General features: G+C 38.8%; 5 protein-coding genes across 6 annotated transcripts in view; 2 read left to right on the top strand and 3 right to left on the bottom strand.

Moving 5' to 3' along the window:
• Positions 1 to 22,680, bottom strand: part of stk32a (serine/threonine kinase 32A) — a 65,317-nt gene extending 42,637 nt beyond the window's left edge. Inside the window, exons 1-5 of the mRNA XM_084940687.1 lie at positions 22,449 to 22,680; positions 20,996 to 21,496; positions 16,171 to 16,226; positions 14,118 to 14,269; positions 1,676 to 1,849 (exon numbers count right to left, since the gene is read on the bottom strand). Coding sequence (XP_084796813.1) covers positions 1,676 to 1,849; positions 14,118 to 14,269; positions 16,171 to 16,226; positions 20,996 to 21,047 — 434 coding nt within the window. The 5' untranslated portion in view covers positions 21,048 to 21,496; positions 22,449 to 22,680. The remainder of the gene's footprint in view (positions 1 to 1,675; positions 1,850 to 14,117; positions 14,270 to 16,170; positions 16,227 to 20,995; positions 21,497 to 22,448) is intronic.
• A 111-nt stretch (positions 22,681 to 22,791) lies between these two features.
• cytl1 (cytokine like 1) lies at positions 22,792 to 27,334 on the top strand. The gene is made up of 3 exons (XM_084940688.1): positions 22,792 to 25,255; positions 25,488 to 25,532; positions 25,765 to 27,334. The coding sequence occupies exons 1-3, from the start codon at positions 25,103 to 25,105 to the stop codon at positions 25,936 to 25,938; spliced, it is 372 nt and encodes a 123-aa protein (XP_084796814.1). The 5' UTR covers positions 22,792 to 25,102; the 3' UTR covers positions 25,939 to 27,334.
• Positions 27,335 to 29,594: 2,260 nt separating this feature from the next.
• stk10 (serine/threonine kinase 10) lies at positions 29,595 to 67,771 on the top strand. Its single transcript, XM_084940683.1, has 20 exons — positions 29,595 to 30,103; positions 40,793 to 40,957; positions 45,331 to 45,379; positions 45,969 to 46,118; positions 48,868 to 48,940; positions 49,732 to 49,926; positions 50,536 to 50,617; positions 54,836 to 54,970; positions 57,388 to 57,741; positions 57,840 to 58,220; positions 61,183 to 61,307; positions 62,075 to 62,198; positions 63,358 to 63,537; positions 63,763 to 63,855; positions 64,343 to 64,472; positions 64,607 to 64,731; positions 64,852 to 65,040; positions 65,122 to 65,247; positions 65,391 to 65,504; positions 66,028 to 67,771. Exons 1-20 carry the CDS (start codon positions 29,945 to 29,947, stop codon positions 66,166 to 66,168), a joined length of 3,090 nt encoding a protein of 1,029 aa, XP_084796809.1. The 5' UTR covers positions 29,595 to 29,944; the 3' UTR covers positions 66,169 to 67,771.
• Positions 67,772 to 68,821: 1,050 nt separating this feature from the next.
• On the bottom strand, positions 68,822 to 102,978 carry sh3pxd2b (SH3 and PX domains 2B). 2 transcript variants are annotated; one of them, XM_084940684.1, is made up of 14 exons: positions 102,524 to 102,978; positions 99,689 to 99,769; positions 92,387 to 92,462; positions 85,695 to 85,771; positions 81,794 to 81,885; positions 79,047 to 79,072; positions 76,585 to 76,716; positions 75,539 to 75,640; positions 74,692 to 74,775; positions 73,181 to 73,298; positions 72,735 to 72,943; positions 72,396 to 72,442; positions 72,164 to 72,289; positions 68,822 to 72,070 (listed from the first exon to the last, which is right to left on the bottom strand). In XM_084940684.1, exons 1-14 carry the CDS (start codon positions 102,593 to 102,595, stop codon positions 70,547 to 70,549), a joined length of 2,766 nt encoding a protein of 921 aa, XP_084796810.1. In that variant the 5' UTR covers positions 102,596 to 102,978; the 3' UTR covers positions 68,822 to 70,546. The 2 variants fall into 2 exon arrangements, with proteins under 2 accessions (XP_084796810.1, XP_084796811.1); XM_084940685.1 differs by lacking the exon at positions 74,692 to 74,775.
• Positions 102,979 to 104,505: 1,527 nt separating this feature from the next.
• On the bottom strand, positions 104,506 to 112,288 carry LOC146379421 (myeloid protein 1). Its single transcript, XM_084941421.1, has 5 exons — positions 112,214 to 112,288; positions 108,227 to 108,532; positions 107,703 to 107,790; positions 107,231 to 107,376; positions 104,506 to 105,223 (listed from the first exon to the last, which is right to left on the bottom strand). Exons 1-5 carry the CDS (start codon positions 112,263 to 112,265, stop codon positions 105,057 to 105,059), a joined length of 759 nt encoding a protein of 252 aa, XP_084797547.1. The 5' UTR covers positions 112,266 to 112,288; the 3' UTR covers positions 104,506 to 105,056.
• Positions 112,289 to 144,179: the final 31,891 nt, after the last annotated feature.

The following is a 144,179-nucleotide window of genomic DNA, read 5'->3' as shown; positions in this document are numbered from 1 at the left end:
AATCTGTATGTCTCGTATTTATACCCATATAGACAGGTGCATACACACACAAAACGTCCACTGAAAAGCATTCGCTCGGCGAACCCAAGTCAGCACGTCCACGTCTGAGTGAGGAAATTATATATTCAATTTCCATACAGATGAGCCGAGAGTTACTTTCAGCTCCTCTTCCTATTTGAAGCTAATGAATGCAGATTGAAAAGATGTTGATTCCATCTAAACAAACGCCCCCAACACCTGCGCATCAACTGGCAAGTCTGTCCTCTCCAGGACTGAAATAGAAAACATAATTTAAATATTCATACCCCTCAATGGGCTGAATGAATAAGCAAATTATTAATCCGTCCCACTTATTTCTCCTCCTCTCTTTCCTGTGGAGGTTTAAGAGCATGGACAAGAGCAAGTAGCCTGCTTAACGTTAAATGGTGTAATTTGTTATCTGGGGGTGTTGATAAATTAGTGTTCTCTGTTACAGTGATGTTTCCTATTAGTCATGATCTGAGAAGGTCTTTTTCCTATGTTTGTGTCTTTGCTCAGACATCAGAGTGGAGGAGTAATTTTAAAGACCAATGTACACAGAAAGCATTTTATCAACTGTTTTTGCTGTCCATCAGTAGTGTTTGGATTTCATCAAGTGTGCCCATCGACACGCACTCTAAAACCTGCCGTGCCCTCTAAAATCAATGAATGAAAAACAGTAAAAGATGATTTATTCTACTGAGCCATCATCAAAACCATTTTTATATGGGAAATTTTTCCATCAATCTGGTGTAGACAGTGGGTCTGGCTGCCTTCCTTAAGGTCCGCTTTGGAAGACAGCTTGTTCTCAGGACAGAAACACTAAACAGAGGCCTGAGTCAGTGGGAATTAACTCAGGTAATGTGGATTCCCAATAAGTGGTGTTCTGAATATAGACATTACATTGCTTCAGTGAACATCATTATTGATAGCTAATTTTCATGGACTGCTAATTCATAAAATGTCCAAAACTATCCTGTAAATCATAAACCGGGTAAATGAAGAGAGTTCTTTGTATGATACAGGGTTGCTGTATTGTTGTCTGTTACTATGTCACGAGTAAGGCAGTTTTTTTTTTTAACATTTTGCACACTCAATGTACTTAATGTATTTTGGCAGCAAACCTTAGCCAATAATGGAACATCTCATGCACTTTGAGTTATTCAGCAACTTAAAATAATAACATTTGGCAGTAGGCACACTTTTATTGGCTCTCTGAGTTGTGGTTTTGCCATAACAGCAGATATTTCTGCCTGAAAAGCACTTAACTTGCATTTTGAAAATTAAGTAAGGCATCAACACAGCAACATAGATGGAACTGGCGCATTTGATAATGGCCGTAGTCTCTGGCAGAGGGTAAACTGTTGTGTCAGGGATGACCTTAATGTCAAGACATCTTGACCTTGCCCTGTGGTGGAGCAGTATTAGAAAACTATGTGGATGAAAACAGCCAAGGAGAAAAGAGGAGTACGCAATGCCCAAGCTCTGGTGAAAAATGAGGCAGGAAGCATAAGGAGGACACGTGCTGAAGACTATTTCTGTCCTGTTATTTTTAAAGAGACAGAGGGCAACAAACCCTTAACTGTATCATTAAAGGTTATTACAAAAAACTATATATTAAGTTATAAAAATGTCAGTTTATAGAAACACCTCTTACCTGTGTATGATGCGCTTGGTGCGGAGATATCCCAGAGCCAGAGCCAATTCACAGATGTAGAGTTTGACAGTGCTCTCTGAGAAGTGCACATTCTGCTGGAGGTGGTAACGCAGGTCTCCGCCCAGAAGCAGATCCACCACCATAAACATGTCCTCCTCATCTTGGAAGGAATACCTATAAAGAAAGATAAGTCACAAAGAAGAGTGACATGGTAACAAAGAGTCAGGGAAATGGCGAAGAAAACTGGAGAAAGAAATAAAAAATGAGGAGACGTGTAAGAGGAGGAGGGAAAAGAACTAGGGAATCAAGGGATGATAAACCCATCAGCAAAAAAATAAGATAACAAGCGCAAATTGAACTCATGCCAGGTTTGTGCACCTCAGGCAAATCAACCTTTTTAAGATAGTGTGTAACACCTTAGTATAAAAAGTTTGACAAGAACAAAGAGTTCAGCAAAACCTTTCGGGGTTTTAACAACATGATCTCTATTAAAAACAACCTCGGAAGCCTTGCATACTCTCCAAGGACAGGTGCTCCTCTAAGTCCAGGCCTAAAGAAAAACACTCATCACAGTCTTTCACATTGCAGAAAATGCTGTCTATGTGACGCCTGTGGCAAAGTTTATTAACCTTCTGTCAGGGTTGGGGGTTTTTGTTCTCTCCCTTCCTCTCTCTTGCCTTTTCCCCTTTTCGCTGCTCTCAGGTGACGTTTGGGATGGTTCCCTGATCAGTTCCCTAATCTTTCTGTAAACTGAATGCTTTGGTCTAGGTCGTTATGACACTTTTAAGGCTCAGAGAAATGAGAAAATCCCACAGAAGTGGCTACACAGGAGGCATGTGAGACAGCTAAAACAACACTCTTGGTTGAGCACTTTTGTACAGCTTAAAGAAGAATTCCAGGTGTTTCCCCCATCCATGTGGCTCCATGGGTACAGGTATGTTTATGAAAATGTTATGTTGCACAAATGTTACATGAATGGGGTTTATTGGATTGACTGAAAAGCCATAACAATGGGAAAATCCAGGCTGAAATGCAAAATTCTCCTCTAAGATGACAGTTTACAGAAAATAGACATTGGACAATGTCTACTTTTACAACCTTATTTGTTTGGGTCATAATTATTAACCTGTCAGTCAGTCTTAATAAATATCATTCCATCATTCCATCCATCCATCTTCTTCCATTTATAAAGACCAAAGTGCTGCACAAAGCCTTCAAATTATATATAAATACACCTGAGATATACTTAAGTACATCATCACTCGATTTAAAAATATAATGTGAGCCACTATCATCCTTATACTTGTATGGCAAGGATAAAAAAATGTGCCTTCTTAGTTGTCTCCACATGTCATTGTATCATGAATAGCTTGCTAACTATTCTTGTTTCCTCTTAAATTTTCCGTGGGCTCAATTTTGCATAGTTTGTACAGTTTTTACAGTACACGGTAGTTAATATTTGCCTATATATAGTCCTGTATTGGTGTTCATCTGTGAAGAATGCGCTGAGTGTGACTGCGGTCATCAGTCTGCTCATCCCTGAAGCTCCAGCATGCACAGCCAGCCTGTCTCAGCGAGAAGTCCGCTGCGTTGCACTTTGAGTAGCTGTTGCACAAATAATTGATTTTACATGCTGAGCTTCTCACCGGGGATGCACTTTTTGTTCACTCCATTTAAACAATGACTTAATTAGTTTCTCACCCACGACTAATTTATGCAAAAATTGTATAAAAAAATCGCAGCTGCCTGCTTTTTTTTTTCAAAGCTCGCCTAGGGTTTTGTTCTGCATACAGTTGTCAACACAGTGTCCTACATTTCCACATTCATATCTTGCATAAAATATCAGATCTGCTGCTACACTCAATTGAAATGTGGATTTAATCGGATGCAAACAGCCTACAGCTGAAATTGTTGCATCTTTGAAAAGAGTATTTCTGTTATTGCCGGCAGAAAAAGATCATCTTGGCTAAAAGTCAAAGTGTAATGACCAAGGATGTCTTTTTTTTGGCTGTATTGGTGAACACCCTGAAGGTGAAGCTTTTCTGAACTGGATGGATGGAGATTGATTAAGCTGACTCCAAACTGTCTACTACAGCTCAGATAATGCTGAGACCACTCAACATCTGATTGCCGCAGCCTCCGAGTTTGCAAATACTATCTGTGGCATGGACATCCTGGAGATGCATATATTTATATGCAACAATAAATATTTATCCTAAAGATAATCCTATTTCTGACTCTCTTTAGGATATCCTATTTACCCAAAAGTCAACTACATTGAATCAGGCAAAATATGGTATTTTTGCACCAACAAGGTGATTCCAAAAGAGATCTATGCCAAAAACCTGTCATATCTCAGTATGGCGTGCAACATATTCTTAAAAATGTGTCAAGCCAAAATAAATCTACAGCAGAACAGAATCTGGAAGTCATGTCCTTATGAATAAGAAAATAAATCCAGCGAAGAAGTGACACAGGACCTCAAGAATTCACCAAAGCCTCATCAGAAATTGTCTCAGTGTGTGTAGATGTAGGAAAGGCTGACGCACGTCATATTACAGAAGAATTTTAGTGAAAATCAGTGCAACAGTTCTTATGGAGTGAAAAACCTATATTTTAAATTAGCAAGAGGTACAACAGCGAGTGTTTAAAGCGATCTGTAAAAAACACAATGGATGCTCTGTCATAGTTTTAAGACTGATGGAACTACGAAGGCAGAAACGCATCGGATTTTAATCCAACAATAATGTCATCTGGAAAGTATCTCTTTGTTAACAGCTTCATTTTTCAGCATAACAACGATGTCAAACAAATTGCCAATGTAGTAAAAGCATAGCTGGATGGAAAAACACACAATGGAACGCAATCAGTCATGGATTGGCCTCCCTAGAGCCTGGACCTCAATAATGTGGGGGGTCATCCGGCACTGAATAGAACAAAAGGCACCCAAACGTCAAAGAAGTACTTTGAATGTCCTTCAAAAACTCTAAAGAACGATGTCTTAAAGAAATTACAGAGAAGCTTGTCTAACAGAGTTCAGGTTGCGATGAAGAATAAAACAAGGTCATAATGAATAATGACGCATTGTACAAAACATAGCTGTGTTGGGACAATGAGAATAAAAATGTATTCAGAAAAGAGGACCTTTAACGGGAGTCTACCAAGATTTTATTCTGGAAAAGAAAAGTTTCAGCTGCTGCAGATATAACTAGAGTGACAGAGTGGTTTGGCATGTATGCTTGTGTGTGTGCATAAAGATGAAAGAAAGGAAGAGTGAGTTGGAAAACGATATGACGCTTGAGTCTGGCACAGAAGGAAGAGACATACATCAAACCCGCATCATATTAACGCCACACTCTCTGCATTGCTTGACTTTGATGCAGGATTTGTAGTTTTTTCGGATGACACAACTCCAACTGTGTTCATGGAGAGTAAAAATGTTCTAGCTAATTATATTGCTCTAGTTCTGTGTACAAAGATATGTGAAGAACTAATGAACCACACATTTGGATATGCCAGTCTAGGTGCTATCCTGTTACTGCGTACCTCAATTACAGAAGAATTATAGAAAAATAAACTGTAAGGAGTGAAATAGCAGGAACAAGTATGCAAATTTTTAAATGCGATGCTGAAAATGTGTGAAATACTGATGACTGAAAATCTGATAGTTGCAAAAAAACCTTGCCAAAGACTGCAAACCAAGATAGGAAAAATAGGCCTTTTTTTGTTTAAAGTGTGCGCCAGACAACTTTTAGTGTTTGTCGGATGGACTCTATTTTTACTCCATCTACTAATCGTTTGATTGACTGTCTTTGCTTCTCATTTGCTCTCTTGCTGTTTCCTGTGTCTCTCATCCCTTCTCCCTTATTCTACCTTAGTGTTTTTCTCTTTCTGTCACACACACATGGAGTGTAAATACCTCTAACTGAGCCAATTTAAGGAGGTAAAGAATACAACGGGACTCTGTCACAAGTATTTAGGAGACACAAACGGAACATTAATTGCTCTTTTTTCTTGGCCACAAAACAAGAAAAGGAGTTACTTGTTTAATATGTATACAATGAGATGATTTCTTCTAATATGCTGAGTTCAGCAACTTTTTTTAAGACAGGGGAATTGATCTTTACATCTGAATTAAATGTGCTTCTTGCTAATTTATTCATTACTACTAACTATTTAATAATTATTTATTTTATGTCATGTATACTAGAGATATCATGAGCCAATCTTATGGATTTCTGTTTGTGTCGATTTAGGTATATTTTAATAGACTGAAATACAAATATGAGAAAAAAGGGTCACAAATATTGGACATTCCTATTCTTTGCATTTAATTCATTATACATCCAATTAGTTCATTAATTACCAATTACATGCCAGATACCAAATGCATTTAAGCATGCAGATATGGTCAAGATCACCTGCAAAAGTTCAAAGCAAACATCCAAATGGGGAAGAAAGATGACTTAAGCGACTTTGAATGTGGCATGGCTGTTGGTGCCAGATTGGCCAGTCTGAGTATTTCAGAAATTGCTGATCTACTGGAATTTTCATGAAAAACCATCTGTGGGTTTTACAGAGAATGGTCCAAAAAAGAGAAAATATCCAATGAGCATAGTTCTCTGGATGAGACTGCAGTGAGGTGATAGGAAGGCAACAATAACTCAAATAACTACTCGTCAAAGGAAAACTGGACAACTGAAAATTAGAATAATGTTGCATATTCTGGTCATTCTTAGTTTCTGCTTCAACATTTGAACAGCAGTGTCAGAATTTGGCATAAAAAAAAAATGAGAGCATTGATCCATGCAGCCTTGTATCTTGTATTCAGGATGTTGGCGTTGGGGTTACGATGTGGGATAAATGCTTAGCCCCCTTACTACCAACTGAGCATCATTTAAACACCACAGCCTACCTGAGTATTGTTGCTGAACATGTGCCTCCATTTATGACCACAGTGTGCTAATCTTCTGTTGCGTCTAGCAGTACAATGCACCATGTTTCAAAGCTCAAATCATCTCAAACTGGATATTGAACATTACAATGAGTTCACTGTACTCATACGGCATCAGTCACCAGATCTCAACCCAGCAGAGAACCTTTGGGATGTGGTAGAGCAGGAGATTTGCATCATGGATGTGCAGCTAAAAATCTGCAGCAATGTTACCGGCACCTTCCAGAATCGAGGCCATGAAGAATTAAAGCAGGTAACAGAAGGACTAAGGTGTATCTAATAAAGCAGTGTGTGAGCATAAATGCATTTTTTAAATGTTTCAAAATCAAACTGTGGATGGCGCTCTCACTTTACCTGCATTACAGGATTTAAATGTTCTTGTCATTTGTTAAAGGAAAAAGAAATACAAGAGTTTTTTGAGGGATGGGTTCAGTTGGTTGGTAGATTATCAATGGTCAGTATAACCATGTATTGTAATAACACATACGTTAATATGAAAGTTCAATGTATTACTTGTTCAACTACTTGATGAGTTCACAACTTTGTGTTGGCTTCAGGGCAGCGAGGCCATCAAGTTAATCGATATCACTCTAGAGCCGTCCGTGAAACCAGTTTAATCGAGTAGAAAACCAACTCTCACGCTTGGCTGAGGTTTCCATGTTTTCCTGTCCCACTAGGATTTCCGTCAAAGAGACAAGGTGGTAAAAACTGAAAGGGCTTAGCCATAATTGGGGGGTGGGGGTGTGGGGTGCTAATGGAGGAGTGACTGACTTGCCAAAGACTTCCACATAAAAGAGACAAAGCATCGTACACTCACACAGACCTATCTGTTTGTATGGTTGTGGTTTTTGCGCTGCGATTAGAGTGCATTAAGTATTTTTTTGATTTTTTTTTAATGATAGTTGATAATAATCAACATCAATCTGGAGATGACTGACTTAGTACTAATACAGCTCTATAATTCAGCTATTTCAGCACTGTCTCTTCAAAAAAGGAAGAAAGAAACGGTGCTTGTGAATGTGCTCTCCCTCTCAGTCGCTCTCTGACCATGGGGAGCTGGTACTTGGAAGGCAGTTGAATATGAATGAAGTCTTTAGTGACCTGCTGCCACTGCTGTCAAAATGAATTAGAAATGGCACTGATTATGTTGTTTGCCACAGGTAGAGTCTGGGTCACAGAAGCTACCTGAGTTACCACTGACGCTGTCTCATATTAAAACTGTGCATTGCGCTGATCACTGTATGTAAACGAAAACAATCCTAACAACTTAGAGAACCCCCCCTTCTAAATAACCTTGTTTTAAAAAGTGGCAGTCCAATCACAGCTGTAGTAGTTTGCTTTTTCTTTTCTGAACACATTTTTTGTTGTATCCTAGATTAATAGCAGCTAGACAGATAAAGTTTCACAAAACTTGTTAATAATGGATGACATAAACAACATAATGGCATGAAGATGAAAAGCTGTACAAGAATGAAATGGAAAATAATCAGCCAGTAATGGGAGTCCCGTCTCCATTTGCCTTTGCACCTGCAGAAAGAACAGACATCCACACGCAAATAACGCTGTTGATGCTTCAACCACAGTTGTGGGCTGACAGAAGCCAAGAGTCATCAGGCTGCAGATTAGCACCTGTGCATTACGTTGAAACTGTGAAAAACTTTTGCTTTCCTGGCATCGAGCCTGGTGTCTCTGTGGCGCGCTAGCTCTCTCTGTTTCCTCAGCTTGTCTTTTAACCGCTCCCACCTCCATAATATTCTTTCTTTCTGTGCTTAGCTCTACTGTGCCACACATGCATTTCAATGTGACCCCTTTGGTGGCTTCCGGGCAGCCGGTCCAATGGGAGAGCATCCACCATGGAGCTTTTAGAAGCAAAGACACCCCGGGCCATTTTAGTAATGGAAGAAACCACAGGGGCTCACAACCTAATGGTAACGTGTCCTTACAAAAAGACTCCCTTTTCCCTCTGTCAAAGGTAACAGTTATGACATGTAAGGCTACACAGTTAATGAAATAATACTGAATATGCTGCAGTTTCCAAAGGCCTTATATTTTCATCACAATATAAAGCGCCCTGAGATGACTTTTGTGTTGAATCAGAGCCATATAAATAAAACTGAATTGAATTTCTATACGGTATTGAATGAAACTCTCATCTAGTACATACTTAAATAATAAAAGGAAAATAATATAGCCACTGCCTCACTTGTATTTCTAACACTAAATTTAATATTGAAGCACTTACAACAGACTTTTGGTCTTTGCAGTAATCCATCTTCCATACACCTTTTGTGAAGTTAATGAACTAAAACTCCCTCTAAACTGCTGAGTGATTTTTGCTCATTAACATTTATCTATTGAATGCCCGCAGCATGACAACCACACCAGTGAATCTCAGTGATAAAATGCCTAATCAGGACTTTGTTGTTCACCACAGAGTACTGCAATTATAGTGATCAGACATAAATACTATACAGATGCACACACGCCTAATCTGACCACCACACCTTGTTTGAAATGGGCAGAGACAGTCAACCGCTCAGACTGTGACATGCCGGATCGATGCCGACAGCCTTCCGACCTTCCTCCCACCCAATCTTCCAACACCTCCCTGTGACTGACAGCTTCCATCAGTCTGCGTCTAATGCTCCTTCAGCACATACAAAAAAAGAAGTGCATTGCTAAATTCTTGCCCTCAAATATATAAACTATTACACTTAAACAAGCAATAAGAAATACTACTTCAATAATTTAGCAAATGATAAAAATATTAATCAACTAACTTTTTTTGCATTTTTTTATCAGCAGGTTTTCCTACTTGTGTGCTTGCATCTTCAGGGAATCAGCAACAGTGCTTGATTATCATATTTTCTGATTCAGGTCACCTTGACTGAAGACCAAATAATTGACATGCTGACATGTTGCCTTCAAGCATTCAGCGATGGCTGCAGTGTTAAAAGTAAATTGAGGATTTCACACACAAATTTCGCAGATACACGAGGATACTGTTTGTACCTGACGTTCAAGAAGGCCTCATTACAGTAATCGTGATATTCGAGTCTGGAGCTGGGCTTTTCTTTGGTTGTGCCAATCTTCTAAAATGCATCCTGTTTCTAAGCAGACTGTAGTTCTGCAGAATACAATGTGTCTGGTTTGCGGAACCTTTTATATAAGGATTCTTAGACGAATAGTCCTCTTTTTTGCCTTTTTCTGTGTGTGTGTGGGAGGACATCGTGGCTTCTGAGAACAAAGATGCACATGAATGAGAAATGATGAATGATGCCTTTTTCTGCATAGAAATCTAGTGCATTAGTAAGATTACATAATGCAAAAGAGGGACTCCCTAAAGCAAATGAAGCTTTTACTTCACAATGTCTCAGACTTTTGCTAATGTACTTCTTTCTTTCTTTCTGCCTTTGACTGTTATACAACTATTTTTTTTTTCATAATTGGCATGTTATATCATTAAGGTATTGGTTCCAGAATTTAGCAATGTCAATTAGAGGTCAAACTTTATATCAAGGTATTAAATTTGTAATAACATTTTATTGATGCAGGCAACTTACAGGTTTAAGTGTAAGTAAATGAAGGGCATTTTCCTTTCTTCTTTCCTATGAGCTTCTGTCACTGTTGACACAGTTCGTAATTGAAACGAGGTGCCAGCAGGAGAAACAACAACATTATCTCCAGTGACACAGCCTAGGGCCTAGCCTGTTTACCTGGAAATTTTAAGTAATTGTAACATCACTGACAAACACTTCAATAACTAAAGTACAGTAACCTAACCTTGTAACTCTTCAGGAGTCTGCACAATATTGTCATTTAATAAAAAGGAAAAATATTATCTATGCCTGGGATGTTACATTTTAGTTTGAGCTTTTTAACCAGCTGCCTGAAGCCTTGTTTTTCCACCTCGTAACCACAGCAGTATTTTCCACCCACTGTTTGCCCTTTCTGTCATATGGAGTATAACTAGTGCTAGTATCTCCTCCGTAGGCTGACTGTACTCATTAGTGTGTGTTCTTGCCTCAAGTGGTGAAACAAGTTTGTTGTTTGCACCTGTAGCTGGAACAATTTTCTTGCATATTTTGCAGCATAATGTGGTTTGCTGGAGGTTGTTGAAGTAGCTCCCTTCTTAGCAACTAAACTGCCATCAGAGGCCGCTCTGGCTCTCAGACATGCCTGGGCTGGTCTCATTGTTGTGCGAATTAGCATTGCTATAGCAATGATACAGCGATATGACATTTTTATTAAATTTGTAAAAAATGATACCAGTATTATTGTGGGGATATTGGATCAGCCCTAGATGTCATTATGGAGACTTCTGAAGTACTAAAGTAAGTCCACAACAGTCAAAATTACTGCATGACTGACTTTCTCTGCTTGAGGCTAGTGTTGCTCACAAAGAAAACGAGTGCGCAACCAGTGCTCAACACTTCCAATACACTAAGCAACAAACAAGCTGTTTGAAAAAAGTTCTTCCTCTGTGTTATACCCTCATCAACAAACAAATCGAATGCTAAATCCACAGTTAAACAGGCAGCAAGCCTAAAAGCTGAAACTTGCAGCCTCTCTGTGTCTCTCGCAGCATGACTGTACAGTATCCCTTCCCTTTTAGTCAAAGGATTGTAATGCCAACGAGTGGTTGACACCACAATGTACAACTTTCATGCCCAACTGGCTGCTTTACTGTTTGTGGTGCGATCAAAACCAATACTTTTTACATTTTAAATGCATAACATGGCATAAATAGCTTTGTTTTCACTCCCGTCTCTCAAATGCATTGCTGTTTGGCTGCCCAGTTTCCAGACATTCTGAGGCAATGCCCAGTCGCAAGTGCAGTGGCAGCAAGAGGAGCATAAAGGAAGTATAGCAGGTGGTGAGGGAGTGAAATAGGAGAGGTGAGAGAAGACACGTAAGAGGTGACTGAAAAGAGGAAGAGGAGAGGACAGCCAGGCAGCTTTCTGCATCTAACTGGCTCAGTGCAGTTCATACGCTTGCAGGTAATCTCTCCCTCTCTCTGACCTTGAGCACTTACCTCAGGACAATCATAACTTATGCCAACTCAACATGAAAGAGAGAGAGAGAGAGAGGGAGGGAGAGAGGGAGAGAAAGAGAGTGGGCATAGCGCTGACCCAAGCACATCTCTAGAGGATATCACCCCCCACCCTGAGGGGCTTACACTGCCAACAGCATTAACTTCCAATTTTTTTTTTCATCCAACACAGCATGCAATCAAGCAAGAAAGCAAGCACTGGTATTGTTTGTCTGATGAGTCCGTACACTGCACAGACTGCACTGCACTCTGCCTGTGTCTTCTTTTCTTTTTCTGTGTTTTCATGTGTCCATCTATCCTCTCCTCCTCTCCTTTTTTGAAAAAATGTGCTTAAATGACTTGTTATTCATTCTCACCAAAGTAGGTTTTATTTCCATTGTATAGGTAATTAAAAATTAAGCATTAATTTTGCCAAACTAGTAATCAGTTATATAAAAGTGACACAATGGATAAAGAGTAGAAAACAAAATACCTGATACCCCACAAGTGTTCAGAAGGACATACCTTAAAATCAAAAAAAATATGTAAGAGGAAATGATAATAATAATAATCACTATCATTGTAACAGAACTGAACAAACAACTATGTTTTAATCTTTAAAAAACAGACTGTGTGTGTTGTTGCTGTTTTTCTTCGTCTTTGGAAAGACATCTTTCTGCCTCTCAGCTTGACAGAAGACCAGGGTGGCTTCCTTTCAAACGTTGCAGTGTGGGAGTGCTTATCAAGAATTAATGACGCCTTTCAGAAGAAAACTTAACAAGCTATACTTATCAGGCATCTTCAGCACGATTCTTGGTGCTCAATAAACTCTAGCTTTCAAATTATGACGAATGGCTGGTTAAAGGTACCTGATGAGTCATCCTAGATTAGCATTCCCAGTTTGAATGAGCTCGTACAGTTGTTGAGTAAAAGATTTCCTCAAACCGAGATGTGGTGAGGCAAGTGGGAAGCTGCCAAGAGAGGAGATACATTTGCTGTTCTACAGTGGTCAACAGCTTTCTGGATGAATCTGCAGGCTCACTCCAAGACTGTGTAAAAAGGGTTTGTTTTTGTTGTTTTGTTTAATTGATGACGCTCTTTCATTGGGTCTGCGCATTTACTGATTTGATAGGATCCAGTCACCATATAAAATAAATGAGTGAGAAAGAATGCATTACTAAACCAACGACGGGGCATTTATAGCTGATGGCAATAACCAGTGTGAAACACAAGCCTTTGAGATCAGCTGCTGAAATGGAAAGCATTCATAATTTCACAGCAGCCTTTTGTGTACATATTTAATGAATTCAGCAGTATTCTGCTAAAGTCACTTAGTGCTAAATTCAATACACTCTGAGCCGGAATTTAAAAAAAAAAAAATTCTGTCAGAGTCCCCAAAATCTCTGACAGAAATGACCCTGGGAAGATTGCTCATTCATTCATTCATTCATGAATCTATCAGACACACATACAGAATGAAAGAAAGATCCAACCAAACATCTAAATGCAGTTGTTTACAGAAGTTTATATCCACTAATCATGGGCATGAATGTCATGGTAATTTGGGGTTTTTAATGATGCCTTTGAAATGTTCTTCTACCAGGGTGGAATGATTGTACAGCATGCATCTTTACCAACTTTAAGCAGGACGAATTGGATGCACGAGTTTGAAATCATTTCTCTTATCCACATTGGATCAAAAGTATGTATACAGGCTCAAAATATATACACGCACCTCCACTCTTATTTGGTTAAATCACCTTTAGAATGTTGCATCCTGACTAGATGTTTTGGTAGCCTTCAACAAGTGTCTGGCAGAACTCTGCCTGGATATTTGACCACTATTCTTTCAGCATTTAAACTGCTCAGGTTCCTGGCATGGACTCAGCTTTAAGTATAATTCCGAAATTTTCAACAGGGTTCAGGTCGGAGCTTTGGAAAAAGTCTGTAAGCTTAATGTAAGAATGCTTTATCCACTTGTGTATTTGAGATCATTGTCCTGTTGAACCACCCATCTGCGCTCAGTCTTGGAATCGGCACTCATTTGGAAAAGGCTCCAGTTAAAATACCTTCCCAACTTGATTAAATATAAAATATAGATAGATCTTCACTGAGTTCCTTGGACATTGTCATTGTTCTGTGCATTGGTCAATCCAATGAGTGCTGTCAAACAAATCCTTTTTATGCTAGCAAAGAGCAACTACCAGTTGTAATCGGCCCTGACAAGTTAAAAGACACTGCAGAACCTTAAGCATCACGTACTAAAAGATTTAAGTAAAGTGTATCGATGTGACTTAGAAAAAATCCAAAATGAATTTAAACTTGTGCGCCCAATTCTTATTGTTCAAAGTCATTAAGGATGTATGCTGATGCATGCTAATTACAATGACATTGCCCATAATGAGTGCATGCAAACTTCTGACCACAGCTGCACTTATTACAGGATGATGACTTACCAAAAGTTGACCAGGAAAGGATGTTCAAGGTTCTGCATGATCTGGAGTTCTTTGAGGACATTCCTCACTTCGTTCCGCTCCACGCATTTTAACTTGTTCATGTACTTCATGGCATACATCTTCTTGGTATCTTTCTTCTGCACAATGCAGACCTTAAGTGACAAGATCACATGTGACAACATGGCGTAAGGTAAATTCCTGTTGATTATTAATTCATTATTTGTGATATGAATCAAAAAACAGCATTCTGTTTTGAAAATACTCAGACTGACAAATTTACAGTATGACTTATGTTTCCATCATTCATCCATACTTATCTAAAAACTTTTTTTCCACCGACAAAGGAAGAGGTGGACCATTTGAAACACTCCTGCAATAACCAGAAACACAGTCTACCGAAAAAGGTTGGATGGAAAGTTCGGGGGGAAAAGATTTGTCTTTAAGCCAGTGATCAAGAATTTAATCCCCTCTTAAGATGTTTAACTTTTCACACCTGCATATTTAGCATTTTAGAGATGGGAAACATCAGGTTAGCACTCATTAGAATTGCTAGTGTGTGTCAGTGGGGAATGCAGTCAGTTTTCTCAAATAAATAGCATTAATTATATGATCCAGCAAAAAGAAACAGCGGAATATAACAACCCATTACGATGTGAAAAGCTGCTGTTGTGTATCAAATGCATACAGACGGTATATGACGACTCAAACAGGGAAACATGCATTTTTATTAACATGTAGAGTTGTAATAACACTACACTTTTTTGTAGTCATGTTTGTCTGAGCTACAAGCGTCAATAAGCCAGTGATTGCTGCTAAGAGAGTGATCTGCGGACCAGCTGGCACAGTTAATCAGCCAAACCCTGATCACATCACTCCTCCCATTGAACAGCTTGCCATCTACTGTGATTAGACTGCTTATCTGTCACTGGACACAGTGTCGATATTGTGCGGGTCTCTGTTGTGTGTATGCATGTGCATGGGAGTGCCTGCATCTCTATATGTGCTTACATGTACTGTAGGTGCTGATGTGAATTACTATGTGGCACTTGGCTTAACATGGTGCTGCTGTTAAAACTTTTACCACGTCTCGGGGTGTGGTTTTATTTACGACAACATGGTGTGCTCTGTGCTTAGAGGAAATTAAATCATGCAGAACTCAAACAAGTGGTTGATTTGCTGAAAGAAAAATGGGGGCCATACTGAGAATTCATTATTAATTTTATTATCAGTTTGTAAGCAAAACATCAAATTTTCCTCATTTCAGCCTCTACATTGTGCAGATTCTATCAGATAATCTGACGGTAAACTGGATGGACTATTGGTCAAAAAACATCCATCTACTTTGGCTTTAGGGAATTAAAATGGCCATTAATTTCACAGTGAATAATGTAGAAAATTAGCAAATTAATAAGCCATGACACTAATCAGCGGCTGCAGCTCTAGGATTACTTGGAATTTAGGAACAACCTGAGAGGTTTGCCTGCATGCTGTCACAACAAACACAGACTTAGTTTTATATGTAATAACTTTTTTTTTTTTTAATTTTGTGACTGATTTTTTGCATTTCAATAATTCAATCATAAAATTGATAGTTTTATAGTTCCATTATATATTTGTTGTTGCAGTTTTTTTTGCTCTCAAATTATTGGCTGGGCGACATCTTAAGCAACACCAGTCTTCTGGAAGTGTGCATTGTCAAGTTGAGTCAAGTCAAGTCAAGTGGCTTTATTGTCATTTCAACCATGTGCAGTGGTACAGTGCACAGTGAAGCGAGACGTTCCTCCAAGACCATGGCGGTACATATAACAGACAATCAACACAGGACAACATAAAGTGCAAGTGTGCAAAAATTGCAAGAAAACAAAACAAAGACAGATAGTGCAACACCAGAACAAGGTGTGTGTGTGTGTGTGTGTGTGTGTGTGTGTGTGTGTGTGTGTGTGTGTGTGTGTGTGTGTGTGTGTGTGTGTGTGTGTGTGTGTGTGTGTTTTACTGTTGTTTCCAGCTAATCTGGGTTTATATTCCATCTAATTTCTTATGAAAAGAAACTTACCTTTCCAAAGCTCCCTTTTCCTATTGCCCTTAAGATCTGGAAATGGTCGAAATTAACTGTTGGCGTAAGCAAGGAGAAAAAAAAAAAACAGTTTCTTAGAATCAACACAAAACTAAAACAGAAATTCAGACCTAAAATATTATGTATGTAACTGTAACAAGATGGTGTTATAGATTTGTTTTTTGATGTGTTGTTTTTACTCATTCACTATCAAAGTGAGTCCGTGGCATGACATTATATCCTCGGTTACAGAGCTGTGTTCATGAAAGTCATTGGATCACAACCTGTAAGGTTTATACCCTAAATTTACAGTATTGACAATTACCAAAATAACTTTTTTTATTTTTCTGTAAAGGTTAAGCCACAAGTATGCGAACACTCTTAAATTAAAATGTTATTTTTAATACTAAAATATATTTGTAGTTATCCAGAATTTTCCAAATTTGTTGTTTTATAAAAAAAAATTCAAAGCTTGTTTTTGGCAGATTTCTAAAGCATTTCTGTTTTGTTGTTTTCATGATAGGTGAGCTAGTAAACATGATAAGAACTGTGCTTGAGAAAGCTTCATGAATTTGCTCCTGGAGGACTAAAAGTGAACTACTTGCAAATAACTTAGGGGCAGATACAAACCTTTAGGAAGTGAAATTACAAGTGTGCGTCCTTTAAAACTAGGTCACTGATGTATTATAAATGCAAAAACCTGCATGTGTCACACCAGTTACAGTAGGTTCACTGTGAGGTTTTCTTTAAGCTCATTTTAGAACAATGCACCAGTCATGCTGAAACAGATGGAGGTCTCCTGGGCAACCAGAAGTCGCAGGTTTCTAATGTGACAGAGAAATGAAATAACCTTCAGCCACAAAGATGTCTGATATGATGTCTGTTCCTAAACACCCATTTCAGACAACCTAAGCATTTCAGTAGCTCTGCTTCTTTGCTGCCAGCTTTTGCGTCCTTCCCTCGCTCCCTGTGTCTCACCCACACACAAAGACAGACGCAACCTGAACCGCAGCTTAACTCCATATCTCAGTATCCATTTATCAGCAACATTTATCGCCAATTGGAACCGGATGGGGATGTTTGTTTCTTGCTGTCATGACAACCAGGACAGAAGGTTTTCCCTCTCCGCTGTTTCCCCGAGGATGGAACAGCTGCTGCCCACTCTTTCCACTCATCTGTCTGTGCGCGAGCGTGGTCACACACTCACACACAGACAGAGGGAAGAGGCACGCGCACGTGAATTATCGGCTGCATTCACAATCATTATCAAAAACACGCTTGCTTTTTGACAAATAGCGCTGACCTAAAACATTACCTGCCTCTTTTGCAGCAGTGTACCGTGCGTACACGCACTCACTCAGCCTGCAGTCACTAGATGTATTGGATGTGACAGTTAATGTTATGCTCTGTTAGTCACGTATATCTGGCACATCCTCGTCTCACACTATCGGCACTGGAGTGTTTACACAACCTATTCCATACGAGGTCTGCTTTGTGATGCACATGCATGCTTGTAGCAGCCGATATACTGATGCACTTGCATGAACTCAGCATATAGAGCCACACTTTTAGTAAACATAGTCATTTTTTTCTGCTGAGCTTATGTTTTTTGTTTAGTTTTTTTTTTTTTTTTTTTTAGAAAGACAGCTGTGATCGTGGTTGGAAGCAGACAAACTACAGAGAGAGCAAGAGATTGAGCGATAGAGACAAAGGCAGACACAGAAAGAGAGGCTGTGAGAGCAAGGTGGAGACTCATAATTTACTAGCAGTGCTTTGAATGGTTTAATGTGATGGACACATGAGTAACAGAGCATGTAATGATTCAAGTCTGCATATGAGTGGAATTGGCAAATTGACAGCGTTTCCATGACTTAAACTAGCTGAGGAAGTCATGTGACTGACTCTGGCACTCATCTGCTAGTCAATTTGAATCTGACTGACATGTGCTTATCAGTTTGGATTGAAATAATCACGCTTGGTCAGTTTGAGCCTCGCACAGTCTCTCACACTCTCAGCATGACTGCTACGTACTCTTTCTTACTCGGTCCGAGTGTGCCCAGGCTGGGAACATTTCAAATATCATCCTTTTCTAGAACAGTTGCTCTGACAACTGAAACAGAATCAGCTGGTCAGTCTGCTCTAATCTCACTAAAGTACGGGAAGGTGTAAACAGGACTCATCAATATACTAATATAATAGTCTCCGGATTGCACAAGGTAGCACGTGCACGTGTCATAAAGGACACATGAAGTACACCCATCATTCCCCAGGAGAGATAAACATGTCTTGACAGAGTTCACCTTCACGCACACACCTCTGTGTAAGTCACCTAATATGGGTTGAGTGTAAGCTAGAAAATATGCACTGACGTCAGCACAGAAAACAGATTATTCCACAGATAAATTGATTACAGGGTCGGATTTATCAATGACCAAAAAATACATTTAAAAAATGTTTGTGTTTAGTTTATGTCTATTTTTTTCTACGTTTTCTTACTATTGCTTTAAATGCATTTGCGGTTGAGTGTGGAAAAAGAAAGGGGAAGCACATGAAAATGGCACAAACTGAAATATATCTATATTTGCATAGCTGCGTATTTCAATTAAGCGCGCAATCTCACATTCATTTGTGTCAGTTACTAATCTCCATAAATCTCTGCATGTGAGTATAAATAACCTGTAGATAAGTGGAAGGTTTCTGGTTTCCGTTTGCAGTCTGGGCTGCACTGACCAATCATGTTTGACCAGGCTTTAGCTGCATGAACTGAGAGCAAACAACAGATTGCATCTATTTAAGTGCACTTTTGAAACCATCAGCTGTTATCTAGCAACTATTTAGTTTTTTAATATGTTTTTAAATGTAAATTAGCTGCATGTGCAAACAGTGGCAACAGACACAACAGGAAGCCTTGGGCCTGATATTTGTTGGCAGTGTTAGAAGCTCCAAACTACTGTTAGCTCCCTTAAGGCTAACAACAGAATAAACGAGAAATCATTTATCTCTTTATATACAGGTGTAATGTATAGAGAATCAACACATTTTTTTTTTATCTGACACACAATGATAGTCTAAGATTTTGAAATATGACCATTTATAAATGTTCACTTTACAAACAAACTGGTTTGCGACTGGTATCACCTCACAGCGACCTTTGACGCTTCTGAAGCATGAAGCGACACTTCAATTTGCATCTTTATTGCTACTCAAAGCAGCGAGCACATTATTAACATGCGGACCACCGACAATTGTCAAAAGAAAAGATTAGAAGTGGAGATTCTTGGCAGGTTAGGAGGTCGAATAATATTGGAAGTCGCGCTTGCCCTACCTTTAAGCCATGCAAAAAAACAAACAAACAAAAAAAAACAACCATTGTATGTGGAGCAGTCTCTCACTTTTCTGTCTCTTTCTCCAATAATCTTTCCTCACCTTCTTTAATATCCCCCTTGTTCCCCTAATTACACTGGGTTTCAGGTATCTTAGGTAATCTAGACAGTATAGAGCAATGAGGGGATACAAAAGTAAAGTAAGGGACACCTATCTCTTCCTGTCGCTCACGGGACTTTCATCAGTGACGGGATGACTTTTTTTTTCGAGGATGCAGGGCTATTAAAAAAAATCAAAACAATGTTTCTCAACAATGTGTTTTATATTCACCCTCTCTCAGTGAAATCACCCACGCTTTATTTGTGAGAAAGAGAAGTGTCAAAGAAGGTACACTATGGCATTAACTCGAAAGTTCAGAGGAGCTCCGATATGAATGACATTTCCAGAATAGCACACGAGATGACTAAGCATCAGGGTTAACCATGAATAATTACTTGATCTTTGATAACGGTTGCCTCGATTGAAAAAGAGAAAACAACAGATTTCATTAGAGAGTGTGGGCCAGAGTGAAAAATCTGACTCTGGTTGGTCGCATAATAGCTACGTTTCTAAAATTCTAATGATAATTAGGAGAGTAGAGTAGCATCTTGCCCTGGCTTAAACCTTTGGCTAAATGCAGCCTTAGTCTGCAACTTTATAAAAAGACACAAATGTATCACATCACCTGATATACTGGATCTCCAAGGTAAGAAAACCTCGAAAAACCACTCCACTTCTGACTAAATTACTGACTCGTGTAACACAGACTTTTTTGAAGGCCTTGGGGTTCAGCCAGAGTGGAATTAATTTCCGAGACTGACTCAGATCAATAACATCACAGACTATTATCTACTCAGGACACAAAGAAAAAGAAAATTTATTCAAACCAGGAGCTTCCCGAGTTAAAGTACTAGTCCTATCAAAGGCTCCCTTGACTGCAATCAGCCTGAAAAAGAAAAACAATTCCTAACCATGCAAGACTTGGGTGATCAATAATGATAGATGTAAAGAATAAAGAATTAAAGAAAAAAACAGATGAGTTTGATGAATGTCTTTGGCATTCAGTAAACAGCTTTTGTTTTTCTCTCCTGCACGCCTAACTATAAGAATATTTGCAAAAAAATATATATACACTGTTGTGGTCATATTAAAGCTAAACAGTTGTATATCAAGAGGTATTCCTCTTTTTCCTTACTGATGAGGAGTGGCGGCAGACCTAATCAGCATATTACACTTCTATGCATTAACTGCAAGTGCTCTTAATCTTGGAAAGAGGATGGAAACATCTTTGCACATCAAAAAAAGGTGAAGAAAAGACAGGTTAAGCCAATCACTCAGTGGTGGTGAATCCTGCTCCCATCCTCTGCTGTCTTTGGTTTCGTTTAGATGTTAATCTCAAAGTAAAGACACTAAAAGTAGAAAAGAAGTGAAACAAGAACTATTTTAAAGGTTTAATACTCACCCTCATCTGTGTCTTCTGTGACTGGAGCCTTGCTGGACTGTCCAAGCCCCATGGTTGCTTCTCTTGTGGATTTTTCCTGTTGTGCTCAACTCAACTCAGCACCGAACAGCTCTCCCTCTGAGACTCACTCATAGCCTGGTCAACAACTGGCCCCAAACACACACACATACACACAGACAGCCTCACGTGCTCGATTGCGTTTTGCTGACTTGAATAGGTCCCGTCTTCCTCTTAACTGCCCACCTCGACACAACCACACATCACTGGATCCATACACGCGCCCACAGAGAGTGAAGGACTTGGGAAAACACTAAAGGCACTGAAGTGCTGACACGCACACATAAACACACACACACACAGGCAGCACAACTACAGCGTACGTTCCCTGTCTGTCTTCGCTGCTGTTCAGGCGACTGCAGGCAGACGGGCAGCTCGTCCAAGCCAGGAGGCGGGTGGGTGATGTGCCTCTGCCTCTGACCCTCTGATGACTGAGAGTCTAACCTGTGCAGGAAGGCAGGCAAACATGACACCACCATCGGAGTGAGAGAAGGCGGGACAGAGAGGAAGAGGGGGAAGAAGCAGCAGACTTTAAAGATACCAATAAACAAACTTTAATAGCAGCAGTACATAAACAACTCACTGAGGCTTGATTAGGAAATTTACTTAGTTAGTGAAAGAGGTAAAAAATAACTGCTATTTGCATTTCTTACATATCCAGATCTCTTTTCCACTTCCTACCCCTTCATTCCTTCCTCCTTTACTTTTCCCATCATTTATCAATAATTGAATTTATATATTTTAATCATAAGCACATCCCACAGAACAGTGCAAGTGTGATGAATGGTAAGGTTTTTTCCATTAAGAGCAAAAAAGCTGCAGGCTTGATTTAGGGTGGTGTTATGTACTGTGAATGGAATCCATTCAGATGCCTTTTTAGGACAGGAGATTTCAAAAGTTTCTCTATTTTTTTTCCACGAAGAAAAGAAAAGAAAAATTCAGTTTTTACAGAACAGTTATGCACAATGCAATTATGAGTTGCAAAGAAGTGACTTGAAGTGATTAAATGGCATGATAATTTCCTAACACATCGTATCATATTTCAGTGGTTTTCCATTAAATCCTTTAATGTCACGCTTTAGTGCCTGTCAGTATCTTCAGGAAGAACGAGGGTCTAAAATGTGATATGTAGGTAAACTGCCTGCATGCAGTCCTTTGGGGAAGCCCGTTAATGAATGTCATCCTGAGACAGCGTGATAAGGTCACCACCGCGAAGGTGAATGTCCCTCTTGGGTAAATATGAAATATTCAAAAAAGTAGTGCGGGAAGCCGCAGTGCTGAGCACCCCGCAGAGGACATTGTGCCGGGAGCCCTTATCTGATCAAATAGGAAAGCATGCGCTGAATATAAAGTATCCCCACGCTTCCATGCAGGACAGCCGTGGGCACCTACCTACCTTAGTTGAGCATAGGACCATTTCTAGTCCGCTTTGCTGCAGAGAGGTGAAGAGCAACAGTGCTGCTCAAAGCATCACTTGTAGTCCCGTGTTCGGACGACGACGCACCGGGACATCTGCCACGGGAAACAAATGGTACCACACGGGAAGACGTGACTTGCGGGATGTGCCGACAATGCGAAATCCTGCGCTGTGCTTCTGGAGGACAACAGGACAGACGACAGAGCCGACGAAACACAGATATTTTGGCGGCGGGGGGGGGGGTTGCTGCTACTGGGCTGCTTACACTGATGAGCGGCTGACCTCCTGTTCAAGAGCTGGCCACCCGCGTGCGCCTTGAGAGAGGCACGTTTCGTGGGCTGCTGTAGCGGGGGCTGAGGTTTCCCAATGTTTTTTTCCACGAATCTTTACTCATTAATACTTCTGTAGTGAATTTCCACATTGAGAAAAATCTGATTTCCTATTCAGTCCCCCCCCCGGCTCAGCTATTAAAAATCACCCAATGCTGATCTTCTCTTACTGCATAGACCATCACTTTGAAATTGCCTCATATTGCTCATTTCCCTATAGTTGCCACCATGGAGTCAGTGTTCATACTGTGTTGACAAGAAGTTGTAACCACTTCTTGGCACCAGAACTGTTTCCACCAGGTGCCCCAGGTGAAAGTCTCTTTATAGTCCAGCTGAGCCTGCTGCACCATAATAGCTTTTAAAATTATATGGAAATAGTAATTAGCGTCCATAATTCTCCATGTATAATGTCCCTCTAGTGTTCCATTCTGAGTCTGTGCAGATCTTAGTGTACTTTATTGTATTGTTTCATGCCAGCTATCAATACAGAGTTCATATTCTTGAATAGTTAAAAGCGTTATAAGTTTTCTTATTGCCTACCTGTGAGAACAGACACATAGGTAGCGACAGTCTTTCCACATTTTATAATATATAGTTATGCAGAGACCTACATCTTTACCTATACATGATGATGTAGATGATGATCTTCATTAAATATGTGAAGTATGTTGCTTACTGCAATGCAGTTGGATTTCCTTTTGGCCATAGTTCTTTAGTGCAGCCACTGATTATATATTAACATTTGCAGCCATTAACTACTAACTGTAAAACACATCCATCCATAGTCAGGACTGCACTATTTCCTGCCTCCCCCTGCTAATTGAGCAAGCCAAGGTCAAGAGGAGAATGGCTGAGTAGTGGGACTGGGGCATGCAAGACATGCTTACATTGCACTTCCTCTTTATGCCCGTCATGCTAAGACGCTCAGAGTTGGTCATCCATCTTACTGACAAGATCGCCCCACGCTATGAAGTGGGAGCAGATATCATTCAAAACCAGGCCAGTCCCTTATTGGGCATTGGGCAGCATTGGGGAGTTTACATGTTTTTTAGATGTGATGAATGACGGCAGGCTCAGATCACACCTGGGCAGAGATGAAGTCAAGCTACATAACATGCCTGAGGTCATAAAACGTGTCACTGTTTTCCCAGTTTTGTAAGTGAAAATGGGAGATTTTTATTTGCAAAAGGGAAGCTGTCATTGTTATGCCCATTTATACTGGATACAGATTTGAATAGAGGAGTGGTGATTTTTTTTTTTTTTTTTTTGCAGAACTTTTATGCAGAAACTATAGAGCCTACAAGTCTGTGAAATTAGCCCCATCTAATGGATAAAAGTGAGATTGTTGCCTAACAGCAGTCAAGGGTAGTTGGCAAGTCTAGGCTAAGTAACTGTTATATGCCAGCTTTAAAATAGTGTACAACTCATCTGCTTTATATTTTGAAAATTGATAGTTGCTGCAGTGAAGCTATTTGGTATGACCACACATGACATTAACAACCACTTGTTCCCATATTCATAAACAGCCGCTTTTATGAGTTTGTTCTGTTGCTTCTTTACTTATTCATTTGTTTATTTGGTATTTTAGTTTAGTTCTGATGATGCAATTAGTAAAAATCATTGTGAAGCTGATGCTCCAGCCATTAATGGAAAACTAATTCAATGCCTTCATTGGGATATTCAACATCTAAACTATCTGGACTCCTCTCCTCCTGCATAGAAGATATTAAAAACATATATATAGACTAAGACATGCGCCAATTTAATGCAAAAAGTACTCTATGCTGAGTTGGAAAATTCATAGTGTGCAGTTAGCCTCACAGTTTGTATGTATCATACAAATAAAAATTGTTGACATAAAAAAGTGTATGAAAATGTATCATCTGTGGTGGAGAGAACACTTACCAAATGCTACACATAATCAGAATCTGTAGTTCATTTCCCAACAGTTATCACTGTCAGTGAAAAAAAACACTGTTTCTAAAGATTCATATATAACAATAAAAAAAATGTTTTCTAGCTACTGAGCAGTAATGCAGATACAACTTCAAAGTTGTATCTTTTACTTTATTTTAAATTTGTATCCATTAGAAGAGGAGAATCGATGCTGAACTCAGATGCACACAATGCATGCAAATCTGCCTTATTGCATCACAAAGGATCTTCCCCTGTCATTCCTTCACAGTTATTTTGGAGTAAACAAAGGGTGTGTTAAAATCCATCCAGATGCATACGTGGCTCCATGTGAGCGTTGGTCACACAACCAAACCAAAGCTCTGCTGGTACACTAGGTATCAGTGAGTCATGGCAATCTTTAAACACGTGTTGTTTATCTCATCTTTGATGCCGCTGATATTGAGCTACCCTTTCTACCCTCCAACATGCTATACTAAGGTGCTGAGCATGGCCCGGGACCTCACCCAGTGGGCAGCAGATTTGAAAAGGGACCCAGAGACTGTAAGTCAGCTTGGTAATTTTTTATTTTACTTTACACTTAAGTGGTATTTTATAACTATTCTAACTGTTTAAAAACTTGTGAATAATAAAGATTCTGTACTTTACATAAATAATTGTATATTATTTCAGCTGGCTTTAGTGACACAAGAAACATGATTTCAAAGAAATCATGGAAAGTCAGGAAAGGTTGTAAAATCTGTGAGACTTGATAGCTGTCATTCTTTTCATCCAGAGTTACTGCATGGCACGCATGCCAAATCTCTACATTGATGTTCATGTAAGTATGTCTTTATTATTAAAAAAGAATAATAAAATGGCATGATTTTTGCCATATAACATTCCGAAAAGAAAATGTTTTCTGCGCTCTCCTTTCTGTCGATGATCTACACACATTGTTTTGAGTAATCTGGCCGTCCCTGCATTTTTGACGCTCACTTATGTGGTATTTTGACTGCAAACTTTAGCTGCAGTAAATCATGCGCAGGGACACTAATTGTTACTCATGACAGAATGGTTGTGTGATGTACAAAATGAGCACCTACCTCCAAATGGTGGAGGGCCTGCGACAGCGCCGCTGTGCTTACACCAGAGACGTAAGGAAGCTGGGTGTCACTATGCGACAGCTCTTCATCATCATGTCAGAGAGATGCCACGGGGTAAGACAAGACAAGCTGTCTAAATAAGTGTAAACTGTGCCATACTCAATCATATATCAGATATTAACATCCCATCTTGTGGGACGTAAGTGTGGTGTAGTGCATTTTTGCCTGGAAACTCTAGAAACGTCATAAAGTAAATTACAATTCATAGTTAAGATCAAACGTATAGCTCTGATTAAACCAGATTTTTATTGAATATGTAGTCACTGAGCTGCGTTTTAACTCACCCATGCACCTGATATAGTTTCATAAACTGAAAACAGGCTAACAGTGATGAGATGCATTCAAACTAACTGCTGTTTACTGGGTCACTCACTTGGTGATTTCGCAGGATTAAGCAGGGTTTATGATGCAGATTATGAATAACCTTCTGTGCTCTGTGAGCGTTTGATCCCACTCACCTGATCTGTGATGTCAGACCCATCTGGGTCTGCTATTGGTGTCCTGACATGACTGATCTGCCCGTCTAGGTGAGGCCACAATGCCTCAGAGAAGGGTCAGAGTAAATTCACTTACATTAGAGAGAAAGGTAACCTTGTGCTGTGGCTTACATAAAGCATATACAAACATTATTTACCAAGTGAAAAACAAGTCACTGCTAAAATGTTCACACCTCCCTCACCGGTGTCCCATGGTGTGTTTTGTTTTCATAGGACTTGGTGTTCACAGCCTTTGACTGCTCTGCCCTGGAGCGCTGACATCCTGGATGCTGAAATATTTCAACCTGCTCACCGAGAACGTTGATAGAGAGACAGCGAGAGTCTCAGTGGACATTCTTTATTTCTTCAAGTAATGACAGTATTGTAAAAAAAAAAAAAAAAAACCTGGAAGACACGAGTATGAGATCACCTCAGTAAACCATATTGTGATTCTGATGTTATAAGCATGTATTCTCTTTGTAATGACATTTATTACCAACCAGATGATAAAGCAAAATATTTTACAGAATAAGATGTATTATTTTTTTTAAATATTACACAGGCTTCTTATAGAATGAATATAGTCACATTTTTGGTTGATAGACAGTTTGAATAATTATGCAAAAACTTTTAATTCTGACTAATGAGTTAAACCCCTATGGAAGCAAATTAAAACTGAGCCTTCTGAGTACCTTTGATCTGCCAAATGTGATAAAAGACAGCATTCATTATATTTCTTGCAGGGTTTTTTTCACACACAGGGTGCCAGATAAGCGTATTGCATAGCGCACAGTGGAGGTCATACTGACTGTATTAGGGCAGCGCTTAAGTAACAGTAACAGACAAGTAAAAGATCTGTCAGCCAAGACACTTCTATCTTGCTTTTGTCGTCTTTAAAAACATCTGTAATAGCCACAAACAAGCTACTAAATTGACACTGAGGTGTGACTGTTCTGCTTTTATATGTTCCCAATGTGTAAAATGGACTTTGCAGCACAATATAAGGTTTGGTATTAAAAGTAAGCTCCAGCATGATCCAGCAGTAAGCTTTATTGCATCTTACGATGGAGATATCACAGTAATTCTTTTGTGCCTTACATGTTTTAAATACAGTCAAAAATGGAACACATGACACGCAACAGTAAGGATTGTGAGGAATCTGCAACAGTCATTTTCATTTGCCATAGCAGGAAAATATCATTTATGCCCCAGTAAGACAGTGCACCGGTCTTTTTCACTTCATAAGTCATTACATTTTTGAAACAAACATCCCTCTGTTTTATCTACTGTGTGAAACAAGCTGATTTATTCAGAACTGGTGATTTAGCTCTTATACTTTTAAGTATAAGACACATTTTCTTGTAATATTTAAACAAGCTGGTTTTCTAGGACATTCAGAGGGTTGGTGTGACAGAAGAGGATGGGACAGGGCGAGATAGAGGCAGATGATCTGCTGTGGCAACCCCTAAAGGGAGCCGCTGAAAGAAGAAGATGCAAGCTGGCTTTCTAAGAATAGAAGTTAAATCAGTTGAGTTGTCCAAAAATGTATTCTCCTTATGCCTCTAGCCATGCAAATAAAAAAGAAGATGACTAGGTTTCAAGAGAGGTTTAATTTTTCAACATGATTCCAAACGCACTGCCATTGCAGTAAAAGCATACATGGATGGAAAAACACACAATGGTACACACATCAGTCATGGATTGGTCTCCCCAAAGCCCAAGCCTGAACATTATTGAAGCTGTGTGGGACAGAGAACAGAGCAGAAGAGAGCCAATATCCAAGGAAGAGCTTTGAATGTCCTGCAAGAAGCATGGAGAACTAATCCTGAAGACCATTTAAAGAAATTAGTAGAAAGTCTGGCTAGGAGAGCTCATGAATAAAATACTGACTTTTAAGCTTGTTAGAATTATACACACTCTGTTTTTGCCTTAAATATTGCATTTCCATGTATGTTTACACGTTTTTATATATATTACTTGTGTGGAGGTATGTAATAACGACAGGAGAGGTCTCAGTGTCTCACTCCCACTTTATTAACTGACTCTCAGAACTTCACATATAGTAAGCGCCAAAATCTCCACCTCAGCACTTCCCTTCAACTTGGGTGTGAGTGGAGCCACCTGGTGGTCCGCCACACTTGTTTTATTTCTCACCGATATTTCAACACTCAAAGAAATTTTACAATACTCATACAATAATCTTTAAAACAATCTTGCTCAGTTGTCATGGAAGGTCATTTTCAGGAACACAGATAACCTCCCTGATATTCTGTTTGATGTGGACAGCTGGCTGTGTGTCAGACTGATTGCAAAAGTGACCGCACAATTCTGGATATCAATTTACGATCAGATTATGAGTGATTTGATTGCCACCTCCAAGTCCACCTCTTCTCTTTTTATAAGTGCCACGTCTCCAAGCTTACATTATAACAGTTCACACTACCATGTTGTAAACATTCTCTTTCACACGATAGTGCGAAGTCATGGAAAATGTGTCATGTGATAGGATCTTCAGAGAAAATGAGCTAATGGCAGTGAATTAGGGGTTGAAATAATAATAAATTACATTATTTTTCTTTTGGGAAAGGGCCCCACGGACACCACTTATATAATTACTTATTTATACAAATATCAGGATTGACGACAAGTCACCTTGATAATATGTCCATCATTTTCTTCATTTGCACATCTCCTGACGTCAAATCCCCCACATACTACGCAGAACAACAATGACTTTCCCACTAGAGGGCGGTGTGGCCTTGCTTTTTCAGTTGAGTGAAGTTTAACCAGCATGCAGCTTAAAAGGAAAAACAAACGAAAGTAAGAAGAAACCAGTGCATTTTCTTTTTAATATTGATTAATGAGCTTTAAAAACTGTAAACGAGCTGTAATAAATAATCACCCAAATTTGTTTTCTTTTTTTGCCCTTTAATGATATATTTTTAAAAAGCAAACAGAACACCTAAACAGGAGAACGAGAAGACAAAATCTGTATATAATGGAGCCCTAACTTCATGCATGCAGTCTAAATGTTCTTACAGGGGTTATACTTTGGTATACAGCACAGCTGTTGAAGTTGAAGGAGACGCCGCCGCTGTCAGAGAGCACGCCAAGCATCAACCCGGACATGAAGTCCTGTTTTACCGCCTCGACGCTGTATATCAACCGACTCGTTCTACCCAAGGAACTACATTTCCTACATTTCCATGTCGACAGCGCGAGCGCTGTTCAGAAACGAGGTGGGGCTATTTTGAATCAACAAGTTGCCCAGCCAGACAGGCGAGCAGCAATTCCATCGTGTCTTCGTAGCAGCAGGTGGTCACCGCGCGCCCAGCACTTAACCACAGCCTGTCAGAGCCCCACAGAGCCCACGGGCTGAAATGGACGGAATAGATTAACTTTTTCTTCTTTTTTGTGAACCAGCCCAGTTCTCTTTTTCTTCTCTCAAGGACGCTGAAAGTGACGCTGTAAATTGGTAGATAAGACTTTCTTTTTAGCGGACTGCACGTTTCTGCGTGCCTAGTGCTCTCGTGCTCAAGACTGTTGACAGTTTTTTTTTTTTTTTAATATATTTTTTTCTTTTTAAAGTTGAAGTTAGTACATTGTTAATAATGGCGTTCGGTAGATTCAGTAAACTATTTCGTCTACCCACCATGGATATGAAAAAGAAAGCCAAACAGTACGAGCACGTCAACCGGGACGTCAATCCCAACGACATTTGGGAAATTATTGGCGAGCTGGGCGACGGTGCTTTTGGAAAGGTCTACAAGGTAAGTGTGTTCTCAAAAGACACGAGGCACCTGTTGTCTGACAATGCTGTAGAACCACAAGAACCCCATTTGTCCTCAAATGAAGTAGTCATCTCGAAATGTTGATAAGTTGCCCGTTTGATGCCTGTTTGTGCTTATGAAAACTTCCTTGAATATCAAAAAGTTACTTAAGTTTACTCTGACAAAATGTAGTAAACGACCTAATATATACTTTATACCAGTTTCATTTCAAATGGGTGTTTCTGTGTATTTTCCCCCCACCCGTCACACACTTTAAAGCCTTGCATCCTTTGGGTGTGGACTAGTTCCATTCACCTGTGGGTGCTGAACCATCCCAGCATTGCTGTAATATGACAGATATCTGAACTATGTTGCTGGTCAAGAGTTCTTATGTTAAACAGACGCATGCAGTCATTACATTGTTAACTTTGGCTGTCGTGTGAAAGTTTTGCTAAATCTTTCGAATCAGCATGGGTGACTACTACTTCTGTGTGGCTCCTCTCTTCTTTTCTCTCTCAGGTCTGACCTCTCAGAACTTGTGTGAATGCAGTTGAAATTATGTATGCCATGTGGAGGATTTAGAAAAATGCCATGATGTGACTCCACTGTTGAGTCAGCCTGCAGGGACAGTGAAAGCACCTTAGCAGCAGCAGCACCACCACCATCAGCACTTTGACTCAGTGGAGATATTTAATCTGGCTCTGTAAGACATTCACTGCCCTCTGCAACGCGGGGCACAGGCCTTCTGTGTCTACACAGCCCAGTGGAGCACAGTGAAGGTCTTTGACACATCAGGGGCCTCAGTGGAAGAAGTGATGCTTTAAGCAGAATTCTGCACTGAACAGAGAGCGCAGTCTTTTCAGAGGACCCCACCTTGTTTAGACTTTTCTTTTTTTTGTTTTTACTGGAAAGTTTACATACATGTGGGGAAATGGGTGTGAAGAGCACCATAATGCTCACTATTCCAGCAAAGTTATTGCGACGGATGCAATTTAATGAAAAGAAAATAACATGGCGATGAAGTTATAGCTAGAAGTGAAGTTGCATAATTTATCTTAACAGTGAAACATACTATGAAAACGCACAGTGCTTTGAGTTTTCTTCCTGAGATGCTAAGACAGGGACCAAGTACAAGGGTACAAGGTTCTTTAAATCTGAAGAAACCTTTAATAAGCTGCTGTTTATTACTCAGGTTTTAAGGATTACTCAGGTTTCTCAGTGCAGAAGTACACACAGTCCACTTCAGCTCCAAAGTGTTTAAAGCTAAAGCCAAATGAAAGTGGCTAGTACATCTAGTGTGATTAAGTGCTACTTAGACAACTGGCAAGCTTACAAAATGTAATGTCCCTTCCCTTCCACACTATATTTGCCTGGGTTCCTGTTTCTCCTCCTTCAGTTGGTTGGAGGAGGACAGCTCCACACCTGCAGCTGTCAGATGGAGTGGAGGGAGGCAGAGCAAGAGCAGACGATGGCCAAGAGAGGAAACTGTGGGACTGCATCAGGAGACGCCTTCCTCTCGCAGCTCCCAAACCTCAGAATAATTGGCCCATCTGTGGGAGGGAAAGGCCTTGTGTGGTGAATTGTACATGCTTTCAGATGTTAGAAGTATTTGATAGAGCAGGCGTGAGGGAAGGAGGCTCTGTGTCCTGTCACTTGTGAGATCATCTACTTGTCAAACTGTTTGGGGGAGGGCAGGAGTCACAAAAAAGATGGCTGTTGATGTGCAATGGGCAGCAGGAGAAGAAAGTATAAATTTTATGTGTCGGACACCGCTGCTTGTAGAGCTTCTTTTTTGTTTCAGTCTTTGAGATTGAGGACAGATTTGTGTAATTGTGCAGTTTTGCTAGAGAGTGCCGAGTGCTCCACACAGGCTGATTCTCCAAAGGTTAATGTCACCAGCAGGAGAATAACAACTCCCAGGCTTAAGGGTAGTGTTAAGGACAAATCAATCTATGTGTGTGCGTGGCTGTAACCCAGGAACAGTGTGAAAGAAGGATCTCATAAAATGCAATATACTCCCCCAGTTATCGAATATATTCTTCCCTGTAGGTGAAACTGTACTTTTCCATTATTGAAAGGCTGCTAGGAAAAAAAATATGACTGTCTATAAAACTTAAGCCTGTGTTTCTAACTTTTTTATTGCTGGAGATTGAGGGTCAAAATATTGTGCAAATATGTGTCATCCAAGTGCTATAAGTACAAGCGTGCACTTGTGTTGGTTGATACTTTGATGCATAAATTACCTAAATGCAGAATATTCATTTTGTTAATGAGTCTGAGTATCACAGGACGCTACAGATACAAACATGTACTCAAACATGCTGTTGTTTACACCTTCTGGTGCTCTGTTAATGAGGTTAAAGTATCACTGTCCAGCAGCAGTTAAATGGGATTATAGAGCAGCTAAATGGAAAGCCGATGTTTCTAACACTGCATTTATCACTCGAGGGCCAAACATATCTTTAACCTTAGAGCACATTTTACTTGTCAGTAAGTTAGTTTTGACCACAAAAAAAATCTGTGTGCAATCAGTGCTACGTTTAGATTGAAATTGCAGTTAAATTTTATTAGCACTAGTTAAATGCTAAATTACATTTTGATGCTTGTTATCAGTCGTTTACTTGCTGGTTTGTTTTGCAGTGCACACACCCACAAACACCCACAACACTGTGACACTTCTGTCTCCCTGTAGGCTTTTTTTTTTTTTTTTTTAAACCATCACTGACTAATCAAGTCTCATATTCCACTTCCTGCAGATCCAGTGTGTCATAGGATGATGTCTTTGCTCTGTCTCTCTGTGCGTGTTTGCACTTGTTGGAAGGAGTCTTGCGCTTGTGTATGAAGGTGTTGTGGCTGCAAGTGAGGCATGAAACAATTGAGTTGTATAGCCCTTCTCACTAATTAATGAGCCACGTGCCACTGAGCACACTAGCCTGCTGCTGCTAGTGAAATGTTTCCATAGACACACACAGGCTTTAAGGTTACGCGCTGTCAAATTCCCTTTGTGGGATGAAAAGCGCAGTGAATCTTGTCCCTGTTGGTCTGACAGTGTGTTCAGCCTGGATGTTGTGTAGTAGAAAGTGTGTAGGTGGCCTCAACTATGGCAAAAACGAAACGAGTACGGTAGTCGGCCAAGTGTTTAGGCCACAGTACTTAATGTAACGGATCTGATCATCTTTAAAACTTTAAAAAAACTCTATTTATGCACATTAGGTTGGAGAAATGTGGTCATACACCGGGCCAAAATGTTGTGGGAAATCCTGGACTGGTTAAAGGCATAAAACAAGACATTTCTCTTCTATGTAGTGTTTTTGTAAGACTTGCAGAAAATCACTTAAAATATGATTACCATCTACTGTGAAGTCAAAGAGAAACTCACATGGTGAGTAGGAGGGGGCAAAGGTTGCAACTTCCTTTTTGTGAAGGAAAGCCGCAAGGTTCATATGAAATGCTCACAGTTATCAAGAATGACTCCAAGACGAATGTTTAAAAAGACTTCAGTGGCATTGTCGTCACTGCTCCCGAGAGCAGGGTTTCCCTGGGTCTAATCTCATGGAGCAGCTGGGCCCACGGTGACTGATAAGAGCCCAGCTGGATGGGTGTGGACTCAGAATGGTTGGAGTCCCTGTTATCCTCGTGATGACATTGTCATCGGCATTTACAAAAGCCGTGATCTGTGTTTCTAGTTGTAGGTCTGAGGTTAATGATCTACATGATAATTTCTGATATGTGGGAGTTCATACTCGGACAGCATTAGCAATCGAGAAAATGAAAGATGTAGAATTTTCAGTTATATCAGATTTTCTACATTTGTGTCACTTGTACACTTTTTCTGATTAATCTGGTAATCATGCAGTACTTGCCCGAGCTTGGTTTTGTGGTGTGCTTTAAATAAGACCGTATAAACCCTCCAGTGTGGTGCTTGCTTCTTCTAGTCTGCACTCAGGAAGTTTGACTCCTTTGTCATGAAAGTCAAGGTTTGAAGGCTTGTGTATCACTGATTAAATAATTAAGTGTTACAGGTTTTCTTCCAAGGCTGTCTGTGGTATTGTATGTTATAACTTCCTGCCTCCCTGACCTGCTTTGTTTTTGTGACTTCGGGGTTGAATTTGGGGCATGTTGCAATGTTGATCACAACTTTCACATCCTGAAAAGGCTCATTGCTTCATTGTTAGGCAGTTTTTGTACAAATTTGTTCCAGTCGGGTATCCTTTGCCCAGTAGTCCCAGTAGTAGTCTAAATTCATACATTTGTGCTGTCTTTACAGTCAGTGGTTTTGATAGAGGAGGAAGAGTCATGCTCTGGCGTTGAAAGAAGAAAATATGTCAAACAATCTTTGTTCTTCACTGATGCGTTTCGCTGTAAGAGCTTCTGGTATTTCACAATAGAGCCATAGCTACATTCATGTCTTTAATCTATTTTTTTAAGGTAGGGGTTAGCCATAATGATTGGGTTTGCAGAGCCACTCACATGTCTAGGTGAAAGGGAAGCACTGGCTACGCAGCCTTGAAACATTTCAAACACTTTTCTTCTTCTCTGCTGTAAAATGAGTAAACTTATTTTACTTTACTTTCTTCTTGAGATTAGACCCAGAGAAGCCCTGCTCTTAGGAGCAGTGACAACCACACTGAAGGCTTTTTATCATTCATCTTTACTTTCTTGGAACTTAAAAAAATCCTAATACACAGTAGCAGTGGCAAATTAGTAATTTCCTTTCCTGTTAATATGTCATGTGAGAGTTATAGGTATGCTCCCTTGTGCCTTTTTTTTGGAAGAACATTTTTACTATGTCACATGAATGCATCATATCCAATAAATAAAAGATGATGACTACATTAGTTTTCATACTTTACTGGGTAACATACTTCCACATAAACCATTTATACTGTTGACCTTTACGCCCAATCAGTATTTTCTATTTTTTTTTATCACAAAAAACACAATCCATTACTCCGTAGTGGTTTATCAGTTTGGCCTAAAGTGTAGGGAGCTTGGGGATGGGGGGGCTCCAAGATAGTGGCTTGGGCCCTTCTCAAAAGCTGCGAACAACAACCTTTACCAAGAAGATAGGAGAGCTGGTGACTTGACTGGGTGGATGAATCCAGGCAAATGCACTATTCAGTCACTTCTACTTCCTGTAAGGTCTAATTGCTGTACGCAAACAATAGCAAAAGGTGACTCAGACGAGCTTTAATTATTTTGATCAGCTCATTTCTTTCCCACCTTTAAGCGAGTGTCAAGCCCACTTTAGAAGCATTTGCTTTCTGATTCATACTGGAAATGTGAAGGTGGCAGAGGAAATAAAAAGGAAATTAGGACTACAAAAAGTGAGTCAAAGGCATCCCCAGCAGTAATGACACCTTTGATTTTGACACTGTTGCCTGACTAACCAGAAATACTCAAATGTTCCACTTGGCACTTGAGACGGCCATCACAGAACAAGAGATGAATAAGTCAACATCCTACATGTAGCTGTTTAACATGTGCTGCTTGTGCCATACTTTGCATCTCAATAAGAGGTGTGAGTTATATATGTGAGCTAAGAACCACATTCTTGCTCGCAGACATGTGGGAAGGGCCTGTAGGGGCGAGGCGGTTCACAGGTTTATAAAGGGACAAAGGTCTACCGTGCACACATTCTCCTGAAGGGAGCTGTATGTGTTTAATGCCTGTTCAGCCTGTAGGTGAGTGACCCCAGAGAAAGTTCTCTGTGTAATCAGTCACATAAGGTCACCTGGTCCCTTGACATGTCACTTAATTAGTTTTTTTTATGTTCTTAACAATAACAAAGATACATTTTAAAAATGAGGAAAACGTTAATCTAAGTTTATTTTTAAGGTTGAGATTAGGGTTTTAGCTGCTGTATTATCCAGGCATGTGCTTTTGAATCAAAACATCCACATTAATCATTAATACTTTAGTCAACACAGGATATTTAACATTATTGCTTCCAGTCCTGATTAACTTTGAAAAGACTGCCACACAAACACAGGAGACTGGAAGTGTGTGCTTTTGTACGTTTATGTTTACTTAGTCTATCAGTACCTACAGTATGTGTGGAGGTGGACACACAGGACAGTAACATCTGTCCTTGCCCCTTTTTAATTCTTTTGTCTAGCAGGAGCTTCAGAAAGTAGTATGGGGAAACTAAGTCAGGCAGGTTTGGCAGACACATTTTATATTTACAGCTTTGTGTACAAAGTGAGGAGGATGGCCTGGGTTTATTGCACATGTGTTACATTAAGTAGACTGAAAACCATATGAGAGACTTAAATCACCTTCAGAAAGATGGATACAGAGGCACTCTGATAGTAGGCTGGTGGATGATTGATTAAAAAAAACATAAAGAAAATGAAAAGATGCAGAAGAAATGTTTTCTTTTCACAGTCTCTGAGCTATTATTGCTCTAAAGGTTGCCAGAAACTATTTTGATAGGGAAATAATAATTTTTCCAATCTGAATGCTAAGAATTTGATAGCAACAGGCTCACAAATGGTAACTCTGTTGCAGTCTTTGGAGTTATGCAATGTTGGAGTAAACGAAATATTTTTTGGCAACTTTGGTTTTTAATAGACCAAATTAATCTGCAGATTAAATAATGGCAGTATTTAATTGCAACAGCCCAAATTATAAGTCTGCGGTCCAGGTTAATAACTCAGCATTATGTAGTCTGTTAGTTGATGTGTGGTTTAATCAGATATTTTCAGAATGTACAAAATTCAAAGTGAACAAATGCTTAGGCCGTCTGTTTAAATGCCACAAGAGCAAATGGTAAAATGGACAGAGAGCTTTGAACCATGAGGACAGAGAAGAAACAAGTTCTTTAGGTAGAAACCATGGAAACCAGACCAAAACAAAGCCTAAGACAGTTGTTCTCCTCTGGAGTAGAGTCAGAGGAAGTAAAGAGTCATCGGGTTTGAAACAGTGTTGTCTCGTGGGATGGCAACGGCTACAGTATCAAGTTGACTATATTTCTTCTCCTTAAGGGGTTGTGGGTGTGCCGTCGTTATGTAATAAATTAGATGTTAATGTTTTCAATAAAGCGTGATATTTTTCCCTATTCAACTTTAACATCTGGTGCCCGAGTATGCTTTTTAAAAAGTGGAGGAACTTTAGTTATGTCATGAGTGAACATGTTAAGAATGCTGTAGGTGGCCCCTGGGCCAGCTGATATCAGTGTGTGTCATCTGCTCTATAACAGATGAGTTGTGTAGGAGTTGCAAGTTGGAAAACTGTTACAAGTTAGAAAATGTTGTCATATTTGTTGCATAAAGTGCAAAAAAAAGGTACAATCCTTCTTATATGGGACGATGTGGTGGAAAACATTTTCAATTTTTTAGTTGGGTGCAATAAGCACACTACCATTTATACACCAAAACGTGCACATATGACTGCGTACACTTGTGCACTGATGTGGTGCTAGTTTCCAGAAATTCAGCTTGTCCTTTGTGAGATTTGATGTTTGTTCCTTTTAGTGGAATGTATACAGATGGTAAGGTGCATATATAAACACGTTTGTGTTTATATACCATGCTTGAGGATCCTCATTGACGTAATGCATTCCTCACTCCACACAAAAAGGACCACATAACTGCAGGACACTCACTTCTCTCAGTCTGCCCATTGAGTCTACCCCCAACCAGCTGAAGCCCAGAGGCACATTCCTCTGCCTTGCTCCCACTGAGATGTAAAGGGGTGTGTATGTGCGTGCATGCATGCCTGCATGTGTGCATGAGAGACAGGCCTTTCTGAGTAGAGTCTGTCTGATGTATGATTTTTTTTTTCTTTTTTAATTAAACGATTGATATGGATATTTGACTTAAACATTAAATGTTTCGATGTATTGGTCAATATTATAATATAATATTCTTTTTCTTTCAAACACATAAAAACTGCACCGACTCCCCTAACATTTGTCATGTTTAGCTATTTGCTCACTCGGTTATGCTTTGCCCGACTGTTCTTGTCTACCCTGTTGTTGTGTGTTGGGATATTCCAAACACATATTCCATTTGTGTTGCCAACTGATTTGTTTACATTAGTTTGTAAATGGATTAGAAAAATGCTTAAGGAGTGTGTAAGTTTAACCTTTCTCTGAATCATTTTATTTTACACTCTACTAGTAACTGGAACTCCAATAAACCTTCTGGAATTCAAGTTACCTTTTACTTAACAAGGAAGGCAGGTCTGACAAGGAAGAATTGTACTAAATGAGAATTTCTTAAGTGTCTGGAGAGTTTCATTTTGTACAAGGAAGTTTAGAACTTTTAAAAAAAATCTGTTGTACTAAAAGTAAGGTTACCCACTCAGTGTTGACTGTGTTTGTCAGATGTGTGTTTTCCACAGACGTGTAGTTGGAATTGTTAGCTTGTCAAAACATGCATTTCTTTGGAAATCTGACCCCAGATGGTGACTTTGTTGAAGCTGATACAGCGCTATTGCAGAGAGCTGTAATGTTAGCAAAGCAGTTGCAAGAGTTTGGTGTCTGTGTTTACTGTTGAGACTTGTTAACAGACTGATTGTTTGATGGCAAGAGATCACATCCTGTTGAGTCACACTTTAGGTTAATCTGCTGGGGAAAGTTTAACTTCTCCGGAGCTCTGTTAGGTAAACGCGCATAGTCCAAGGAGTACTGCGATGAGGATGTGTCGCTGTGAACCTCATGTGTTTGTTCAGATGTTTTCCCACAGCCTCTGTAAACCATGAAGGATTCAGATACCAGACTTAATATAGTCTGTTTCTGCAGGCCACTGGGTGGATGTAGACCACAACAGGGTCCAGATTTCACCAGGATAGGCAGTTGTTTCTTTTTCTTAGTTTTTTCCTTATTTAGTCATAAAATGAAACACTTGTGCTCATTATATGCACATGCATTGACCATATTAATCAGACAACATTCATGATCGTGATGAAACCATTACTTCCTAGATATTAGATTTTTACAGCAAAGAAATTGAATTGATATTTTTTAGGGCAGGTTTAAATGAGGTGTGGCAGATGACCCCGCCTTTAGCTATTTGTTGTCAACTCCACTTCAAGTCTTCATTTCTCTCCAGTTGAACACTAACAATGACTGGAGTGAATATCTACTTCTGACTGTAGAAACACATTGAAAAAAGCCTGCCTCATACACGAGATGGCGTCATGTGTTTGATGCTGTTTGAGTCACTCTACCGTTTGAATGTTTTGTTGCTTTATTTTCTTCTCTTTACCACTCAGAGCGATGAGGAATTCTTTGTCTATGCGTGTGATGGGTTTGGCTTAAGTGGCATTTTCTTCTTTTCAGTTCCTCTGACTCTTCAGTTGCTCAGGGGAGGGTGTGGAGCTTCCTTTCCAGTTTTGCCTGTAAATGTTAGTCAGCATTTTAATTGCTGTCGTGTGGATCTTGGAGTGTCTTCTTCCGTTTGGCTAGAGCATGGACAATAAAGTCCAGCACAGATTGTGATCAAAGTTATCTCTTTTGAACAAACTAAGACTTGAGACTCTTGGTGCCAGATAAACTATGCAGGGCACGTTACCATGATTCCCCAGTGTATTGATGGGAGTGGAAAGTTATGTACTAATTTATAAATGCAGCTAGTTCATTTAAAAAGATTATTCATGCAGTCTACCAAGAGCAGAGCAAATTAATTTTGCCAAAAATGAGCAGACCTGACAAGGTAGTGAGTAAGATAATATAGTGTATGCTCAGGTTTTACACATGTGTTTCTCTCTGGAAATTGTAATTCAAATAAAAGAGAGGCAACTGGAGAAGGAGAATCAATATGTTTTTGATATAAGAAACTCTACTGTTAGAATTCGCTGTGGACCATCTCATCTTATCTCTGCATAAAACTGACAGCTCAGGTGGAGTCCAGCATTTATCCAAAGGAGGGTTATAAAATATCAACGTGTATAAAAGTGGAGCTATATGATGTGCAGAAAAAGTAGAAACCTTATTTATCATTAGATGTTCCTATGCTGTGTGCCTAATCTCAGGCATTGTTCTGTCTCTAGAAACTCAGAGTGAGAACTCATTGAGGGACTCATTTAAGGACGGAGCTAATGCTTTAGCTCCGAGCTTTGAGCCATCCATCTTTGTCAATTATGAGCTTATTTTGATAATTTCACCGCCTGACATTCCAAATAAATTACCACTCTTACGGGAAACTATCACAGTCACATGAGGCTCAAAATGAGACATGCCCCTAGCACATTTTACTGTAAACTGCACGTTGCAAAATTCACATTTGTATGATTTTAAGTACTGTGGAAAATTTACAGAATCACCTACCAACACATTTTGTATTAATTATGGCTAGCTGGAAAAATACCTCTGACTATGCCATGACACTGCACCTCTTTAGTTAATCACCAACTGTAGATTTTCAAACAAAAAGGGGGCCTTTGAACTGTAAATGTGGCCCTTAATCTTAACATTGGTCATACTGTGTATTTATTTATTTTTCCCTGTTATATGGGCCATGAAAAATTAAATGTTGGCAATAACCTCCTGCACTGTTGATGTTTTCTGTATAACTAAATGATAAAAATTGGTCTCTCTGGAGACCTGAAACACTTAAATTCACAGGGTTGGTTAATTTTGCTTTGAAAGTCTTTGAGCACAAAAACGGGAGTAAAATGAATTAAAAAAGGTCTGCCATTACTCATGCATGTTTCATTTAACATTGATCTGTTTTCCTTTCACAGGCCAGAAACAAGGAGACAGGAGTTCTGGCTGCTGCCAAAGTGATCGAGACCAAATCTGAGGAAGAGTTGGAAGATTACATAGTCGAGATTGACATCTTGGCTAAATGTGACCACCACTACATTGTCAAGCTGCTTGACGCTTTCTATTATGAGAATAAACTCTGGGTAGGTAATGCTGAAATCTGAATGAGCAAATCAGACTCAAGTTAAAAACCACAGACTTGCTGCCCTCTGCCTCTTTGTTTTATTTTTCTTTGGCTGAACATTGTCAAAGAGGTTAACCACAAACACTGACACACTATCTTTACACATTTTAACATGATCTGGATGGAGAAAAACAAAACAAAGCAATTAAATAAATTAGACCTTTTTCAATGATTTTAGGCTGAAATTAGATTGGTGCATAATGCACTAAAGGAACTTCAGTCGTCTTCCTCTCAAAACCACTCATAACCAGGACCCAAAAAAGCCATGACACACAAACCTCAACAGTCAGTGAAGAGGGTCAAAACAAATATTTTCACTGTGCATGTTGAATGGCTCGTGGGATGTTCCGTTTCACTCTGTGACAACTGTTTTTATTGCAACAGTTTTATCTTGAGTATATTTCTCCTCCGTATGCAAGCTCTGTTGTAAAAATAGTGATAAGAAGAGTCTATTGCCTAAATAGGAATGACAGAAGAACCCCTGGCTGACATAATGCATCAGAAATGACCCTGATGATACTACAAGAATGAGGATTAATCTCAGTTATTTTTCCCCTGCTCTTGAATCATTCTTTCTTCTCACACATACACTGGGTCAAGTGTAAACTTTTCAACTCCCTCTGTAATCTCCCACTCTGTCTGGCCAAGACAAATGGTGACCTCACGTCGGGGCATGATTTTAAATATTTGAAGAATTACAAGGCAGTGTTAAAGCTAAAGATAAAGATTATTGCGGTTACTAGAAGTGCAAAATGTAGATGTTTAGTTTGGCATGTTTGTGACTCTTCTGTTAGTTATCAGTTAATTATTAAGCATTAGAATTGTATGCCTTAAATCAAGCATGACAGAACTCGTAAGCTATTAAAATTCAAGTTAACACTTAATGAACTGCTGATCAGTCAAAACTTTACCAGAGGTGTAACGCAACAAAGCCAAACTCATGTTTTAATAAAGAATTAATGTACTAAAAATTGCTAATTCACAATGTAATTATGCTTTATTGCATACATGCATTAAACCAACAATGAATTTAGTAGTTGACCTAAATAAAATGTGGAGGGGGTTGAACATTGCCCATGAGTCAAAGCTGGACCCTGTGCAACTGTTAGGTTAGCTTGATAAGTTAAATGTACAAACCTCTCTGCCTGTTGCTTTCAGACCGCATGTTTCCTGTGTTTTGTGGCTTCAGAGTAACAGGCCTTGTTTGTCATGTGAATTCTGAGCTGTCTCCAGTAACTAATGCGTTTCTGTCTAACACATAATTACACTCAGTGTCTTAAAAGTATTGGAAATGTTTTTAAAATGTATGTGAAGTATCTGTGTTAAAGATTGTCACTGAAGTGACAACTGGTTGTCTGTAATTAGTCTTTACAAGAGCACAATCTGGAAAAGTTTCTACACCTCATTGCTGTAAGCACAACAATTAGCCCAGTAGTTACTGGTGGTCAGGCCCTGGTTACCTCCAATTGGGTGGACTGGGCAGTGTAAGTCAGTGCATTCCAGTGACGACCCACCCGCTCTGCTTTCTACCACAAAGAGAGAAGACAGTGAGAGGCTGTTTGTTCCAATCTGGTCTGGAGGTTAGCAAGGCAGCCTGGCCCACAGCGTGAGAAAAACAGGGCCTTTAACGTGGAGATGGGACTGCTGATGTCAGCACTGAGAAGAACAAACAGGGAGAGGCAAAGAAAGACGCAGGAGAAGAGAGGATTTAAACAGATAGCTAAGAGAATATTTCATATCATTTAGCATGTAAAAGTACATTATCCCTTAGTATTACTCATAGTTAGCTATGCAAATTTTCTTTTTCTTTTTTTCCCCCTAATGAGCGCTCTATCTCTAAACGGTCTAATACTACAAAAATCTGTGTTACTTAAGGCATGTGTAACTTGGCACTGTCAAATGTGTCAGTGGTCAGAAACTCATGAGGTAGGCTTAAAGTGGGTAATGGGTCAAGTCTTTTTTTTGTGTGTGGACCGGGTGCAGCCTAAATGCCACTACACTCTTCAAGTTTTGCCCATTAAGACAGGCTTATGGCTAGGTTGAGGGAATCAAGATCACCCACAGTTTGTAGGCCTGGATTATATTGAATTCATAATATTATATATAATCTTAAATAGGTCATTGAACAGTACCTAGTCCTAGATACAGTGAGAAATTGTAAGTGCATTACTCTACTCAAGCGCTGTACTGTTTGACAAAGAAAGAAGACTTTCTAAGGATTTTTGGGGTTTTTTGTTTTGTTTTGTTTTTTTTACACCACCTTGCCTGCGTTTTTGAAGGTTTAGTTATCCTTGATTGTATAACATTTTTTTGCTGGCAAATAGCCTTTTACTTTCCTTTGCCGTCTGTTAAATTGAGGTAAGAAATCACTGTGAAGGTACAGAGTGGCGAACTGGAGGAACACTGCGGTGTCAGCTAAGCCTGCTCCATTTATTTTAAAGCTTTTAGGGGTTTGTAGACTTTATCAAGTTGCGTCCAGCTGTACTCGGAAGAAAAAGACACTCATAAATTGTCCTAATGTTTTTTTAAGACACTTGAAGATAAAAAATCACCCCTTTAGAGTAAAATGTGAGATATATCTCTAAACAGGGGATGAAATACACTGGCTTATTGTTTAGTTATTTTTTTTAAAGTCTCACTCTGACTCAGATACACAGGGACACTGAGTGTACGTGTGTGTTCAGCCCACAGTGGTTATGAATATCATGCAGCTTGACCAGTTGGAGCGCATTCTTTACCCACAGCATCACACGTCATCCAAGATTCTTTCACGCAGCGAGAACAAATCTTTGCTGCAGACACACTGATGACTACACAAACCAGTTGCCTCTGTCACAGCCGAGTAATGTACAGCTGTTTAGTTTGGCCAGCGCTTTGTGCTACCACTAAAGTGCAGTTCGTTTAACTTGGAGAGTGGTTTTTAAACAGAAGTGAAAAAAATGGGCAGTGGTGAGCAGGAACAGGGATGTGGTTTGTAATAAAAGGTGTGATTAACCACCCTCTGTAGTGTTGAGAATATGCAGAATAAACAAAATATTTTCAGAGTGTATATATACTGATAATATTGATGGGAAGAAACTGCACATCAGTTGGTACACATTTTAAAATAATACATTCTGTTCTTATTTAACTTTAGCAGATCATAATGGTGGAAGGATGCATATCAACAGGAAATGTTAATTTTTGAAGTGTGTGCGAAACTCTTTTTCCTTAATCTTCTTACTTGAAGAATAAAATGCTAAACCTGACCTATGTTAGATTTCTGTTTCTTCTTTGTTGATCAAATAGTGGAATCTTAAAACAGGTTTTTAGCTACTGTAAAACAACTTAAACACGTGGTAAAACTTCGATCTAGTTCAAAGATATAAAAGCTGGAAACATGCGTCATACACAGGCCAGACAGTCTTTCAGCTGTTTATTTTAAAAAACTAAAAATCTGATATGAAACTAACTTTTAAACACACTAAGCAAAATGGAAGATCGCTGATGACACATGGCAGAGCCCAAACTAATGAAGTTTGTCAGCGTGACAGAAGAGCATTGTTCCACCTGGTGTTCAATGCCAAGAATGGCAGTCCTCATATTCTGAATCTCTGCAAAGTATGTGCGCCTTCACGTGACTGCGTGTACACAGAGGTATGCATAGTTTCATACCGTCAGACGTGCAATGGTGTGGTTTCACCTTTTGGTATTTGTCATTCATTGTGCGGGTTTGTCTGGGCTGAAACTCCATGCCTTGTTCAGTGCCTGGCTGATGCTTTGACAGTGTTGTCATAGCAAGAAAGACTGATGATTGTAAAAAAAAAAAAAAAAAAAAAAAAAAAGAGATCACACAGCAGGTATGCTTCGTAGTACCAAGAGTTCAATTTTGGATTCAAAACATAATTATAAATGAAGTATGTGTTGTGAAAGAAGTTCAATCTTACTATTGTTTTCTAATAGGTGTGTTTGAGGACATGGCTAATAAGACTCCATTTAGGAAACGTCTTCAGTTTTTACCTCCTCCATCTGCCTTTGCTTTTACTTTACTGCTGAACTGATGTGTGTTTGGCAGTTTTTCTCTACAGGGAGTGATGACATAATTTAACAGGAAGGACACACTTCTGATATAAATTTAGATTTTCTGCTTTTATGTGCCACTGAAAATCCTTCATCTTAAAGTATATTGATGTCTCTGCTATCACAGACACATTAAAAGCTTCATCAACAGCTAAGTTCAAACTCATGAAACACAGACTTTCACTGACTGTTTTTCAGCTGTCAGTTTTATTACTTATAATTCCTGGGTTAAGTTTAACACCAGTTTCTCTCCCCCCCCCCCCCCCCCCCAAGATCATGATTGAGTTCTGCCCTGGAGGCGCTGTGGATGCCGCCATGCTAGGTAGGCCATTCTGTCTCTGTATTTTCATTTAAAACTCTTTTTCCTTTACAACAACAGTTGGTTTCCAAACCTCAGAGAGTGTTTTTATTTTTTTGTCTTTTTTTTTTTTTTAAGTCAAAATTAGTTCTTATCTTTCATGACCGTATATGTATTTAAAAATCTCAAATTTATCAGGCAGAAAATCCTGAAAAACAGCATCATACTACAGCTTTATTAATTTGACCTTGAAGCCTTGAAACAGTCAGACATAGTGGAGTCCTCCTGTGTGGGAAATCCCCCTGGTGTTTTCACTGGGTAATCCACATCCTCATAACTGCCTGCACCCCATCTGCAGCTAACCAAACACAGACAGAGATGAAACGAAGTCTACAGGGCAGGATTATCTTGGATGTGTGAAGGTTTTTCTAATCTGGGATTACTTATCGGGTAATACTATCTGATCTGCTATGGTGGGTTTAGTGTTTTTTTTTCCTCATGGAGCTCACATGGTAGCTCTGTACTCTTTATTTTGCCATGATTGTATGAATTACAAGGATGCAGTGTTCTGTCTCTGTTGCTCTAACCTCTCCTCCTCTCCTGCCCATATCAGAGTTGGATCGGGGGCTGACAGAGCCACAGATTCAGGTAGTTTGTCGCCAGATGTTGGAGGCGCTAGACTACCTCCATGGATTGAAGATCATCCACAGAGACCTGAAGGCTGGTAACATCCTCCTAATGCTGGATGGTGACATCAAACTGGGTAAGTGTTTAGTTTTAGATGTTGTGATGTTCAGGTTTTTCATTTCTAGCAGAGTGTAATGCATTGATCATTTTTTTTATTTTATTAGAGGCATCAAGATGGACAAAATGATGTTTTGTTTTTGCAACCACATTTGTATGAACAGTCAGAAAACTGCAGTACTGTTTTGAAAACTCAGATTTTATTTGATATTCAGGCAGAAAATATAGTACAGACTAATACAAAGTATTGGTTGCTTTTCTTATTTGACTCGAGAGCAGTTTTTTAACCTCTTAAAAAACATTTGTGACTTGCATCTCTTTCATTTTACTGCCAAAATAATTATTGTGGGACTAATTCCCAGATTAATGTATCATTCACATTGCTCATTGAAGGTTATTTCTGGGGTCTTGGCTAATCTTTAGGTTCATTGTTTCTTTGACATAAATGCATGCCACACATAACATGCACAGTAAGAGGTCCTGCACTCCTCCTTTGCTGCTGTCAGAGAATCGCAAGCACTGTGTGGGAAAACTGTGATCTGAGAACATTGCATATTTTTATTCATTTATTGGCTTTTTGAAGCGTTCCTCACATTCTTCAAATTTTATGGCTGGACGACAAAAGTTGGATCCATACTCTAGTTTGTTTTAGATTGAAGTGTGGTGTTCTAGTGCAGTGCTTTGTCTAAGTGCCAGGTAAGCAAGTGCTGAATTGTCTAAATGATTGCATAACATTTAGGATCCTCAGATATGAAACTTTAGATAACTGTTTGTGGCGTGATGTTTTACCTTCTTTACTCTGATTGGCTCTCTGATCATTTTTACTGAGCTAAGACAAAAAAAAAAAAAAATCATATGACACATTTTTGTCAAAAACTGTGCTCATTAAGCTGGATGCCAAGAATCTTTCCTGCTTACATTCTTCTCCAGCTCCACCACAGTTGCCTATAATCATTGGGAGTTGCCTCTGTAAACCCATTATGTCATGACATGGACTCATTTACAGTCTTCAAACTTATCTAAATACATGTTAATTCAAACAAGACAGCAATTAAACTATCTTTGAGGTCAGCTAAAATGTCTGATTTTCATGCAGCACTCCTGCAGTTCTTTTTTGGATTAAAAAAGTCTTTATTGACTTTCATGAACTTATTTACAGCAGTTGTGACCAGTGCCAAGAATTGTTGATGATGGCAAAAAAAAATTGCTCATAATTCCTGTTGCTGTATCCAGGTAACGATAAAAATAAAAGCAAATGAATATTGGATCAGAGGTATCATGCCTTCCTGCTATCGTCATGAAGGAAACATTATTTTTAGCCTATACGATTAGCCAATCCGGTTATGCCATGTTGTTGTATCCATCGTCTGTCCGTCAATTCACAAGAATCGCTACAACTCCCTACAGTACTGGTCAGAATTTAAAGAGACTTGCTACAGTGATGACCTTCACACAGATTTTTCTCAAACACAACGTCACATTTGTCGTTCTCAGTGGATTTCAATTCAGTTTTTGATGATGATGATGATGATAACCTGTGAACAGTGAGGGCTTGTGAGTCAGTGATTACATCTGTCTCCCATCACAATTTTGTAATTTTATTCTCATCAGGAAATCCTTGAGACGTGTCTTTAAAATAGGCTTAGACCCAGGGATCAACTGATTAGAATTTAACGTTTAAAGGTCAATGTGATCTCATGTAACAATTATTTGGGTCATAATAAATTCTAAAGTCAATGGTCTACTTCATTTTGCTATCAAAATGTTATGCAAAGAAAACATTGTTCAGCACTGTAATGGAAGATGAGCATATTACATATTTTGTCGAATACTGAAGTAGTGATGTTAATCTTGGACCCTAATGTAGTAGACATGCGGGAACAAAGGAAAAACTCAGAAATTGGCTTCAAGAGGCAGCAAGCAGCTTCTGACACTAAAACCCTCGAATTTGATGAGTATAAACTCTGACTAATGGGCATAATTGAAGTGGTAAAAGATAAAAGCATAGAGGTTGCCACTAACATTACTTCTGTTCTTTTGGGACTCCTGCTAAAACCTGCTATTGTGCACTAGTTCTTGGAAGTGTAGAACATAATGAGCGCCCTGTTGTAGGTAATGAACAACTATTTAATCTATTTTGTGTTGTTTTTACCAAAAACATAGTGTTAACTCTTATTCAATGTAAAATAAAAGGACTGCTTAATTTCAATGTCTCTGAGATGTAGAAATCCTTGATGTAGAAAGGATTTGATGTAGAAAAGCTCAGACTGTTTCAAGTGATGCATTTGACAGTGAAGCCAAAGATTTTGAATTGTAGTCTACAAAACCAAAAGTCATTTAAGAACCCATAATAGAACATACCAGTTTGTAATTGAAGATGTGACCCTGCTGCCTTGTGTGCAAAAACTAAGCGCTACTGCCAAGCACTTCTCTAACCCCGGCATGGTACACATGATATTCCTTCTGACAGGCGGGAGGAAAAAACTAAAGTGAAAACAAGACCCCTGTAATCTGGAAATCTGGCAACTTTTTTAAGGAAACAGGACTGCTATAAGTTTACTGTTTCTGGATTTGTAACTCCAAAGATCACACAGTCAGGATGGCTTTACAAGCTAAAAAGTATTTGTCTACCTCATGGGCGTGGTTTTGAGGGGAAAAAAAAGCCGGAAGTTTTTGAATTGGTTTCATTCCCCCCTTCTGTGAAATGCTAGTGAATATCTTTCCTCCATCACATGACTTTTCTTTTCGTTTTTCTTTTTTTCATGCAGCTGACTTTGGTGTGTCTGCAAAAAATACCAAAACGTTACAAAGAAGAGATTCTTTCATTGGAACACCATACTGGTAAGTTTACAGTTTCAGTCAGCAACACTGGGGCGGGGGGTTGGCTTAGTACGCTACATTCAATGCCTTCAATGACTATATAAATTACACTCTACTTTTTCTAAATCCCATATTATCATATAACAATCCTGCTCCCTGATTTGCAACATTATCTGTAAATCTATTACTGTTATGCAAAACAACTATATTAAATGTTTACTTTAATATAATTCATATGTGAAGACATCATCTATGAACCTTAAAATTGGTAGGTCAACCCTTTTTGACTGCTCACAGCACTTAATACCTGAGAGAAAATGATACTGTGCATACAGTCAGTATTCATTACAGTCCTTCATTCTTGTCAAATAGTGCTCCTCCAAATTAGAAATGATTCCCAGTGAACCTTGTTCCATTGAGCCTTCCTCTATACCAATATGACAGTTAAACATTTACTAGAACAGGTTATCATTCATCCCCACCATCCCAGCTCAATTAAATCATAACTGTGCACAGTCCTGATCAGATCAGGGAAAAAAACTTCCAAAAATCTAAAATGCTACTTTTTTGACTACACTTAGTCAAAATTTGTATCTTATTTATATTACATTTATGTATGTGTTATTACTTAATTACATCTTGATGGTTATTTTAGATTCTTTACTTGTTGTTTTTTTTATTATTTTTTTTAACCCATGGGGAGCTGCATGTTTTTAGTCAACAGAGTATTTATGTGCTGAACCATGTGGTGCGTTTGTGGAGGAGTTTGCATGCCACAATCTTTAATGTTTAACCTTATTTATCTGTCTCAGGATGGCTCCAGAGGTGGTCATGTGTGAGACAATGAAGGATGCACCATATGACTACAAGGCCGACATCTGGTCTTTGGGAATCACTCTGATCGAGCTTGCGCAGATTGAACCCCCACACCACGAGCTCAATCCCATGAGGGTGCTATTAAAGATCGCAAAGTCTGAGCCTCCTAGCCTTGAGCAGCCAAAGAAATGGTGAGAATCTGAATTCAGCTGTTGCACATTTGGCCTGCAACTGTCTAGCATAATATGTACAGGCTGCGAAGAGGAATTTGTTAACCAGAAAGTGGGGAGTTTGAAACCTGCCTCCATGATTCATAAGCTACAAGATAGAAAATGGCAAGTGGAGTCAACGGGGACTTTATTTCCCTGTCTAGATTTCAACAAGTCATTTAATTTCAATCACTTCCAAGTACTTTGCACACTTGGTATACTGTAATCTGCTCTAGACAGTCATGCATCAAATTGTCCTTCCCTTTTTCCACCTGCCAACCATCCAGGTGGCAGAGGCTGCACTTAAATGAGTGCCAAACTATAATTTTTTCCTACCCTTTTCTTTAATGAGATTAAATGCGCTGTAGCAGTGAATTTATTACTGTGAAAGTGAAGTTATCAGGTAGAGGGAGATTTAGAAAGGGCCGCTGATTCATTGTTCCTGCTGAGACCTTTTTTTTTTTCGCACAACAAAGCTGCGTACAAAGATGGTCTAAAATGGTTGGAAATGTTACTTAAAATTATTTTTTTGTTTTAACTGTTTCTTCACTTCTTCACTTCACTTCTTCTTTTCTCTTTTATTTACTCAAGGTCACAGGCATTTAATGACTTCCTGCGGAAATGTTTGGATAAAAACCCAGAGACTCGCCCAACTGCAGCTCAAATGTTGGAGGTAGTCTTGATGCTGTGTGTAACTGAATAGTAGTGAATATTATACAGTGCTGCACTTTGACATACAATGGAACATCGTACTCTGTCTTTGTCTTGTACTGACACACACACACACACACACACACACACACACACACACACACACACACACACACACACACACACACACACAGAGATCAGTTTAATCTTCTATTTTAAGACCTGAATACAGTGATCTGTGCCAGGTTGGTGTTCCATGGCGGGCACAGACATGCAGGTGAAAATGAAACGCTTTATAAGAAATTGATAGTGTAAAAGTGAAAGATTATTAGGTAGAAAATGTGCAGTAGCCAAAATGTAATGGTAAAGGATCCTGAATAAAGACACTATCATAAAATATCCTTGAAGGTTTAGATGGGGAAGGACAAAAGAAATAAGAAGCTTTGGCCTCTTCGCTAATGCCCCCACCCCACCCTACCCTCAAAAAAAATATTACCCTACAAAAATGTTTTCAACATTATTCATCTCAGAAACAGAATTCAGATTCTGACCATATTTTGTATTCGTCAGCAAGCTTATTTGAGGCCTTTATAGACTTCACTATACATATGATCCTGGGCAGACATGGTTCTAAGCAGCTGTTTGATTGATTGTTAAAGGCATCATCATATGGTAATTCTAAGTTGTGGCAATGAAATGCAAATATCTAAAGACGAGCTTCAATCAGACTCTAGATTTCAGAGCCAGTAGAACGAGCAAAGCCATGAACAGGGTGTGGATTACAGAACAAGAGCAATGTCTATTAAAATTCAGAGCCACAGTTTCCTGTCTGCATCCCATAGCTGAGGAGCTGCCAGCTATTTACATTCCTGCTCTCAGCCAATGGTGTGCCAGGATTAACTTGAGTTTGCCACCTTTGGCCAATTAGAGCAAGGCAAAGATGAAAACCCTAGTCAGGCCTGCAGGGAATTCTCCATGTGTTCTCTAGTGGGGAGGGAAAGAGACAGGCGCAGCCCAGTTTTTGGTGCTGTGCTGCAAGTTTTAGATGTTTATCATGTCCGCTGCCTCCTAACAGCTGTAGGCACTTGTGGGCGTGGTCAGATTGAGGCTTTGTGATGGATGTTGCATCATGTCACTTTGCCGGGAGTTACCGTCAGTTTATGTTACAGGCTTCAGGGTGAAGTGAGCAGATGTGGAAAAATACAGGTGAATAAAAAAAGTCCGAAAAAATATCCCTGGTGCAGGATAGACTAAATAAGGGATATAAAAATAAAGCTTTGCAAAGTCTTTGTCACTAAGCTTTTCACAGGAAACAAGAATTGGTTATAAACATCTTTTTAACCTCTTCCCTGTTTTTTGCCATAATTACTCTGCGTCTGTCCCACATATGCGGCTGTAAGGAATGTATACAAAAAAACATGACACAGTATCAGTCACTGTGGGTGTGTGGCTGGCCGGGAGACCGTCTGGATGACTAGTATTATATTGAATCCAGCGTCTCCTCCCATAGTTTCTCATGTGCAGGGTTTTTATGGTGTTTTTGGCAGAGCTGCCCTGGAAAGCATATAAACATTTCTGAAGTAGAACAATGTAGCACATTTTGAACTTTGAGTTAATCTTGGTTGTGTAAACTTAATAGAGTATATCTTAAACAAAAGTGTAATCTTCTAATTCTGCAAACAACTTCTTTGAGACAGAAATCTGTCCTAAATTACTACATTTGGGTTAATAAAAGTCAAGTCAGCTGACTACCAAAATTGCACCTTGCCCAGTAAAATTCTTACCACTAACTTAACTTATTAAAGTCCTAACCCTAAAAACGGTCTTAACTGCCAAATCCACCTTCAAAAATGAAAATTTTATAACTAGTTAAAGAATTTCCGTCATTCAAGATCTACAGCTGTCCATAAAGATGGAGGGACAAAAGCATACACTTTATTTTTATTCCTGTGCATGTACACCTGAGCTTTTTGCAGGTTTCTCTTCTAGTCACCTAATGGTCCATATTGTTCACATTTAATCTTTATACAAAGCCATGCGCACCAAATCTCCCCCTCTCTCTCAGTCTAAAGCATATATCCACTGATACACATCTATATCTGTGTAACAAGGCACCAGTGCTAACACTTAGTCTTTTTGCCCTGTGTTTTGCCTCAGTGAGGATGTGTTTACCTGGAGTATGGGAGGTCTGGTATAATTTATTGGATTATACAGCTTAAAGCAGATTTCTCAGAGGTTTACTGCTGTAGGTGCTTGATGCTACTAGTTACTCCTACTTTTTTAGTTACTAGCTACTCATACTCATCCCTCATATAAGTTCAATGGCAATGGGAGAAAAATATCTTTTATAATCTTCAGTAGGCATTCAAATGAAATAAAGAGCTTTACTAAAGCAACAATGATTAGATAATTGACATAATTGAATTTATTTCAAGTCATTTTTATGGCTTTATAAGTTACTTTTGATTTTCTTAACATTTGAGAAACATTTTTAAATCAGAAATTTTGGATTCTTAGTTAAAGCAGTTGATATAAAGATGTTTTGATATTTCTGTGGGTTTCATGAATTTGTAACTGGACATTTCTCATAGTTCTCTAATTTAATTAGAAAGCAACAACCATGAGTTGATTATGAAACTAGTTGCCAGTTCCCAGCCTTAAATACCTTGCTGGATGTGTAACATGTTAAAGAATAAGATGCCTTATTTTCTCTCAGAATTGGAGTACTTCTAATGTAGTGCTTCTCACATTAAAACTCTTTTCTCCAATGTTTCACCTTGCTTAGGCTTAATGTAAATCTAAAACATGTCTGAAATTTTACTTCCAAAAAGTCTCTCTCTGCAATTTTCGAATTGAGATGGTGGAAACAGAAGTTGAGTTTATTTTAGCTCCTTTTACTTTTAAACGTGCATTTATTGCAACACTGCCTCTACCAAGCATGACAAACTAAAGTATTATTGAAGCATTCACTGCCATCACCATATGTTCATGTGACTTGTTTACGCCACAGGTTTACATGGCTTTAAGATAAATCTGTTGGCTGATTACAGAGGAAGTGGCCGTGTGGTTGCTGAAATCGGAGCCATTTCAGTTGAAGTTTGTCTTTAATTAACCAGCGTTGCTGCATCATTCATGTTGATGTTCTTCTTACAAAAATCACTAAATCAAAAAGGGCTGGCTGTGCAGCAATAGTTTGAGATTTAAAAACTCTATCTTATGTTGCTCATGTTGTCAGTTGATGCCATAAAATGGGCTGACATAGAAAGAATCATGACATCCAAATGTAGACACTATGCATTTAAGCATACAACTTATCCATGCATTCATATTTTGCCTCACAAATAGTCAAATGGCACTCGTTTGTGTACATCTCATTAGGCAATAGCTGACTGTTATTTGTCATTGGAGAAGCTTAAAACTCAAGCCTAATGCTGTCCTCAAGGACAAGCAAGCTCCTGAACCTACAACTGTGGAGGCTCACAACACACACTGACTTCTACACACTTCATGGTCCAGCACCCCTTGCAGACTTTTCCCCTTTGTCAGCTGTTCCAGTTAAATTACACAGGAGTGCAAAGCATCTAAATAATAGATGATCAGCTTTTTATCCTTGCAGCACTCAACTTTTAATTTGCCTTTTTTATATTCCTGTTACAGTGTTCTTACTGCCTTACTTGAAGCACGGGGAAACATGCATTTTCTTTTTAGATATAGTAGAGTTGAAGACGGGTTGCTATTTTAGGTGCATTCTGTTAGAATAAACTGTTGCCTCAAGTGGAGAGTTGTATTGTGATGTTCCCATTGTTAATGCTGCGCAGGAACTGGCAGGTGTCAGATAGAGTTTCCCAGCAGTGAAAGTATGTTGTCTTGTCTTCTCCTCCGGTTTGTTACCTCCGTTTAGTGTATCGTTTTTAAGCACCAGAATTTTATTTCACTTCACTCATCACTTGATCCATCATTTTGTATTTTAAAGTTTTACAGATTATTTGAAAAGAAATTGATATCATTGAAAGTTGAGATGTTGCAGAATGCTGCAACATTCATCAGTAGTGTCATCTGCTAATTATTTAAACCTGTGGAAAATACTGTTCTTGTGTTTTGTGCAAATATTGCTTCATGGTTGTAAGCCTTTTAGTCAGCCTCACTCTTAGGCAATAACTAAATGCGTAGTGTTTATATTATTTATCCCTAAAATAAATTTCTGATCAGCCTTAATAACTGTCTCTTCTCCTATCTACAGCACCCTTTTGTGAAATCGGTGACGACCAACCGTCCGCTGAGAGAGCTGGTGGCGGAGGTCAAGGCTGAAGTCATGGAGGAAATCGAAGACAATAGAGAGGAAGGAGAGGAAGACGAGGGCATGGACCTTACTGTGGTACCAAACCTGTTCATTATCATTGTCCTTTTTATTTTGGTGTTTCGAAAACAAGAGTGTGCAGTCAATGCTCTTCCATTCAATTGGTTTAATTTATAGGTTAATTTAATTTAAATTAAAAACATAATAATGGCACAGAAAGTGGATGCATTTTGACGTAGAAGTGGTATTGACTTTACAAGTAAATGCATTTCTGTGACGTTTCTCATTTTCCTGTCAGACCACACAGTGAGATGGAAATTACCCTTAATTTCAGTGTCCAGACTGTGTAATTAAGTTGCAACTTGCACACATAATGACAAAAAGGCGTGCATTTACCTGCATGTGTTCCCCAGCACGTAGGTTCCTTCTTAACCACCGAGCCTCACGTTTGTAGTCCTGACTCGTTGACCTCCTCTTAAAGCATATTTTGCTAAATATAGCCTTTCTGCAGAAGGATTGATGGTTTATTCCACTGAAGTCATTCATGAATTCACAGAGAACTGGAGATTAGACAGTAACATAGGATGAAAGTGCAGTTTGCTGCCTGCCCTGAGCACAAACAAAGGAACAGAAGACGGAACACAGGCATTCACCCACACCCGCACATGGTTAAATATAGGTGCTGCTTTTGGCCTGTAGAAACAGCTATTGCCTCATAATCCCTAAAGGAGTAAATTATTTTAGGTTGCTTATTGTTCAGCCAAGATACTCTAACCCTTAATCAAAAACATGGGGATTTCTACATGGCAATAGCAGGTCTTTATAGGATCCTTGAAATACTCTTACAAATGCTGTAATGAGACAAATGTTTTCATACATTTTTGTTCTTTCTCTATGAAGACAAATGGCCTTTTACATTGTACTTCCTTATTGTACATGTTGTGGCATTCAAGGGTCTTTTTATTTTTATTTTATTTGGGTGACTCTAGTATACTGATGGTGCAAATTAGTAGAAAATGGTGGAAATTTATAAACTGCCAGCTTTTAGGCGTTAAACAGTAAACACTCTCATCTAGACAATTGAACAGTGTAGGTCTTAACTGGACAGGTATTTGGAATAGCTTTCTGTAGGAGGTCTTCTTTATGCACCTTGTTGTACATTAATCATTGAAAGGAAAGTTATTATTTAAAAGCTGGTGTGATGAATCAGTTATCTTTATATAAAGTAACTAAATCAAATCAATGATCTGTGTGACCACCCTTTAAAATGCTGCCAAAGTACACTGGTCCACATTTCATGGTACTTGAACAAGATGGTTTGCTTAAAATCTTACTTTGTGTTATTATTTCTGTGTATGATGCCAGCTCTGTTTTTTAAATAAAATCATTAGTTATTTTATTATCTCTTTTTAGAAAGCACAAAAAAAAGCTCCCTCTCATTTGCAGGCAGCAACATTTTCACACATACAGTAACAAATTGCTGACTTCGAAACAAGCAGTAACCAGACAGTTTCTCTTTTTCTATATATATCCCACAAAGTGAGAAAGTGATGTTTGCTGAGACATTAGTAAAGCTGTGAATCATCAAGACAGGTTTTTGTTTTGTTTTGTTTTTACCTGAGGGAGAAGAGACTGTTCCTGATACAGAGCTGATGATTAGAGATGTGCACATATGTAGAATTCTTGTCTCACATGTCTGAGATATGACTGTGCAGTTATACATAGTTGTGCAATATCTTCTTTTTGCACATCAACATTACGTTATTTCTGGTTAATGTTGCATGATAATTTTCTTTTTTAAAAAATTAATTTATATCATTTAAATGATTGGCTTTTTTGTTTGTTTGTTTTTTGCTTTCTTTGAGCTGCATAATCAGTTAATTCTTTCCTAGTCTGATTTGATAGGGTGCTTCTGAGATGTGATTCCCTTACCTGTATACATGCTAACTGCAGTAATATAATTTATCTAAGATTGTTAGTCTTGGGCTTTGGTTTTGCAGCATATTTGCAGGTGTTTCACATACTTTTGACACTGTAAAGTGCAGCTTTGTCTGCATAATAAAATACATTTAACGCACTGCTGTATGCAAAAATGAAAGAGTGCACACTGATTTTTTTGCATCAAGATTTTCATAATAGCAATGATAATGCCATTAACTCTCAGGTCCTGGCAGTCTGTCCTGACTTACGCAGGTTTTTCACCTCTGTAATTATTACCTCGCCATTGCAGATTAGATAGCTATCTAAGCCATACTTAAAAGTAGCAATGTGCAAGTATAAAACAGGAATGACTGCATTCATACTAAGGCAAAGATTAAAGTTCGTTAGCAAAAAGGTGGACGGCCTGAATGTTGTTTTTTTCCCCCCATTAGTGTTTGGACCAGAAGCAAAGGTTGAAAACATTAACATTTTGGAGACCACCCATGACTTAATGTCTTACGAACATGAAATGTTTTGTCACACCAGTGCCTAACAGCACTTCTCTGTTCCTTTAGTCCTCAGCCAAGGAGCCATGCCAGACTAGTCAGACCAGTTTGGAAGGTGACCAGCCCCCGGACACCCCAAGCCCTACCACACCCTCTTCACCTGCACCAGTACCATTCCCCAGGAAGCTGAACCAGCCAGATACATCAACAGAGGAAGAGCCAGGCTCCACCATGGCAGTCCCTGTACCCCTGCCACGGCAGAATGTCCATAAGAAAGATCCAGATGAGGTGGGAGACAAAATGGGTGAAATCCTTGAGAAATCCGAGTCTGAGAAATCTGAGAGTGAGTCCTCAACCAAGACTACCTTCTCAGACTCTGGTATTGAGGATGGGAAGAGTACACCCACACTTGAGGAGGAAAAGGTATTTTTTGAAAGTTGTTCTGCTCGTGTAGATTTATGAAGTTGGATAATTTATTTATTTATTTATTTTTAGTATTAATACTAAAATCATTGTTCTAGGTTGCCGGAGACACCCCAGAGACAGAACAGCCACCATCTCTCTTTGATATGGAATCTGAGACATCTGAGGACCGTACGATAAACTTCATGGGTTCAACAGAACCAGAAGTCCCCAAGATCCCACCTAATGGAGAATTGCCAACTTCAAGTGGTGTTTCGATTCCTGTACCTTCGCCTGCATCCTCCTCTGCTCCCACCCAGGTAGCAAACGGCAGCCTAATAGAGGATTCCCCTGAGGAGAAACCAATGGGAGCAAACGCTGACCCTGGTTCATCTTATCTCAATGGAGGGATTATTGAGCGGTTGTCCTATTCAGGCAGCATGGCATCTGAGAGCATGGATTTGTCTGTCCACAGAGAGAACACATCCATTAGTGCACGGGTGAGCCAACACAGATCAAAGCTTTCTGTACTTAAAGGAATTCATATGATTCATTTACTCAAACTTTTTAAAATGCCAGAAAGGAATGGTCAGAGAAGATAGATCCCTCATTCTCTAAAGTGTTTTTGCAGAACATATCTTTATGGCAAAACCAGTGCTCAAGTGTTAAAGATGTACAGAGGGCAGCTCTGTAGGAAAACCCCTCCTGGGGGGAAAAAAAGAAGTGTTTCTTTGCGCTCATAGCGGAACTGAAACAGCATTGTGTTGTGTTAGGGTGTGGGAGTTTGAAACAGAATATTGCCTGTCTCCCATTAGCTTTGCATGCACATTGCACTTAGGGAAACCCAAAGTTTTACATTCATGAGGACTTAAGTAACTTTTTTTTATTGACTGTGAGGTTTGCTGGGATTTATTTCTCAAGTTTGGACTGAATTGGTGACAAAGCATATTGGGGCATCTCCAAAATGACTATTTATTTGATTTACCAGCTTGAAAAAGGATATTTTTGCAAACCCACTTAGGACAGGTTATCTCTGCTTAAGAATCACCAAATCCATGTCTGACAGTCCTTGTAAGCGAGACGATTGGGAGGCTAGACGTTGGGAAAGAGAAGCCAAATATGCAACACTTTCAGTTCATCTAGACCAGTGGTGGCCTTTGTGTGGGCACAGTTCAGCATTCACTATTGTGAGTGGAAATTTCTATGCAGCCCATTGTCAGTGAGTTGCTTCTGGAGGCTTATGGACTGACCATGATTAAAATCCTATTAACTGGGCGTGGAGTCATGGCTGTTCGACATGTCAGGGTTTTTTTTTAAATAATAGATTATTTACCAGGTGAGTCTGCTTGTAAGCTTTTTTCTTTTTATTATTTTCTTGTTTTGTTTGTTTTTTTTTTTTTTAATATGATTTCTATGTTTCTGCATGAGAGAATGAGTGCAAACATCAGTGTGCACATGCACTTACAAATCCATGGGGTGTGTGTGAGAGCTACATGTGTTTTTTCTTTTGTTTGTTTGCTCTTTGTGTTTTTGTGTGAATGAAGAGTGACAGGGAGTCAGCACAGTCACAGATGACCTCAAACATAAACGCCACAGCTGAACTGCAGAGTGATGAATATATATCCTTTCATCTTGGTGTCAATGTGCGCTTAATAACACACCAGAACACACAAGCACATAGACTTATTGTCATCGTCAGTGTGTCAGTTAAGCAGAAAATGATTCAACAGTACTCAGCAGTGCGACATTAGCATCCGGTAGCTGCCAGCTATGACAGGAGCCTCACACAGATTCATATGGAGCGTGTTTGCTCAGCTGTGTTGGCTTCATGGGGAAGCTTTGTTATGGCGAACAGCAGTTTGTGCAAACCAAAATAATTCCCTCTGAGTGGGGAACACCTTCCTAGGGTCCTTCTGTCCTAATATATTTACTCTTTTTTTTCTTTTTTTAAAATCTTCAGCCAGATGTTTTGTTTTCTTCGAACAAAATGGAGAAAAGACCAGAAATAAGCCGACAAATACAAAAAGCAAACGAAAAACAAACAAACTGCTCGCCTACATCTAAGACAAGTACTTCAAACAAGACATCCATAACTGCAAGAAAGTCCCTGTTACATTAAAAGATAAAACAAACTTAATTGTTTACATAAAATAATTCCGATTTACTTTGTAATAAAATCATTCTTTTTTTTAAATTTCAAGGCAGATCTGTATCATTCTCTCAAGAGGAAGAGTTGAGATAACTTCTTATTCACTGTGTAACAGTGAAAGCAAAACTGTCATTAGCTTTTTGTTTTAGTTTTGTATTCATTTTTATTTGAATTGAAGCACAAATAACTTTGAGAGTATTGGGATTTTCTCTTACTGTCTTCATACCTTCTGTCTTGCGTTCACGCTCTCTTTAGTTCTCTGGTCTCATCTCCTCTTTATTATATATGCACTATTTATACACCAGGAAGTGACGACATTCAGAACTTCCCAGTGTTTGCTGAGTAAACCCTGTCATATCATTTTGCAAATATTGTCCCTGGAGGATGACTTGGACAGGGGACAAAGAAGGCGTAACTTCTCAGTTACACATGCTCCAGTTAACCGTGACAGTTTTGCATTGCAATTACAATACGCTATGGCTCATGCACTGACTGAAAGGAAATGTATGTTTACATCATCGCACATTGTTTGGTTGAACTGCCTGATTTGTGCTTTTTGAGCTAGAGCAAACTTGAAACCTTTGTTGGCTAAGAAAAAGGTCATCTGCTCTGTGGGCGAATGTCTAGAAATGTCCTTTCAGACAATGTGAAGATCCACAAGTCTGGATAAAGAAGGCCTTTAACCAGTATTCTTGTTGAAGAAGGTTGAGAAGTCAAGTCACATGTTGCCATATTTGGTATACGATGTTGTTACTACCTCCATGGCGCTCTCCATTATGCTAACAGATCAGCATCTTGCTTCTTGTTACAGTAGAACCTGCCTTACAGGATATTAATGCCATGTAAACATACACACTGTCATACATACTTACTCAGCCTCTCCTTTAACAGATAAAGACTACGCTACAGATAAACCTTGACACATTTGAAATATTTGAAGTTAATTCGTAGGAATTTGCATGAAAATAGTTTCTGTGAGTGATCTGAAGATTTGGGGGGGGGGGGGCGATATTGGGGTGTTTGTAGTTCCTTACAGTCACAGTACACAAGAATCACAAAACAACTCTGACTAAATTATATTATGGTTGATATAAGCACAGAGATTTTACAAGTAAAGTTGCAAATTGTTTTTCACACACAAAAAGAAAACCTGTCTATTGCTAGAGTCTAATTATGCTATGGAAGTGAAAGAATCTGGTAGTACTGACCTTTTAACTACTAAAAAAAACAGCATTTTAAACTCAAAGTATATGAAAAAAGGTTAAATTCTGAGTTTAAAACCAGGCTTTTCTGTGTTTTTGTCTACCTATAAGAACTTTTCAGATAAGACTCTGAGGCGGACCAGAAAGTTTGTTGTTGACGGTGTGGAGGTGAGTGTGACCACCTCCAAGATCATCAGTGACGATGAGAAGAAGGATGAGGAGATGAGATTCCTCAGGTATGTGGGTGATCTTATTATTCCCTGGTAGCTAAGCCATTTTTCATTCGCTCTAAATGAGAGGCATGGACTCTTGTGTTCTCAGGACACAGTGAACACTGGATTGGGACTTATTTATTTATTTTTGTTTTATGTTTTAGTTCTTACTATTTAAGTCATCCTGCTCTTTGGGACTTTAGTCCCTTGAGATTAGAACTGTTATTGGAAAAAGTCTAATTTGGTCTCTGGTCTGAGAGGAAAATTTAATTTCTGAAATTACTTATTCGTTAAGTCAAAGATCAGGTGATCTGTATTTGGCATTTGAAACAACTGATTTCTGTACTTCCTTTGAAGCATAGTGAGTTCCTGTGTTTTACTCCTGCCATCTAGTGGTGGGACTATGATATTGCACCTGTGGCTGCAGTAATGTTACGATATCATTCTTAGTTTAAATTTGGTGAAAATAATCTTCAGAAACTCGTGGCTCAACAAAAATTGCATTTTCTTTTGCTTCCATTGGGTTTGCACCATTCAGAGTATTGTTAGTGGTCTGCCAGCATAAACATTGTTTTTATTATAAAGTAAGCTCAATTTATTCTACTCTCTTATTCATTACTTTTCTGCTGCCATGGCCTGATCTAACCTGTGATAAAGTTCTAACCTGTAATTTAAGCACTTGTGTTATTTTGCTACCAGTTATAGTAGATCTTACCTGACATAGTTTCATTTATTTTAGGTGTCCTTAGCTACATACATACATACATACATTTGTTTTGTTTTTTTTGTAGGCGGCAGGAGCTGCGCGAGCTCCGTCTGTTGCAGAAGGAAGAGCAGCGAGCCCTGGCTGCTCTGAATGCCAAACTGGAAACACAAAGGGAACAAATACAAAGACGTTTTGACCAGGAGATGAATGTGAGTCACATTACTCTAACAGCTTTAACAACAGCATTTTTGTCTTTAGCTAAAACTTAGTCAGACAGTCGTTGCATTAATTCTATGGTCGTATGTATTTTTGTCACGCTTAAATGTTTCAGGTCATCAAACAAATTTAAATAGTAGACAAATATACCATATGAAAGCACAAAATGAAGTTTATAAATGAAGGTGTTTTATTATTAAGGGGGAAAAATGCAAACCTACATGGCCCTGTGTGGGGGGGAAAAAGTGATTGTTTACTAAACCTAATAACTGTTGAGCCACCCTTAGCGGCAACAACAAAAATCAAGCATTTCCAATAACTAGCAGTGAGTCTTTTACAGCACTGTGGAGTAATCACCATTGCAGAATTGTTGTAATTTTGCCACATTGCGGTTTTTGAGCATGAACCTCCTTTTAAAGGTCGTGCCACAGCATCTCAATCGGATTCAGGCCAGAAATTTGACAAGACCACACCAAAGTCTTCAAGAAAAACAAGCTTTTTGTTTTTCCTAAGCCATTCAGAAGTGGACTTGCTGGTGTGTTTTGGATCATTGTTTTGCTGCAGGAGTGTGCTTCAGTTTGAGGTCACAAACAGATGGCCACACATGCTCCTTCAGGATGTTTTGGTAGACGGCAGAATTCATTCTGGTTCTGTTTACCACAGCAAGTCTTCCAAGTCCTGAGGCAGCAAAACGGCCCCAGGCCGTCACACTATAATCATATTTCACTGTTGGTAGGATGTAAAATGCTTTGTTGGTTTTATGCCAGATGTAATGGAACTCAAACCTTTTGTCTTGTCACTCCAGAGTATTTTCCAAAAAATGTGGTTAATCACAGTTAATCCATCATTTAAGAAGGTCAAAGGGCAATTACTTTCTTACTTTTTCATACAGGACCAGGCAGGTTTGGATAACTTTTCTCCCTTAATAAATGAATGAAATCCTTTAAAAACTGCATTTTGTATTTACTTGGCTTATCTTTATCTAATATTAAAATTGGTTTGACAATCTGAAACATGTAAGTGTGGCAAATATGCAAAACACTCTGAAATCAGGATGGTTTCAGTTGCAATAAACTTTTGAACTAGAAACTTTTTCCTTGTTTGCCGTCAGCTAAAATTATAATGTGCATATCTCCTGTTGGTGTGTCCTAGACCAAGAAGAAGCACTCTGATACAGAGCTGGAGAATCTGGAGAGGAACCAGAAGCAGGCAATTGAGAAAATGGAGGAAGAACACAAAGTTAAACTGAAAGAAGAAACCAGGCGTATCAAAGCAGAACAGGAACGAGACTATCACAAATTCCTGGACCAAGTAAAACTAAAGAAAAAGGAGGTAAAGTGTGTGTGTGCACCTAAGCAAAATAACCAGTAATCAGTTCACACATTCTTGCGTTTATTTAAGCCTACTTGATTGACAATAGGACATAAAGAAAGGGTGCAAGTCAAAGGAAGCTTTCAGTGCTCAGCCTCAACGACTGCACAGCTGTGTTGATTTTTGTATATCTTTCTGAAGTTCTGATGTCTGAGGTTTAATTACTGAAGTGTATTTTCTTTTTAGGTAAAACAATCTGTTGATAAGCTGCCCAGAAGTCAGCGTAAAGAAACCTTAAAACAGAAGATGAATTCCTTCCAAGAAATGAAGATGTCAGAGGTATGATGCTAGGTCATTTGTGCCATTTTGATGCATAATTACAGCTCAGTTAAAACAAATTTATTTTTTTTAAACTCTTAAATTTAGTATTATTTTTCAGTCTATATTGCTTTGGTGGTGCAAGTTGCTCAGTTTTGGAAATATTTACAATTGTGACGTGATCATAAAAATATGTTGAATGCACTGGAGAAAGCTCCTTTTTCAGAAACAATGAACCTGGTTAAATGGCTGCTATATCTAAGAACTATTATTTTGCTATCAAACTATTTACCAACTTTATCACTGCAAATAGAAGTATACATCTACCAGGAAAGAGACTAGATGTAAACACTGATGGCATGCTTCTCAGTTGAGTTATGTTGGTTGCAGGCTTCTGGTACTTGGCATGTGTAGATTGTTTGAAGGGAAACGGCACCTGCATGAAACTGCTGATTTTTGTCTGATTATTCACCCACTCCTCAATTTCTCCTCCTTGTCCTTTGTTTAGGAAGAGAAATTCTTTGTAGCTCAGAAAAACTATCTGCACATCACACTGAGGAATATTATTTCCAACAACAAGAGAGAGATTGCAGACCTGGAGAGGGATTGCCTTAACAAGAAGCAAAGCCTAATCAGAGGTACAACATCTGTAAACCAAACAGAATCACAGTAAAAATTTCAGCTTTATTTGTTTTCTTCATTTTGTTTTATCCCATCCTTGCTGTAGTTACCATTTGATTTCATTCAGTGTCAACTTTTTAAATTTGATTAGAGCGTGAAAATACGATGTGGGACATGGAGCAGAAGAACCTTTATGAGAAACATCAGTTGGTGAAGCAGCAGATGAAAGATCAGTACTTCCTCCAGAGGCATCAGCTTCTCAAAAAGCATGAGAAGGTACACTAGTGGATATCATCTTGCCACAATAAGTTTGCACACACAACTTGGTAACACCTAAATCATGATTACATGACAAAATCAAGTTAACGAATTCTGTGTTGTTGTTTTTTCCTGCAGGAAAAGGAACAGATGCAGAGCTACAATCAACGAATGGTTGAGATCCTGAAAACTAAGCAGCAGCTGGAGAAGAGCCGACTGCCTAAGATTCAGCGCAGTGAGTCAAAGACTCGAATGACCATGTTCAAAAAGAGCCTTCGCATTAACTCATCGGGCAGTGCTGCAGAGGACAAGGAGAGGATCAAACTGGTGAGACAGAGGGGCTTTCTTACTCCATATTCACACATTCAGTTAACTACTTATTAACTTGCTCCATGCGTGGCTCTCCAGTTTTCTCAGCAGGAGGAGAAGCGGCAGAAGGCGGAGAGGCTGCATCAGCAGCAGAAGCACGAGAACCAGATGAGGGAGATGACTGGTCAGTGTGAAAGCAATATCAGAGAGCTGCTGCAGCTACAGGTGAATGAGGGCAAATTTAATAAAACATTTTTATTACAAATCTATTTGTATTTTTTTTTTTTTTTTTTTTCAAGAATATAGAGGACACTTAATGAACATACTAACTAGCCCACATTGCTTAACAAGCACATTTTATGCTGCAGAATGAAAAATGTCACCTGTTGATTGAGAATGAGACTCAGAGGCTCAAAATGTTGGATGAGCAACACAACTATATGATGAAGGACTGGAGGGAACAACTGAAGCCCAAAAAGAAGGTATGTTGTCTCCACTCACAATGTCTTACATAAAAAAATGTATTGGAGTCTATTTTGTGGCTCAGATACCCCCCAAATACTACCATCATAGTAATTTCTATATTTTTAAGAGCAGGCTTACTGGGAATTTTCATCAAAAACACACTGAAATGTGCTCTGTGTGAATTGAGATAAAGATGCCCCCTTTTTCTTACTAAAGTTACTAAAATAAATTGTAAAACATTTATGGTTACGGTATTTTTGATAGGGTGTTTTGGGAGTGTTTTCATTCTGAGCTCCACTTTTCTGGTTCCAGGCTCATTCTTAAAACATATTTTGCTGTAGCCATGCAATTCAATAAGCAAAGTAGTAGTTAAGTACTTAAATGTACAAGACACAATGTAATAACCGCTTTCCCAATCATATAACAGGAACGTTGATATATCAAATAATTCATAATTTTAGTGCTCTTTGTTTTCTACTTTGTTCACATTGCAAAAGTTTACATCTTTGCGAGGTAAACTTGTGCATTTTACATTCCCAGGCCCTTGAAGATGAGCTGAATGCCAGGAAAAGGGAGCAGGAGACTTTCTTCAGGATGAGTGAGAGTTCCGACTGTCCAAACCCCAGTTCTCCCAACAGAGTCTCCAAGTTTATGCCGTATCAAGACGAGACTACCACATGAGAACAGATGCTGTGACATTACACAATATTATCTTCTGCCCACTAACGTATACACACCCACTGGTACCATTGCCTGCTGGCCTTTTTTTTTTTTTTATCTCTTGCTTTACTAGTAATGGCAGAATACTGATCCTTCCATTAGGTTTCTTTATTGTTTTAGTAAATATTTATGTTTTTATTCATGTTCTGATGTGCGTCATTAGACACCCTGACATAATATCTACTCCCATACAGTGTTTGCTTTCTTTTTCTTTTCAAGCATGCTTCAGATTTCTCAATAATGTGATACAAAGGCCATTTATTGGGGTGAGCTGAAGATACCAAATTATCTGTTTTAATGATTAAATATTCAGAAAAACCACCGTGTGATTAGGCAACAGGTTTTTTTGTTTTTTTCCAAAGCACCCAGCCAGAGATAATTTTTTCCACGGCAACAAGGAATGCTATAAATATTAACGACCTAGTAAATGAGTACTTGCTTACCTTAATTTTTCAAGGTTCTTTCAAATAAGACCAAAAACTCCTCTAGAAATGTATTGATTTACTGAATCTTTTTTTTTTTTTTTTTTTTTTTTAATTTCCTGTTCTCTGTGCCTTACTTTGCCTTTGCTGCCAAAGTTTGCCTTTATTTATTTTTACTCAAAGAACATTATACAGCTTACCCCTATATAGTTTTGATTTACTTTGTCTTTTAATCATGGTATGAAGGATGTGATGATTTTGTATCTTTTTTTTAAATGAGGGATAAGGCTGAATGCAATGTATATTTGAATTTGATGGTTTCTTTTAAGATTTCGTTGTTAACTAATAAGGGAACTCAAGTTTTGTTTTTTGTTTTTTTTCAGTATTGCTCAGTTATTTTTTTCTGTTGTATCATTACTGTAGAAATCAGTCACACTGGATGGGAACTGACAAAGCCAGAGCTGTTTGCTTTTTTTTTTTTCCCAGGATGTTATAGAGGGGAGTTAAATTTGAATTGTTATGCAACATGCAGTAAATGCTAACCAATGTGCAATATTATATGTTTTTGCTAAGCTTACAGAGGTTTATTTTTCTTAAACTTTGCCTTCCTTTGCACTGAGAGCGAAAATAACATGAAGAGCTTAAACCCAAAAATATATATGTTAACTTTTTTTGGGAGGTGAATAAAAGCCTTTGGTTAAGAGTGATTTAACCATTTTATAATTTTTAGGTATTCAATAGCAATAATTTAGGTTTTTACACAATAGTTCTTCATATCATTTTAAGGGGGTGCAACAATTCAGTCTGCTGTAAGATGCCTCTGTTTAATCTTCTACTTAAAGCAAGTTTGCAGCTCAAAATCATGATTTCTTGAGTGAGGAGCGGTTTTATTGGAGCAGTTTGCATCAGCTAACTGCAGTTGGCCTGCAGATTTACACTGAATCAGGTCCACAATCAGGTACAGCTTAATCTCTCTTATATCAGAAGTATTTACATTTACAATTCTTTTCTAACTGTTTACTGGCTCTGTATCTCTGACTCTCTGCCTTAGTTTACATAACATTTTTTGTGTGGAGGGACTGTATGAATAAAATTTTTTCAGAAGGAACCACTGTTGTAAATAAATGCAGATTTTATAATTGCTGGATTGTTGTGGAGATTCTTTGTAACATGATACCACCTGTTCTACTGGTAAACACATCAAGACTGTCAGCTGATATCATTTTTTTTTTTTTTTTTTTTTTTAAAAACAGTTGGTTAAAAAAGATTTATGGGATTAAAAATCCAGTGTCAACTCCTCTATATATATATATATAAACACACACACACACACACACAAGGAAAGGTTATTAAAAAGAACAAAGTATCGTGGAGAACGCAGGGGTGTTACTATATACAGGATGTTTTTATGTAACTTATACTAGATAGTATAGCAAATTCAGTCATTCATTGTAGCAGTGCTAAAGCTGGAGGAACTGTGAAGCGAGAACATTCCAGTCTGTTACACACACCACGCACTTCATTGGATACAAATGTTCAATTGCTAGTAAATCCAAATGTTTAATTAGCCAATCACATGGTAGCATATAATCTCCCATGCAACCATCTCTAGCGTTTACAGAGTGGACAGAGGACAATATCCAGTGAGCGGCAGTACTCTGGGAGAAAATGCCTAGCTGATGCCAGAGGTGAGAGAATGGCCAGACTCCTTTGAGCTGATAGGAGAGCAACAGTAGCTCAGACATGTAACCTTGAAACAAATGGGTTACTGCAGCAGAAGAGCACACCAGCTGAGAACAGAAAACTGAGGCTACAATTCACACAGATTTAGAAGATTGAAGGAACATTGTCTGCCGCTCTCAATTATGCTGCAAAACTTGGTGTAAACACCACAAAATCATGGATCCATACTGTCTGACACAGTGGTGAGGGTTTCTTGAACAGGAAAATCCCTCGACAATCACCAGATCTCAAATCAGTAGATGGCATTTTGAGATGGGAGATTCACATCACAGATGTGTAGCTGACAAATCTGAAGTATCACTGATGTTACCATGTCGACACGGATCAAAATCTCAGAAATGTTTCCAATACCTTGTTGAATTTGTGCAACGAAGAATTTAAGCAGTTTTGAAAGAGCTACAACCCAAATAAATCAAACTCTAAACACTGAGTGGAAGCAGTGGGGCATGTGAAGTGAAAAATCACAAAACTTTTATTGACTTAAAGCAAAAGCAGATACACTGTAATGAAAACACATAGCAAAAAAGTAAACAGTTTACAATACTGAAATAACCCCATCCACCTATACACTTGCCTTGCATTGTACTGTACTACTGTACTTCTCTGTCCTTTCCCACAATTTCACTTAAGAATTTTTTTTTTAAAGTTAACATACTTTGGTATGATTGGAAGATGGTATAACATTATAGCAACTACAAGCAGAACAGAATTAGTGTTATACAGCTTGCAGCCTTGTCTAATTATCTCCATAACTATGAACAGATTTTATTTTTTTAGTGTCAGACAATTGGTACTTTGTAAACACTTGAGATATGGACCAATTGTTAGATTACCAGCCAGTTGTTTCCCCAAACCTTTCCTTAATTACCCAATAAGTGAGCAAATCCTATTATCAACCAAATCAACAACCAAATACCTTCTTGAAACTTTCCTCTTCTAACCCTTTGATCAGCACAGAGGGGGATAAAATAGATGGAACATCAAAAAAAGTGACAATAGTTAAGATATGACTCATTTCTGTACAATAAAAAATAATTTGTTTCACCGACCATGCTTGAGACCAGTCAAGCGTCAATGTAAAACATTATTCTTATACAACGGTCATACTTTGTTATCTGAGCACCACACTTCGGTTACGAACAGATTGTACATTTACAATACTGTAAATCATTGCACAAATGACTGTAGGTATTCAATTGCTATGTCAGATAGGCAGATGTGCTCTGCCGTTCACATTTTGCAAATCCCACTGATGGGTCTGAGAACAGTTATGTTAAAATACTTTGATATATAGACCCTTCTTGCCTTCTCAGTTTGGATAATATAGCCTCTTTGCTACAGTGAGGATAACAAAAAAAAGAAAGCAGTCTGAAAATGGCTTATAAAACTAAATGCACCGTGGCATTCTCCCCTTTCTTTCAGTGTGTGCAAACCTTAAACTTCAGCTGAAATGACTGAAAGTGCACATCTGTTACAATTCGTTGCAACATTAATTATGCAGTCAGAATAAAAGCAATACAATACGGAAACGCTAATATGCACGTCTCCAAGGTAACAAACAGCACTGGGCAAAGAGATAACCAACTATTAGCACTTGAAAGTTCAGATGTAGTCAATGAACTCCCCAAGTCAGTTAATTTAAACGTCTACTCTGTACTCTTGCGATGTATAATGCGATTCTTGATTTTATAGTAAAATGACTCCAAGACTCCAACAAGGACTATGTCTACCATTGCATACCGTTTAATAAGCGCTGAAGCACTTCGCATATAATATTGAGGCACCATATATTAAAAGGCAAGGGTGTAGATACATTTACTGCTTCTTCTAGTTTCTAGCCCGAGAAATGGCGAGACTGACACGGTGACTAACATACGGCAGCAAAGGCAAGATACTTTTTTTTTAACCTAAGATTTCATATATAGTTGACATAAAACAAAAAAAGTAAACATTACAAAACCCAACAAGGTCATGTGTTATTGCTGGTTCAGTTGGTAGGTAAAATATTTGTATAAAAATGAAACAAAACAAAATGTGTCAATAAAAAAAATGTACCTATAAATTAAAAAAACAAAAAACAGGCTAAGTAGCAAGAAATTAGTGAGATCTTGTTCATTTAGATCATTAAGTTACTTATATGTTCATATGGCGATGTGTGCGAGCACATTTACTTCCTAAGGTTTCTTGCTCAGGTAATTCGAGGGGATCCAGCTCTCGACTTCTTCTCCTACGTTTTTACAGAACCACCAGCCACTGCTGTTTTTTTCCAGAACCTCAAACACTGTGCCCACCTTGAAGCTGGATGTTTGGTCATCCCCTTCAAAGTCTGCCACAGCAAGATACAGCTCATCCTTGCTGGCCTCCTTGAGTAAAGGTGGAAGCCTATCCTTGGGTGGCCCAGGCTTCAGCTGGGGCTTTGGAGGAATTGGGACTTTATTCACCTTGGGCTCTTCCTTCTCTTTGCTTGCTGGTGCCTGAAACCCTTTGGGTTTTGGGGGAGGTGGTCTGCTGAGCTGTGGTGGTCCAGCCTTGGGAACGTCCTGGGTTTCTTTAAGAGTTGGTGGAGATTTAAGTTCAGTTGGACTTGATGGATCAGTTTTCTTTGGAGGGGGTGGTCTTTTTGGAACCGTGGCCGGCGGTCTCTGAGGGGGTTCCTTGTGGGGAGGCACTGCTGGTTTTGCAAGAGGCGATGAGCTCTCCTGGGCATGACCATTGATGTGTTTTGGTGGAAGTTTTGGCTCATTAGAATACTTACCGTTATTCAGAGGTGGGATGCTCACTGGAGGAGAGCTAGGGGGTGAACTTGTGTGGGAACTATTTATTGCTGGCGAGGCGTCATTCTGATGGTTCACCTCTGTTGAGCTAGCATCTGCCGGCTTAGATGGTCTCAACTTGCTTCTCAAGTTGGTGATGTCTACTTTGTTCTCCCCTGGGGGATCTGGCTTGGCAGCTGTAACGGGTTTAGGTCGGACCACTGGCTTTGCCTTCATAAACACAGCTGGGCCTGGTGCCTCGGTTTTCTCCTCCTGTGATTCTGGCTTGGGTTTTGGTGGCTGTTTAGGTACAGGTTTCAGATTAAACTTCTTCACCTCTTTGGCAGAGATCTTGTGGCCACATTCAAGACCCATCTCATTTCGAAGGTGAAGCGCTTTGCTCTTTTCATCTTTCTTGGTCTCTGGGGGTTTGTCTGATTTGAAGGGGGGAGGTTTAGGTGTAACCAGTGGCATGATGACCCCAGGAGCTGGGGGTTTTGGAGGCAAAGGTTTGGAGTTATCTGACCTCGATTTCTCTGCTACCTCCAATTCAAAGCTCTTATTAATAGACTCTCTTCGAGGCGGCAGAGCAGGTTTCTCCTCAGCGGGAGGTGCAGTTGGGGCTGGGGGCAAAGGCCCAGAGAAAGAGGGCCCCTTGCTGGCATTGGACTTCCAATCTCTGAGCTTGGGGCGCGTAGAGGACTCAGAGGCTGCATTTGGCTCATCTGGTAAAGGCTTGGACCAGTTGTCATCTGTACCTGAAACATTCGAACAACCACCATCCTCCAGCCTCAGCTTCTCCATCTCATTGGGCAACGGGGCGAGGAAATTGGGTCGCAAGGCATTGCTGGTCTTCTTGTACTTGTCAATAAAAGTGGCAGGTGCCCAGCCTTCTTTGTCATCGATCTGGATGTACCACCAACCACTTGCATTCTTTTCAATCACCTAGAATTTATCAATGTAGTTTAAACCAAATGTTAGTGAAAAACCATTTTTCTTAATTCAGAGGAGCAAAACTTTAGGCTGTGTCTAACCCACCTCAACTTTAACTCCAGCTTGGAAGCTGATACCATCAGGGATGGTGGTCTGAAAGTCTGCTATGGTGTAGAACTCTTCCTCAACTTGGGGAGGGACGGGTGGCTTGGGTAAGTTTGTACCACGTGGCTGTGGGATGTGAGAGGCACACATAAAGGTTGCACTGGTGAAAACCTTATTTATTTATTATGCCACTGAAAGCTATTTTCAGAATCACCACTGGGTATATTCTTACAATGGTGAGATCTCTGCGTGGAGGAGGTCTGTGTCTTGATCCCACTTCTGCAAAAAACAAAACAAAAATCACACTAGTAGCTCGCAACCCAACTGAAAACTAGCAATATGTGTTCTGGGAAATTGTTACACGTCTCCATTCAGGTTTTCTCCACTGGCACAATAATTATTTTGACTGTCATTAGGTAAAACTGTATTATTTGGCACATTGTTGCTTTGCCAGAAAAAAGGTTTTAGTCACTTGTGTGCAAGCTTATCTTTGCAAAGCTTTTGCATGCTTTGGTTGCTTTAATATTTTAAAACTAAATCTCAGAGGCACTGCTTTGTTAAATTCACTTACTGCTTTTGTTGTTATCAGAGAAAACCGAGAGCCTGTTTTCCTTCTGGCTATTCTCTCGGTTTTCTCTAGCGGTGTTGTTTTGCTGGATTTGTTTAGAAAGCCCATCTAGGTCATTTGTACTGGCATGAGGAGGAGCGCCTGCTGACTGCTTCTGCGTGTCAGCCTTCTTCAGGTAGGATGCTGGGGCCCAGCCCTCGCGGCCTTGGTACCTAAATGGAGGAGAGATGGACAGTTAGTGGCTGATATATAATGAACATAAAGCTGGAGGAAAACAAAAAAATTCTGAGTGGACCTTCCTGCAGTCTGTACAGTAACATGCATTAGCATTTTCATTCCTATTACCACCATTATCAACAATGTACTAAGAAGTATTTGAACATTTTGCACTGTATAACAAAAATGTGGCTGTTGTGTCTGTGTATTATAACTATATACAGCACCATTACCTGATCTTCCACCAGCCTTCCAAGTTCTTCTGAATAACCTCAACAATCATGCCTTTCTCCAGGTCGATCTCATCCTGGTCTCTGGCCGAGTATGGGTAAATCACTGAATACTTCTCTTCTGAATGTGGAAAAAGGAAATATTGTTACGTGTATCAGAACACGTTATCAGTTCACAGTTAGGGTGCCACAAATAAACGCATAATGTAGGCTGGGTATGTATAGCACATAATGACACACTTAAACTACAATGGCCTAAAGTATTTATCCTCAGAGAGCTGATTCTGGTTATCTGGGCGTAGCATTTTCAGTGGGAGAAACATTTTGTCACTTAACCAAGTGACTGAAAAAGAGTCAACTGTCTGGGATTTCCTTTACCTGGATTTACTATCTGTTTTTTTTTTTTTTTTTTTTTTTTTTAACTTTTCTCAATGTGAAACTGAATCAAAGATGACAGTAAAAGTTACAGCAAAAAAAAAAAAAATTCAAGTAATAATGCAACCAGTCTAAAATAAAATAAAGCGTTCAAAAGGATTTAATAGGGGTGAATGCCATCTTTGTTATTCCCACTCGCCTCTAATGGCAGTACTGGCAGTCGACATAGGTTAATGGGTGTGATCTCCAAGTAAAAGTGTGTTGCCAGTGACACACTGCCAACAAAGCTGAAAGTGGAGCTTGTTGTGCCACTGCTAACGACTGGCACAACAGGCTCTAGCTTCACATATTTACGCAGAAGCAAGCACTGGGTGGTTGGATGTTGAGCTGCCTTTTGAAACCAACTTTTTCCTCAACAGACTTTAAATAAAACCTTCTCTTTTTAAGACTGAACACATAAGGAAATGAGGAACTTTACTTCTGACCAAAACTTCAAAAACACCAGACAAAGACTATCATCCTTTTTTTCCCCACAAAGTTGGCGAAGATTCTTGTTAGGGCAAAAACCACAGGAACTTCTTTCTGATTAACAGAAACTGCTCAGCAATTTAATATTAAGATTTTTAATATGAGATACGGTGGTTGCTATAGGCACACATTAGTTTTACCTGTTATAACTTATCTAGTGAGGCAAGGCTTGAGCAACATCTTGTGGAGTGAAAATGTAAGACACAAAAACGCACACACAGGACAAACTTGTTACAACATCAAACAAAGCCTTGTCTATTGTCAGCATCATTTCTACTACTATTACATACTACACACAGTGAACAATCACGTGTTTATTAATGCCGGTTAAATTGTTCTAGTCATTTATTTGATATATAAATAAATATATATTTTTTATCATATATATTATTTATAACAAATACATTTATACACAAATATGCAGTTCACTTTGCATGCGAGGATTTATTTACATGCTGAGGTCACTCATGCAACATTTCTTCATGCACACACGGACAAACATGCACACAGTTTTATATGCGTGTGTGTACACACACACACACACACACACACACACACACACACACACACACATATTCGTTATAGGGGGAAAAGAAAGGCGTGCGCTCCACCTTGCCCAAAGCCTGTGCTGAATAGATCCCCTAAAGTTCTGCGACGACCCATATGCCTTGGCAGTGACCAGAATCTCCGTGGCACTGACATCCCAGCACAGTAATTGGGGCAAAATAGGAAGTGAACATTACAAATGCAATCTGGAGGATATTTTCATCCTAAAACACTTTCGGTATTGATGGATCTACGGGGAAATAATTGGTATTTTTATTTACTTGAACTGACAAAATAGTTCCTTCATCTAATGGTTAATAGGGATCTCTGGGGTGTTTTAAACATTTTCTTATTAATGTGGCATTTTTAATTGAATGCAGATTAGCATAATGCAGTTTGTTGATTTTATATTGCTCTCTTACGGAATAAAATCTGTGAATGTTTGAATCAAACAAACTCTCCAGACTTTGATAGGGCAGCCAGCCACATCATACATCTCAGGCTTTTAAGATCTATAATTTGCATATTGGCAGAGCACCCTATTTTGAGATCCTGTCATTTACTGTACAATATTCCTTTCTTTAGCATATCCTTACCAGGGCTTCGGCAATGAAATTGTAAATTTTTTCTACTGATCCTTTTGGATTTTCTTTTGCCAATTCTCTAGAATGCAAAACACACACAGTCAGAGTCTTAGCAGCAACAGTCTTCAACTCAATAAGCAAACCTATTTTGTCAGACTGACTTTTAACCATCAACAGAGTACTGAGTGAGTTACAGGAGTTAAACGGCGTGTAACAAAAGATGTGCCTCTGACGTGGTGTATTCTGCGCTTTTGCACTGCACCCTAAACCTTTCCTTGTGGTAACATTGAATCTAAACAGTAGCACCCAAATGTAAAGCTTGATGTACCTTCTTCTCCTGGAAGACTGAAGTCATCAGGGTCATCCTGGGCCTCAAGGCAGGTGGCAGGGACCCAGCCCTGAGCATCTTCTGAACTCACAAACCACCACCCTAAATAGGCAGGAAAAACAAAACAAAACTGATATACAAGATACTGCACCTCATGCAATGCTTATTCAGTTAAGGGATTATATGCATCAGTAAAATGCACGACTGATATTTGACTTGTTGCTGGGATTGTTTCAACGCACCACTATATGTTGCCTTTTTTTTTTAAGTATAAGTAACATATAGTTTATGTGATGTATTACAATTATTCTTTTATTATGCATTACTATTAATCTTCTTGGGCAGCGGTCCCCAACCCCCAGGCGTTGTTTGGTACCCGGCAGGCGAGAGTTGAGGCTTGGGTGTGAAATTTATGGTTTTCGGGGTTTTTATCGTTATTTCTTTAATGTTTTTTATCTCTAACTTGGCTTCCCTGGGTCTTTTCCTGTATGTTATGAATAAATCTTCTTTTTTTGTGGTACCAGTACTGGTTTTATTTTGTTGTATTTATCCGTGATACCTTAAAAGCCGGTCCGTAAAAATATTGTCGGACATAAACCGGTCCGTGGTGCAAAAAAGGTTGGGGACCGCTGTTCTTGGGTGTACATGTTACCATTGCGGATATTCTGATATTTGAATGACTATTTGTTTTAGTAATTTGATTAATTAATTAAAAATGTTAATAAATAGCTATGATTTACAAAACAAGATGACATTACTGGCATACTCTGAGGTTTTAAAAATATATTTTTTTATTAATATATCAACTGCTATTTCAATTGAATATTTTTAGCAAACCTATTTAACTCAACCTTAATAGCTGGCAACAGACCAAGTCCAGCAGTAGCAACAATCCCACAAACCCCCATAGTGTTTCAAGTAATTGCATAGTTCCACATCAACACTTAACGTAACAGGTTTGCCGAACAGTGAAAGCAGCGATCTGCCACAATGAAAACATCAGAGAAATGTACAGAATATATGTTCTAATTCTGTATGAAACTTGCCAGACTCATTTTTCTCAATGACCTCCACCACCTGCCCCACATGCAGGCTTATCTCAGAGCTCTCCTGCTTCTCATAGTCTGTTACTGCCACATACTGGTCAAGTACAAGAGGGTCTGCTGAGGAGGAGTCTCCTATTAAGGGAAGAATAAAAAACAAATAAAATCATAACAGAAGTTTAGCACATCTTTTTTGATCTTTCTTGGGGAAGTCACGAATGAAATCTCAATAATGCGAGAAAAGCCTCCACTCAATATCTTTTGTTCTTCGCTGAAGAGCTCTGTTCATATGTGCATAATATCAAAGGACTGTCCATGAACTTGGAATTATAAGATTGCATCAGTGTGGGTTTTAGGTATTGACCTTTAAAGGTTTTGCATTTCATTGACCAAATGTAATATGACCTTTTAAAATGTCAGACATTATATGGGCTTTGAATAACTTCACTAAAACCCAATTTAAGCAGGCCTTTACAAAACAGCCAGAATTCAATTTTAGGCTAAGTGGGAGGAAAAAAACTGCCTTTTGATGAAATGCCAAGAATAATTCCAAGGTCGCAATTTGTGCAAAAGCTATTAAGTAAAAAGTTTTTTTGTTAGAGGGGGCTTATGTACATTACTGAGATTCCCTCAGAGTCCAGACGGAGGAGGCAGTGTACGTGATTGGAAAGGAGCGTGAGGGGAAACAACAAGCTGAGAGAGAAATAAAGGAAGATTTGGAGAATGGGAGTGAAGGGGATGGATTGAAAAGCGTAGATGGTTAATTTATTTATCACCATGACTGTGACATGTCTATAGAAACAAACCAGCATCATTAAGACCCACCACCAATGTTAGCACTACATCACTAAAAAAATAAAGTAACAAACGAGGGCTCACAATATAATCACTGTTAAAAAATGTATAAATAAAAAAAAGGTACAACTCTGCTTTTTCTATTGACGTTTGTTGTGTAAAAATACACTAAAACTTGACTGACTGATAAAATGCACGATGAAGGGACATTAGCATCAATCGCAGCATGCTAATCACTGAAGGTGCTATCAAACACATTCTAAAGTAATGCGTTTATGGCACACAAAAGGTTCAGATTTAAAATAACAAAATAATAATAACATTAAGTATGTACAGTAATTACAAAATAGATTTTCTTGATCGGGCAGCTTAAAAATACGTTAACATTAGCCTCCTTCAGTGAGCAGCAGCTAGCTAAGAAAATAATCTGATTAAAGCCAAATTTAGTACTGCTTAATCTTCAATTTCTCCATTATGCCAGTTAAAGATTTGAATATTAGTAATGCAAATTTCTCTAAAGCAGAACTGGAGGAACACTAGCCATTTTTAACAAAAGCTATTTTCAACTATTCCCTTAGTCACTGTGTGTTTGAGTTCCACATTTTTTTACTCCAGATGCCTTTCCAAACAAAACCTCAAACCTTTTTTTTTCCTCCCAGGATCAAACCAAAGATCTCTGGCAAATTTGTAAATCACTACACTATGGCGCCACTAGCTAAACCAGCTTAAGTCGGTTAGCGTAATTAGCTCACCTTAAAAATAATATTTGATATATTTGAAACAGAGCCATATTTAAAAATGTAAATGACAAATTTATTAATTGTAATTTCTTAATGAATGACAATGGCATCCTGAAACATACTGGTATAAATTTTAAAGGATTCCTTTATAATATCAACTTCTTCAATCCTTTACATTTTAATGCATCTTTAAATCTAGTGATTAAAAAAAAACCTTTCTATTTCTAACTCCCTGATTCAATGTATTGCTGTTAGCATAACCAAGCTTACTATATTCATAGTAGAGCATAACTTTACTACCCTGTCCCAACACAACATATATAAATAGAGCTGAGATATGACCCACACCAGTTCCAAAAATCAATCACCAACAATTTATCATTAACAGAACCAATGCAAGCCCCAAGCCTCAACAGAGCCACATCCCACCTGCCCAGGCCAGGGAAGGAGAGGGGGGACGGGCCACTAACAACCCACTGGGGTTACACACACAGCACGACCAAGCATGACAGTGTGTTTACTACCTCGCTTTAGGAAAGTAGTTGCTCTCTCCACAAACCCTGAGGGAAAGGAAAATGAATGGAGAAGAAAACTGAAAAAGATAACATGGATGCAAAATTAAGAATAAAAGATGAACTGAGGGGATACAGAGTATATATAAAGAGGAACAGAGAAGGACAATGTTTGTTTCTTGGTTCACCAGTACTGTAACATCAGTATAGAAGGAATGTCTTCTAATAAAGTCATTGTTTTGGTTTGTTCAACCTGTGACCACTAGATGGAGATAACGTCCTATCATATGACACAGAGGTAAATTACTGAAGACTTGCTTTTATTCCTTTCAATACATAGTTTATCAGAGAAAAGCCAAGATTCTCATGATTAACTAACCTACCTTTCATTTCAAATACACAATCAAAGCTATCTCACCTGATTTCTTCTTCCCAATGGGTTCCCTGTTAAAGAAAAGAAAACATTACATGACCACACCATACATACCAAAATGGAATGGAACCAGCATACTAATAATATTTAACATAATTCACAAACTCATGAAGGTCCCACTTAAATAACTTAAAAACAAACATCAACAGCAGTAGAACAGCATCCCCAATTATTAATTTATACTTAATCTCACTATCATTTAACATGTGTACTGCTGGAGGAATTAAAAAAGAAAAAAGAAAAAGAAATTATCTTTACCCATCAGATCTACAAACTGTCACGCAGGAGAAAACAGATCCATGTCTGCAACGCAGGCTAATGTGAATAAAAAGCTTTGAGATAGCTGATCCCGAAAATCCGGGCTGATGTTAAATTCAATACAGCATCTGCTGTGTCTGGTTTAGACATTATCCAGATAAATAGACCATCACTCCACAGCAAGAGTCAGGAACTGATTCAATGGCCAGATGCCTCAAAAAGTCACTGGTGGCTAATGCTCAGCATTTGCTCTGTTTGTCCCTCATTATCTAAACGTCGCACCCTTACTTTATAGCCTACCAATGCCTTCCTTTTTTCCATCTCACATCTTCCACGTCTGCCCAACCTACTGCTTTATCTCCCTTGTTTGTTTTCCTTGGCAGCCACTCTGTGTCCATTTCTCTGCATCAACATCAATGCTCTTAGCCACATAAAGGATTATTGGATTGATAGAACTGTTAATTGCAGAGACCTCATCTCTGTGAATGTTTACCTCCAAGCTTGCCAATTAGGGTATTATGAAAAGAAATACTCAGGGCGACCGACTAAATGGACTACAACAGATGAATCTGCGCGTGCACTGCATGTGTATACTTTGTTTTCATACAGAGAATAAAGGTGAAGAAGTTTTGAAACCTCAAACTAAACTTTACAGTAAACAACTGCTCACAGAAAATCGCTCCATCCCTCCCTGTGCCTAATCTTCTCTCTGGATTAGCTTATATGACGTCCTTTTTTTCCTATAATGATCTTCCTTGCATTTTCTTTCCTTTTCCTTGCCTTCTTCTTGCAACACTTCCTCTTTTGTACTTCTTTCTTCCTTTTTACTCACTGACCACCTACTTCCTCTTTACAATTGAGTTCTCTTGTCCTCTCCTTTCCTCTCCTCTCTACTGCTCTTAAGAAGAAAGTATAACATGTCCTACTCGTTGCAGTAGATTTATAGGCCATGATAAATCTTCTCCTACAGTTGCTGTACAGCAGCCTTGTTGTCAGTCAGCCAAGCAACAGGCTGCACTAGCAGAAAGCAGTAATCCAATTTCAATAAAGACAAACCAAGGTCCTTCCTATATTCATCTGCCTCAAGGAATCACATCTCCCTCTCTCTCTCCCCCATCTCTACTGATACATGCTTGGGGCTTTGTATGAGGAGTAAGGAAGTATGGGTCCTTGGCAACCTTCCCCGAGGTAAGAAAGGGGAAAAAAAGACAAGGATGTGTGAGAACAAACAAGAGTGAGGACTGGGTGTCATAACTTATAAATATAGATTCATATTCCACCGACAGGCTTCGGAAACTTTTAGACACACTTTTTGTTTGGTATCAGCTTACAGTTGCCATGATCTGCTATCTTGATACCACCAATAGAGTGAAAAGTTTTCCGATATCAGAGAACACAAATGCAAACTCTTCATACAGAGGGGCTGCATGTGGAAAATAACACCCAAATTCTTGTGATAATTCCAGTTTTGGGAGAGATCTTTTCCCTCCACAAATTTACTTGAATTTACTATTTAAAGTAAGAGTAAGTACACACAAGTTAGGGCTGTTTTAAATTCCAGTTATTTAGCTAACGTTCATCACATTTTATACTGAAAGTGGCTCATCTTGTCAAAAGAGTGAAGTAAATATAATCAAGCAGTCTTCCTAAAACCTGGCCCCAGTAAAGTACTTGACGGCAGCACACAGCAGACTTCAAAGGAAGATTAAATCTGTCCACATTATATATGACAACACGGCAGGCTGTTGCAGGAGCTCATTTCACATTCAATCTTCATAACAGCTTCTTGTCCTGTTAATTGTCCTTGGGCGTGAACCCCCAGCTGCTCACTCAGTGCATGCCACTCCTGAATGGCATTATGGCATTTATAAAACATCAGGATGTGATAGGTTTATACATAAATATAGTCACAGGCCTTATCTATTGGATTTCCTGACAGCTGACAACACACGTAAAGATGTTTCGACGGAGAGGACATGACTACGCTGCCTTTCTGCAGCTGTTAGCAAAATTAATTAATTAAATAAAACATCTCTAGGGTCTACGGTTTCGCTGAAGGCAGCCATCCATAACCCCTACAGCCCAAAATGTAAGCTTAATAACGACACATTTGCGTTACTTTTAGTGCTGGATATTGCGCTAATGTGTTGAGAGTGAGATTATCAAGAAACCATGTGGACTCAGCTGTGTAGAGGCTGGTGTCCGCACTCCGCTCCAGCAAAAATGCAAGCTCAGCTTTAAAAACAGGACCTATTAAGTGTGTTTCTGCTAGAAAACCCCAACAGAAGGCTGAGCGGGAGTATGAAATCATATTCATTAGAGGGTATAATGAATGTTCATTACCAGCAGATCTCGCAGCACATGGCATAACATGAGCCAGTGGAACAATGATTTACCATTGTATACAAGAGGAAGGGTTTTTAATAGTTAAGGAGATATGTGAGGGTGTGTTTGGGTACATGTGTGCTACTCACTCCTTGGGTGGGTTGAGGTCTTCAGGTCTGGTCTCAAAAAACACTCTGACCTCCTCGCACTGGGAGATGTAGACTGGCAGCTGAATGAGGGCCTGCGTGCACAAAGATTTCAGGAAACTTAAACACACAAACTGACAAGCATAATCACTTCAGTGCACAGGGAGGTCAACCAGAGGATAAAAACGGTGTTCACTTGACCTGGTCTCAAGTTTTTATGTCTGTTCTCATACTTATTTTACCCTGCAACGCTTGGTTTCCAATAGAAAGAACAAAAGCTGTATCAAAAAATCCTAAAATTGCAATCGTCCATTCTTTATTTTTTGGTAAAATCTTTATTCCTCTTTTTAGGATCACCGGCAGCAGAGAGATGAGTCCTGACAACAGATAAAAGACAAACATCCACATTCAGTTTTCTTTATTAGTCATTACTCATGCACAGCTATTCATTTTTTTATCTGGCTGTTTTCCACTTGCTCTCAATCAACCCTCTAAAGGGGAGCAGGAGAACGAATAATCACCTCACCAGCTTGATGTGGCAAACCAGAAGAAAAAAAACACTCCCATCAATGACCTTGTGGAGACTATCCCTCTTAGCTATGAAGAAAATATGCAACTCCTCCATTTGCTGCCAAGATCAGCTCAGTGCTACCCATCAAGATTCCTCTTCTGGTCTCTACCTCTAATTTTAATACTCCTAAGTGTTTCAGCTTTGTCCTTCCAGGAAGCACAGCCTAGCTCCTGGACTCTCTGACACATGCTGATGTAACGTCAGGACTGACGGATGTGGAATGGAAGCCAAAGACGTAACCAGAGTGTCCTTGTCCCATGCACTATGTTTTCCTTGTCATATGTAGGACTATGGGTCCAGCAGCTTGTGTTAAAGAAAAGATGAGATTTGTGTCCTCATTCCTGTTTGCTGATTCATGGTAAATATTAGGCTTCAAAACTATTAGGCTTCAAAAGAATCTTGTGTTGTTAAGCCTTTCAGAGGACCCACACAACGTTTAGTCATGCAGCCCAGGATGTTGAGCCGTAACTGAGGTCAGAGTGCAAAATCTCTGCCTGCTGCAGAGGATGCAATCCTTGGATTTATTTCCATCCACGTGTGAGCATGTGGCTTGACCGCTCATTACAATTCTCCCCAGGGAGGAGACAAGAGGGAGGCTCAGGGTACATTACAGCAAATGGACTTTATGGGTGTTCTTTATAGAAGGCAGCATTAAGGTAATTGCACGCGTGTGTGTGTGTGTGTGTGTGTGTGTGTGTGTGTGTGTGTGTGTGTGTGTGTGTATTCTCCAAGGAAAAATATATAATGGAAATGCAAGACAGACCAGCCTCTCACAAGGTACAATACACTGTGGCAGTGTGGGTCAGTGTATAGTATCCTCTCACATGTACATACATATAGTGAATGTTTAATTAGAATAAAGGGCATCTTAGCCATATATTAAAAAAAAATCTTGATGCTCATGTTATCTGCATAAGTGATTTTTGTACTGTTCCACACGTATAAGCGAGGTCTAAATAAATCTCTAAAGAGACTTTTTATGTGATTGTTTTTTATCAGCTATTTGACCTTCCCAGTGATCTCTTTTTTTCTATTTTTTTAATCCAACCTTTCATCCAACTTTGCTTCCCAATATGAAAAACAAGGTTTCATAACCAGGGAAATTTGAAATGAGTCAGTACAAAGCCTCAGCTGTACAACAGAAGAGATGACTCAGCTCTTCTGTAAGAACAACAAAGTTGTACCTTGTCAATCTGACTACATGTGGGGGTGGATGAAATGCCATTTTTGATCCTCCAGTAAAGTTTTGACTTGTTTTTACCGCTACTGCGATAACTTCTTCGCTGGCGGTGCTTAGCTCTGACATGTATGATACTGCCAAAGGACTGATGGATGTTTTAAATCACTAACAAATGTGTGTGACACAGATACCATATTGCTTGAATTTAAAAGCAATATGGTAAAGGGACTGACTCTTATTTAGTGCTTTTCACTGCAAGTCAGTGTTGCTAACATTCACACTCTGATGAACGCATCAAGAGCAATTACCCAAGGACCCTTTGGGCATGCAGACTGGAGCAGCTGGGGATTGGACCATCAACCTTCCAGTTAGTAGATGCCCTTCTCTACCTCCTGAGCCACAGCCACTCCTGGACCACATTAAGTCTCACTCTGCTTCCCTTCTGTCTTTAAACATAACTTTAACGAAGCTTATATGCACTGAAACATTTTAAAGGCAGGCATCCTTAAACCAATAATGCTAAGCAGGTATATTTTATGGCTTTTCATACATTTGCACAACTTCAAATTTGACTGTGGCAATTCCACTGAAATTGTCTCAGCCGTTCCCATAAAACACCCACACCCTCAGACATGAACCAGCAACTCTACCCTTTCCTCCCCTACCTTTACTTTTCACATAAGTGGTTAAAGATGTTGCCTACCAGCTGCACATTCCTTTAACCCCAGATGACAGAGCCCCTTCGGTCCTCTGCATTGTTCATCATACATAAAAGCTTTACTCTCAGGCCTGAAGAATTGCTGTTTTTACCGGTGAAGAAGTGACCAGTCAGTTCCACCTTAGGAAGTAATTTTTTTTCAGTAATGGTTTCACAAGGGTCTTGATGGAGTAAGAGAAGTAAAGCAGTTAAAATATAAGGCAGCTGAAAATCGTAAAAGCGCGAGTACAGGCTAAGTCAGAAGCAAAGTTTCCTTCGTAGAGAGAGACATAAGGAAATGTTTGTGCATGTTTTAAAGCCCCAAGTCACGCCTGTAAAATTTAACAAAAACATAGCCCGTGGTTGTGTGGATATGCTGACTGGAGCTAGCTCAGCAACGGGAAAATGCTTTGCCTGTGGCAACCACCACAACTCCAGAAGATATCTGCCTTGTAGATATGTATCCATAAAAAAGCACCTCACTGAGAAAGATGAAAATCTTTAAACTGCTATTCGACTTTACTTCAGAGGCTAAAAAGATGAGCATCAATCATGATTATTTTATATAGGCTGTGGTGGTTGCGTTCCTGTTGAAATGAAGCAATTACTTGCTAGCTGTTGGCAGTTATACGGTTTAACCTCATCTGCAGTGGAGCTTGAGAATGTAGAGTTGCATGATTTTCCTTTTCTTGAGGTTAAGTGAATAATAATCTCTCTGGTAAAAAGCAATGTAATGGGCTGGACAAGGCACAAGTTTTGCATCATCCTTTTTTTTCACTTATGGAATGAGCTGTGGTATTTCAAAATGACAAAACAGACACCACACACACACACACACACACACACATTACAGCATGCTTGCACCCTGGCAACATTCATCAATTGTCTTGCTCTAGGGGGTCATAAGGCCTACATTTTGTGTGGTGTAACGACATTCTCTTCTCATTTAGCTACATAGAAACTTTTTTCCCCCCTTATACACATCTATCCCTTGAGAAAAATTCTCCTTTGGCGTGTTTCTTTTTGCAGGAAGGTCAGAGTCTACAACAGAGCACCTGGGGACCTTTTAGAACACATCGGCAGAGTGGATGCCTGCGGTCACAAAGACTTGCTCCGGGATGTTTAGCATGCCACACACCGCACAGTTCCAATTTAGATCGCAAGGGCAGCAGCATTATTCATAAAGCTGCAACAAAGTGAACGTATAAATCTTTCTGTTATGCAAATGCTGTAGTTTGACTACAAGCTTGACTTTACTTAATATAAGCATGTGTTTGGACGACTAAAAATGGGCCTGAATGTGATGAAGACGTAACCAGACGGGGGGGAAAAAACCCCAGCTAGCTGTGATGTAATGTACACAGATTGTGGTTTCTTTTCTCTTGACAAATGCATTTTATAACATATATATGTTGATGCTTAGCAATAAGTAGAGAATTGCATAACGAATACTCACCCTGCAGTATTCATTAATAGGTCTTAGCCTTTTCATTGCCACATCCCTGATGTGGCTCCTCCTAAACAGAATCTTTCCTGGAACAAACAAGGAAAATCAGATTTAGGAACTTAAATACTGCAACCTACTTTTACATATGTCAAGTTAACATGTTCATATACCTTAGAAAAAAAATAATAATTCTAATCTTTTCCACAGCAAGTTTTCATATAAAATACACAAAAGCTATATTGAAAAACGAAACAAACAAAAACAAAACAAAAAAAACACCCAAACAAAACCTTGATCGATTTCTTTAAGTAGTGACTTAAAAGAAAAACTTGCAGGTAGACTGAAGGACAGTGAAAACGGTGGCTTTTTCCAAAATGTAGTTAGTGAATTAGCATGCAGACACAATACAGTCGCATCATCAATAACAGTGACAGCACAATGAGGAGGCTAAGGAGGTGGGTGAATAGCTGGCCTTTCCAAGTTAATAAATGATTTAGGACAGGCACATAGTGCCCGTTTGACAGTTTAAACACTGCTCCCTTATTCTTATCGCTAGGCACACATTACCACAGGCACGGGCAAGCTAGTTCACCATAACAATAACAAGAAATGTCTACAAAAAGCCCTCTTTTCTATTCAAAGGCATGTGAAAAACTTAAGAGTAAATATTTTCTTTGTTCTCATTTGGCAATAGACACACTGAGACATATTAATTAAAAAATACAGTATAGCAGGGCAAAAGGTTGTGTATGTAATGAGATCCTAAATGCAGGTGACAGATTACAATATTACCGCCATCAAGGAGTCCTGGTGTTTGCTTTTGAAACAGACTTGCTGACACATCATCCATCCATCCATTTATAAAAGCTCCATTTCACTATTGTTACAAAAAAGTGGCTGCTTCTTTAACCCACGCAGCTTAAAACTGTTTATGCTAATACTTTTCTCTTTGTTCTGTGAATCTGAAGCATTCAAGAAAAGAAGTAATCATGAAAGGAAGGGCCAAGGTGAGACAGAAGTATAAAAGGTTGTACAAGTGTATACTGCTGACTGGAGTAGATATTTGTGGTGACTTCACACCAAAAAAAAGTAGATCTTGCATATTTTACAGAAAACTACCAACACCCAACGTTCAAAGAAACGACCTCCACACCCTACCCAGCCATCCCTGCTCTCACTACAACCTACAAGCTGACTCAGGTGGTAGACAAAACAAATGGAAAAAAAACCCCAGGATATTGTATAAATAACACAATAAAAGGAAGCTCAAAAGTAAGACAGTGAAGCTTACTATAATATCAAAAAAAACAACCTGCGGATGATGTCAGTTAAAAGGAAAATTGATTTGTGTGGATATTAATTTAACCATCAGGGAATAATAAGTAAAGCTTCTAATGTGATCTAACTGGAACAAATACCTCAAAGATCTCTGCAGAAACATCAGGATATAACTAGTGCTTCCTCACTGGGGGGTGGGGGGGTTCGTCTGATTGTTGTGGTTTTCTCTGTATGATTGTAGGCTCTTTACCTTAACTTTACCTTACAATTTAAAGCGTCTTTAGGCGACTGTTGTTGTGATTTGGTATGATTACCAGATGTGTCCTTGGGCAAGACACTTCACCTGTTGCCTACTGGTGGTGGTCAGAGGGCCCGGTGGCGCCAGTGTCCGGCAGCCTCGCCTCTGTCAGTGCGCCCCAGGGTGGCTGTGGCTACAATGTAGCTTGCCATCACCAGTGTGTGAATGTGTGTGTGAATGGGTGGATGACTGGATGTGTAAAGCGCTTTGAGGTCCTTAGGGACTAGTAAAGCGTATACAAATACAGGCCATTTACCATTTACCATTAAAAAGATGAATTGAATTTCATTGAAAATTGGTTGTCCAACAGTTTCTTGTTCATAACAGGCTTGAGTCTTGGTGGTTCCTCAGTTGTTCTGAAACATCCCAACCAATTTCCTCTCATCAGAGAGACAGCCTGGGTCGCTTTCCCAACCCTGGCAAAGTGGTAATACTGTATATCCAAATACCTTGTATTTATGTATAATTGTTTGAATGATTTGACTGATGATCTTGGAATCCGCAGTTGTTTAGAACTTCCCAACTTCTTAGATCTTCACAGAGTTCCTTGGACTTCCCCCATTGTAGTGAGCATTGGTCAATCCAATGAGTGCTGCCAAATAAATCCTTTTTATGTTGGCATAGACAAGCTACAAGCTATAGTCAATCAAGATCACTAACAATTAGTTGGTCTAGTCAAGTTAAAAGACATTGTAGTACCACTTTTTAAAAAGATTTAAGTGAATGTATGTATATATTTGAGCCTATACGTTTCTTTCTGACCCTGTGTGGATTAGAGAAAGTCCAAAATAAACACAAGCTTGTCCACCCAATTCTTGTTGTAAAATCATTCCACTCTGGAAAAAGAACAGTTCAAAGAATTCATTAAAAATCCTAAATTTGTCACGACATTCATGCCCATGAGGAGAGTATGGAAACATCTGTTCACAGCTGTACATAATTAATAGATAGCCACAGCATAGTAACTTTGGCAGTTTTTTTTTTGCTGTAATGCCAATGGTCAGTTGTAAGTTTTAGTCTACTGCCAAAAACAACAGTTATTAAAAATGGTGTGTTCATCTCTCTTGGTGAATCCCACAGGTTCAGTGTTTGGGCAGAGTTTAAAAATGTGTACAATAAGCAATGCATCCATAATGTTTTTTTAACAAGGCTGTTAACTATTATGCTACTACTGTTTCCCATACTGCAGATACATGCATCGCAACAATAAATAAAGATATGAAATCTAGTGTCAACGAGCGTGGTCTGATTAACAGTAGACTTTAATATTTTACCACACTGCAAAGGACAACAAGATCATACTACATAAGGGAGACTGTTACAAATGAGATTAACTAGAAGAAGAATTAGAGAAGACATTCCGAATCTCTATGGCATTGGCAAGCTCTTGCCAGAGCAGTCGAGGGGACGCTGTCGGGACAGCACTGAAAAACTAAAGAGATTTGAAAGTCAACCCTCAGACACACTTCTCCTTCTCTATTTCTGTCTCTTTCTTCCTCTCCTCCCCTCATCACTCCTCAAGCAGAAAGCGTTCTTGAAGGTTTTCCAAAGCTCTCTGGGGTCAGGAGAGAAGCACTGACTCAACACTGCCCACTTTGTATGCATGGCAGCTCATGGATGCAGCCGATGAAAAGGGCTTATTTGGGCAGGGTGGAATGCTGCTACCCTGGAGCCATGGCTGAGGCACGGTGGACATTTTGGCAAATCTCAGAGTCGGTAGTGACCAAAAGTATCAAACAGCTTTTGTTTCCTGGGAAAACTGAGCGAACTAGATGGAGAAAAAAGGCAGGCTAAGATGGCCATACATAGAGAGGTTATTGTTACCTCACCCAAAGAAAGCTGTTCTCAGAATCCCTCACATCTTAATGGCTACATTCACCAACCTAATTAGCCTTTTTGGGGAGATTTTGAGATGCTTATACTTTTATATAACACAAAAGGACTTGGGATCTTGTGACAAAACTGCGTCCTCGAGACCGTATTCGGATTTTACTTGACACATGCATATATTCAGTCGGGACTTAGTAAAAGTAGGGTCGGTCTTGAGGAAAAAATAAATTAAGTAAGCAGCAAAAAGGCATATATTTTTAATTTTTTTAAAATAAATACTATTCTCTACCTATGCACACCAACGGTGTGAAAGAAAATGTTCTAAATCCACGTGTTTTCATACTAAATGGAAATTTTCTGGACTTTGCTTGGACATGGCTTATATCACTTTAGTTGCTAAGAAAACTGAGGATATTTCTGTGACTTTTTTGTTTTGTATTTAAATCGGGCTTGTACAAAATGACTTGGCCTCTAAGGTTTTAAATAACACAACATCTAGGCGTGTACGGAGTATAAGAAGAAATACTGATTTGCGCCTATGTTGTAATTACTACACAGGTGCACATTCCTTCACAGGTGTGTTACTGGTGGAAGAGGAGGACAGAGACAAAGCCCCAACTTTTCAGCCATTTTGCGCTTCTTTGCATTTCACAGCATACTTAGGAGGAAATGTGAGTTACTCGGCTCCAGAATTGTATGTGACCTGTGCAGCATGCAGCACCTCCTGCCATGTCAGGCAGATAGTTCCTCAGGCAATAGAGTGCACAGAGAATACAAAACAGAGAAAAGAATGTTTTCGAAAGGACTCTATGCAGTTCTGTGAAAAACTATGTCCATATTCAGTAGCTTGAATTAGCAGACCCACAATTTATCTTAACTTTTTAAAAGCCAACCTGACTCTGAATGGTGGGATTAACACATCAAATGTATCATTTTATCTTTATGTCATTTATGAACCAATCTACAAAACCATGATGGCACCATCTATCTAAAGATAAAGAGTTGACTTCGTAAATGAAAAATACATAAAGTTATGTATTTATTGGACTTCTAACATATTCCTTCCAAAGGCCAAAATCTGACCTCAGAGTAAAAATGCTGTCAATGCTTGTCAAAGAGAAGAAAGCACAAGTTCTACAGTGTGTACTCTTACTGACAAACCACTTTGCTGATGCAGAGATACCAAGGAGTAAAAACAACTTGGGGCCTTGAACAAACCAAACCAGAAAGGGAAAACCACTTCCGTACCTTGTGAGATTGGCCCCCGTCTTTTTTCCAGACTTTTGCTTTGTAAGTGAATGTTTTAGGGTTTATTTCCCCTTGGCTGTCAATGAATACTGTGCAGTTCAGAAGACTGTTTGCTTGGGATCCCTCTCAGACAGAGGTCTGATCTGATGCTAGTAATGGTCCTTCATTTGAATCTCCATGTATTCAGCCACTCAGGATAAAAACCTTCATATAACATGCAAACAGCTTCACAGCAGCATTCCTAGAGGATGTCCCATGCAAATGTCCATGAGCCCAATCAGACCTTTACTTGTGGTGCCTTAGCAGCACCACAGAAGCAGCACTTTAGAGCCATCCTCAGTGGCACTAAATTTATTCAGACAATAAAAACAGGAAGCACACGCTCAGAGTTCAATGTAGATGTTTAATGTATCAGTATGGAGTATGGGGTGCTTAGATGTAAAAAGGATGGTATGAAAAGCAATCTTTTAAAAAAAAAAAAAATCTCCCTCTCCTTCCTTTCCTACTTAGATTTCATCAAACGGGGTGAATGCGTGTGTGTTTTTGTATGAGCATTCTCTCAATGAGTTCCAGACTTGCATGGGCATTTAAAAAAAAAAAAAAAACCCTAACCCCCACACATCCCAAGCCTGGTGGGGAAGATGTGGGTGGGGTTGACATTAAGGATTTTCTTCCTTTCATAAAGGATTACTTTCAGCAGGATCTCAAAAGTTGGTCAAGTACACCCAAAGCCCCCTTTTCAAAACAAACTTTGTTGCCATTTGTATTTGAGAAAGAAAAATAGTGAAAACTAAAGAGAAGAAGTTATTTTGGAAGTTATTTAGCTCTCACTCTCTCTCACACACACACACACACACACACACACACACACACACACACACACACACACACACACACACACACACACACACACACACACACACACACACACACACACACACACACACACACAAAATGATGATTCAGCCAGGAGAATGATGGAGCTCAGTTGGGATTATCATAATGAATACTATGGAGTATAACATTCAGATTTTTGTTAAAAATACACGAAACACTGGCAAATAGTCTGTTTCTCTAAAAGGCTCCAGCACTGATTCACATAGATGGTATAATGTGTCTTTAGGCCATTTGCTGAGATAATGTGGTTCAGTCCAATGTTTAAAAAGTACATGAATTAAAATATTCTTGCTTAGTGGCAGAAATAATATGCTTATGCCCAACACCTTTGCTTCAGGTTGTTCTAGTTGGTTTCTAAGCGCACGTGTAAAAGATTAACTCGGCTTTCCTCCAGTTCATTTAAAGGTCATCATCAGTAAGTCATTGCTGCCCAGTGTGTTTGGTTGAAGGATCAAAGGGAGCACACATAATACAAGGACGTGACACTGCAGCAAGGACACGACACAGGAGTTCAAAAACCTTTCCGTATTATAAGCACATGAGCTGTGGTTAAATCGCTCTGTGTGAATCAGCCCTTAAAAATCAAAACTTTGTTGATTTAATTCTGGCCAATTTATCCCTCAATCACTTTAATAAATGGAAAATAAATGGAAAACTAATGGACTAAATGTTCTCCCCTCGGGACGCCTCGGGACATTGAAGTAGAGCTCGACACCTTCAGCTTTACACAAAGGGACAAATTCACACTGCACAACCAGTGAATGTCAAACAAAATGACGAGCATGACCCTGGTTTCCTGATACACTGTGGTTTGGGAACCGTGGGCCTTTCAACTGAAAACTGCTGAATGGAAGTAAATTTTTGCTGTCTGCACACATTTGAGGTCCATGACGAAGTCACAGAGCACCCAAAATAAGTGGTCATGATGGGATTTCCAGGACGGACTCTAAAAATAGCACTAGAAGTGGATCACAAGGCCTTCAGAAGACAGCCTTGAAGGGAAGATTAGACAAATTTAAATCAGGTAAGTTTAATTGGGATGGTCTGTAAAAAATATGTATTCTCCATTTATTCCTAATAATGCCCAGTTATGTGCCACTTCTTTTTTTTCTGTGATTGGTCGTTGAGGGACTGTGTGTTCAACTCTTACCTGGCAGGAATGGAATGATCCGGCGCTTAGGGTCTTTCTGGCCTCCCTCCACTGGGAATTTGTCCAGCAATTCCATCTGAAACGCAATGATTAATCAAAGTTATTAGCATGTAAGGTTTTTACATTCTCACACACACAGGATACATACACAGGACAGCTGAGGGTGGTTAAGAGAAACTGATGATTTTTTTTAACAAATCAGCAGTTCCAACAAGGAATTTGGCCAATAAATGCAGATCTGCCAATAATTATAAATGTACTGAGCAGATGGTATGGTTTTCCCCCCTCTACTTCACATGTTGCTGTAGCTGTAGCTAAGGAGCACCACCGCTGACATAGTGGAACATTTCCTTTGCCATGATTTTTAAAAGGCTAGAAAGCAGTGGCAGCGAAGAAGTTTAACAGTCTTATATTTACCTTACTGAAACTCAGCCTATTCTTATAGCTTTTTTTTTTCTCCTTAATTTAAAACCTGAAATCACAAGAAGGTCAATCCAAAAACTGGTTCATAAAATACAAGCTTAATTACAAAGCAAAATACTGTGCTATAGCAATTTAACTAATTTACTCAATAAAGCTAAATCTGTATTTTATATGATGAAAACGAATAAGAGGAACCGAAAAATGATCCCTTTCATCTACAAAAGCAGGAATAGTAAGAGAACATGAGTCAAGCAAGTTACTGGAGTTCCGTACTTTCTTGAAATGCATCACAAGACAAATAGTCAGATGCTTAGTCGGTGAATCAGTACCACCTTGAGTAGGACTGTATAAACAAAAAGATGGCCTGACATAGACAAAAGAGACAGTGAGGGAAGGAGACAGAGAAACAGAGAGGAGCCAGTACCCCACACACTGTAATTGTTCCCATGTGTCTGACTGCGAGTGCAGACACACCCCAGTCCCTGTGTCTACTCTAAGACTTGTATCTGCTCTGTAATCAGAGGCAGTCAAACAAGAAAAGGCATATGGAGCGAGTAAAGTCATCTCTTCAACATACCATTTACATCATGCACTAAACATCAAATATCCATCCTCGACAGGGGTGAGGATGACAGGCTAAGGCAGAGGAGAGGAAAGCTGCATATGGTTTTAACTTTCTAAAATGTGTTTTTTTCAGTTATGTGCTATGGAGTTTATCTCAGTCATGTGTTAGTATTGTACAGATAGACATATGCAAGTCCAAAATTCTACATTAAGCACTTTATTTCTGTGCCTGTTCCACTGCACTCGGAATACAATGAATATATTCATTTATTTACTTAAAAGTTCATTTCAAAATCTAAAATACCCCAAACAAATCTACGTGCTTCTTCACCTGATAAAAAGTGTTTAGAAAATATTATGATTCTCCACAATTTAAGGAAAAATCCTGCAAACATTCTGTCAAGAAACTCTTTAATGGAAACACTGAATACAGTTTGACTCTCTTGGTCTACACTTTGACTCCAAACAACATATCTTACGTTCATTTTGGTACAGATTAGAAATTTTTCCAAGGTCAGACCAATACTCTTCAATGACATACTTGAACATCCTATCCATAACCCCGCACCATTTTCTCCTGTTTGCTGATTATTGCCACTCACTGCATACGTGCCTAACTGATGTATTTAACGGATTTCAGTTAAATGCAGCCAGCAAGACAGAGAACGCATTACTCCAGTCCTAGCAGAATTACACTGCCGTCCCATTCACAACACAGACGCATTTAAGTTTTCATTGATTACTTGTAAATCATTAGATGAAATGGCCCCACTTTGTAGCTCCAAAGTCTTAATGCCTTATTCTGCATCCGAACCCCTCAGGTCAGACAATCATGCCAATATAGCTTGCAAGATCCAGACCACTGTGTAACAGGCTTCCTCTTAAGCTATTAAATCAGACTCCCTGTTAAGAATAATAATAATATTAATAGTAAACTAACACACCAGTAACGGCTGCAAGCATCACAAGTGCTCTGAGGTCTCAGTTGAACAGAACTCTACATTGTCTACATGCTACATTCCCAGGCTATTATGATCCTGCAATCTTTTAAACACTGTTATTTCATCCAGCATTTGCTTGCAGATTTACAGTCACATAATGTTTCAAGGGACTGTAATTTGTCTAGTCTATGTCCCTTTAAACCACATCACCAGTATTTAATCAAAAACCAAATAAAGAAGAACTAAGAAGCTCCAGACTGTTGAGCATGAAAAAGGTCCATGAACAATTGTTGCTCTCTTTGCCTGTCTCAATAGTCCTGACATTCTCTGACTCAGTTCACTGCATAATTAAGCCTGAAACCATTTTTTAACCCTTTGTGGGGAAACTGTTCTCATGGCAACATACTGTTACCATCCACATTTGTGGAGTTCTTTAACCTGTTGGTGTTTTTTTAAGTATTTAAGTTAACCACGGTATTATGCTATAGTAATTAGCTCTAACACTGACTAATTAATACTAAGTAATTAGAGGAAAGCATATTAACACAGTAACTTGGCAAATGAAGAATGAAGAATCCCAACGGATAAACACTTGCCCTCTAATGCAGAAAAAGATGCTTGGGGTAATGACTATGCGGTAACTATGTGTGATGGCTTAGTTTACCCAGCAGACCTGCTCTGGCTACTGTTAGCACTCTCAGCCATAAGCAATATAAAGGATGATTGTAACTTCTGCTTCCTATCACTTGTGACTGACTCAATGAACATGCAGCTTCACATTCAGATCCTCGTCTTGCTTGTCAAAAACATCAAGATGGCAATGGGCAAAATAGAAGGTATGTGCAGTATCAATCTAATGTTCACCATGATGTGTGTCATTTAAAAAAAAATATTATAACAAATTTCAGATAATTCCAGATAATAAACATTCATAATTTACAGCAATACCAATTTTCAGAGGCTCTGTTTGTTTCTGATCCCTCAGTTTCTCGAATGTATAAAGTGAAAACACGCACGACATGGGGAAAAAAAAGTGGTTTCAATTGTGCTCGTCATCTCTTCAGCAGTTAACAATAGGCCATTTTTCAAAAATGAGTAATCCTTAACAAAGATAGTGATTTCACAGACAACAACATGGACAAGAAGCCAGGGGTGAAAGTTCAGAGTAGAGCTCCCATTTCAAAGCTTCACTTTCTGGAGATCTGTGCCATGCTGCTAAAGAAACCTCTCCCATTCTCAAGAATGATGAATCTGCACAAGAACATAATGAAGCTAACAAATATGATAACATTTGGTATAGCTTTGTTAGCATTCATTTAGCTGAATCCCGGAAGATTATATAGACTATATACATGAAAACAGTCTATTTTCATCTACCCAAGATAATCCTGATACACTCAGTTTAGCATTTTTATGAAACTTTTCTTCTTTTGTTTTAGCCATCTCATTCTCTCAGGTCATCAGTTTACTTCTTTCAAATGAACTGTTGAGGACATTAAAAATATCGCCATAGTTACAGTACACAAAAATTATCACATTGTTGCTGCTTTGTGAAATGACCGCAAGAGGCAACTTCATATTACAAAGTCAAATAATCTGCCCCCCCCAACCCCCGTTTCAAGAAGCTGAGTTTATTACTGCAGATGGAAAATATGTGACAGCTGTGCAACTCTGAATAAGCAAATAATGTTTTCTTTTTTCCCCCCCCTTAAGCTTTAAAGTAGAAATATATCCACTATCCAAGGCGAGCGGGAATGCAGGAAGCCTGTAGAGCTCGATGGACACGTGTGCAGAATGGAAACTGTTCTTTGTGACATGGAAGCAAACTGAAAAGCTGCTAGGATGAATGCACTGAAAAAAAAAAAGAGAGAAACTAGAAGCCACCATGGGATGGGCTCACACCAGGCCCAGTGCCCCCACCCCCTCTGATCATGAGCTCAGCTGCAGATGTGTCATGTTTCAAGATTGTGTCTTGTATAGCTGTGACACTATCATGTTGACAAAAACGTATCCATAAAGACACACACAGACACACTAACTGACAAAGATCAAGACAGTACACTCTAAGTGATGTTTTGCTTAATGTTTTGTTTAATGCTAAAACATAATAACCTTTATTATCTGTACATTTTCAAATGTAATGTTTTACAAAAAGCGGAGAAACAATCGTAAAGCACATTGTTATTTTTGATTAAGGTGCATTATAAGTTGTTTACTTGCATTCCCGATCACAAACATTAAGTTTCGTGGTTGAATGTTAAGCTTCTTACAATTGGACTGAATTTAGGTCAATTCATGATTTTAAATAGAATAAATAGAATTTTTAGTTTTAAACATGTTTTTGACGTTTCTGGCCTTCCTCTCACTTCTGGAACAACTGCCAACTACTAACTTTTGGAACAACTTTACCCTCTTGTTTTTCTGAGGAAAAAAATCTCAAAAACAGCACAAGTGCAAGGCCTTTCTCTCCTGTTGGAGGCACACCTCTGTCTGTTCAGTGAGTAACTGTTTGCACATGCTCAGTGTTTGTTACCCAGACAGAGGATGTTTACTGTATGTGAAAAAAAAGGCTTTCTGTGGCTTCTAATTTTCTCTGAGTAACAATTTTCAATGTAAATATAGCTTAAGTCACAGCCCAGCTGATGTTTTTAAACTGTGAGTATGATGACTCTGTCTGATGAGAACACGGTTAAAAATCTATTAAAAAAAAGCTGTTAATTAAACAGAAAAATTCTCCATTTCTAGATGGTGCAAAAAAAAAAAAGTAGCAGAAATATCCTCAGTGACAAGAACATCTGGCTCTTGCTCAGCTATTCTCTTCCTTAGAGAACTGAGCTATTGATCTGTCAGATCAAAGATGGAATGCCAGGAACAAGAAATACTTGCTATTTTGTTACTGCTGCATGGTTAATCCTAAGATTTGTTCTTTATTTTCAATATGTAAATAACAGCCTTGCTATTGTTGATTTTGCGCATGCATCAAAAGACTTACATTTATAATAGAAAAAAACTGCTTTTATATCTTGTTTCAGCCCTTAGTGAAGCAAAATCAACAAAGTCTGTGCCAGCCACACAAAAAGCACATGCTGCTGCGTTTGCAGAAAGAGAATCAGCTGCTTAGGGCAGTTATGTTGACAGGATGTGGTGACTAGCACTTCCTGCATAACACTAAGGCTGTGGAATGACCAGAGATGTATTATTATCTGCATTACAAGACAAGCCAAAGCCACATAATGAAAGACATTGTGAAGGAACCTGTTAGACAGATTACAGAAAAATGATAACATAATATAAAATATATCAGACACATGGGGGATGTATCAGTGTGCTAGTGATCGGAATAAGCCAGCTGATTAGACACAACTGGTCACTGGATATATTCAATTTCAAGGAAATCTAATTAACATGTCCTCCAGCTTGACATGCACCTCTCCAGATATGCAACATGACGCTGCAATGCAGACAACAGCTAGTGTGATTGCGTTAGTTGATACAAATACACCAACACCGTGTGATCATGGAAATCAATATAAAGCATACTAATACCCACAGAGACCTTTCTTCCTTAAAACACAATGCATGTTAATATGTGATGGGCTGGGACTGATTGGCTTCCTAATGTTGCTAATGCTGACACTTGCACAGCAGTGAGTAATCTGCTGGGGCAACCATCTGCTGTTTTCATAGCACTGCCACCATGTATAAACCCAGCTTGTTCCAAATCTGCTCTCTTTTTGTGTTGTAGTAATTTCAGCTATTCGACTTCAACAAGGTTAGCTTAGTCAGCATTGTAACACTGAGAATTACACTGAGACACTCCACACAGCATCCCAATAATACCACCACCAACTAGTGTTTTGGGGGTGTAATTAAAGAGTAATGCAATTATAACAGATGGTAGAGAAATTGAAATATTCTGCAGCTCATTTTTCTTTTTATTTTGAATTTTATTTGTATAAAAAAAAAATGTCAGCCCAATAACCTGGAGCATGACAGCAGGTCATGTAACCTGATGCAGCTGTGGACAAAATGTACAGTTTAAACTTGGTCAAAGAAAACTTGGAATAAATGCTGCATGGTGACTTTAAAAAGCTGGAATCACCCATTGCAGTTGCACTTGGTGCCTCTTTATTTGCATATAAAACTTATAGTGACACTGATGATATTCAGAGTATTACAATTTTCTACTTGTCTCCAAGAAATGCCAAATCTTTAATGTGGCTTTTATATATTAGTACCAAACCATACAGAGATACAAGAGATGAGCCATTATCTGTTATGTCTCTACTAGGATTTACCTACATCCCCTTGACCACTGAAGTCACTCAGGAATCCATCATCACACCAGGAAACAGCTGAATGGCATGGCACGCCCTGCTGAATAACACATCTTATACGCTCTTATTCTAAAACACTGATCTGATACAGTCTGAGTTATAAATAAAGTGTTGCCTGTTGTGTGTAGTAGTTGACCAATTACACAACTGTAATGCGACTAACATATATATAGTCATTTATACAATACAAATGATGTTTAAAGAGCAGCCTTGAGACTTTATCTGTAATATTATGCTCATATTTATCCATGCTTTTATACTGTGTCAACAACAGAAAGGTGGTATGGATTAAACAAAATTAATGGATAATGGTTCTATTAGCAGCTTTACTAGGGGTCAAGTCAAATGACTGAAATGAATACTTCACATCCGTATGTTAAATGCTACACACGCAGCCTCAGAAAACTCAGTGAGGCACTATAGTTCTGTACTTCATTACCCATGCATTGACCATCTTAATCAATTAAAAGGAATTTAATCCAATTAGGGCCGACAGTACGCCTTTCCGAAATTGACTACATGCTCATTAAAAGTAATTGCCTTTCTGAATTTCCTGGAGTCCATGTTCTGGTCTCTGATGCAGCCAGGGCCACCCCCCCACCACCACCACCACCTCCCTCAGATCCATTACCTTCAAGAAGACAAAAGGAAACTAGGATACTAATAAGACTCCCTCATTGTGCAGCGTGCACCATCACCATGACGTCTGAGAATGATTCAGACATTTCTGTGGTCATCAGTGCCACAGTCGCATTCATCACTGTCCTCTATTAACTTCACTGGAACATTTTCCGACTCGTCTCGCACAATATAATTACCAGGGTTATAAGGGTGGAGCAGGGAGAGGCTGGCTACGAGTACTAGTCTTGTATGACTGAGACAGTGCTTCCATGCCTTTCCTGCCCTGTGCACTTGTCTGCTAGCACAAAACAAAAAAAAAGTCCCCCAAAAAGACAAAAGTGAAAGAACACATTTAAGACTATTAAAAGAAACTCAAAAATGACGACACACACGCACACAGTTAGTGGCTCACTTACCTGCAGGTCAAAGAACTTGCTGTAGCGTCTGTAAATGGTTTCTGTGCTGCCATCGCTCCAGGACACTTTGATGATGTAAACCTGGCAAAGCAAAATAAAGGAAAATAACATTGAAACTAATGCACAGCTATTATTGTGATAAACTAAAGCCCTTGGGGCATCACTCTTCAGTCACTACCATTATTTGGGAGTGTTATGAATCCTAGAGAGGGCTGCATATAGCAGACATCCCATTTCTCTGGAAGCATCACGCAGCTGTCACTGAGTGGTTTTCATTACTGTAACATATGCTTCCCCACATCCCACTGCCTCCAGTGACCCAAGAATTGCTCTCCGGTCCCTTAAATGCACCTCAAGGAGATAAAGAAAGAGGAGGCTTTCAGAGAAACCTTGCACAAGGAAAGACAGGTGCATCCTACACAGAAGTCTTCCGTCTTGTGTCGTGACATTTAAATGCCACACTTCCATCCATTATGAGCAAATTGCTCCACTTAAAACACCCTGAAACCACCAACTTCTCCTTTCCTCCATCACATCTACCACATGCCATAGCTGGGAGGAGCTAAGACAGACTTGAGTGCGGGAAGTCAGGAGTCATGCTAATGAAAAGCCCCCAATGTCATCATCCGTTCACATGAAAAGAACAAGGATATCAGATGATTTCACTTCCTAGTGCAGTTACATCACTTCCTGCTGTAGAAAACATAATTGTTTGTCATAATTGTATACATGCAGAAGAGTGAAATAATAATAATAATAATAATCATAAAAAACCCACAAAGTTTGTGCTACCTTTCTAACATGGGCAGCACTAGGTTAGATAAAAAGAGGTTGACTGTGTAGGTGCAGCTGCAACTTCAATCAGACATATATCTAAAACAATGAATCATAATGCACTTTAAATAATGTCAAGAGTTTGGGGGCAGCAGCAGATTTTGATTTGGTTCTTTAAAGAATGAAAGGGGAGAGGCAAGGAGGTGATTGGAAACACCCTTGTGGCTTGCTGTGTTTGGCTAAATGCTGCTGGCCCCAATCCCAGACCCTTTCAGGCCTCATTCTCTTTTTTCGGTGGACTCGAATCCGATATTACGATGGACTGATCAACTACGGGAGCTGTACAGACAAGCAACAAGGCCATCTTCATTAAACAAAAAAAGATTCCCCAAAAAGACTAGTTCAGGTTCTGTCTGACCAACTACTAGAATTAAATTACTCATCAATGAGAAGAAAAACTAATCAGTGCAAAGATATCCTGTTGTGTCCTTGCTGCAGATAAAACTAATTAAGAAATATTTGTTATCCAAACTAATTTGCAGCAACTCATAGGAAACAGGAGCTGATACAAAAAACATAACTAACCCTCCTAATTAAAGTTCCAAGTTCAAAGAAAAACTTCAGCCATTAGATATTTGCAGATATCTTTTAAGAATTAGAGCTTTGTGTTAGAAATTCTATAGGATATACTGAACTCTGGTGAGCAGACAAGCCTTACGCAGCTTTTTGCTATTCAAGCTACATGTTCAGACCTGAGACTTTAAATTTCCCGGAACCTTGAGATCTGTGTAAGAGAGAAAAGGCATAAAATAACAGTAGGCTACACCAGAGACTGAACGAACAGATGGAGAAGACACAGGACCACAAGAACTCTTCGCCCTTGACCACTAACACTCACAGCGGTACAAGGTCTGCTGGTCCTTCAGCCCCCGGTTTAAATTTGCACACCCATATGGATGCATACAAGTACACACACACACACACAGTGACACAACATGTACACGGAACTAACACAAACACCTGCTAAGGCCTTGGCTGCGACTCTCTCTCTTTCTCTGGCCAACTACACCAAGTGATGTCATATGTGTGACTTTATACTAAGTGCAGGATTGCAGGCAAATACACCCACATTTAGCTCTCACTATTCACTAATAAAAGCTCTACTGTTTATGAAAAAAAGAGGCTTTGTCCTGATGACATTCTCGTCTCCCACACAAGGTCTGGTTATTAAGAAAAGAAAATTATTCCCAAGTTCTTCGTCTTCTTTCCCTCTCTTTCGCCAACTGTTGACTGGAAAAGAAACACACAACTCTCTAAACTAAAAATAAAAATATTTTTTTTAAAAATAGTAATAAAAAAAAAAAAGACAATATCTGACACAGTCTTAAAACCAATAAATGCTACATGGGGTTCAGCCTTTAAACCCTGTCATAAATGTTAGTCATAGCCTACTTCCTGGTTACCAGTGGCAACTAGCCAGTGTGGATAGTTAGGGGACTGGGCTGACTGTATATTATGTTTCTTGGGCTCTTCCACCATTGCAGTCTTTAGTGGTAAGGTGCTGCAATGGCTACGGTCACATGCATGTGATTCTGGGAGTCACTTAAAAAAAAAATGCACACTGAGAAAAGGGGTCATAGGTCACGTGAGTCGGTCCACTCGAATGCTTCTTAATGATATCCTCACGTTTTTTTAAATGAGCATTTTATTAGGTCAAAAACAATCTGAAAAACGATAACAACACAAGAGCTTTTGACTTTGGGTCACTGTACAGGTTGCTGAAATATAACAGCGTAAATCTTGATGTCGGTCGTTACTGGTCTTAAGAATAAAGATCCCAACAGATTTAAATAGTCTGAGCATGACCTGAAGTTTTCAGAAATCATATTCTAATAAAGTCTGCTTGACCGTTTCGGCTGATTTGGTCAGCTGTAATTTGACACTCTCTTTGTTTTTTACTTTTCCCGACAGGACAAAGGGGGAGACTGCGGAATATCCGCGATCTGTTGCACATTTCACGCAACAAATCACACGGCTGTGGTAATTACACAAAAGGCTTACGTAGTGTTTGTTCGGATTCCTCCGCTTCTGGACATCTTGAACAGTTACTTCTTGCACGGTGCGCCGTGGCATGATGTCCCCTTCTTTTTACGGATCCGTTGAAAAAAAAAAAAAGCAGATATCCCTGTCGGGTTTTTTTTCGAGCGATCACACCCGGCTGAAAAAGTTTACACTGCGACGCTTCTTTGTCATCCGAATGGCTGGGATCGATCTGAACAAACGCCTTTTTTCTCCCCGTAAAGCTGCCCACGTCAAAATTTCCTGTCCAACATTCAGACTCTCGCAAGCCAGAAGTTAATAATCGGTTCTTCCTTCCCCCCCTTTCTCATGCCTTGTCCCGACCCGCTGACTGCCCCGACCAAACTCCCAGCCTATCCCAGCTCGCCTACTCCCATTTGAGCAACTGGGACGCTTCGTGGACCAACCCTCCAGCTTCAGAGCAAAACCACAGTCTGCAGGAGCACTCGGGCTTCAGTCTGCACACTTAGAGCTAGATGTTAGGCTTTAATCAATATGACAGCACTCAAAAACGGCGTGCTCAAGAGCACTTAAGGAGAGCGAACTTTGCCCATTTCTCACTAAATTGTAATTCTATTTATTTCAATTCTCTGTCGCAACTTTGAATGTTCGCCTTCTTTGCGATGAACCGCTCTCCATTAGCAATATAATAACCCTGATGCAATTTAAATGACAGTTAAGAGTGGATGTTGTCTCACTGTGCGTACAGCTGAGCTGCAGATGTCTGAATCAGTTGGCTTGAGTCTGAGCTTACTTTTCAACTCATATGCTAACTACAAACTACAGAGGACATCGTTCAGATATACAGTGCTGTGCAAAAGTCTTGAGTCAATCATCAAAGAGATAGGCACTCTTGGGATGAACCAGTGCTGTCTATGTATAACACTAAACTTAGCAAAAAAAAAAAAAAAAAAACAACCAAAAAACAGTTTTAAATTGTATTTTTAAGACACTTAGTTACTAGCAAAACATAATTTTCTTCAATTTCTTTAGTTAAATCTCTGAAAATTGCCAAAGATAACACAAAATTGAAGTGTTAGGCCTAGAAATATCTAGACTTGAGTGTCTGAAAGTTATGTCTTTAGGAAGCAGGGGAAAAAAAAGAAAGAAATCCATAAAAGACCTGACACAGGTCATGGGAAATCCATCTGGCCCTCACTTGATACATCTACTGTCTGCAGAGGTCTTGCAAGAAATGATCCCAGTGGAAGGGTGAGAAAGAGCACCGGGGAGAAAAGGCTGAGGGATGCCAAATAACACAAGAATTACTCTGAAAACCAGTGGTAGCAGGCCTTATGGCATTATGAACCTAAACTGAACACTTTTGTATGAAATCCTTGTCAGCAGGTACAGAGAAGGTGTAAAACATGGGGAGGCCATGTTTTAACTGCTCTTTGGAAATCATCAACAAGTTGTTAATGCAAAGGTAGAAACCCTTAAATGCTTGAATGAGTCATATGTTAGTGGGAAATGCCTTAACACGCACACATCAGACTTTAAAACATGATGTGATATCCTGTGTCTCGATGTGATTATTAGTCATAAGATGATGTGATTGGTAAACTGGAAATGTGTTAATATTTCTTTTTCCATCCTGGTAACACAACAGTATCACTCTATGGTTTATTGTTTAGTATTTAGATTTGTACAAACTCAGAAAACATGCAGTTATGTTCAACATTTCTTTGCTGATATGTGACCAGGATGACTGCTGAGGTCCAGTGTCAGGTTTGTTTTAAAATAGCTCCATCTTTTGGTGTGCTATACTCATTACATTAGCACTGTGCATGTGAGAAATCTCCCCATCTGTAGATATCAGATGAATATGATGGAAGATATTGGTAATATAATTTAAAAAATTGAATAAAGTTTGTGTTGAATAAACTTGCTATTTTTAAGATGGGGAAAATATTTGACAGCCTCATTTTTAACTTTGAAATAGAAAGCACTTCAGACAAAAGAAGAAATGAAACTTTATATTTATTCCATTGTTGAAAAATAAAGTCACGGTTATGAGTGATGGGATGTGAGATGGGACATTTTTCACAGAAAAGGAGAAGGACAATGTTAAACATATGACTCGTGACTTTTTAGAAAACATCCTTTTGTTTGTAGTCCATATAAAGTATTACAAAAAATTTAAATGGTTGTAAAAACTGAGAAATGGAGACAGACAGTTATCAAGTATAGTAACGCTGGTCATCACAAGTTTGTAGAAATGTGTTTTAAATAAGTGTTATTGTAAGAAAAACAATACAATGCATCTTTGTTAAATTATTGTAAAAATAGAGACCAACATTTTTTTATGGCTATAATAGAGAATAAGAAGAATTAACACTTACAAAAAGTGTCAGAGTAGCCAAGTAAAAGTTGCTCATAGTAAGAAATCGGAAAGCAAATAAGTCTATATAAATTCTTATTAGCATTAGGGATTTTATATGCAGGGGCATGCACCACATGTAAAAAAGACAAGGACGCACGGTGCCTCAGTTGTATAACACATGGAAATAAAGGTTTATATTAAGGGTGAAGGATCAGTACCATCACACATTTGCAGCTCCAGGTGTGATGTGATGCCAGGGAACTGTTCTTGCAGTGGCAGTAAATAGCCCAAGGCCTCTCCTTGAGTTACCGGGCCGGAGTAACGATAAGGACGGATGTTGAAGATCTTCACGCAGTGTACTAAATGGGACCAAAACAAATATAAATGAATTATTTTGTGGGCATTAATCCCTTAATATCACCCTTAAAAAATGCTCAGACAAATCAATGACTTAAGCTAACTCAGCTGAATAAAGTGCTTATTGACTACACACCAAAGAGTTTGAGTTTACTGTTTTATAACTTGCTATCAATCACATGTCAATCATATGAAACTGATGAGGAAAATGCTCTGTATCTGTCAGAATGTGACTGCCTCATTTTGAGCTTGTTAACTCTAGTTATTTGTAGAGTTTGCTTCCTTAATGTTTTCCAGCAGTCTGATCCAGAAATTGAGAGCAAAATGGCTGTATTTCCAGTTTTTCTCTATGAGGAGTATTGGATATCTGACAGATGGGTGTGGGGGATCTAAGAGTGTGAGTCTGGCTTTTTGATTTTATATAAGTGAGAGCATTTTTAAATCAAGTCTGTAGAATTGGGAAGCCAGTGTAGCTCTAATAAAACTAGTGCCCTCTGTTATGCATTTTAGTTACTAAGCTTGCAACAGAATTCTGATTAAGTTGCAGACCAGAAAAAAAGTGCATTGTAGTAATCCAAACTAAAAGAGATGAGTGCATGAACAAGTTTTTCGGACTGAGCAAAGGGTGGATTTTGGCAATATTCCCAAGATGGAAGAAGGTTGGCTTGGTAATAAGCTCGTGCCTGAAACTCCAAGACTTTCAACTTGTGGTTTTACCCTGTTAGCTTATTTCCCTAGTTTGGCTGAAGGATATAGCTGTGGTAAGGTGGGTTTAGCATTCACTTTATCGTTGGCATATGAATAGTTCACTTGTGCAGCTAAAATCCTCTTCCAGAATTTACAAATGTTACAAATGCAGGCTCAAGACCCTAAAAAAAACCTTAGCTCTCGCCTTTACCATCCACCTAAACAAGCTGGCTGCCAACCTGGAAACAAACAACCTAAAAGTAGTTCTACAGCAAACTCACCAACATCATTAAATCTTAAAAGCACTTAATGATCAGTGTCTCAGCATTAATGTGGGCATCACGGTGAGGTAATGTGTCTCTGTGATGTCTAATCATGTCTGTGCTTTACCCGGAGATGAAAGGAGCTGACAGTACATGTGTTCTTCTGATAATACAGTTCAATTATAAGGCGAGAGGCAGAATGAGGACTAATGATGTTTACTCATCATTCCAGCACCTTATCAGCTCAGGATGGTCTCAAAACACATTACCACGCATGAGCACATATACACATACAAATAGGTATACACCGCAAAGGAATACATGGGTATTTTAGGCACATACACAGATGCATTCCCTTTTTTTCTCTAATGATGGCCCTTATGGGGGGTCATTACTCATGAACAGCCTTTAGTGGGGTTTCACATAGACCCCGATCTTAGGGGCTACCAGGAGGTCAATGCAGTCTCCACTCGCGTTTCAGCACCTTAACTAATCCCTTTAAATCATTCCTTTTCATTCTCATGCAATGCCTCTACCATAATAGCATAGCCTCGCCTTTGCCCTAGCCATGGAACTATACAGTAGATTAAAGGAATTCACAGGCAACACTACAAGGTTACAAGGATTTAATTAAACCTGGTTTATGCTTATTTTCAGTTATAAAAATATCTCAAGGGACTTCTAAATTGAATTTTTTAGAAATTGAAACAGACTGGCAAACCGACTTATGGCCATACTAACAACATGGGTCTTTGAATGATGTTCTGGTAGGCCATTTGACTGGTCTGCCACTTTGGTTCCAACTGAAATATTTAGACAAGTACTGGATGATTTGACGTATGTTTGGGTACAGCTATTCATGCAGTCACTGATTCGTCCTAATGATGTGCTAAATCTCTACTGAAATAGGTCTTTATCTGGTACAGGAATCGGTAAAGACCCGCAAAGTCTTTGTCCTGTTTATTTTGATTGAGACTCACATCTACAGTTTTAAAAACACTGTAATTTTCCTTGCTTTGCTAACTTTCAGGTATTGTGCTAGCATCTTGTCCCTCTTACCATCACTGAGAAGTTTGACTCCATCAAACTGATAACCGGCTGGGTCTTTCCGACTCACTGGACCGGCCAGAGAGCCTGAAAATGGTGTGTTGATGATCGAATAGTCATCACATACAAGGTCCACTGCTTTATAAAGGCCATTACCTCTGTAAAAAGACATGTGACAGAGGAGACTGGCATTAGTTTGCCATCAGAAAAGGCTAGATTCAATTAGTCATCTTAATCTGGCCAGAACAAAAATGTCTGACTAGTTATTTGGACATCTTTGTCTACAGAAAGTCAGCCTTCTACCCAGACAAAGCTTCACTCATCATTAATTCCAAGTGGTTTGGTAAAAATGTGCTTTGTCATTGTAGGGATCAGGCTTGGATACTATACAAAACTAGACATGGGACAGTATCAGCGTCTGCATGTTGCAGTATGAGTAATCCTCTGAGGGCTCTGAGATAAAGATCTGATCAGGATTAGTCACCTTTGGGAGTTAAAAGCTCCACAGCCGTACACATCACAGGCCCTCACTCTGTTGTGGTGACCGGCACAAAGCATGCTCCAGGCTTGGACTACAGAGAGAGGGAAAATGAAATAGGTTAGATAATACTTCTCCTTCCAAAATAGGCACCATATTAAAAGCTGCAGCACTGCACGCCAAAAGGCCAAGCATAAAGACGATATTTTTAAAAATATGTTTTAACATCCACTGACTGTGACTCATGTTCTATTCATGTGGAAATAAGGCCAATTACAGCAGAAAGGCACTATTCAAATGTCATTTACTGATGTCTTCTCCATCAGTTTTGTGTTACCCACACATACAGCCTCACTCCCACAATAACGTTTTCATGAGTCAGGCTTGAAAAAAACTGTGCAAATCCATTTTAATTCCTTCTTGGCAGAAAAAAAGAATGAGCTGTGTGTTTGTGACCATCTGAAGAAGTTTGCAGGAGGTTTGTGTTATTGTAACATTTCGATATGGGCAGATGCATATTTCTATCATACCTGGCATGCAGCACTGGCGTGTCTTGGCCCCTGAACACTTGTCTTTGAGGTATCGGTCTTGGCAGATGTAACGGACTGGCTGGCAGATGCCTCCCAATCTAGTGCAGCTGATGTCACTTCTAGGTCCCATGAACACTCTTTTGCTTCCTGATTTGACTTTCTTTCCTGGAGTCACAGCCTTTGGCCTCCTGTCATTAGAACTTGTGAAATTTCCCTTCACCTTGAGTCTGCTGCTGTTCTTGTCAGGGCTTTGAATTTGTTCCTTTTCTCTCTCTCCATGTTCTAAAGCGCCACTTAACACCACATCTTGGGAGAGATGAAATGTAATGAGAGTTAGAGTTAAGAGTGTAATGGAGTGTAATTTCCAGGTTGAAGGATTAAATCAAACTTTTCTGAGACTGATATTTGGAATGAGTTTTGCAGTATTTGGAATATGAAGTAGCAGATTTTCTTTCTGTTCAGTTAATACCACTTACAGTCTGTGAAAAAGTATACGCTCCCTTCCTGATTTCTACTTTTTTTTTTTTTTTTTGCATTTTTGCTACATCCATTTGCATCTGCTTATCCAATTCAGAGTCGCTCAAAACTCATAATTGCAATATAGAGCGGGGCTGCAAAGTATCTCAAGCTGGAGTCCATGGTGTCACCAAAACTGCCTAAAGTATGCCTCACCTCCGAATCTCTCTCCTCAGTGTGAACCACCTAACCCAGCGCTCCCCAACCTTTTTTGCGCCACGGACCGGTTTATGCCCAACAATATTTTCATGGACCGGCCTTTAAGGTGTCGCGGATAAATACAACAAAATAAAACTAGTACCGGTACCAAAAAAAAGAACATTTATTCATAACACACTTGAAAAGACCAAGGAAAACCGAGTAAACGATAAAAACGATAACAAAATAATGCTGAAAACCGATAAAAACCCTGAAAACTATACGTTTCACACCTGAGCCTCAACTCTCGCAGCCCGGTACCAAACGACTCACGGACCGGTACCGGTCCGAGGCCCGGGGGTTGGGGACCGCTGACCTAACCTATAATCTGTTCCTGAAGTGTACCATGATTTAACAGATCTAGCTTTCTTTCTCCCTCCCTCCTCACCATCCTTTTGATTGTTTTACAGATTTACTTCCAGAAGCCTCACTGCCCACTAGTTGACTCTACAGTTTAACTAAACTAGAATGTGAAGCAATGGAAAAGTACATCATGGACTCTCTTGTAGATGGAAGTATTCATCCGTCTTCTTCTCCTTTTGGCACATTCTTCCTCTTTGTCGAGAAGAAATAGAAAACTCTCCATCCTTGCTTTGATTTCAGAGATTTGCACAAAATAAGTACCATTACTGCTCCTTTTATCTGCCTTTGAACTCCTGCAGTGGGCTACAGTTTTTTTTTCCAAGCTGGATCTCCATAATGCATAACATCTGTTGTGCATTAAGGAAAACAGCCTTCAGTACTCACCTGTGACACTTCTTATACCTGGTAATGCCCTTTGGTCTTACCAATGGTCCTACTGTTTTCCAAATGCTTGTCAATGACATTCTCTGTGACTTTCTGAAATGTGATTTTCTTTGTTTTATTCTTGTTTACCTGGATGACAATTTGATTTTTAAAGTCCATCTCAGAACACTGTAAGTCCACCAGGTCCTCCAATGCCTTCTGGAGAAGCTGTATATTAATGGAGAGAAGAGCTCTAATGCTTTTTGAATGTTGCCACTCTGTCCATGACCTAAGGAAAACCTCCTTGTCTATTACTGACTTCTCCAAAGTTTGCCTTCCAGTGAAACTCTTTGCCTTGGCCTTGTTCTTATTCAACCAGACCCATCTCAGCAGTTCATTGTGGAAGTGGACGCTTCAGATTCTGAGGTAGGAGTTGTCTTATTTCAACAGAAAAATGGCAAAATCCACTCAGTGCATTGTTGGCGCCCATGAACTGCTGGCCATCAAGTTAGTCCTCAAAGAATGGAGACACTGGATGGAGCAAGCTGAGCATCTCTTTGTTGTATTTACTGACCATGAGAACCCCCATTACCTTCAGACCACCAAACATCTAAACCTTTGCTTTTTACCAGACTCAGCCTAACCATCACTTACAGACCTGGCTCCCATAATTTAAAGCCTGACACAATGTCCCATTAATTCTCCACCTCTGATTCCACCTCAGAGAATAAAACCATCCTTCCACTTATTTGCGTCATCAGTTCCTTGGCTTGGGAAATAAAGTCTCTATTAGGGAATGCTTAGCGGGAAATAAGTCCTCCAGCTCCCCACCTTCTCCACTTCTTCAGACTCCCAGTCACCCTCGGTCCCACCTGTAGTCCCATCTGACTACTGCCCAGATCAGAAATTCAGGTTGTCTACAAAACATGTTCTCTTAAGGTCAAAATCCAAGAACTGTCTGCAAGTTATAGCTGTCCTTTTGAAATCGAGAGATTTATTAACCCTCTGTCTGTTCGTCTTAATTTACCTCACAACATCAAAATCCACAATGTCTTTCACATCACTTCACAGCTCAAACCTGTTCGGTCCAGTCCACTGTTTTGTAGCTTTGTCTAATATTAAAATTTGCTTGATGATACGAAACACATAAGAGTGACAACTATGGCAAAAAAAGAAGAAATCATGAAGGGGGATAAATACTTTTTCACTGGACTGTTTATTTATATTACAACTAGATTTAGATATTAGGGAAACCAGTTACATACTGTCATACTTCACATAGATGCTTGCTTCAAAATGCCCCCAACAAAAACACTGTTTTAAAAGGATCACCTTCAAAATTGCAGTTTTTAGGTATTAAGGGAAAAACTTGTCTTGCATTTTCTTGATTAGTTAATAAAGTCACCAAGTAAGTCTTAACACACTGTAGGTCGCCTTTTTTCAGGGTTGAATGGTGTTGCTTGTCTATATAGACAGACAGAGTCATAGTTCAGTTATTCATAGTATGTTTAATTCTGACAGCATACTAATTATCCTGCCCAGGCATGAGTCTTTGATCTTCATTAACCTCAGAAGCACATAAAATATTTCAATCACACTGCCCTGGCACAAGAACACACATTGGGCTCAGTGATTGAAAGAAGCTGCTTATCACTAGAAGGCCTTAATGAGTGGGCAGAATGGTTGGCTGTGGCATGGAAAAGCAATTTTCCTCAGCATGTGAACTAAATTAGAAAAGACCAAATTTTTTTGACATGTGCAAGTGTGCCTTTTGCCTCAGCAAAATTAGATAGCATTAAAGGTTTGCTGCAGTTTTACTAAATGTTTGTTTATGTATTGCCAGGCTTCTACTACATTTTAAAGCAGCTGCAGTGTTAAGCTGTTAACAGTTAAGGTACTAACAGTTAACCTGAAGAGATGAACACATGCAAAGACAGACAGCACTGATTGGCAAGCACATTTCCATTAACTCCACTTGACTGGATACCTCTCATGGAGCTGCAGGGTTGTGTCCACTGTGGCGCATGAATCATTTTCATCTCAGTAGAAAGATGGCTGTCTCATTTTCATGTTGCTCAGAATCCCCCAGAGTTACTGTGCCTTAAGCTTTTTAGTTAGATGCAATGATGTAATGTTGCATTAAGCACTCAGTCATGCTTTAAATGTGTCATCCACTTGCGCCAACTCATAGTCTCTCTGGCAATAGGCTCGAACCCCCCAAGGTTCATGTTTACAGGAGTTTACAGTCTCCTAATAGGGCTCAGTTCATGGTAATTTGCAGGGCCAAGCAGATGTTTATGCACCATTTATTGTTTCCATAATAGGAATCTTATTACACTGCTGAATGACAATTTGTGCCCTATGTATCCTAATGCATACTTTTAGCATGTGGATTCAAGTATTTTGTGGGAATGCACGTGTCCATGTCTGTATGAGCTACTTAATACAATTACTAATATATCCCAGACATATTCCATACACTATGATGCACGCTAGAATAGTGTGCATTTTGCAGGTGGCAATTTTATATTAAAGTGACTTACGTACAGCATAATAACAGCGCAGATATGACACAGATCCTAAACAGTCTTCCCATCATCAGGTCAGAAATAAAAAAAAAAAATCTGTAGAATGATGAACGAACAACAGAAAATGTTTTTAATCTAATCAAACAAGTGTCCGATAAATGTAATCTTTCTATTAATATCAACTATCTGGCTAAATCCTTCAATAAAAAAGTTAAAAATATAGCTTGGTTTTTGTTTTTTTTAAAAATATAATACTAGGAAATCTGTCTCAAATCTCAAAGGAACACACGGAAATGATGGAATAATACTGAGACTTTTTAGAGATAGAAAATTGAACTAGACTTACCAGTCATGTGCAGATGCTGAAGAGTGGCTCCCAGCTCAGTGGGAAGGAACACAAAGAAGGGACTGTTGGAAAACCAGCCTGCTGTGGAAGCTACACGCCTGAGCCACAGGACATCCCCCAACTGTCAATATTGACATTGGCTGCTAGAAAGCATACCGTTTTACTGGCTCAAAAAGCTCAAGTTTACTTACTTTCTACTGCTACACTAAAAGCTAAAGATTGGGACACACACACACACACACACACACACACACACACACACACACACACACACACACACACACACACACACACACACACACACACAGCTTGGCTTCAGTAAACATTAAATCTACTTCAGAAATTTCAGTTAAAAACTTGTTTCATGTATTAGACAGTAAACAGTAACTTGGGAAAAGCACCAGCTGTTATGGCTAATCTAAATATACAACAGGTGATATAACAATGAAATGCCTATAATATTTAAAAAATGTTGTTTTAAAGTTCTTTTTATTGTCTCCAAGAAATGAAGTTTATACTGTTTTGCCAATTTCACAGTAGTGGGAACAACCGCTGGCACTATTAGGTTATGCATAGTTGCACTGAACTCTGACTCCTAGCATGGCTCCAATTACACCCCTCCAATAAACTCATTAGTATATGTGGTGCAGTCAGCAGGTGCTTGACTGTTGTGTCAAGCTTAATGAGACAACAACAATGAAGAAAAAAGAAAAAAAGAAGGAGAAAGAAAAATTATTATATTCATACGGTGAGACTGGCATCTTTCACTGCATAATTTGCCTCCACGAGGCAATGGAAGTTAATCAATGATGAATTTCTTCCTCTCCCTCTGGGAGAGTGAAAAAGACGTACATGGATGAATGATGGATGGATAAACACGTGGATGTAGGCTATTTTAGGCATTGCTTTGTGCAGAATAGAAGATGGGAAAACCAGAAATGAGAAAAAAGGGTTTAATTGAGGTTACACACATTGTATTCTAGCCAAAGAAAGGAGCTAAGTGTTCTGTCTTGAGTAACTGGGAATGCCCAAAATGTGGTTACTGCACTTACAAAAACTAGTAAAAGCCCTCAGAATAGGCCTTGCTGTGATGAATTTAGAGTTGATTCATAATAAATAATTAGTCATTGAGTTAACAGATGTACAACTCAAACATCTGTTTAAATGAGTCACAGAGATAAATGTGTGGTTCTTTCGTGGCAGCAACCAGTCAAAATTAATTTCAAAAATGAAGGGCTATATCTCTGTATGTACATCCAAGTGTATTTTTCTCTACTGATGTATTGTGGTCAGCTGGTTGCTCTCTCTGAATTTACAATTTACTGAGAGCAGAGGAATGGATTCAATAGCAGCGGGTAAAGAGTTGAGCCTTTCGCAGCCAGACAGCTTTGATAATCAAATATCTGGGCAGAGGATTACACTGATGGACCATATGGCTTGGAATTTGAAAAAGAAGAGAGGGAATTAGGGAGACTAAGAAAAGACAAGGGAACAGAAAAGGAGAGAATAATTAGAGCTGAAGTGGTAGTGCTCAAGACTGAGCGAGTGAGGGAGGGAACAAGTGAAAAAAAAACACAGGGAAGTGAGAGAAATAGCAAAGACAGTCGACTGGGCAAACAGAAAATGAGAATGAAGCAGCAGAAATTCCAGCTAGCCTATCTGCATCTCAAACATGAAAGAAAGGCTGGTGTTGACTCAGTGAAAACCCTTTGATAAACATGGCTGCTTAAATAAAAACATGTATCACATTCTTCAAACTCCTGGGAGGACAGAACTGACATTTCACTCCTGCTTCTCTGTCAGTTAGTTCTGGCATTTCAAGGAGACAGAGAAGAGATGCCACAAGTGTTTCCTAGCAACAGTTCGCTGCAAAACCCTTCTCCTCCTCCTCCTCCCACCTTCTCTCCTCCGCTCGCCTCCCCCTAGAACTCCCTCCATCCCTGAGATACGAGTTGCAGCAATGCACCACTTGCTTTAGACCTGAAATACATTCTAATTCTCCTGACCCTCCCTCCCTCCCTCTTCCTCCAGTTCCCTTCAGCACGCTGCCAGGCCTGCATCAAATGACATTCACGCCGCTGTCATCTGTAAAGAAAAAGCATACAGCCAGGCTATTCCCTGTGAAGGTTGAAGGCACTGCAACTGAGAAGTGTTGGCAGACAAAGTACTAAAAGAATGCAGCAATATTTTACCTTTTACACGGTGTGCGGTTAATGTGCATGAGCCTGACTCTTACTCTTTCATTTGATTTCTTTAGCACCTCTTTGCTGCTTAGGTAGAAAGAACATCTCACAAAAGCAGGCTTGTGAAAAGACTCTGTGGTCTGTTTATGGCCTGGAACAGCTTTGAGGGTCTAAATCAGTTTTCGCAACACAGCGGCCCAGTCACACCAACTTGGCTCTGTCGATTTGTAAACATATTCATGGGACTTGGGGAGCGGGTATTTAGCCAGCCTGAGCAGACAAACAGAGCGCTGTAGGGTGTGGGATAAACTTGATGGTGCTGGTGGCAGCAGACAGGGGGCACCAAAGTCTTAATAATTTGTTCTATTAAAAGCATTTCCTATGTTTGAAAGGGCATTGAACTGAAGTCTGCCCATCTCTGTAGGGAACAAACCAACAGCATTTAGCCAGACAGGCCATTTCAGCATATACAGATGTCCATCTATGTTTTTCATCTGTCTTGTGAATTTTCATAAGCCGTAACAAGCAGTGAGACAATGGAGCAAGAGACTGAATGTGACTGAAATCTTAAGCCTCGGCTACCTCAAAAGTGCATCCTTACATCATATGGTTGCAGTGTTATTCTACAAATGTAATCATATAATGCAGTGTATGCACAGAGCCTGTGGGACACTACACCATATGGTTGCAAAAATCGTATCAAAGTGCAGTGGAAGGAGCCATAGACTCTTTAAAAACTCACCAGCATCTGTCTGTCTCTTTATTTTCTAATGAAGCTGTCTGGTGAAGTAAAAATTTACCAAAAGGTAGCCATGTAGTAGCACTTGTGCTGAAACAAATAGTCAGTTGACACCTACATTTACTTCATGTTGCTTCAAGACCTTCATTCTCAGAGAACTAACACAGCCCGTGACACAGCAAATAAAAGATGTGAAGGACAGAAAAGTTGAAGTCACAGATGACAAAGTAAAACTAGCTCACTGGCGAGGAAGGGAGAGCTCAAAGGCTCAGACTGGAGCCTTTGAACTGTGCATGAGTGGACACAACAACAGAATGTGATAGGCCAAGAGGATGGACGTCTCACAGGCCACGTCCAGCGACGTATGCATCAAGACACGGTTCTGTGATTGATAGATCATTGCGGAGGAGGGAGAGAATATCAGGCTCAGCAAGAAAGATGTCTGAATCACATCCCTTCTTTGATGGGGAAGAAGGCAAAGGTAGGCAGCACAAGATGGGACCGAGTAGGAAAAAAAATGAATGAAGAGAGAGCAAAAAACCTGGAAGTCAGTCTCTCATTATCTGATCCCAGCTGGGGACTAAAAAAAGGAGAGATTTCTTAGAGAGAGTTTGATTCAGGGTCTCTCCTTTTATATAAAACTTTCCAAGACTTGCACCGGCTGAAGACAGCCATGCAGGAAGAGCAATCACAAAACCCTCACAAATTTCATGTTTAGCACTTAGCAGTACTTAGAAATTCTATTTCGAAAAGAAATTGAGAAACATATTGTGTTTATGAGAAAGCAGATCCCAGGTGTTAAATGTGGCAGACACAGACAGAGAAGCCACTGGGTCGATTAGCCTGCTCTGTGAGGTTGCATTGATGAGCAGACAGCCCAGACAACCCTTATTTTCACGTCCAATATTGTTGTTCCAAACTCGCATAGGTGAAATTGACTTGTGTAAGTGAGGACAATACATTTCAAGTAAGTTCCTATCTAATGCCTGCTCTCATCTAAACAACATCTCACTTGAAGTCTGTTCATTAAGAGGTACCTAATTACGCCCACATTATCTATAATTACAGTATTTTTACATCACGCTTCCAAGATAAAACTCCTTTAATGTAGCTTCAGTGTATAATTAGCATTAGTAGGCTCCTACTGCACACATAATTAGAGAGAAATTGATACTAATACACCTGTGTAACAGGGCAAAGGAAAAAAAAAAGTACTATTGTATCCCCAAGTGGCAAAGTAAACCATTTCACAGATATGATGGTTGCAAGACAATGTGTGTCTGTGAATATTATACACTGAAACCCTGTTGGGGTAATACTCTGTTTTAAAAGAGAGATGTGACACTAAGAAAGCCGTCCCATCATGTATCAGTGAAAAACAAAAAATCTATGGAAAAATGTGTAGTTTGGCTCATGCAGTAAATACTTAAAGAGATGCAGGTGGAGTGACATAAACCTGCAAAAGGCTTTGTTTTATTTGGGTCTACCTGCCCATGATGTTCAGTTTGCAGCTGAAATAGAATATCTCATCTTGATGAGCAAGATGAGGAGATGTATTTTAAGCAGCTTCAAGAATCACGAGAAAGAAGAGTGATTATTATGAATCTATAGCTACAACTGGGTAAAGCTAACTGATGTGCTATTTTTATCCAGCTGCTAAAGTCTATAGAAGAGCAGTGGCTTACAGTATGTGTTAGCGGGATTGGTTCATTATTGGTTTTTGTCTTTTTGTTGAATAAGTAAATAACTGAAACCAGCTGATGCCTTTTATTTTATTTGTAATAGATGTGTGTATAAATGTTTGATTTTAGGGGCTCGTGGTTACATTCAAGAAGTGGTGAATTTCTTTCTCTTTTTCATGGTGGCCCCATCAAATTTTCTCAGGCTGTAGTTGCTTCTGTAGCGATATAAGACAGAGAGGGACAGAAACTGCATTTTGCATAGTTACCTGTTGGTCTCTTTTGACTCGGCTATCCATGATCTCAGAAAAAACTTGTCAGCTCCTTCCTCTGTCACATTTTTCTGTTTGCTGCAGGGATATTCATATTTATACTTTTCCCCCCAGAAGATGGCAGTAATAATCCACCAGACTAGGTCACTGAGGCAGGCAGGAAGCACGTTGCAAAAGCAAGAATCTCATAGGTTAATTACATAGCACTCTCATGCCAGGGAACGTGATCATTCAAACAGTATCTAACTTGATAGAAGCACAGAAAGAGATCGGGAGAGAGAGATAAACAGAAAATGTGTGCAAGAGAGAGAGAACCTAAACAGAGAAAAAAAAGAAAACTTTTGTGTTGCTTGCTAATAATCACCTTGGCTTGATTTGTTGTTACAGTTTTCAGTCCCTCTTTTTCCTCTTGTCACTGTCCACATAATTACAAACAAGGACTGGGAAAGCTGGTGGGTCAATTTAGACAAACGTACTGACTTATCTTGAAGGAGGTTAAGTGGTAAGTCAGATGAAATGTTCACAATCACAATGTTTACACACATAAACACAGCACGGCGTTGTATCTAATCAGAGATGCCATGTGACGGGATCCGTTGTGCAGCACTTCATGAGAACAAAGAACGTCATGCTATAAATAAATGAATAAAGTAAATGAAGGAGTAAATGTTTAATGTTGTAAGCCTGAAGAATATCCAAGAAAACATTCAAAGGAACATCTAACAGTTTATTCTAATGTCAAACTTCCACCTGCTGCATCACAGCTCTAGATTGGTCATTGTTTTAAATATATTGAAAAGTCCATTGAAAGTCAGCAGACAAATCAATAGACTGTGGTAAAAATATGATTTCCATAATCACTTTAAGGCTTTCAGGGAATTTCCATGCTTAGCAGTAGCAGGCTGATTACACAAATTTAAACAACCGAAGTCACACATTAACTCAAAAACATATAAAAAGAAAAGACCGAGACCTTGACTTTGCCTACCAGTACTTCAACTGAAATTGCTTCTCCTGAAGTTATTTTTTCTGCTATTTTTCAAACGCGTTTATTTAGTTTTTCAACCTAATGATGGCTTTCTTCACATACGTCTTCATCTCTTTGGAGAATGTTCAATTACTTTTGAGTTTCATGAGGGACTATACATAAAGATGAATTGAATTCCTGCAAAGTGATACTTTTGCAAAACATATTTCCATCACTCATGAGAATTAAATGGTGTAGATTCAGTTATTACGCCGCCATAAGCTCTTGTGGTGGTGGGGAAGGTTTTTGTTGGTGGTTGGCATATGCAATGTGCACTTTGCACTTGTTTGCAGGCATCTTTCTGTTTAATTATGCCACATGGCTGTATGGTTGCTCATTATTAAACAGAAGCAATAAGGAAAAGTGAGGATGATAGCTATTGGAGAGAGCAAGGCTACAATTGCTTAAAAAGGACCTAAAAACTATAATCATTGGCTGGAAGCATGACCATTATTAACACAAGTAGTGTCCCCACAGCCAGATAGTTTAAAGAATGCAGGAATGCACAGGGGTACCTTTTAGCACAGAAAGCATTGACCAAATTGTTGAAGAAGCTCAGTATGTGTGGGAGACCCATTTATACTATACTCCCACGGTGGCAGTGTTCTTTTCTTATCCCCATTTCCTGATGAAAATTCCATTTTGCCACTCGAATAAAAATGGTTTGAATATTTTTCACAAACGGACACTGGGGAAAAACCCCCTACAGAATCTTCTAATAAAAGTGGTATAGCGATTTAGTTTTCGGGGATATATGCTGCCTCACATTTTGAGTAAAGTGCAGCTAAACAGCTAAAACGTGCAAAGTTTAGCTATATTTACAGATTGATTAACTATTCATATGTCATATCTTAAGATTCAGAGATTCAGATTTGTTATTATCAGTCAATTCAATGCATTTGCAGTATGGTCTAGGTAAGTGGTGACCCAGACCATAATAAGAATCTGAGTTTTCAACTACAGATCTATTTAGTACATATGAAACTGTAGCCAACATTAACAAATAGATGATTAATCTTTAATTAATGTTTCTGGAGAAAACCATCGACTATTGCACAATAACATGTCCTGTTTTACCTAAGACATGGAAACATAACCATAATGATCCATAAAAATAAACATAAACATGGCAGGTAAAGTTTCACATCTGTCACACTGAAAATTAATCTAAAAAAATACAGGTCAGATCTGACCTAGGACAGCCTCAACGTGCACAATTTAATACATGTTCAACTGAACCTGTTCAAACTAATCCTGTTTTGGATTAGTTTAGGAAAGGTTATTTAATTTCATGGTGAAATAATAACATTTTTATAATTTTCAAGTGTCAAAATGGGTAAAATTTGACCCCAACAATAAGGTAACAGTCAGAGTGTTCATTCGTAATTGCAAATCATAGGAGCACCAATGCCCAGAAGCTACTGTGTTGATCTTCGAAATAATTTTGATTATATAATTAAGATATTTTTGTAGTAGTGACTCACTCTTAATATAGTTTAGCCAGACAGCTTTATTTGTATCTGTATTTTATTTTTATTATTTTGCCATAGTTACACAGTGAAATTAAGAGAGACAGGAATGTGGAGAATAGGGGAACACAGTGGTGAACACACCCAACTTTACTCATGTGTAGATGGTCATCGACACCCTCTACCCTCATGGTGTCGGAACATCCCAGTGCACCCACTGCACAATAATAAAACCACTGCTGTGGTTAAAAACTATTACTAAAAATACTTATTTGGGGAGGGTTAGCTTTAAATAGTTACTGTCAGACTAAGCATGTCACAAAACATCCTATAATCTTATATCTATGCAGAGAGGCTCTTGTGACTGGGACTGAGTGTTGAAGAATGTAAGTAAAAGGTAAATTTCTGTCTGAGAGAAAGGAGGCAGTAAAAAGCAACAACAGCAACAACAAAAAGACAAGACAAGAAAGTTATGTGGCAAAAAAACAAGGGCTCTGAGAGTTCTGAGCAAAACTTAAAAAAAAGAATTTTCAATGAAATAACAAAATGAAAGGGGACAGGAGTCATTGTGTGCTGTGCAGGCTGATCCTCTTCAGACAGCAGGATGCCAGTGAGTGGGTAGTTGTGCTAGAGGGCCGCCCAGTAAGGAGTGACATACATCATAGACACTGCTTTCCCCTGCACCATTGTCTCCACTGCTATCCTTCAAAAGTTACCTCACTGCTAACACATAATATATGACTTTTGCTAAAACTGGCAAAACTGAAACATTGTAAATATATGTGATCATTAAAATACTTGAAACATCTACATGACCCTGTAAGTGTACCATAACTCTACAAAACCCCAAATCTCTACGGGAAGATGAGCCTGTGTGCCTTTTTCGTGCTGTGCGCAGCTAGGCCCCACGGGCTGAGGCCCGACCACCCTCAGACACCCTCCACATGCCTGGCTCCAGCCCTGGTAACCCTATCATTGGCACGGGTAACTGTTCCCTAGATTTTTCGATTCTTCTGCATCTTTTGAATCGCTTTTTGTCTGGTCCCTCACCCTGACCAATTTGCCAGGAGACTCCCAACAACATAACCCCTGGGATCACTGGGACAGACAACCCCCTCTACCACGATAAGGAGGCGATTTACTGAGGTATCTGGGGGTCTTGAAGAAGGGAGCAAGAGATCGACATAGGGATTGTTGTCACGGCTGCAGTGATGCGACCAGTGTCTGCCGTGGTGAAAAGAGATTTACCAGTCAATCTACGGCCCTATCTTTGGGTAATGACCGAGAGCAATATCGCAGATACAAGCAGTGGGAATGAGCCTTCTCTGAAGGGTGGCTAGCCTCTCCCTTAGATATAGGGTGAAGACTTTGGCCATCCGAGAGGAGCTCAGAGAAGAGCCGCTACTGCTCCACATCAAAAAGAGCCAGTTGAGGTGGCTCAGGAATCTGACAAGGATGCTTCCTGAGCACCTCCTGGGTGAGGTGTTCCAGGCATATCCCACTGGGTGGAGGCCCTGAGGGAGATCCAGGACACGCTGGAGAGATTATATCTCTCATCTGGCCTGCAAACACCTTGGTGTTTCCATGGACAATCTGGAGGAGGTTGCTAGAGAGAGGGAGGTCTGGGCTTCTCTGCTTAGGGTGCTGGCCCTGCTCCTTGGCCCTGGATAAGCGGAAGAAAATGGATGGACGGATAATTCATCAATTAAGTACAACAATTTTTGACAAACTTTGTTTCATATCCAGGTGGTGTGCAGCGGATTCATTAAGGTTTGTTTATGAAAAGATCTACCAGACTGGGGAAACATTGATTGCTTTGAATACAAAATGACTACCTAAAAGATTCTAAAAGCCCATTTGATCTGTATTTAAAATAAGAAAACAAATAAGATGATAAATACTTAATTCATCCTATTTTTATGGATTTTTTTCAACATGAAAGATACGCATCTAATTGACAAACAAAAAACACGTTTGGTATTATGTCATTCACAGATTCACAGATAACCAGTAGCCCTAACAAAATGATCAAAGCTTACTAACAGTGTGAGTAGAACCTGCAATGACCTGGAGTATTATATCTTGCATGCTGCACAATATCGTTTAATATTTAGTATCTACTGTTATCTACTGCTAGCTAGTTTATTGTGATGGTGCTGTTTTTTATTATGTTGCTCTTTTTTTTGTTTGCTTTCTCTTCTGTTTTTTTTTCCTCCATACAGGTGATCCAGGTGTTTTGTTTGTTTTTCTTTCTTTCTTCCCCCCTTTCTCACCGTCTCTTCTCCCCTCTGGTTTTCTTTCTCTCCCTCTCTTTCTTTCATTCTTTCTCCCTGTCCTATCCCCCAGTCATGTCTGTCCCGTTTGTAGCAACCGAAAATAAAATAAATTCATAATTATAATAAAGGTCAATCAAATGGACCAATATGGCAAGGCCATGATGATCCACTTGGTAAAATAAATCCGCTTGGCATCTTTCTTGGCCTTAAGACAACAATTCTGATGGCTAAAGATCCAAACGGGACACAAAAAAAAAAGAACCTGCAATGACCTGGAGTATTATATCTTTCTCTGGAGCTTTTTGATCCAGGGTCAGTTATAACATTCTATTTATGTTTATGTTACAGTGAGCTGGCGAAGTTGAGGTTGTCTGAAGGCAAACAAATTATAAACTAATTTATATAAAATGACAAAGTTAGTTAGTCTCAAACTCTTTAATGATCCTTTACATACTACTAAGAAATTAAAAATAAAAAAGGCCATACCTCATTAATATCATCATTCATCAGATAGAGAGTATTATTAATTGAAATGGCTCTCCTCTGGTATAGACATTGCTCCATTACATAACTAAAAATCTGATTCCTTTTTCATGCTTGGAAACAACAATCATGTTCGGTTATTTCGTGCATGTGTTTTAATCCACATGCACCTAAAGCTCTGTTACTTATATTCTACTCATCCTTAACCTCAAGGATGAGTAAAATATAAGCAATAGGAACGATGTCCATAAATTAAATGAGCAAATTACGAGTGCTCTTCCGTCTGATAAGTTATGCAAAAATTTGTTCCATTAGCATGGAAACACTTGAATCTTTCTGCCTTCTGCCAAATGCTTTTAGGGAAAAGCTTTATGTGAGGTGACCGTGAAAAGGATTAAGTTGGTAAGGAAAAAAATGTAAGAATATAATTATGGAGATATTCTGAAAAGATGGATTTCAGGTACCTTAAGGTATCAAATCCTTCAATGGGATTTTACAGAGTAAAGATGGTTTAGAATACTATGTCACCATAAACTACACAAAAACAAATCAAACATGCACATCATCATCATCTAGACATGTATGCATATGGTGCACACATATTCAGATTCTGTCATAAATTTGAGCTCCTCCTGCAAACACTGAATCAAACACACACTCTCATATATTCACATGAAGAAAGCTCATATCTTCAGTGTTCACCTTGACTTAGCAGAGGGCTCCCTTCATAAATCTCTCCTTATCTTGGGTCTCAAAGACACCCAGATATATGACAGAGGAATATGACTGAAATATGTAACACTATCAACAGCACTGATGGGCAAACCCTTCGCACGTTCACCTACATACGCACGTGTGCAGTGGGAGAGTTGTGAAAAGTGTTATATCACAAAATAAATTGCATTGTTGTGGTTAGCATCTTTATAGTAACACTGTAAAATGCTGTTGCAGAAACTGTGAAACTAAGCGGGTTACATCCCCCTCCAGTTTTGAACAGGGCCATTGGATAACCTTCTGTGGGTATCACTCAACATATACTTTCAGCACAATAACTTGTGATTTATAGCTGGCACAACAGTTCTTCTTCTGTCCTTCTACTGGATGCTATTTACTTTGCCCTTTGGTCCTTGCTCCAAGCTAACATGTGATGCATCAGTTTCTCCACTAAACAGAGACAGACTTGTGTCAAAGAGCAAACTTCAGAAAAACCTCCACACGTTCAAGCCGATCTTGTAAACTGTCAAAGTAACAAAAAGCTACCTTGACAGAATTACTTTTAAATACAAGTTTTTCACATTGCTAAATGCTGACAGGTAAATTGCATATACAGTACTGTGTATAACAGTCTTGAGTCACTCCTCATTTCTTTATATTTAGGAGAATGGGAAATAGGTGCAGTGGAAATACAGTATCTAAGGGAAAGACAGGGTATTTACAATTCTACCAAGATTGAAAGTAAACTCTCTAAGTCAAGTGTTTTTGCAATTTCTTTACGTAATCTTCAGGAATAGGTTTCCAGGCTTCTTAAAGGACATTCCAAAGCTCTTGCTTGAATGTTGGCTTCTCTTTGATGCATTCGGTGTCAAAATGATCCCCCACTGCTTCAACAAGGTTGAGGTTAAGGCTCTGAAAAGGCCAATCCATGTGTGTTGGTATCACCTTGTTGATGCAAAAATACTATTTCCTGCCTGTTAAACTTTACGTTCCATATCCCTTTGGCATTTTTTGCACAGTCATTTAAAGACATGGAACGAATTATGTGTTTTTGTGATAGCTGCTAGTGACAAAGTGCCTAATAATAAAACTGGTTCTTTGCTAAGCTGTCTGTTATGTGTAGACACAACACTGTTTTATCACTGGTTAGGCGAGTTAGTGTCAACTGGCTTAACAAACAAGGACAAGAAGAGAAGTAAGGTGGAGAGAACACAGATAGAACACTGAGGTTGGAGCCCTGACATCCAGTGGGACAACCTACCTGGAGAGTAAAGCTACTGGGCATTTATATTGCCCCTCCCATGATTAATAGGGCTGTCACTTATGACAAATGTTGCACTGTGTATGCGACCTACTTCAAGATAGAAGACATGTAAGATTTTGCTTCCTTTCCCCCCCTCTTTCTTTCTTTCCTTCCTTCTTTCTTACTTTCTAAATGAAACACTCCCTCTACAGCTTCCCTATCTCCTGCTTTTTTGTTGCTGGAATTCTGCCAATGTTCCGTCTTTATCTGGGGCTATAAAGTTCCTTTGCACTGACAATGGTTTCTTGCTTTTTCCATGTGACCGCAGAGGGACTGTCCTCAGTAGGGCATTACTGAGTCTTTGTGGCACTGAGGTCCCTTACAAGTGCATTCAATACTGACATCAGTGGGGGAAAGCAGGACAGATGTTCTGTGTTGGAGTCCTGCACCTTGTATCACTATGCCCAGAAAATTAATGGAAATGCATGCAAAAATGATATCATTTTTTAATTGGTAAAAACTGGCAATGATTTCACATGCATTCTGTCATGGGTGAAGTAATTTGCTGGGAGGTCCTGGAAGAAGAAAAAATGAAAGAAAACTGGCAAAACTGGACTGATACTTGACTGTTTTAATTGTAACACAATCTTGGGGTGGGCCCGTTACTTTTAACTTTTGTCCAAACTGGTGGAATAGTTCTGTGTCTATTTTTGGTACCTTTGTGGTTGTGTGGAGTACTTTTGAGCTCAGTCTCCCTAAGGGTCTGTCAACCTGCATGGAACAAAAGATTCTGAGCACAACACACCCACATCTTCATAAGCTCTATGTTTCTAGTATACTGTTTTGTTTGAGTAATCATAACATATAGATACTTTACACAAAATGTACACAGCTTCTTTATTTTTTTGCAAAAGGTTGGATGTTATCTGCATTTCTTAATTTTGTTCCATTAAAGTAAATAAACTTGGAGGCTGAGAAGGACAAGTGCTATTTAAAGTTGTAAAGTTTGACAGTGTGTGTACCTTCTGACTTGGCAACTTTGCAGTAAACCCTGAAAGTCACAAAAGAACAAGCTGCATGATAGCTGAGTGCCTCGGATGTATTTCAGGGTACAAAAAAAAAGTTTGAAAAAGGTAAAAAGCAGGAAAAGTAGAGGACACTGAGGAAACGTGTTTGTGCATGTAAGGGGATTTGAGTTCAATGTTTTCGGTTATCATGTTGTATTGTTTAAGCTATTTAATTTATATTCACTTTGCTGCATCAAATGTTAGGTGTATGCAAATATTTCTTACTTGAAACAAATAGCTCACTAAAGCAAGTTTATAAGACTTTTTATCCTGTAAACGCACCAATCAGAGATGCTAGATGGAATCGATCTGATGGTTTAAAATCCTCGTCATCATATATAAAACAACCTAGTGTCGTGGCAAAACGTGTAATAGACACACAGCCAAAGTGGGATATGGACACGCATGCAAAATTTGCAGTAATCTACAGTAAGAGCAGAGAGCGATATTTTATTTCAAGACAACATAAAAATAATCACGGGAAAGTGTTTAAACAGACACTGTTAACACATTTACACGTAAATACATATTAGCCACCTAACGCAATCATTTCCAGTAATTAAGGACCCTGGAATGTACTAGATATGTTTTTTGCACACTGTGTGAGGACAATCGTGGTTTTAAATATATTATCTCCCCCTACTGGTAAATGCAACTTCTGCATGTGTGTCCATTGCATGTTTTGGAGAGGCAGAGTGTGAAATGGACATGGTGGAACAACATGTCTATTACATGTTTGGCTGTGATATTGGGTATATAAAGGAGGTCAAATCAAGTTCCATGAACTAAAAGGACAATTTCCTTTCAAAATAACTGAAATATTTTAATGCCAACTCTGTAAAATACATACGGTGTACATAAAGCACAGAAAATGGATGCAACTGTTAATGATTTAATACCTCTTAGCGGTATTCATAACTAATCTGTAGAGATTACTCATAACCAGTGTTGGGCAAGTTACTTTGAAAAAGTAATTGTGTGGATGCTTTAAGGCATCCACAGTATTGAGTTCCTCTTGGGACTTCCGTACACTTTTTGGCACTTAACTACTTCCACAATTTTCAGCCGATTTTCACCGTTCAAATTTTAAACTATTCTGCTATTTCTGCTAATGTGTGCTATGTCTTTTGGTATTTTTCACTATTATACTTTTTAAAATATTAAGCTTAATTTGTCCCATTGAAATGAATGGGAAACTTCTGCAATTCTGCTAAAATTTGCTTGTTTTTGAAACTTAACTACTTCCTCATATTTTCAAATAGAACAACCATTCAAACTTTAAAATGTTCTCAAATTATTGGGCTATTCAGGTATAAATCAGCTTTTTCAAATCTTTTACCGTTTTACTTTTATGCCTCTTAAAGTTTTCAGTTGCAAAATTTTGATTTTTCACAAAATACATGCGTTGTTATGGTTGCTATGCACTTGGCTTCCAGTGTGCCACTGAAGGTTTTGCAGTCTTCTCTTCATGTCCGAACAACTTCTTGCTACTTGCTCAATTTTCACTCAACTTCCACAAATTATACATCAAAACGTAGGTATTTTTGCTGGCTTTCCGAAAATGTCACTATCATTGTTGTGGGATTTATAGAATTTTGGCAAATCTCCTCAGACCAACACAAAGTCGCAAAACTCTCCATAGAAAGTCAATGGAGAGCTTGTTCAAAATCACCGCTTGATTTCTGTAATGAGAGGCATATTCGAATCGTCATATCTCCTTAACGAAGTGAAGTTAAGACATAAGGCTTGTCCCAGTATATCTTCAGACACTCCTGACACTCACAATTCAAGAGTTATTTTCTCACCTATTACCGTTCTGAAATGAGTTAGACTTGTTTGAGGGTAGGAAATTCGTCCTTCACTCAGATTTCTTCAGATTTCAAACTCTGGAAATGAACCACTTTTTTCTCTCGTCATATCTTTTTGATGGATTTCCACAGAGACCTGAAAATTTCCATGACTGTTCACCAAAGCCTGCTGTCTCTTACGGTGAAAGAATGATATCGATACTCCAAATAGATTTAGAGTTACAAAGCGTTGTTTGAGGGCAGGTCAAGGCAGTTTTTGCTTCGCCTCTACTCAGTTATGGTGCATTAGAAGTCAAATATCTTTAATAATTCATATTTTAATGATAAATTGTCAACACTGGAAGATTCCCCCATCTCTTCTGAACAAAACGGTGTAAGAATGACCGCTCTAGCCCCTACGGTTAGGAAATTATGGTCATTTGTTTGAGGGGAGTCGCCATTATGAGAAATAGACTGCAAAAATCCTGTGTCTCTCTGTGCTGCATGCACCTGTTTTGGCAGGAAAAAGTACACAGCCTCTCTGATTGGTGGATTCAAATTCAGCAGCTCCCAGGCTTTGACCTAGAAACTTACTTCTCTCTCCCTGTGTGTGTGTGTGTGTGTGTGTGTGTGTGTGTGTGTGTGTGTGTGACAGAGAGAGAGAGAGAGAGAGAGAGAGAGAGAGAGAGAAAGCCTTTTTATGGGATGATCTCATTGTAAGATTCAAATTCAATATATTTAGACTGGTTGACTGAATTGGATCTTGTGTGTGTGTCTCTCTGTGCATGTGTGTTTCCTTATGTGTACATATTTGTGATTGTGTGGCTGTTATATATTTTTTTGCTGATTTTTTTCATTTAACAAGTATATTTGAGGGACCCTCAGCATGTTCAGTATTTTTTCAGCTGTCCATTTTGCTTTTCCAATTTTTCTGTTTAAGTTATTACTATTGTGCTAAATCATACTATTTCTGCTATTTTATAAGATTTGTGACAAATATATTATTTCTGATTAATTATAGTTTTTCTACCAAATCATAGTACAGTATTTTTGCTTTTTATAGGATTTTTATAGGATATTTATATTGCTTAATATAGTATTTCTGCTTTTTATAGGATTTGTGCTTAATATAGTATTTCTGCTAAATTATAGTATTTCTTCTTTTTATAGTATTTGTGCTAAAACATAGTATTTCTACTAAATGTAGTATTTATGCTTAATCATACTATTTCTATATATTTCTGCCAGGTCCCCAGGCAGCCAATCCTCTGTGAGGACGGAGACATTCAAATTTTCAAATCAGGGCCTGCACGGCTTCCCAGCCAATCATATATGTGGGCTGAGGCATTCAAATTTGCATATTGGGGCCTTCATGGCTTCTAAGCCAGCCAATCATATCTGAGGGCTGAGGAATTCAAATCCACAAATCAAGGCCTGCACGGCTTCCCAGCCAGCCAATCATATATGTGGGCTGAGGCATTCAAATTTGCATATTGGGGAATTCGTGGCTTCTAAGTCAACAAGTCATCCATGTCATATATCTCTAATAATTCATATTTTAATGATAAATTGTCAACACTTGAAGATTCCCCAATCTCTTCTGAACAAAACGGTGTAAGAATGACCGTTCTAGCCCCTACGGTTAGGAAATTATGGTCATTTGTTTGAGGGGCGTCGTCACTATGAGAAATAGACTGCAAAAATCCTGTCTCTCTCTGTGCTGCGTGCACCTGTTTTGGCGGGAAAAAGTACACAGCCTCTCTGATTGGTGGATTCAAATTCAGCAGCTCCCAAGCTGCTTGACTGAGCTAGAAACTTACTTCTCTCTCCCTGTGTGTGTGTGTGTGTGTGTGTGTGTAACAGAGAGAGAGAGAGAGAGAGAGAGAGAGAGACCCACTTTAGGGCAGCATCTCATTGTTGGAAAAACATATAATATATTCAGACTGGTTGACTGGCATAGACCCTCTGTGTGTCTCTCTCTCTGTGCATTTGTGTATACATATTTGATTTTATGTGTATCTGTTGGCTGTTCCTTCTTGTTTTTTAATTTATTTTTATTTCTTTATTTTTTTTTCACAGGTGAACAACAGTTAGTTTTGAGGGAACTTAACCATGTTCTGTTTTTTTTTCATCTTGCCATTTTACTTTTCCAATATTTCTACTTCAGTTATTGCTATTCTGCTCAATCATAGTATTTGTTCTAAATCATTGTTATTATGCTATATTGTAGTATTTAAGCTAAATCAAAGTATTTCTACTATATTATATTTTTCTTTCTAAATATAGCATTTCTGCTATATAATTGTATTTCTGCTATGTTATACTATTTGTGCTAAACCAGAGTATTTGTGCTAAAACATAGTATTAATTTAAAATTACAATATTCATAGTTCATCACAGTGTCTCTGGTAAATCACAGTATTTCTGCTCTGTTGTACTATTTTTCTAAATCATAGTGTTTCTGTAATGTTTAAGTATTTTTGGCTAAATATATTCTTTCTGTTATCTTATACTATTTCTCCTAAATTCTTGTATTTTTGAGAAGTTATCATGTTTCTGGTAAGTTACAATATTTCTGCTAAGTTCTGCTATGCTATTGCATTTTTGCCAAGTATTATGTTTCCTCTAAGATATTGCAGTTCTGCTGAGTTATTCCATTTTAGCAAAGTTCCTTTGCTTCTGCAAAGTTTTTACAATTTCTGCAACTTTTCAGCCTTTTCAGCTAGTTTTTGCAGACAGCTTCAGCTTTAAAGCATCCACACTGCATTTTTGCAGGAAATGCAAATTTTTCTAGTTAATTATAGTTACTAGTTACTTCTTCAAAAAACGCTGCGTTTTCTTGTTAGTAACAGTAACGGCATTGTAACGATAGAAAAAGTAATTAGTTAGATTACTCGTTACTGAAGAAAGTAATGCCGTTACTTGTAACGCTGTTATTCCCATCACTGCTCATAATTAATCTCTACACATGTCTGTTGCTCTTTAAAAGCTAGGATATTACAGATATGCTTAATTTCAATTCAATTTTATTCATATAACACCAAATCACAATAAAACAACCCCCTTTGAGCAAGCACTTGGCGACACTGGGAAGGAAGACCTCCCTTTTAACAGGAAGAAAGCTCCAGCAGAACCAGGCTCAGGGAGGGGCGGGGCCATCTGCTGCGGCCACTGGAGGAGGATGGGAGGAAGAAAAGATAACATGTAAGTCAAAATAGCAGATGAGCAAATAATTTGTGCATGTAATAGAAGCGTGAAGGCTTTGGAAGAAAACACCACAAATGAAGTTCCTGGACGACCATTTTTTATTTATTTTTTTTACTTTTGATTAATTTGTTCCCACTTTTAATTTTTTACCACCTGCCTCTAACACACACACACACACACACACACACACACACACACACACACACACACACACACACAAAACAAATAATGAAAAATAATCACAAACTAGTTAATTATACACAACAACAGCATAAGCCAGCCTCTTTCTCTGAGACACTGTTTTTTCCCTTTTCTTTAGGAGGCCTTTATACATTTGAAAACACAATCAAGCTGTGTCAGTGGATGTAACGTTTTCTGAACTATGTAGTAAAATGACTCCACAGAGAGTACATATCTGTACTATTTCTAACAAGCTGTGCATTTTCTGCTTGCAATAAACAAATATAGTAAATGTTCAACTTGGCATAGTAATTTAAGTGAAAAAGGTTTACCTTCAATGCGTGCATTTATAAATACATCATTCTGAATGGTAATGCAATCCTAAGAAATATCAGGTAAGGCCATCAGGCTTTCTGAGAGCCTTGCTGAACTCATTAATGTCGAAACAAGATGGACTTTATGTTTAGTCAGACCAGTAGAATTAAATGAAAGTGGGCTTTACATTCAAGGGTTGCTTACAAAACTGGTGATGTTCCATTCAGATCTGATTCCTGGGTTCACTAGGATGTGGCTTGTCTAATAAAGAAGAAAAAACAACAACTATCAAGACATGGTAGATACTATAAAAAAGTTAAAGGATTTAATGGGTGCCCTCGCTAATAGATGCTTATTCACATGGAGATATGGTGAGGAAGGCTGAGATCAGAGTTCAGCAAACTGACTTGGGTCCCCACAGTGGGGTGGGTGTTAGTTAAATTACGCTTAAGATTACCCAGTGTATTCAAATGGGACACTAGAGGTGCTGACCAACCACCCATATGCAGTGAAGTGGTCCTAATATTGGTGTCACCACTGCTGTGAATCAAAGTGCCAAATAACACATCATCTGTATAGAAATGAGACACCAGTGGTTTGACAAAATGTCAGTTTTCAATGCCTTGAGAATGACGACCAACTGTCAGTCAGCAGCCTCACTGTCTACGTTTTACTTGTGTTCTAATTTTATCTCCCTCAGTCACCTGTGGCCCCAAATGGCTTGCATGTGGCTGTACAGTATCTGCATTTGTCTGCTGATGTCTTCACACACCGTAACACATAGCTCCTGCCAATGTGTGAACGTTACGTCTGTATGTTGAGACACACATCCTTGTGTTGTGAGGATGACCCTGTCTGTGACTTTATATTCCTTAGATTGCGTTTGAGATATTCTGGAGGTGTGTGTGCAGTGACGGAAAGGATCGTGACAGCTCATGTCACCCTTTTCACCAGCCACTGGGGCGAATCACAGAGAAAAATAAAAAATAAAAAAGGAAAAACTAAGACCCGTGTCTTGGCTTGCTCATTTGAGGCTACCTAGAACATGACAAGTCCATTCACACATCCTAGGGAAAAAAGACACAAACACACACACACCCACACACACAAAGGAATACGCTGGTAGATGAGCAGATATAGACACAGAAAGACACATAGTCTAAGGTTAGACACAGGCTTTTAAAACTGACATTTAACTTTTATCGACTGCATGTATTTTGTAAGCTCTAACACTGGGGCTTATCTTCCATTGGGACTGTAGGGAACATGCTAACCGTACTTTCCCTTTATGATATCGACTGAACTTTGTTCTGACCTGGTTTTCAGCTGTTGACATGTTGAGCTTGTTGTAACCATGAAAGAACCCTGAAGGAAAATTTTCAGACTGAAAAATATGTATAACATTACTGCCTAAACCCAATTTCTCACCTTAAAATTGTCTCATTGGAATTTTCAGATTTTGTAGGAGCACCTCTTTCTTTTATGAGTATTTATACGCATGACAATGTAGATGACAAAGACACGTATTTATGCTCAAAGGGCAGAATAATGGTCACACATTCTATTTCCATAGAAAAGTCCAAGGTTAATCGGTTACCTTTGCTTAGTGTCCTCAAGCAAGTGGTGAAAGTCATTTTAGCTTTACAGCCCTGATGACATGTCAGCCAGTGTCCAGTGTCAAATCGATCAGTGCTTGCACCAATGCACAATTGTGTGCTTACGTGCAAATGGATCTCATGATCTTTCTTTCAGTAACCACGATATCTTGTTATGTCAGTCTCCTAATATCTTTGCCTTCCTTTCTTTTTTGTTTAAACGTAATCACTTATCTTTAGACCCTTTTTTTCTCTTACCATTTGTTTACTTTCTCTTTCTTACTATTTTACTTACTTTTCTGACAAGAATCCACTTCTTTTCACTCCCCCCAAGTCTTACATCTCTTCTCTTTCTGTCACCCTTCTCCTTTTCCCCCAACAATCCTACATTTATAAATCTGCCCTATAGCTCCTATTTAATCTTATGTATCCTGTAATCCTGTATTTATCATCCACAATGTTTGTAACAGTGCTTTCTGTAGAGAGGTTTACTCTGTACTGCTCTCTGCACCTGTGAGGAGAAATGCCCCTGAATGGACATACATAACGTGCAAGAAGAAAAACACTTCTCAACTTATTTGGAATATATCTGTTTTTTTTGTTTGTTTGTTTTTAATCAGTGATCTAAAACAGTATACACTTTTTACTGATAATTAGTATAAATTTTAATTTATAAATTTTATCAAATGAAAAGTTACTCCCCTCAGTCAATTGCATCCTTACTGTGGTGGAGGGGTTTTTGTGCTTCAGTGATCCCAGGGGCAGTGCCATCTAGTAGGGTCTCTCCATTCTATTTTAACCCAAACTATTTTTACTATTTCAATACGCAAGAAAATAAATATTAATACTAACAACTAATAAAATAAAAATATAACACCCTAAATAGTGAAACATGTATTCAAAGAACACTACATGGATGATCATCGTGACTAAATTTCAAGCCAACTATTTACCATTTATGGTAGTATTTTTTTAATATTTATTGTTTAATAATTTTAATGTTTGTTAAGAACAGACAAAAGTAAAACTAAAGGTTCATTAATTTACAGTTTGCTATTTATTAATGATGATTATGATTATTAGATTATGATTATTATAAAGTTTCACCCATTTAGCAATGTGAGAGGTGACTGCCTTAATCTCTTTTTATGATGTCGTATTGAATCTTGTTATTGTAGCCTTTTGCCTGGCTAGCTGAACTTAGTTGAAGTCAGTATTAATTTTACCTCTGTATGTTCACATGGACAATATTTTTTTTAAAAAAAGGAGAAAATCCATATTTAAAAAAAATATCCATGTACATGTGGATTTGGCATTACACTAATTGTCAATCAGTAGTCAGTCAGCACAGTGTGTCAGATCAGGCTTTCTCAGAGTTTTGTGACCCAGGCTTAGTCATATCCCTTTAATTACGGGCCATTATTTGTGCTGCTGCCTCAGTACAAGTGAAATAAGAACCACTTATTGTGTATTTATTCAAAGTTTTAATCACTAAACTGATCACTGTGGCTGGGTCTACAAATCTGTATACTGTGCACTTATGTTTTGCTTTTATTTGGTATTGTAGTGTGATCCAGTAAATAGTAAAATAAGACAGCAATCCAGGATTTTCTTTCTTCACATTTACTGTTTCTGTCTGCAATTTAGTTATAGTAGTTACAAAATTGTAGTAACAAAAGATAAAAATCAATTTATGTAACTATCGTTACTATTTGGAAAGCTATAGTCTTTCAGTCTTTATGGCATAGTTGTGTTTATGTATTCTTGTCACTTGTGAGAGAGTAGGGCCCAAAAGCTTTAACCAGCAAAGTAAGATTGATAACGTGATGGTAAGTCCAATAACTCACCAATTTCATCAAATGAAACCTCGGTGGAATGAAAAGAACATAAGGTTTCTCTCCCGAAGAGAATGAAAAATGTCTTTTTTCCCAAAAAACTTCTTTCTGCATGGACATGTACGGGTCTCACATACAGCCTTTGTGATGTTCACCACTTTTCCACTTCACGTTTTTTAATGGATAGAGGGCTGAGATCTCACACGAAAGCATCATCTCTGTCTGTCTGTATCTGCTGTCTCACATCATCTTCCTCTCTACTTCTTTATTCTGGCACCTCTCCACATCCTTCACTCTCACATCACAGGGAACATTGTCCAGAGCAGACAGAAGATACTGTCATGACGCATCTTAAGAGACAGATTGCGATGAGAGCTGCGTCTGACATAGAAGGTGGATATAACAAAGGCCCAGGAGAGTCTCTTGAGGTTTTGTAGCTGACAAGCATTGGGATCAAGCAATGGGACTGTGTGTTGCAGTATGCAATGAGGCACGCAAAGAAGTGCTCAGAGCTTGGTTCTAAATGATGCGGGCTGCATATCAAATGAACAAATGATGGGCAAAAAGATTTGAATGGACATCAAAGTAAACATAAAAGAGAAACCAGACAAACAAAAAAGGCTGCATGATAGAGAATGACTTCCTAAACCCAAATGTTGACAGACTATGATTTTAGACTATGCTGAAGTTGACTGCCCGGCATGGCAATGTGAATTTAAAAGGGTAGAGCACCGTGAGGTTGCATAAAAGGACCAGAAAGATAGGCCGTCTTTACCGCTCAGTTGCTATGGATACAGCTGCTGTGAAATCTCTCAAACAGCAAGCAGTCATCAAACTTGCACTGTCACCACTACCACATTGATCCCATTATGCCTTAATACATATGTATAGCTGGCATTTATCTGCATGTATAAAGCACCTGATTTTCACCTTGGTCCGACCTCCGTACGCAGTCTACTCAGTTTATCACAATTTAGCAGTGAGATTTGCCAGAGTTCATTGAGCTCAGAGATTAGCTGATCAGAGATACAGCTAAATGTTATTCTGAATATTAACAGGCCTGTTCTTTACTTTCTTGATTAATCATTTGCTCTTCAATCTGCTGTGCTTAGACATACAGAAAACAGATAAAAGCTGCGAAAGATCACAGAGGAAAAGGTTTAAATATCAGATGTAAGCTGGCAATTAAGTGATTACCAAAACAGTTGCTGATGCTTTATTCTGTAGAAATTATTCAGTTATTCGTTTTCTGCTATAGCACACCTCTGAAACATTTAGTAGGCACTTTAAATTTTATTTAATTATTTGTACATTAGTCTGTGGAGTTCCTTTCACTTTTAAAATCACAGTTCAGTACTGAGGTTCTTCGTTTACACTTTCCAAAACTTTTATGAGGGTTTTAAGATGCTCATTTGTAGCATTAGCGACTACATCTGACACACAGCTTTGCTGCATCACTGCACACAGACGCAGCTCCTCCCCTCACTAACAGCTGAAGTCATAACAATTTGGGCAAAATTTGTAAAATTGTTTCAATAACACTGAAGTATTAAACGATTATCATAAATGTTAACCTGACTGCCAGACATATTAACATTAGCTGTTTAACTATTTACAATTACCAGATTTAGCCATCTACTATCATTAGCATAGCGGCTAGCAGCTACGATCCAGCTAGGATAACGGACACGTGAGGGACCTGGTGGGTTGCTGTGCAGAGCAGTGACGGAACGATAGGTGAAGTTTCTAGAGTGTGTCCATAGTGTGGTGAAGTGAAATCTGGAGCCAAGCAATTGAATCAGATGGTTTCAGGTCTAAAGAGCACAGCTGAGGATGTAAAGAGCTGCAGACCGAGGCAGAGCAGCGCGATTGGTGGGCGAGAGCGATGGTGCAGGCAGATGTGTTTCTTATTTTGTTGTACTGCAGCCAGCTGTGAGGTCAGTTTTAAAATGCAGGCAGTGATCAGTTCAATCTATCACAGTGAGTGCTGTTTTTTACATCTTCTAAATTTTAGCATAATTAATACAACACTTTATCCAAAGTTTATTTTTAACTTTTCCATAATGTTCTTCTTTTACAATAATTACATTATTTTGGTAGGTATTGCATCACTTGTTGTACCCCTTGTTTATTAGTATGTTCTAAAATATATTTTACCTTAATAATCTGAAATGAAATGACTTACATTAAATTCTGCCTTTCATGTTTTACGCAACTTTAATTTCCAAAATATGTAAAACCTCCAAACTTAATATTAAATATTTATTTTGCTGAATTTAATTTATAATTGGGAATATTGATTGAAAATGAACAATTTTAACAAAATTGTTAAAAATGAACAAATTCGAACTTTCATTCTTCACCATTATGTCTGTTCTCGCAGGTCAAATGCTTCCCTGTGGTATCTTAAAATGTACTGAGTATTTTTCTGGGTATTGGTACGGCAAGAATGCCTGCTATTAGCAGTGCTGAGAAAGTCACCAAAAGTACCCTGTACTTTATTAAAGTATTTTTATTTTTTATACCAGAAGTTTAATTGTACTAATGTAAGAGCACTTTTGCTCAATTAAAGATTTTTCTCACTTTCTTTTGAGCCATTAGAATTATTTTCTCTTGGTGTGTCACGGACATAGGCTGGAGAGGGGAATTACAAAAATAGTTTGCAGATTGAAAAACATTTATTCATGAATTCTATTCAGTGTAATGGAAAACTGATGTTGGATTTGCTTTGAGGTATCAGAGAGTATCACCTGCTTCATCAGCAAAGTGTTTTTCTGAAAGCTCGGGGACGATGAAGTGAAAACACAGCTCTGAGCAACATGACATTCAACTGTCCTGCCTAGAAAAACAAGCAATGGCAAAATTCAATTCACAGGTCCCATCTCCTCGTCTGACCCTAAAGCGAGCTAAGCGATAGTTTGAGAGCATTCTCTGGAAGATTAAATTCCCCTCTAGCTAAATCTCCTTGTGTCCTATTTGATTCCCGAGGCAGAAAAGAGAGAGACATAATCACCTTCTCAAATATTTTGCTCTGTTCTTGGTCTGGGGGAACTTGAAATGTAGTAATGCTAAGAGAAACCTAATTTTATCGACGTATTTTGTTCCTAATATCTTTTTTAACAAATTTGATGAGCTCATAAAGTTTGTTGGTCACGTAGAGGCTACACAAAGAAATGAATACAGGCAAGCATTTAATTGATTTATTACTGTGAAAATATTAGTTAGTTAGCTTGTCTTACACACCAACCGGCTTGAGCAACATTGGTATTAATCTGCCATTATTTATCTTGGTGTAAAATCTGTTTTGATTTCAAAAAACATCAAACTGAAGTGAGCAACTCTACGGCCGCATATTCGCACATTTGCCCATCAGCTGGTTTCTGCCTTTGCTACTGTTGCTGGGCAGATAAAAAGGTTTATTTGGTTGTTTAAAACAGCCTGCTGTGACACGAAATGAAGCTAAAGGCTTTAGAAACTGTCAAACAGGCAAATTTGTGATATTGGACTCAAGTCAAAAATGCTTCGACTTGAGTTTTATCAGTTAAGACTCTTAATATGTTGGTCATTTCTTGTTTTTCACAGTTAAAAATGCTTTAAAATGTTCCCATTTTGGTAACTGTAGGAAGACCTAAAAGAGACACAAAGCTGAACTAAATCACCCTAATACATCAACCTCTTAATTCCTCACTGTCTTCAAAATGTAAGAATGGCTGTGGTTGGACCATTTCAGAGCTCATTAACATTTGAAATGGTTATTGTTCAGTCTGAGAAAGTACTGCAATTAAATACAAAGAGAGCAAAGACAGATCGCACATTGCTCCCTCAAATAAATCAACATCATTAACGTGAACAGCACCCTTCTTCATAGCACACCTGTGCAATCTCCTTTTAACAGCAAAATCTCGAACAGATTTCTAAATATACTCTTCATAAATAATAATATAGTCGAGCCAACAGAAGTATTTTCTTTTCGGTGTAAGTGAAAGACTATAACATCTATGAGCTTTTTGCATTTCTCTGTATGACCTTTCTATTCAGCTGCATCCCAGTGCAAGATCTTATTCACTGCTGGCCATTTTGGGAGACATATGACAATGGCATCTGACAATGCTCATGCAAAGTTCTGTGTATAATGGTGATTCATGGAACTTCAGTGGCAAATTGCCTTCAGCCTCCTTCATGTCTAGAGCAACATTAGATATTAACTATGCTCAGGCATATATGAGAAACCCTGTGCATAATATGTTTTTGTTGCCTTGCTCTAAGTCAGACCTGACATTGGGCCTCTGCAATGGAACAGCCTGTGGCCACAAGCCTCACCAGTAATCAGCGAACAAAAGAGCTGAAATGGAGGATCAATGTGAGTTAGCGTTATCTCCCTCAGTGCCTGCAGCATGTTGCACAGGAAGGAAATGTCAGTGAGGTAAACTGATTCACATTCTGTGCTGGCTCATGGCTATCAGCTGCAGGCTCTATAGGGCGTGCAGCTCTAAGAAGGATTCACTGCTGGTCCTGTGAAGGTTCAACCAGCCATCTATGTTGCTTATGTCAGGCTAAGCAAGCCAGTCTCCATATCCTGGCAGCACACAGCCCCCTGCCCTCTACAGAGGGCTATAAATCTACCCTGAGGTAGAAAATCTGTGTTTCTAACTTTGTGTGCTTTATTGTAGCCGTTTTGTTTTTTTATCATTTAGTTCATTGCCACTGCTCTTAATAACCCCATCACAGCAGTTTTCCAATGCAAAAAGAAAATACTCATTCTGTTCTGTGTTTTCCATAAAAAATACAAAAGATGTTATTTACAACTTGTTCTGCTGTCTCCATGTTGCCCTCAAAATCTATGAATATTTAAATCCATGGGGAAGTAAGATGTGTTATATTTAGTAAGTAAACCTTGGACAAGTGTAGCATGGGTTTCCTTGAAAGGCCATCCCAGATTAGGTAATCATGAAAAAAATATGACTGGTCCCCGGGCTGAATTCTGTTGCACGAGATGATTATGCTCTTCACATTCATTTTGTCCTGAACAGCTATGTTTATTTTTAGATTACAAAAAAGCACTTACCACTGTCTTGATAGTTTCTCAATAAATGCAGTTTCCAAAACATCTATCTATCTATCTATCTATCTATCTATCATACATCAGCATCTTCTTTTGCTCCTGCTTTTTTCCCTCTGGTGAGAACAGAGCGTCTGTTCCTTAACGACTTCCCACCTGCTTGACTAATTACCAGCCCACGACAAATCAACTGAGCATGCATGAAAGACAATGCTGTGTAATGTCTTTTAACATGTGTGTACATTTACAAAACTGAGTTAAGTGATGTTAAATCGTGGGGAACTTAAGAGAAAAACAGAGAAACCTGTGATCGATCCTTTGAATGGATTGTTTGAAGCACAGATTGGTGATAATTTATGTGGCTTTGTGGACCTGTGTGTGATTGAAGCCAGTGCTGATGGCCACATATTTAATCAAACAGTATGATGAAACACAAGTACCCCCAACAAATGTTTGCCATACTGAGCAGTTAATGTTTGTTTTGTTTTAAGGCATAGTGCATACAAAGTATTCCTGTAACATTGAACTTTGAGCTTTTCAAGAGGAAATACCGAGTACTGAGGAAAATAAAGCAAGCTTAGTTTGATTAATTTCTCTTTTCTCCAGCCTTCATTTAGATTCCAGCTTCTAACACAACTGTAGACTGAATACTTTGTTTCTTGAGTGCTCTTGACCTTAGAAGCACCCTCCAAACATCAAAAATATAGAGATGAGAAGAACATCGCGTAGATGTGATTCATTTCAAATTGCTATTTGAAAGCAGCTGGATTAAAAATGGCAATTTGTGTATGCAAATTATTATTTTTATATATATCTCTGTGTGTGCATTGCGTACATGGGCATTTTCTCTGCAAGTGTTTGTGCATTGTGACTGTGTGTGTTCTTGTGTGTGTGTTGAAAGTAAAAGCCCCGCCTCCCAAGTTTGGCCTGTTACATGCTGGCAATCCAACGTATGGCTCAGAGCATTCCCAAGGCTTCCATCTAATTGGTTCTCTACAGGGAACATTGATGCTTCCATGCATCCCATATTGACATTGCTTGTTATATCAGAGCCTGACAGTTAACTTTAATCACACACACTGAGCTCTAGACTTTAGCACACACTGCATGTTGTAAGCATTCAAGGAAAAGTGCACGCCATTGAACATTATTATTGGCCATTTATGTTTTACTGTCACAGGATGTCCTCATTGACATTTAAATGAATGTCTGCTATGAACACAGTGATGAAATCTTTGCGATTACGGAGTAAACAAGTACACTAGATCAGGGATGTCGAACTCATTTTACATTGAGGGCCACATACACTTTAATTTTGAGTGGGCAGGATTAGTGAAAGTCCACTTTGTGTCAGGGTAAAGATGTTTAACTGCACATTTAATTCCTGGGTTATCTTAATATAAGAAATAAAAGTGCAATTTCAACAGCACTTCTCTGTTTTTCTACATGATGAATATGTAAAATTACAAAAGAAGTTCTGGTAGCTCACTGCCCAGTCTCCCGTCATTTGACAGTTCAATGTCTCTTGGGAAACACTCTAAACAACTTGTCCGGAACTGTTTTTATCATTTAAGAAACATTTCTAAACTCAGACTACTGGTGTCAAAGGCAGAACTTGAGATGATTATTCATGCTTTTATCTCTTCTCGTTTGGATTATTGTAACGGTCTTTTTACGTGTCTCAACAAATCAGCTCTGGATCGCCTTCAGTCTGTACAGAATGCAGCGGCAAGACTTTTAACTGGTACAAACAAGAGGTCACACATTACTCCAGTTTTGGCTTCTCTTCATTGGTTGCCTGTAAATTTTAGGGTTCATTTTAAAATTTTAGTTGTAACTTTTAGAGCTCTGCACGGTGAAGCTCCCCAGTATATCTCTGACCTGTTAAAACCTCATGCTTCATCCCGAGCACTTAGGTCTTCAGGTCAGACGCTATTGGTGGTCCCACGTACTAGGTTTAAAACACGTGGGGATCGGGCTTTTCAGGCACCAAGGCTGTGGAACTCTCTGCCATTGTCTTTACGCTGTCTAGACTCTACTGACTCCTTTAAAAAGCAGCTGAAGACATTTTTATACAAACTGGCTTTTAATTAATTTTAACTTGTATGTCTGATCTTATTGTGAAGCACTTTGTGATTTTTATATGTGAAAATGTGCTATATAAATAAATTTTACTTACTTACCGTATTTATGAAAATTTACTTTTTTTAACCACTATTTGTATAGTAGACAGTGAAAAACACAGACCTTTCAGTCATTTAACATCTATTACTTAGCTACTTTGGTGAAGTTAGGCCCAGAGATTTATGCCGTCCTTCATGTTTTCCAAAGCTATCCACTGGGGCAGACAAGCTTTGCCAGGCTGATTATGGCCCCCAAGCCTTATGTTTGACACCCCTGCTCTAGACAGGAATAAGTGGTAAGAAAACCACATTAACACATACAGATTTTATCCATTATTGCCAGGTTGCAAGAATTAGTTCTTGTTGAATCTTACTTTTCCTAAATAAAAAAATAATAATATAAGAGCTGAATTTTTGCCTTTTGCCTGTACATATGTACAATCCCAAGTTTTACTAAAGCACATAAAACTTTTAATACCTTTAAATATCTGTCAGTACTGCATTCATAACTGGCTGCTTACCCCTCTGTATACACTTCATCCGCAGTCTGTTTTTTTAAAAAAAAAATTTATCTTTTGACAGTAGGATTTCACAATACCTTCTGTGCAGTCTGCACACATTTCTAATCTATTCCACACAGATCTAAATTTATACTCTTAACTTTTTTTTTTTTTTTTTAAAACATAGCTGGTTTCAAAACTCCTCGAACTCTGCAAATCTAAAATAATAATTATACATTATTTTATTTGAAGTTGACTAAACTCTACTCTTGTCTGAGAGGTCAAAGAGGAGATGCAATGCTTGACGTTCATCTCAACCATGTGGTTAAAGTATGCTGAATGTTAAATGTTCAAAAAGTATTTGAACCAAATTATTCAGATTAATTTTCACATATAAGTATGTGCATTACATAAATATGTTTTGTGTGTATTTTGTTGGTGGCACTTTGCAAACACAAACTCAGTCATGCTTATAGAAAAGAAACTGAGGCATTGTTTTTGGATCATTATTGGTATGACAGGAACTATAGCTTGTTAGTGAAAATTTTAATACAACACAAGGATACGTAATCATGTAAAACATTCATTAAAATACACAAAGTGCACTCTATATTACACGCTGAAACATGCAGTTGCATACCGTTCAGCGTGTGCACAGACGTGAGCATAGTGTGGAGAATTTCTTTCTAAGACCCCAAATTAAAGCAAAACATAACAACATACATGCAACATGTAGTATTTAATGTAGCCATTGCTTGTTCTAACTACTTAAAGTGCATGGCTAATTTCTCCACACTATCTTAAAAATAATTTAGAAGGAATTAAACCATATGTGAATGAATTAGGAAGCCTGTCTAAGCCTGTGCACGTTTGACAGGTGGATGTATGTAGGCTGAATTAGAGAGCTGGAATGCAGCAGATGGTGAGACAGCCATATGGGGGCTAAAATACATTGAGACTGTCAAAATCAACGCCAAGTAATGTGTGGAGGTATAAAAGAGCATTTGCAAATGAATTCTCAAGAAACTCTCAAAATAAGTTACATGTCACAAAATGCATAGCCCAAGACCTTAGGGAGACTTAATTCCAATATACACATATCACTTTCTAGCTTAATTTCTGTTGGTTGCACAAAGTCACAACTTTTAAATTGAGACCACCCATATGGATGCAATTTAAAGACAGATAATTACACCAGAAAGACTAAATTAAGTTCCGAAGAAAATTAAGTGAAAATTGTGCAAAGTGTGGCTGTAATGGATATACCTATCTCTAGCTGATGTAGCTCTACTTGCTCCCCCATAGAAAAGCCTGTAATGAGAGAATAAGGAATCGATCAATTACCAATGTTCTCACTTATAACACTGATTAAGCGGGGTTGGTGTGCTTCTCCTCCACTTGTAAGACAACTAATTTAAAGTTGGTTTGAATCTGACATGTGTGATTGAACAAGGGCCAGAACGCATAAGGAGCGTGGGCTGACGATCGATCTCCAGCAGTGCCAACGTGCTAATGTGGAAGGCGATTAAGGCCGACAGACCAACAGGGGCTAGTGACCTTAAATCCAAGGATGAGTCCTTCAGCCCAAAGTCAAGTCACATCTGCTGCCTGCAAAGCCACAGCTGTATTCTTAGCATCCTATTTATCATTAATAATTTTGAACACTGTCAATGCTGCACACCTTAAATTCAGTATGTCCACTAAAGGACAACAAACATAAAAATCAGTAAAAAAGTATAGAAGAAAAAACTATAGAAAATCTTTGCATGTATTTTTGCATGGTGCTAGCTAATGCCCAATAAAATACAAGGCCCACTTGGTTAATTCCTATGATTTATTCTTGTACGTCTTTAATTTGCTGTTTGTAGATTACAAATAAAGTTATA

The sequence above is a fragment of the Perissodus microlepis genome, chromosome 10 (assembly GCF_051167445.1).
Source record: "Perissodus microlepis isolate ML-2025 ecotype Zambia chromosome 10, ASM5116744v1, whole genome shotgun sequence".
In the NCBI taxonomy this organism is placed as follows: Eukaryota; Metazoa; Chordata; class Actinopteri; order Cichliformes; family Cichlidae; genus Perissodus; species Perissodus microlepis.
Note: the sequence above shows the minus strand (reverse complement) of the source record. Positions and strands in the feature narration are given on the sequence as shown.

Coding starts and splice junctions, on each gene's coding strand:
- stk10 (XM_084940683.1), top strand. CDS start 29,945: ATGGCGTTCGGTAGATTCAGTAAACTATTTCGTCTACCCACCATGGAT. Junction 48,941..49,731: donor TTCATTGGAACACCATACTG/GTAAGTTTACAG, acceptor TATCTGTCTCAG/GATGGCTCCAGAGGTGGTCA. Junction 65,505..66,027: donor AACTGAAGCCCAAAAAGAAG/GTATGTTGTCTC, acceptor TTACATTCCCAG/GCCCTTGAAGATGAGCTGAA.
- cytl1 (XM_084940688.1), top strand. CDS start 25,103: ATGGCAATCTTTAAACACGTGTTGTTTATCTCATCTTTGATGCCGCTG. Junction 25,256..25,487: donor TGAAAAGGGACCCAGAGACT/GTAAGTCAGCTT, acceptor CTTTTCATCCAG/AGTTACTGCATGGCACGCAT. Junction 25,533..25,764: donor ATCTCTACATTGATGTTCAT/GTAAGTATGTCT, acceptor TACTCATGACAG/AATGGTTGTGTGATGTACAA.
- sh3pxd2b (XM_084940684.1), bottom strand. CDS start 102,595: ATGCCACGGCGCACCGTGCAAGAAGTAACTGTTCAAGATGTCCAGAAG. Junction 99,770..102,523: donor GGAATCCGAACAAACACTAC/GTAAGCCTTTTG, acceptor TTGCTTTGCCAG/GTTTACATCATCAAAGTGTC. Junction 76,717..79,046: donor CATTGGGAAGAAGAAATCAG/GTGAGATAGCTT, acceptor TTCCCTTAATAG/GAGACTCCTCCTCAGCAGAC.
- LOC146379421 (XM_084941421.1), bottom strand. CDS start 112,265: ATGATGGGAAGACTGTTTAGGATCTGTGTCATATCTGCGCTGTTATTA. Junction 108,533..112,213: donor ATCTGCGCTGTTATTATGCT/GTACGTAAGTCA, acceptor ATCTCTCCCAAG/ATGTGGTGTTAAGTGGCGCT. Junction 105,224..107,230: donor AGTCAAACTTCTCAGTGATG/GTAAGAGGGACA, acceptor GGTCCCATTTAG/TACACTGCGTGAAGATCTTC.